At 40.9% G+C, this 140,199-nt stretch overlaps 3 protein-coding genes across 5 annotated transcripts; 2 read left to right on the forward strand and 1 right to left on the reverse strand.

Annotated features, from left to right (window-relative positions):
- Positions 1–4,276: 4,276 nt before the first annotated feature.
- Positions 4,277–72,964, forward strand: TBC1D8B (TBC1 domain family member 8B). Of its 2 annotated transcripts, none has more exons than XM_038587995.1 (21): positions 4,277–4,594; positions 25,029–25,139; positions 27,002–27,120; positions 27,627–27,852; positions 28,524–28,764; positions 31,853–32,060; positions 32,892–33,059; positions 39,008–39,052; positions 39,735–39,885; positions 40,354–40,568; positions 56,118–56,235; positions 57,182–57,467; positions 58,394–58,523; positions 59,819–59,917; positions 62,791–62,859; positions 63,037–63,277; positions 64,235–64,300; positions 65,788–65,871; positions 67,103–67,159; positions 68,512–68,609; positions 70,510–72,964. In XM_038587995.1, the coding sequence occupies exons 1-21, from the start codon at positions 4,465–4,467 to the stop codon at positions 70,903–70,905; spliced, it is 3,258 nt and encodes a 1,085-aa protein (XP_038443923.1). In that variant the 5' UTR covers positions 4,277–4,464; the 3' UTR covers positions 70,906–72,964. The 2 variants fall into 2 exon arrangements, with proteins under 2 accessions (XP_038443923.1, XP_038443922.1); XM_038587994.1 differs by having other exon boundaries at positions 4,278–4,594; positions 39,008–39,157.
- A 27,840-nt stretch (positions 72,965–100,804) lies between these two features.
- RIPPLY1 (ripply transcriptional repressor 1) lies at positions 100,805–108,626 on the reverse strand. Of its 2 annotated transcripts, none has more exons than XM_038587996.1 (4): positions 108,436–108,626; positions 102,915–102,993; positions 102,216–102,280; positions 100,805–101,647 (listed from the first exon to the last, which is right to left on the reverse strand). In XM_038587996.1, exons 1-4 carry the CDS (start codon positions 108,609–108,611, stop codon positions 101,380–101,382), a joined length of 588 nt encoding a protein of 195 aa, XP_038443924.1. In that variant the 5' UTR covers positions 108,612–108,626; the 3' UTR covers positions 100,805–101,379. The 2 variants fall into 2 exon arrangements, with proteins under 2 accessions (XP_038443924.1, XP_038443925.1); XM_038587997.1 differs by lacking the exon at positions 108,436–108,626 and adding an exon at positions 103,890–104,647.
- Positions 108,627–127,374: 18,748 nt separating this feature from the next.
- On the forward strand, positions 127,375–128,327 carry CLDN2 (claudin 2). Its single transcript, NM_001003089.1, has one exon. The coding sequence runs from the start codon at positions 127,433–127,435 to the stop codon at positions 128,123–128,125; it is 693 nt and encodes a 230-aa protein (NP_001003089.1). The 5' UTR covers positions 127,375–127,432; the 3' UTR covers positions 128,126–128,327.
- Positions 128,328–140,199: the final 11,872 nt, after the last annotated feature.

Genomic DNA, 140,199 nt, shown 5'->3' on the forward strand with positions numbered 1-140,199 from the left:
GGATACCTCAGAGCCATGATTATCAAACCAGGGTACACATATGTCTTGGGTACACATGTCTTATGAGGCAATATGCAGGTGTACCTGTGTGATGCTCACAGTAAACTTGACCTATATTCTCATTTCTTGTTTTGTAGGGAGTTCTTTTGGGACAGAATTTATAATTTTAAAAATTTTCAACATCTGTATTGAAGTATAATTAACATACCAAAAATTGCCCATTATAAATGCACAGTTACACAATGTTTAGCAAATGTATAGAGTTGTGCAGCTGTCACCACAATCCAGTTTTAGAACATTCTATCATCCCCAAAAGTTCCCTCATACCCCTTTGCAGTCAATTTCTGCTCCCATTCCCAGCCTCAGGCAACCACCAGTCTACCTTCTCTATATAGATTTGCTTCTTCTGGACATTTCATATAAACGGAATACACTTGCTATATGGTTTTTTGTGACTGGCTTCTTCCACATAGCATCATATTTTCAAGGCTCATTCATGTTTGAAGCATGCATCAGCACTTCATTCCTTTTTATTGATGAATGAATGATATTCCATTGGATATATATTCCACGTTTGGTTATCCATCATTTAATGAACACTTGGATTGTTCCTATTTTTTGTCCATTATGGATAATGCTGCTATGAATATGTACAAGTCTGTGTATACGTATGTTTTTTATTCTCTTCAGCATTTACAAAGGAGAATTCCATGTCATTTCTGAATTTTCTTCCTATTTTTTTAAAGATTTATTTATTTATTCATGATAGACATAGAGAGAGGCAGAGACACAGGCAAAGGGAGAAGCAGGCTCCATGCCTGGAGCCAGACACGGGACTTGATCCCGGGACACCAGGATCGCACCCTGGGCCAAAGGCAGGCGCCAAACCGCTGAGCCACCCAGGGATCCCCTCTTCCTATTTCGATAACCAAAAAGCTAGTTTGAGCAACAGACTTTATTTTACTCTCACATAATAATCAAAATATAAACCGATTTGGGCAGCCCCCGTTGGCGCGTCTCCAACTTTTTTTAAAATTTTTATTTGTTTATCATAGTCACACAGAGAGAGAGAGAGAGAGAGAGAGGCAGAGACATAGGCAGAGGGAGAAGCAGGCTCCATGCACCGGGAGCCCGACGTGGGATTCGATCCCAGGTCTCCAGGATCGCGCCCTGGGCCAAAGGCAGGCGCCAAACCGCTGCGCCACCCAGGGATCCCAAGTCTCCAATTTAAGAGGGATTTTTGAAGAGTTCATTTATAGGGTTAGCCTAAGTTAATTTGTATTATCTTACTAATAATAATAATGGTTCCCAGGCATTTAAAGGCAGTTGGAATGCTCGGAACATTCCTCCCCGCCCCCACCTCCATCTAGTTTGTGTTCATTTACTAAGTATTTTAATTAAGCTCCATAACATCTAGAGAAATTTTATCACCCTAGGCTGTAACCAATATTGAGGTTTTTACTTATTGCCTCTTCTGTTTGGAGTGAATTTTAAAACTATTTTTAAACATTAAAAAATATAAGGTTTATATTTACATACCACATAAGAAATTTTAATGGTTTTGTCCTAATATAAACTTTTTAAAAAAGCAATTCAGGTATCTAAACTTCTCTAACAGGGCTTATTTTTAAAAGATGCCTATGTAGGTCTTAATGGAAACATGATTAACCACCCTCAAGTTGTTATAGAGTTTGATTTTCAAATATCTACTTTGCTTAAATCAATGCACAAAAAAATTTAATGTGCCCACACATTACGCTGGGAATCTTGTTAAAATGCACATTCTGATTCAGCAGGTCTGGGATGGGGGTCTGAGATTCTGAGTTTCTAGCAAGCTCTTGGGTGATGAAGATGTTGCTGGTCCGGGATCTGCATTTTGAGCAGCAAACTTTTCAGTGGTTCTCCTCTAGCGGTGACCCACCTGTTTTGAATCTTACTGCTTCTAAACCCGCTACAGGCTAAAAAGCATAAACTAAGCTAGTGAAATTCATTTCAAAGAAGAATCCAGTACAATCTTTGACAGCCTTAGCTTTTCCATGGCACAGGGTTTGGAACTGCTATTTGGGGTTTTCTAGTACCTTTTCATAAAGGTGTTTCAGGCTATGATTTAGAAGGTTGAATCAGCTAGATAAATGAGGTATTATCTTTGCATGGTATAACGTTATGTCCATAATTATGTGGCTTGAATAAATCAGAAAACATGAATGGAAGCAGACAGATGAGGTGAGATGCTATTATAGAGTAGAAGGAAAATGATGTGAGGCTAATCTGAAGTAGTAGTAGGATGGGATGGACTTTTGAAAAGGAAGTAGAGGTGAGTGTGTGTGTGTGTGTGTGAGAGAGAGAGAGACAATGAAGGTGGTGAGAGTAAGAAGTTCAAGATTATTCCAAGGTTCTTAGCTTGAGCATCCTGGTAAACAGTGGTGCTTTGAACTATGAGAGCCTAGAAGGATAAATGGCAGAGGAAATATTGTAGAAATAAGTTTGGCTTTGGATATATATTTAAGGTATCTTTAAACCATATGCATAGGTAGTGTAGTGTCATGTTTTGTAGTCAGACAAATCTAGGTTCAAACCCCAACTCTGCTACTTATTCAGCTATGTGAATTTAGGCAAGTTATTTAACTTCTCTGAGATCCTGTTCATCTATAAAGTAAGGATGTAAAAATCCTTGTTTTATTAATAAGGATTAAATTGTATTAATTAGTATTAATTTTTAAATTAAAATCATCAATCAATATTATACAGAGGAACCATCCAGTTCTGGACAGCCCTTTTCATAGTTGTAAGGATAAAGAATGTGGTTTAAAAAAAAAAAGAATGTGGTTTGATGAGGAAGAAAAAGGAGAAGGAAAGGTAAAAGGGGCACCTCATATCTCTACCACATTTACCCATCTTTTACCAGGAAAAGAAATTATCTTCCTTAGTACACATCCAAATTGGGATGGCTTTCCCTACAGATAAATTGCAGTTTGGGCTCTGGGAAGATTGCCTCTTCCGATCTTCTCCAGAAAGCTGTCTTGGAACTATTTACTGCCGTTTAGCAGAAGAGAATCCCAAACGGACCCTTTTCTCACCCCTAAGGAAAAAATCCCTGCTTGTTGCATATGCCTGTCTCCCTTGAGCTGGCCCACATCTTGGGAGGGTTAAGCCAGAAACACTCCTCCAAGGCACAGTTCTTTGGCTCCAGGACTTGGCATCTGGGTGTGTCTCACCCCAATTTTTTTTTAAGTGAAATGGCCTTGTGGCTTTATTCTCAAAATAGCACACCAAGAGCCCCTTGTTTATTTGTACATTGCCCCCCAACTCCGTCTTTCTTACAAAACTGTCTTGTGCTTAGTGTACTCTTTAGTTCTGGTGGGCCCAGTTTTCGAAACAAATAAAAACATCCCTCAAATAATTCCTCACTGCGATGACATACAAATCATTGGCCTCATTCACCTTTGTGTTTAAGCAGATGCCAAGGTACAAAGAGGTGAAGGTCATCCTGAAAGAGATTTTTATGTCCTTAAAGAGTTTAATAAAGGGGAGAAATGTTCATAAATTGTTTAGATCCTGAAAAGGAAAGTTGGCAAAGACATTTTCTGTGGCTGATTACAATAAACAGATTACAAACAGATTGAGGTGGCAGAGTGGGGAGGAAGGAGCCCATGGCGTGAAGAAAATCATGGGGCTTTGGAGATTTTATGTTCTTCCTGTATAAGCAAAAAGAACCTAATCTAAGGAAGATTTTGAAGCAGACAAGGAAGTGTATCAGACTCCACTTACCGCGTGACCTTGGTTAAGTCACCTCACCCGTCTGCGCTTTTGTTTATATATGTGCAAAGCGGGAAATAATATCCACTTCGCAAGACTTGTCACAATTACGTGAGATAATCTATGAAATCGCTTTAGTACAAAGTAAGAACTCATGAAGAATCAGTGCTGCAAAGTCGGCCTCCCAGTTTGGGCCGTTCGTTATTCAAAATTCCAGAAACATCGTTTCCTACAGTTTAACATCCTTGTCTGTAAATGGATGAGAAGAGACGACACATTTATACCTGAGGCTCACTTATTTGAACCAAAAACCGCTTTAAACTTTAAATAGACAAAATACACTTAAGTGGTGGCGGGACGCGCTTTGAAAGCACCCCCGCCCGTTCTCATCCCTGTGGATTGTGGGAATTGTAGTCCTCGGATCCCGCTGTTTAAGTACAGAAAAAGCGAGTAGGAAACTACAATTCCCAGGAGGCAAGGAAGCAGGACTATTTCCCATTTGGGCGGTAGAGCTGTAGGAGGGAATTGGCAATCTCTCTGCCTACGTGGGAGAGAAGGGAGGGTTGGGGGAAGTGTGGAAAACCTGAACCCAAGCCGCCGTTGCCTGAGGAAAATTTGGTGGGAGGAGAATTAGAGGGAAAGAGAGGAGTGGAGGGTGAGGTGAGCAGGGCATCTGGATCGCTGCTGCCTGGCGGCACAAAGTTCGAGATGTGGCTGAAGCCTGAGGAAGTGCTTCTGAAAAATGCGCTGAAGCTGTGGCTGATGGAAAGGTCCAACGATTACTTCGTGTTGCAACGGCGTCGGGGCTACGTTGAGGAAGGTGGAGGGGGTCTCACAGGTAAGCTGCGGCCATCCCCCACCCACCTCGGGGCTGGGCTTGTGGTTCTTAAAAGGCGGTGAGGAAAACAGTTAACTCGTCGCCACCGACCGCCGGATTCTAAACCCCGGCTGGAGGGGCTGGAGTTCTTCTCCCGCCACCACCTTTCCGTCGCCCTCCCTGAGTTCTGAGAACCCCTCGCCGGAAGAGCAGCTGCTCTTTGGGTAGGAGGGGGATAAAGGGTGGAGGGGTCTTTTCTGAGGCGGAGGAACAATGAGGCAGAGGAGGGCTTCTCTCGGAGGCAAAGTACCTGTCCCGTCGCTTCCCTCGGGGACGGGGGCTGATGACGACTATTAGTCATCGACAGGTAGCATGGAGGCTGGTGACTGGGGTCAGTTCACAGTTGTGGACTTAACTTTTTTCGCAAAATCCCCTATCTATAATCACCATCCTGGGGAGTGCGAGTGCGGGTGCGTGTGTGTGTGGACGGGGAGGATGGTGAGGAGAAAGAGAAGAGCCCCAGCCACCTCCTGAGGGATGGGCTTCAAATGAGAGATTAGCAGGCGGCGGTGGGGGGCGAAGGGGGGACGGGCGCGTGTCAGGGCGAGAGCATTGCTGACCTCTCCCATTTTAGCATCTTTTACTTTGTCACCCCGTTATCCGCCCTTGGGATCTTATTTCAGACTAACCGTCGTAATTCGTTTCCCTCTCGAGTGTTTGACGCTGCCCTTTTTCTTTCAAAGCCATGCTTGTAAGCACGCCTGTGAAACAATTGCAAGTTTAACTCTTGCCGCCTAATCCATCCTGCCTTCAGTGATTTGATTTGTAAATCCAGAACCGTCCCTTGGTCCAGTGTGTAAAGCCTCCAGAGAATTTGGTTTTGAGACCTCCCATCTGGGCGGGGGCATTCAAACTTTTGGACACTGGGGAACGCTGAGATCTTTTTCGTGACAATTTGCAATTTGGTATGGTGGCCTCGAAGTGGTGGGCCAGACTTCATTTAGGCAGCGTGATGTAGCGGGAGGAGGGAAGAGTACGAAAATCTGCGTTTTAGTCCCCTTCCCAGCTCTGTTGAATGGCATTCGACAAGTCTTTAATTTATTCAACCATAAACGCCTGCTGTGTGCCACATGGAATGCTAGTGTACAAAGACAGTTAAGATTCACTTCCCCTCCTTTGAATTAATGGCTCATAATCTGGATAAGGGGAAGACGTTCAGATTAGGGGAAGTAACCAGTAAACCAGGCAAATTATATTTATAACCAGTAACTAGTAAATCAAGCAAATTATAATTAGAACCGAATAACTGAAAGGTTGTGTAAGGATTCATGGAGGAGAGGGCATGGCTTTTCATCCTCTGTGAAATGGTGTCTACCTCACAGATTTGAGAGGGTAAAATGAAAGATAATAGGTGCCAAATCAGTGTGTGTTGTTAAGATGGTGATAAATGTGTGCTGTTCTTTCCTTTTTTTCAAGCCACCCCCAGGGTGGAGAGAAATCTGAGGTTCTACAGGACTTTTTTGTTTTTTAATTTTGCAAGACCTGTTCATCTCATCCAGTTTGGAAAAAGGCCCTCTTGAAAATATGGCAAAAAAATTGCCTCATTAGACTTCACAATATATCATTTTCTGATCTTTAAAAATTACAAGTGTTATTTGCAGAGGAGACTTTCTATTTAACAGATGCGTATATTTTCCAGACAAAATTTGAGAAGCAATGTTCATAAATACCCAGTGACATAATTTGCCCTCTTTAGTCCATCAAGAACAGGTTAGAGTATTTAAAATAGATCTTATAGTCCTGTGTTAGAGCTAGTAATCTGGTTCTACATTTTACTTGGCCAGAATTTTTATGGTGCTCTTGTCCTCATTACCAAAGAATTATATATCACTTTGTACAACTGTGTTCCTGAAAAATAATAGGTAAATCAGATTGAGAATCAAATCAGTATAATGTAGTATGAAATAGTTTTTTTACTTGTTGCGAATTTCTTTTAATCATTCCTTGTTTTCTGTTTTTAGTTTCTCATTTGACATGTTTTCTTAAAACATGGACCACATTGCACCAGTTTCTCTATTCCATCCACTCCCATGTACTCTTCAAACCCATTTCTCTACAATAGGAGGTTGGTCTGCAGAAATACACCAAGATTTCTACCACACATGTATGTTGAGAATAGCCATAGCCCCATATTGTGGTTGATTGTGTATGTCTGCATGGTTGTTTTACCTGTGGTATTTTTAAAATGCTTGAAATTTCCACATGAATGCTGCCACTGTATTACATGTAAATTAAGCAAAATGATCAGAGAGGAGCAGAGGTGTTTTTTAAGGTTTGTTTGGTTCTATTTGGTCCAGAGGGAAAGTGTGTGCTGATTTTCTTAACTGCTCAATTACTGTATTATTACTTAAAATTGTGAAGCCAACAGCTTTGCTATGCTTTACCACAAATCCACATTTGGATTAGCTCTAACAAGAGTTTGACTGGGTGCCAGCATAAGCTTGCCTTTGTCCATTTTGTTCGCTGAAATCCAGTATTATGTGCTACCCCTTTAAAAGATTCTTTTATGCATTTTGTTTAATGAAGAAGAGATAATAACCATCTTAGAAATGTAAATAGTTGTAATTTCTTTAAGATTTTATTTCTTTGCCATGTAATAATTGGCAATAACCACCAGCAATGTAATGACTTGAGCAGTGGACTTGAAGGTAGTTGACACTTTTTTCTTCCTAATAATGGAATTGGGGCAACAGAGAACCATTGGGTGGTTGTAACAGGAGACTAATTTGTAAGTTAGAATTCTGAGGTCCTTTTCTAAATTTCTGAAACACATCTAGTGGATATCTGGTAGTTTACTTATCATTTGCCTAATTATTTTACTTAATTGTCCTGGTTCAGAGCAGAGTAGGATATCTTGTGAAAATTTTTGTTATACATAAATGTTATTTCATAGATAAAGTAATTTCCTTTCATGTAAAGAAGTAATTCACTCTTCTGGGTTTTTGCAGTTACCTTACATTATCCCTTGATCCTCCTGGCTGATAACGGTAATGACTTTTCTGTGGCTCTAAATTTAGCACCTGGCTTTATGTAATTGAAAATAATTTATGCATATTTGGCTTAATTAAGCACAAATCAACAGTTTGTTCTCCTTGATAGATTGGAGCTACTACATGAGTGAAATTATGGAGCTACATTCTAGTGTATGGGATGTAGGAAGACCTGGCAGTAAGGAAGCTTTAATTTAGATAATTTGTTGAAACTATTTTATGCTTGAATATTCCGTATCTGAAAAGTGTAAGCAGGTTCATGTGTGTTAGACTGATAATCTCCCTCAATAGATCATGTTTTGGGATTTTAGAACAAGACTAAAAGGTAAAGTTTGTTAAAATAGAGAAGTTTTAGGCATTCTGTTTTCTTATCTCCTTTTTCATTTTGGCACCATTACTTTGAAATTAAATTATATGTAAAAACTAGAACATATTAACTTTTCTATATTAACAGTTTAAATGAGCTTTCCATTTCAAAATGTTTTATGATATTTATATGAACTTAACAAATCACCATGTAAACAACTCAACATAATTACACATATGATAAACAGTAAGGTAGCCTTTTAAAGAATTTCTTAATGACCATCCCTCAAAAATATAGGGCTTTCTTTCTTTTTTCCCCACTCCCAATTCAAGGAGCCCAACTCTGAAAATGTTCTAATTTTTTTCTTAGCAAAATATGCCTGTACTTCATGTTCACAAAGGAACAAACTGATAAAATTTTTGGCCTCCCAAGTACCTTATTATTGGGACCGAAGTGCCTGGATGGTGGCCATGACATTACATTTTAGGTAAGGAAATATCAAATCCCCACCCACACCCACACTGTAAAATAATAAATATCATTTTGACTTATTAATGAGAAAATCCCATAGGGCAACCCTAAGGAGGACAAATCATAGTCTGTACTTCCCTCCTTTACTCCCTGGAACATTTTGATCCATGTGAAATCAAGTAAAAAATTACAGTTGACTCTTGAACAACATGGAAGTTAGGCATGCCAGACCTCCCACCCTTCCATGTGCAGTCACAAATCCACGCATAAATTTTGACTCCCCCCAAATTTAAGTACTTACACCCTCCCATTGACAGGAAGCTTTACCAATAACATAAACAGTCGATTAGCATATATTTTGTGTATGTGTTATATATGGTATTCTTACACCAAAGTTAGGCTAGAGAAAAGAGAGTGTTAAAGAAATCATAGGAATAAATACATTTATAGTAATGAACTATATGGGGCAAAATCCACATATAAGTGGCCTGCACAGTTCAAACCCACGTTATTCAAGGGTCAAGTGTACTTTAAAGATGGCTAAAGTTAACAATGTAGAAAGCAATAGATGTTGATGAGGATGTGGAGAAAGGGCGGCCCTTTTGTGCTATTGGTGGGAATGCAAACTGGGGGAGCTACTGTGGAAAACAGTATGGAGGTTCCTAAAAAAGTTAAAAAATAGAACTGAGCTATGATCCATCCATTGCACTAATAGCTACAAAAGTAATATTGTATTTTACATATATATGAGTGTGTGTGCATGTTTCTATACACATACATACACACATACAACAACTTCTTTATCCATTCATCAGTTGATGATCATTTAAGCTCTTTTTATAATTTGGCTCTTGTTGATAATGCTACTATTAAAATCAGAGAGCATGTGCCCCTTTGAATCAGTATTTTTGTACCCTGATGCAATATTACTCAGCCATAAAAAAGAATGAAATCTTACCACTGCAGTGATGTGGATGAGCTAGAGAATATTATGATAGGCAAAATAAGTAAAGTATGAGAAAGACAAATACCATAATTTCTTTTTTAAAAAAAGATTTTATTTATTTATTCATGAGAGACAGAGAGAGAGAGAGAGAGAGAGGCAGAGACACAGGCAGATGGAGAAGCAGGCTCCATGCAGGGAGCCCAACGTGGGACTCAATCCTGGGTCTTGAGCCCTGTGCTGAAGGCAGTCCTAAACTGCTGAGCCACCTTGGCTGCCCCCCCATATGATTTCAATTATATGTGAAATTTAGGAAACAAAACAGATGAACATAGGGAAAAAGAAGAGAGGCAAACCAAGACACAGACTCTTAATCATAGAGAACAAACTAAAGATTGCTGGAGAGGAGGTGGGCTGCGGGGTGGACTAAATAGGTGATGGGTATTACGAAGGGCACTTCTGATAAGCACTGAGTGTTGTATGTAATGAATCACTGAATTCTACAACATGGAACTAATATTACACTGTATGTTAACTAACTGAAATTTAAATAAAAACTTGAAACTACAAAAAATAAAAAATAAAATAAAAATAAAGATCTCTTTCTTAAAAATGTATTTAAGAGGGAGGGGCAAGAGGGTGGAAAAGTAGGGGTCCATAACTTACCTGGGCCCACTAACTTACCTAGATAACTTTCAAAACATCCTGAACACCTACAAATTTGACCTGAGATTTAAAGAGAGAACACCTGGAATGCTACAGAGAGAAAAGTTTTCACTTCTAAGGAGTAGGAAGAAAAAAAAAAAAAAACCAATAAAGTGGGGGAGGAGAAGCCCAAGTAGCTAGGCTAAAGTGGAGCGGTGAAAGACTCTGGGGTAGGAAAGCCCAGCCCTGGAGAAGTAGGAACTTTAAAAATCCGCGCCAGTTTTCCCTGACAGAAAAGTGTTTAGCAGGGAAATCAGGCAGAATCGCACGAGGGGCAGTGAAGCCTCGAGGTTTCCTGAATCACTGTAAGAGGAGGGGCGCCCGGCAGAAAGCTCACCGCAAACTGCAGTCTGATATCAGTAAAGGGCTAGAGTGCTGCAGCCCTCTGGGGCATTTGGGAGAAGCCAGTTGGTTAGGCAGGCTGGCTCCAGATGGAGGTGGCTGTGCCCTGTTCCCTTCAGGAGAGGCAGTCCCTGGGAGCGCGGGTCCAGCGGCACAGGGCCCCGGATCCCAGGGCGCCCAAGTGGACAAAGCCAGTCATCCTGCGTTTCCCTGCCCCCCACAGGTGGAGGCAGGGAGGGCACAGGACAGCGAGGACTCTCCTGCCATGGGGCGCCCCCAAGTGGTGCAGATCAGCACACCCCTGCCGGACCCCAGGAGCATCTAGGCCAGTGCCAACTGGGAGACTATAATTAGTTACTCAAAGGGAGCTCCACTCCACACCTGGGAATCTGGCCACCACCATTGTTTTTCCTCTTTGTTTCACCTTGTGCCTGGGAGAGGCAGGGACACTAGTGAACAAAGGCCTCACAGGATAAACAACTCCCACTGAGCCTGGCACCCTCCCACTGAGCCTGGCAGGAGGCGGGCATCTCCCCCAGGTGCACATACCTGAGAATCAGCACAACAGGACCTCCCTCAGAAGACCAGCTGGAAGAAAAAGGGACGAGCAGGTTTACTGAACAAGTAGTATGGGAAAGCTCCAGGACCAAGCTGGAGCTCGTTTTTATATCAGACTAAAAATTTCCAATATTTTTTTCCCACTTTAACTACAATATTTTACCAGCTCTTCATTTTTAAATATTTTCCTTTTTGATTTTCATATTTCTACAATTACATGTCTTAGATATGTTTTTCACTTCTGGATTCCCTTCAACATATTCAGTTTAATTTTGATAGATACATGAGATAAGGGTTTTTGTTTTTTGTTTTTTCTGCCTCGTTTTGTTTTACAATGGTGGAAGTTAGCACCTTCTAAAACAGACCAACAGACACCCAGAGACAAGGGGAACACCCTGTAGGTTCATTCTGTAGGATTATATTCTCTCTTCCTTGCCATTCTGCACCCTCTTATCTTGTTTATGTTTTGGTGGTCAATGTTGGGGCTTTCAATAAGTATTGTTGGCTTATATAAATTTGGGATTGAGCATCTTCTAACATACAGAACAGTACACACTCAGAACCAAGAGAATCAACATCTAGGACCCCTCAGGTAGACTACATTCTCCCTACACTACCACTTCTTCATCACCACCATTCCCCCGCCCTTAATTTTTCTTTTTCCTCTTTTCTTTACTTTTTTTTTCTTTTTCTTTTTTCTTCTTTGTTTTTGGCTTTTTATTTTTACTACTTTGTTTTAAAATTTATTTTTCACTTTAATGGTCCTTTTGTTTTATTTTATTCTGTTCTCTTTTTCTTTTATTTTCTGGTCTCTGACCTTTTCAAAATTATCTAGGGTGTATTTTACTTAGGTCATGGTTGATATTTTTGACTCAGCCCACTCAAACAGCCACTCTGCACTAGACAAAATGACTAGATGGAATAATTCACCATAAAAGAAAGAACCTTAAACTACTTTCTGCCACAGAGTTACAGAATTTGGATTTCAATACGATGTCAGAAAATCAATTCAGAAGTACAATTATAAAGCTACTGGTGGCTCTGGAAAAAAAGCATAAAGGACTCTAGAGACTTTGTTACTGCAGAACTGAGATCTAATCAGGGCGAAATTAAAAATAGATTAAATAAAAAAAAAGATTAAATGAGATGCAATCCAAACTGAATGTCCTAACTGCTAGGGTTAAGGAGGTGGAAGAGAGAGTGAGTGACATAGAAGACAAGTTGATGGTAAGGAAGGAAGCTGAGGAAAAAAGAGATAAACAAGAGCCCATGAAGAAAATCATAGGGAAGTAAATGATAGCTTGAGAAGGAAGAATATACCTATAAATGGGATTCCAGAAGTGGCTGAGGGAGAGAGAGGACCACAAAGTATATTTGAATAAATCATAGCTGAGAACTTCCCTAACCTGGGGAAGGAAACAGGCATTCAGATCCAAGAGATAGGACCCCCCCGCCCGAGATCAGTAAAAACCGTTCAGTATCTCGGCATTTAATAGTGAAACTTGCAAATTTCAATGATAAAGAGAAAATTCTTAAAGTAGTGCGAAACAAGAGATCTTAAATTATGGGGAGAAATTCCAGATTAACAGCAGTCCTCTCCACATAGACCTAGCAGGCCAGAAAGGGCTGGCATGATATATACAGAGTACTTTTTTAAAAAAAAATATTTATTCATGAGAGACACACAGAAAGAGAGGCAGAGACACAGCAGAGGGAGAAGCAGGCTCCATGCAGGGAGCCCGATGTGGGACTCGATCCTGGAACTCCAGGATCACGCCCTGGGCCGAAGGCAGATGCCTAACCATTGAGCCACCCAGGAGTCCCTATACAGAGCACTAAATGAGCAGAACATGCAGCCAAAAATACTTTATCCAGCAAGGCTCTTATTCAGAATAGGAGAGATAAAGAGCTTCCAGGATAGGCAGAAACTGAAAGAATATATGACCAACAAACCACTCTGCAATAAATATTAAGGGAGACCCTGTAAAAGAAAGAGGAAGCCCAAAGAAACAATCTACAAAACAGGGGATCAATAGGTAATACGATGGCACTAAATTCATATCTTTCAATAGTTACTCTGAACGTGAATGGGCTAAATGATCCCTCAAAAGACGCAGGGTATCAGACTGGAAGAAAAGCAAGACCCATCTGTATGCTGTCTACAAGAGACTCATTTTAGACCCTAGAACACCTTCAGCCTGAAAATGAAGAAGTGGAGAACCATTTACCATTCAAATGGTCCTCAAAAGAAAGCTGGGTAGCCATCCTCATATCAGATAAATTAAAGTTTATCCCAAAGACTGTAGTAAGAGATGAAGAGGGATACTATATCATACTTAAAGGGTCTATTGAACAAGAAGACCTAACAGTCATGAATATTTATGCCCCTAAGGTGGCAGCTGCCAAGTATATCAGTCAATTAATAACAAAAGTAAAGACATACTTAGATAATAATACACTAACAGTAGGAGACTTTAGCATGGCATTTTCTGCAAATAACAGACCTTCTAAGCAGAGCATCACCAAAGAAACAAGGGCCTTGAATGATACAGTGGACCAAATAGATTTCACAGATATACACAGAACTGTGCATCCAAACGCAACTGAATACACATTCTTCTCAAGTGGACATGGAACTTTCTCCAGAATAGACTACATACTGGGTCACAAATCAGGTCTGAACCGATACCAAATGATTGGGATTGTCCCCTTCATATTTTCAGACCACAGTGCCTTGAAACTAGAACCCAATCACAAGAAGAAATTTGGAAGAAGCTCAAACACATGGAGGTTAAAGAGCATCTTACTAAAAGATGAATGGGTCAACCAGGAAATTAGAGAATTAAAAAGATTCATGGAAACTAATGAAAATGAATATACAACCCTTCAAAACCTTTGGGATGCAGCAAAAGCGGTCCTAAGAGGGAAATACATTGCAATACAAGCCTCCCTCAAAAAATTGGAAAAAACTCAAATACACAAGTTAACCTCGCACCTAAAGGAAGAGAAAGAGAAAGAACCACAACTAAAACCTACACCAATGTGGAGGGACCTGGAGGGTATTATGCTGGATGAAATAAGTCAATCGGAAAAGGACAAACATTATATGGTCTCATTCATTTGGGCAATATAAAAATTTGTGAAAGGGAATAAAGGGAAAGGAGATAAAAATGAGTGAAAATAACAGTGAGGGTGATAAAACATGAGAGACATGTAATTCTGGGAAATGAACAAGGGGTAGTGGAAGGGGAAGTAGGTGGGGGGTTGGGGTAACTGGGTGATGGGCACTGAGGGGGGCACTTGGTGGGATGAGCACTGAGTGTTACGCTATATGTTGGCAAATTGAACTCCAATAAAAAAAAATTTTTAAAAAACCTACACCAAGCAGAAGAAGAGAGAGAAAAAGATTTGAGCAGAACTCAATGAAATAGAGACCAGAAGAACTATAGAACAGATCAACATAACCAGGAGCTGGTTCTTTGAAAGAATTTAGTAAGATAGAGAAGCCCCTAGACAGCCTTATTAAAAAGAAAAGAGAAAAGACTCAAATGAATAAAATCACAAATGCAAGAGCAAGATTGGGGATCCCTGGGTGGCTCAGCAGTTTAGTGCCTGCCTTTGGCCCAGGGCATGATCCTGGAGTCCTGGGATCAAGTCCCAGGGCTTGATTGGGCTTCCTGCATGGAGCCTGCTTCTTCCTCTGCCTTTGTCTCTGCCTCTCTCTCTCTCTCTCTCTCTCTCTCTCTCTCTCTCTCTCCCCCTCTCTCTCCCTCTCTCATAAATAAATAAAATCTTTTTTTTAAAAAGAGCAAGATCACAACCAATACCAAGGAAATACAAACAATTTTAAAGACATATTATGAGCAGCTAATTGCCAACAAATTAGGCAGTCTAGAAGAAATGGTTGCATTTCTGGAAAACCACAAATTACCAAAACTGAAACAGGAAGAAATAGAAAATCTGAAGCGGCCAATAACCAGTGAGGAAATTGAAGCAGTCATGAAAAACCTCCCAAGACACAAAAGTCTAGGGTCAAATGGCTTCCCAAGGGAATTATATTTAAGGATTTAAAGAAGAAATGGTTTTAAAAAGCATTTGAAGAAAGCAGACAAATACCCCACCAAAAGGAGAAGTATATACCAATATCCCTGATGAACACAGATGCAAACATTCTCAACAAGATACTAGCCAATAGGATCCAACAGTACATTAAGAAGATTATTCACCATGACCAAGTGGGATCTATCCCCAGGATGCAAGGCTGGTTTAACATTCATAAAACATTCAACGTGATAGAGCACATCAACAAGAGGAGAAACAAGAACTCTATGATCCTCTCAATAGATGCAGAGAAAGCATTTGACAAAATACATCATCCATTCCTGATCAAAACTCTTCAGAGTGTAGGGATAGGGGGAAAATTCCTCAATATCTTAAAAGCCATTTATGAAAAGCCCACAGTGAATATCCTTCTCAATAGAGAAAGGGGAAAGACAGTCTCTCCTAAGATCAGGAACACAACAGGGATATCTACTCTCACCACTGCTATTCAACATAGTACTAGAACTCTTTGCCTCAGCAATCAGACAACAAAAAGAAATAAAAGGCATTCAAATTGGCAAAGAAGAAGTCAAACTCTCCCTCTTCACAGATAACATGATGCTGTATATAGAAAACCCAAAAGACTTCACCCCAACATTGCTACAACTGATACAGTAACTCAGCAGTGTGGCAGGATACAAAATCAATGCCCAGAAATCAGTGGCATTTCTATACACTAACAATGAGACTGAAGATAGAGAAATTAAGGAGTCAATCCCATTTACAATTGCACCCAAAAGCATAAGATACTTAGGAATAAACCTAACCAAAGAGGTAAAGGATCTATACCCTAAAAACTATAGAACACTTCTGAAAGAAATTGAGGAAGACACAAAGAGATGGAAAAATATTCCATGCTTATGGATTGGAAGAATTAATATTGTGATAATGTCTATGCTACCCAGGGCAATTTGCTACACATTCAATGCAATCCCTACCAGAATACCATGGACTTTCTCCACAGAGTTAGAACGAATAATCTTAAGATTTGTATGGAATCAGAAAAGACCCTGAATAGCCAGAGGAATATTGAAAAAGAAAACCAATGCCAGGGCATCACAATACCAGATTTCAAGCCGTATTACAAAACTGTGATCATCAGGCAGCCCGGGTGGCTCAGCGGTTTAGCACCGCCTTCAGTCCAGGGCATTATCCTGGAGACCCAGGATTGAGTCCCACGTCAGGCTCCCTGCATGGAGCCTGCTTCTCCCTCTGTCTGTGTCTCTGCCTCTCTCTCTTAATTAAATTATATTTATATAATTAAAAAATATATATAATAAAAATTTAAAATATATATATAATATATATAAAATTAAAAAAATAAAACCAGTAGAAATGTACTTTTAAAAAAACCTGTTATCATCAAGATAGTATGGCACAAAAACAGACACCTAGATCAATGGAACAGAATACAGAACCCAGAAATGGGCCCTCAACTCTATGGTCAACTAATATTCGACAAAGCAGGAAAGACTATCCACTGGAAAAAAGTTTCCTCAATAAATGGTGTTGAGAAAATTGGACAGCCACGTGCAGAAAAATGCAACTAGACCATTCTCTTACACCATACACAAAGATAAACTCAAAATGGTGGGAAGATCTAAATGTGAGACAAGAATCCATCAAAATCCTAGAGGAGAACACAGGCAACACCCATTTTGAACTTGGCCACTGTAACTTCTTGCAAGATACATGTATGAAGGCAAAGGAAACAAAAGCAAAAATGAACTATTGGGGCTTAATCAGGATAAAAAGCTTCTGCACAGCAAAAGAAACAGTGAACAAAACTAAAATACAACCTATAGAATGGGAGAAGATATTTCCAAATGACATATCAGATGAAGGGCTAGTATTTAAGATCTATAAAGAACTTGTTAAACTTAGCACCCAAGAAACAAGAAATCCAGTCATGAAATGGGCAGAAGAAATGTACAGAAATTTCAGTAAAGAAGACATAACACATGGCTAACAAGCACATGAGAAAATGCTCTGCATCACTTGCCATCAGGGAACTACAAATCAAAACCACAATGAGATACCACCTTACAGCAGTGAGAATGGCAAAAATTAACAAGACAGGAAACAACAAATGTTGGAGAGGATGTGGAGAAGGGGGAACCATCTGGCACTGTTGGTGGGAATGCAGACTGGTGCAGCCACTCTGAAAAATTGTGTAGAGGTTCCTCAAAGAGATAAAAATAGAGCTACCCTGTGACTCTGCAATTGCACTGCTGGGTTTTACCCCAAAGATACAGATGCAGTGAAATGCCGGGACTCCTGCACCCCAATGTTCATAGCAACAATATCCACAGTAGCCAATCTGTGGAATGATGTTCTTTGACAGATGAATGGATAAAGAAGATGTGATATATATATATCACATTATATATATATATATATATATATATATATATATATATATATATATATAATGGAATATTACTCAGCCATCAGAAAGGACAAATACCCACCATTTGCCTTGATGTGGATGAAACTGGAGGGTATTATGCTGAGTGAAGTAAGTCAGTTGGAGAAGGACAATCATCACATGGTTTTACTCATATGGGGAGTATAAGAAATTGTGAAGGAGATTATAAGGGAAAGGAGGGGAACTGAGTGGGAAAAATTAGAGAAGGAGACAAACCATGAGAGACTCCTAACTCTGAGAGGTGGGCAGGGGCTTTGTGGTAAATGGGTGATGGGCACTGAGAAGGGAAGTTGATGGGATATATGTTGGAAAATCGAAGTTCAAGAAAACAAATGAAAAAATAAAAATGTATTTAATTCCAGTATAATTACACAGTGTTATATTAGTTTTAGGTATATAGTATAGTGATTCAACAATTCTGTAGATTAGTCATTTCTCATCACAATAAGTGTACTCTTAATCCCCTTTATTTGTTTCAGACATCCACCAACCTACCTCCCCTCTGGGATTCACTAATTCTGTATATTTAAAGAGTTCGTTTTTTGTTTGTTTATCTCTGTGTTGATTTATTCATTTGTTTCTTACATTCCACATGAGTGAAATTATATGGTATTTGTCTTTATCTGACTGAGTTATTTCACTTAACGTCTTACCCTCTAAGTCTGTCTGTGTTGTTTTGAGTGATAAAGGACAGCTTCATTGGTGGTTTTAAGACGTGAAAGATGATCACTGTCACCACTTTTTCTTGGTAGTAGTGGAAGGATTATTGACTGCTTACCTATAAGACTCAGGAGGTTTTTTAGATACCTGTTGCTAACACTGCTCTCTTCCTTTCCCCTCCCTTGCTTGTTGCTAGGGTGTTTCTTTCCTTAGACCTAGACAAGAAAGCACTACTCAGCTTTACCTTAGGATCATGAATCTTCAATCCTCAAGAGTTAAGTTAAAGTAATAGTAATGATATGTATTGTATACAAAGAGAGTTTTTTTTTGGCTAAGATATTGGAAATTTATAATGTAAGTAGGAAACTAATATTTGCTATTGAGTTGATTTCATTTTCATGAAAAAAAAAGTCTAAAAAGTGATGACATTGACCAACTTTTATTTTTCAGAACCTCCTGCAAGGCTGACCTTTCTCATTCAAAGAAATCTTTAAAAGTAACTTTTTACTTGATTTTGTATGGATCAAAATGTTTTAGGGAGGGAACAGAGCACAGTATAATTTGCCCTCCCCAGGGGTTCCTCTATGGAATTCTTTTTTTAATAAGTCAACTGCAAGCGAACATCCACAAATATATAAGTACACCATTGAATTCATTGATTCCACTCATTAACCGTACTACCTTTGTCTTCTGTGATTCTTTAATATTTTTATGTTTCTATTCAGCTGTAATTGTTTTATAAAGGTTTTGTTTCCTCGTCTGTAAAATGGGAACAAAACCTATCTTCCTTGCCTCATGGCATTGTTCTGAGATTCAAATGAGTTTTGAGCAACTTTATAAACATCTGATACTCATTTATCTATTAACAGAGTACCATTTTCTATTTTTTTCAGAGTACCATTTTCTATAGAGCCAAAGGAACATGAATATTCATACCATTTTCCCTAGTAATTGCATTTCCCATGTTATATATAGAAAGTTATTTGAAATAGTAATATTGAATATGTCCAATCTGCAGTGATTCCCCTACAAAAGTAAAACTGATAGTTATTCAATGACTTTGGTATGATAGTGATTATGCATTTAAGATTTATAACCGGGGGATCCCTGGGTGGCTCAGCGGTTTAGCGCCTGCCTTTGGCCCAGGGCGCCATCCTGTAGTCCCCAGGATCGAGTCCCGCGTTGGGCTCCGGCATGGAGCCTGCCTCTCCCTCTGCCTGTGACTCTGCCTCTCTCTCTCTCTCTCTCTATCATAAGTAAATAAAATCTTAAAAAAAAGATTTATAACCAAAATGATATATAAGTATTAGAATATAATATCACAGCAGTATTTCATTTTGATCTGAGTGCCCAAAACCTGGAAGTTCTCCAAATGCACTTCTACAGATAAAAGCATCACTTGTCTTACTGAATGGTATTGAAGAATATATATAACTTGAGTCACATTATTTATATTTTTCAAAACATGATACTTGATGTAGAAATGATTCAGCTGATGAAAACTCTTGCTTCTCCTGGATAGTTGCAGTTGTGGAAGGACTATGGATGTAAGGTAAGGAAAAAATTAATAAAAGAAATGACACCATAATGGTTACCTTACCCTGTTGGAGTACAGCTATGACTTGGATTTTATATTACCTTTACGTTAGAAAATCTGCACAGTCTTCCACCTTTTGCTCCTGTTATATAAGTACAAAGATAAGAGTAAATCCTGTATGTGGTTGAAGAGGATAACATTCATTTAACACATACTTAACCAAGTGCTTTTTAAAAACCACTCTTTTAGGTACTGGAGATAATAGCAAGTGAGCAAAACAAAATCCTTATTCTCATGGGGCTAACATTTTAGTTGAGAGAGGCAAATAAATACGTAATACATGGCTATATGAAGGAAAATAAAGTAAGATGTAATTATAGAGAGGGGAAGAGGTTGGTGTTTTAGATAAATTTGGTCTGGGAAGGCTACTTTAAGGTTACCTATGAGCAGAGACCAGACGGACTAGAGGATATGAAGCTAAGCAGGTATTTGGAGGCAGAGTGAATATTTATAATTCTTTCTAGGAATTTTGTTATGAAGAGAAACAGAGAAATGGGGTGGTAATTAGTTACTGTCCTGGGTGTTGGGTATACAGTAGTGAATAAAACAGGAATAGATCCTACCCCCCCCCAGAGTTCATAATCTAGTGGGACAGACAGATAATAAACAAGTAAGCAAGCAATTATATAATTACTGGGGTAGTCAGTAATAATAATATCAGCCTGATTTGAGTAACTTACAGTCATGAATGAGGAGTATTTGAAGCCCCCAAAACAATTTTCCAAGGCCAGCTCTGGTGTAAAGTATGCTTATCAGATGTCCTGTTAAATGATACAAAGATTCTTAAAAGCAGTGATTAATAACAAGAGGTGGTATTCTGGTGGCAGAATTCCAGCGTGACATCTGAGAAGCATCTTGTCAAAAAGCAGTTTTATTTTCTTTAATTAAATCAGCCAAATATGAGAACTAATAATATCTGGGATGTGATTTGGTAGAGATAAATGAGGAGGACATTCTAAGCAGGACAAATAATGTGATAGAGCAAAAGCAAAAGATGGCAGTCATTGGGGACACAGCAAGTGTTACAGATTCATTTATTTGTGGTTAGAAAATATGAGACTCAAGGTATAATACCCTTAGCAACTAGAAAAGGTTGTTAAAAAGGAATGCCCTAATCTGTAGAATAGAAAAACCTGAGATAGAGAATTAAAGAGACTTGAGAGTTAAACCTTTGTTGTTTTCTGTCTCCACTGTTATTTTTTTTAATTTTTTATTTATTTATGATAGTCACAGAGAGAGAGAGAGAGAGAGAGAGAGAGAGGCAGAGACACAGGCAGAGGGAGAAGCAGGCTCCATGCACCGGGAGCCCGATGTGGGATTCGATCCCGGGTCTCCAGGATCGCGCCCTGGGCCAAAGGCAGGCGCCAAACCGCTGCGCCACCCAGGGATCCCTCCACTGTTCTTTTAACTACAGTCTAGATGGTCTTGGTTTTTTTTTCCTGCCTTAATCCAATATAAAGAAGTGAAGTTTTATTTTATTTTATTTTTTAAAAAAATATTTTATTTATTCATGAGAGACAGAGAGAGAGAGAGAGAGAGAGAGGCAGAGACACAGGCAGAGGGAGAAGCAGGCTTCATGCAGGGAGCCGGAAATGGGACTTGATCTTGATCCCAGGTCTCCAGGATCACGCCCTGGGCTGAAGGCGGCTCTAAACCACTGAGCCACCCGGGCTTCCCTATTTTATTTTTTTTAACATTTTATTTATTTATTCATGAGAGACACACAGAGAGAGAGAGGCAGAGGCAGAGGGAGAAGCAGGGTCCATGTAGGGAGGCCGATGTGGACTCACTGGGACTCCAGGATCACGCCCTAGGCGGAAGGCAGGCGCTAAACCACTGAGTCCCTCGGGCATCCCAGAAGTGAAGTTTTAAAACAAGAGATGATCACATTTGTTGATTTTTAAAATTTTTTTAAAAATATTTTATTTATTCATGAGAGACACAGAGAGAAAGAGGCAGAGACATAAGCAGAGGGAAAAGCAGGCTCCATGCAGGAAGCCCGATGTGGGACTCGATCCCTGGTCTCCAGGATCATGCCCTGGGCTGAAGGCGGTGATAAACCGTTGAGCCACCCAGGCTACCCTGAACTTCAGTTTTTAAATCGTGTGTTCTGTCATATAGCTGACAGTGTCTGCTCTCTTCCCAATTTACTGTAGCTCTAGAAATTCCCATGTGTAAGAATGTTTGATGACCTTGGATGTTCAGGCTATCAGATAATAAACCTCTGTGTATACATAGAAAAGCAACCCAAAGTTATCTACTTGTTTTCTTGTACTTTTACAACCCAGATGTTGGCATATTAATTCCTGATTGACTTGCAAGGACTCAATGATGATTATAGCTTAAAGAGCTTCAAGAGTTCCCCAAGTGACTGGAAATGTATTCTAGTGCTAGCTTCCAGATTATTTGTTGTAGTTTTATACTAACTGACTGATTTAATGTACTTACGAAAACTGAGCTATTTCCTTTGTACGTAGTATAAGACACTTATAATCTTGTGGACATTTCTACTGCTGCTGTTGCTGCTACCAAAAAAAAAAAAATGACCTTTCTTACCAGTGACTTTGACTGCTTTGTCCCCAGTCTCACAACTTTCTATCAAGGGACTAATGATTATTATGTTACTCAGGAATGATTACCTGTGGTCTCCCCTTTCTTTTCTGCCTCCTCACACATCCACATTCCCACCATGATTTTTCAGCTGAGCAAGACTTTTTTCTTTTTTTTTTTTCATTTTGTTCTTTCTCCTGTTCTAATACTACTTTTTCTAGTATATGTAAATAAGGAAGTAAAATTTGAGCTAGTTTTATTTAAAATGTAATAAAGGTAAAATAAATGATTTTCCCTACAGATTTGAAAATAATTGTTTGAAAATTTTAGAATTTAAATTCTTGGAAGGCAAATCTAGCAGTTAGAACTGTTTCATAAATGTTTTTATTTAAAGTTATAATTCCTTTATTTTGACAATTTTGTCTAGATGTCATATGATATTTATATACACAGACATTCATACACATGATTTTTTGTTTTTCAACCTGAAGAGAGTTACCTCTTTTGGTTCTTTTACTTCTACTCTTTTATCTTTCTTCTGAATAGTTTCACTTCCTGGTCTTCAAACTGAGAACATTATCCTTGTTTCCATTTCCTGAATAATTTCAACCACATTGCATTGAAGAGGCTATCTGCATTGTTTAGCTCCTACTTTTCTTTCTTTATCCTTGAACTCTTAGCCAAATCTAATTTCTCACAGTCTTTTTTTTTTCATGCTAAAAGTGATAGAATTATTTTTTTCTTTATCTCCAGATCCTTCAGGAATTTTGTCATTATTAGTTGAAATATTATCACTTCATCTGTCTCTCCTCATTCCCATTCTCTTCCCCAACGCCTCCTCTTTCATAATATTTGTCTAGATTTTCTTATTTCTATTTCTTAAATTCTTCCATTCTTACCAGAACTTTTTTCATATCAGATGACTTTTTTCTCTGTAATCTGTACCTGTTGCCATTTCCAAAATCTTTCTTGATACTTTATCCCAACTATGGAAACCCTCTGTCAGATTGTTAATTAATGTTAATGTGCATTTGTGACCCCTATTTTTACTTTTTATTGATTCTTACATTGACTCTCTTACCCTCTCAGCCAAACAAAATTTCTCTTTATATCTTTATTCTACCCCCTTACTTTCTAATTTACCTCCCTTGATGCTCATAACTACCTACCACAAATTTGCTAATCTACCTATATTCTCTTTCAAAGCTTGCTTGTAATCTTAACTCCTTTTAAGTAGGGAAAGAAGCCTATTTTGTAATCGATTTAAATATTTTCTCAGAAATCTGTATGCTAAAGAGAAATGCCTCATAAAACAACACCAACACTCAACCTATCAAAGCTTCCAGAAAAGGAAGGTAGTTTTATATATTTCAGTCATCCCATTGAAATTTTGCTCCTGTTGTACCCAGCAATATGTTGAAAGTTAGGGGTGATACAAACCCAGGAGTAGAGAACATGAATTGTTCTCAGAGAACCAATAATTTAGGTAAGGAGACTAGATTCATATACATGAAGCATTTAGAAAGTAGCTATAACTAGCCTAAAAAAATAAAAAAATAATAAAATGGATAACTAGCCTAATAATCAAAATGCTAGGTTGTATTGCATAGACTGTAAGTGTTTCAAGTAATCAGGGAAAAGAGAAGGCACTATTGCTTGACGTTGCCGGTAAAGGTTCTATATGGGAAGTGGGTCTTAAAGAAAATGTAGAATTTAGATTAGCTGGACTGAGCTGGGAGCCTTGCATTAGCATATACAGGTAAAAAAAAGGAATTGCTTAGCAAAGACTCTAACAGAGAATAATTGTGGGGTTTTTTTTAAAGATTTTATTCATTTATTCATGAGAGACACACAGAGAGAGAGGCAGAGACATAGGCAAAGAGAGAAGCAGACTCCCTGTGGGGAGTCTGATGGTGGACCTCTATCCCAAGGCCCTGGGATCATGACCTGAGCCAAAGGCAGGTGCTCAACCACTGAGCCACCCAGGTGCCCCCGAGAAAGTAATTGATTGTAAAGCAGCAAACTTTGTTCTAGGAAGGAGTAGGAAATATAATCAGATAATTACATTGGAACTAATTGATCGAAAGCCTTGAATTCTAAATTGAGGCATTAAGAATTGTTAAAAAGAAAATCCCCTTCCTATACATTTTTGTTAATCAGGGTTTTATCTTATTTAAATATCCAAGATTTTCTTATATAATAATAGCATTCGTTAACATTGAGTGTTACACTACGTGCTAAGCATTGTTCTAATATTTGTGTGTAAGCATAGCTCATTTTGTCTTTACAACAACCCTTTGTGGTAGGTTCTATTTTAACCTTATTGTACAAATGAGGATGAAAAAAAAAAAGGTAAATACAACTGGTTCAGTTTGGCACAAGTGACAGAATCAGTATTCAAACTCAGGAAATCTCTGGTACCAGAATCTACATTCTTAGTGCTATATGTACAACCTTAGTAAAGGATATATATAAGTGCTGTAAATATATAGTGAGATTCAGACGATTGAACCTGACTTATTTTTTTTATTGAAAGATAATATTCTCAAGCACTACTCACAATGGATCACAGTAATCCTTTCATCCTGAATAGATTTTTTGCTTAAGAAAATCTTTATAAGGAAACTTTGGGCTGGAAATTTTAAAAAAGATTAATCCATTGTTTTTTTTTTTTTTCAGATGAAATGATACTGGTTTTATGTTTTGTAAAATCTTTATTTCACCGGTCTCTTTATTACAATAGGGCTTCTGGTTGGGACTCTTGATTCAGTCTTAGACTCTACTGCTAAAGTTGCTCCATTTCGCATCCTACACCAGACACCAGATTCTCAAGTTTACCTGTCAATTGCATGTGGTGAGTATGATTTTTAATCATAAAAATAAAAAATAATAATCAAAAATAAAAAATAAAACGTATAATCAAACAAATAAAGATACTAAGAAATTGAATTTTTTTAAAGATTTTATTTATTTATTCATGACATACACAGAGAGAGAGAGAGAGGCAGAAACACAGGCAGAGGGAGAAGCTGGCTCCATGCAGGGAGCCTGACATGGGACTCAATCCCAGGTCTCCAGGATCACACCCTGGGCTGAAGGTGGCGCTAAACCACTGGGCCACGGGGGCTGCCCAAGAAATTGAATATTTACATTTATTCTCCTCAGTTTTGATTTAGAAAAGAGTTAAACATGTAACTCTACATTGAGAGACAAGATAATCTAATTGTTTAGATAAGAAGGATTACAGATTATTACAGTTTTTAAAAAAAAATCCATTAGTGTGAGGGATGTAAAGCATGTGTTCCAGCAAATTTTGAGCAAATTTTGGTCAGCACTACTGCTATATGATTCCTTTCTTCAGCTTACCCAACTGCTGAGAAGATGAGAACCTCCTCATGAGATACTTCATTTCATCTGTAATAACTCAGGAGAATTAAGCCCAAAACTAAAGATTGTCCCCCAAGAAAGTAGAAGCCTAAAAATTTGAAACATTTTTAGTTACACACCTACTTTCTCACAAAAGGCATTATATCCTAAGAAGAGATGTTTTACTGGTAATGCTATGTATTCATTCATGCTGAGATAGTTGAGATGCTTTCACATAAATATACCTTGTACATAGAAAATGAATTAGGATATCCTTTCTAATAAAACAACTCAAAATTTAAAAAAAATGACAGTTTACTTCTTTTATGATGCCATTATAATGTTGGTCTAAATTAAAATCCCAAATTTCTGACCTTTTTAATGTTGAAAGACTTCCTTTTTCTCGTTCTTTCATCTCCCCCTCTCTTCCCAAGTAGATACACTTAAAAAAAAACCCATGTAAATTCCTGGATAGTTTATATGTGTGAACATACAGCATACCATGAACTTTTAAAGATATGTGGCTTGTCTTTTGCATTTCCCTATATATTTTCTTTAGTGTTGCTGGTGTTTTCTGTTGGCTCTCTTAAATTGAATGTCATTTAAACTAAATAAGGAAGACATTACACCTGCTGACATTTTGAGACATTTGTAACCTCAACTCTAAATCTGGTTGGTAGAAGTTAGGTAGGGAAAAATGTCCATTCCACTTTAAAGAGGGAGGATTATTGTGTTACTTATTCCCCCAAATTAACATGATGTAGAGCTATAATAATTACCTACTAATAAAACTTCCTTATACCTAAAGGACCAAAATAAAGGCTTAAAATTTTCCCATGGCTTTTATTTGTGATTAATTAAAGTTATTATACTTGGTATTGTGACTTCAGTAACATGTTGACGTTGACATAGTATTGTCATGTGCATGTTGTTTGCAGTGACATAGATTACAGGGATAGTATTGACTGTATTATTTGAAGACCATGGATTAAATTCTATATTTATGTCCTGGCACTCTGTATATTCTCTTTAAAAATATTGGTTGCTGTAGGCACCAGTTACTGGCGTCTTGTTTTCAGAATTTTGTATCTTTTCTCATGAGTTGTATTTATTTTTTCTCCTTTCATTAAATATTTTAGTCTCTCATTTGAGGTGAAAAATAGTATTTGTCTCCATATATAGAGATTGAAATAGAGAATAAATGTAATTAATATCTTTATTCCTTTATGATCATTTCTGAAAATGAGCAAATATAATTTTATTTCTTTTTGAACTAAGCTTGTAAATATCAAGAGCAGTTTTGTTGTGGACTTTCCCTTGAATCTTTTATTCTTTTTCATTTTCAATTAGGAGCCAACAGAGAAGAAATTACCAAACATTGGGATTGGTTGGAACAAAATATCATGAAGACCTTATCTGTGTTTGATTCAAATGAAGATATTACTCATTTTGTACAAGGAAAAATAAGAGTAAGTGATGGGGATGTATTTTGTAGCTGGGATATTAAAATCTTTGACCATCTTATTTTAGGATCACAAGCCATGTGGGAAGGTCATTGTTTTCCTGACACCTTTCAATATTGGCATAAGTACACATATAAATGTCAGAATCAGTGCTAAAGAAAACTATAAAGTCAATGATTAGTTTCTGGTCCCCTTATAAGTGCTCTTAGGGATATTTTCATTTTAGTATTTCTTAAGCTTAGAATTTGGATGAATCCTTTGCTCAACCAAAAAAATATTTAGCACCTGTATTTGTGTTAGCTCCTTGTGAGGCATTAGAAAAAGCCTAATTACAAAATTAAAGAAAATTTGCTCACCTCTGTCCTAAGAGAAGCACTAATGTACACGCATATATAGGTATATGTACCTGTGTAGATATATACGATTGTATTCAGTGAACTGTTTAAATATATAAAATGTATTTTTATTGGTAGGAAGTAATTAGTTTTTAAAAAATATTTTGTCTCCTTTAGGGTTTGATTGCTGAAGAGGGAAGACATTCTTTTGCAAAAGAAGATGATCCTGAGAAATTTCGGGAAGCACTTTTGAAATTTGGAAAATGTTTTGGTTTACCAGAGCAGGAGAAGTTAGTGACCTATTACTCATGCAGTTACTGGAAAGGACGGGTTCCTTGTCAGGGTTGGCTCTATCTTAGCACCAATTTTCTGAGCTTCTATTCTTTTTTGTTGGGATCAGAAAGTAAGTGGCTTTTGTTGCTTACCATGATTTTGAACATGCCGACTGACCTATCAACTCTGTGGTGTTGTTAGGTTGTATATAAAGCAATAGGATTGATATTAAGAGTAATTAAACTATACATTAAAAAGTTCACTTCATCTAGAAAAAGAATCCTTAACATAGGAGCCATTGAAAGTATATACAGAATGCCTTGCATATTGTGGAAAGTGAATGAATATTAAATGATGGTGACCTGGCATATAACTCCTTTTTTTGTGTTGTTCTAAACTATTGACTTTCTACAATTCATGTTTTAATCTTTGTTTTAGAGATACAATATAAACATAGTAGCCCTAATACCTAATGGCCCAAAGTTATAAAGAAGAATCAAACAGTAATGTTCATAACACGCATACAGCTTTTATATCATTGATTATGCAACTCTGTAAAGTAGCATATTTAAATATAAAATCTGAATATTTTTTAAAAATTCTTTAAAATTATATCTGTTCTTAGAATCACCTATTGTATGTTCATGGTCACGCTTCAAAACTTTAACTGATCTTGAAGTCTAAAATGTTTTAGTTCATACCATTTTGGAGTGGTTAGCTATTATTTCAAAAGACCTGATTGATAAATATTAATCAGTATTGAGAAATTTAATCATATCTGCTTGTAATTCTTATTTGCAGTAAAACTCATTATCTCCTGGGATGCAGTCTCAAAACTTGAAAAGACTTCAAATGTTTTACTAACAGAAAGTATTCATGTGTGTTCCCAAGGGGAGAATCACTACTTTTCAATGTTTTTGCATATTAATGAAACATATCTTCTTATGGAACAGCTGGCAAACTATGCCATAAAGAGACTTTTTGATAAGGAAACATTTGCTAATGACCCAATCCTTGATGATCCTCTACAAATCACCAAGAGGTATTCAGAGCTTAATACTTTTTTTTTTTTTTTTTTTTTTTTTTTTTTCAGAGCTTAATACTTTTTAAAGTATTGTTTTACCAAAGAATGATAACATTGATTATCATTAAAAATTAACTGTTCTATGTTGTATGATAATTTTTCTTTGGAATTAATCATTGATGTGTGGGGTATTTTTGTTTATTTGTATGCATTTCACAAAGGTATCCCTTCCATTAATTTTAATCCTAAGAAGTAATAGAAGTTAGGTTTGAAAATTATTTATTGAGATCTCAGTAGGATTTGCCCTGGAGTGCTTTTAGAAATTTAGAGATTTTTATATGCATGGTTAGTCTAAATTTCTCTGTGAGTAGTCTAGATAATTTCAGGTATGATAGCATAAAATTATTGTTTATTTTTAAACATTTATAGACAACATAATTTTTTAAAAGATTTTATTTATGTATTTAAGTGGGGATGTAGAGGGGCAGGGAGAGGGACAAGCAGGCTCCATACTGAGCATGGAGCCCGACTCAGGGCTTGAATTTACAACCCTGTGATTATGACCTGAGCTAAAATCAGGCGTCAGCCACTTAATTGACTGAGCCACCCAGGCACCATGAGAAGTATCTCTGATAGCTGTTTGCCACTATATTTGTTTTGCTGAAACTGACCAGAGCCCTTTCATACTGCTCAACACTCAGAACAATTGACTGAAATGAGCATGCCAAAAGAGAGGGAGAGAAGAGAGGATCTAGAAACAGCTAGTGCATGTGTCTTCTGGCAAGGAGCATGAGGGTATAGACTGTATGGGAAACTGAGATTGCAGTCCTATGGGTAGACCAGAACAAGTGACCTAGAGGGTTGTGTGATTACTACATAGCCCTAACTGGGTATGGTTGTTCTACTTGCCTATTTCTATTTCTAAAATTTATACATAAAGATTTCTTTTTGAGTGAGTTGGCCTGCTTTTCAGGAAAATAGATCAGCAAGGTGAATTTTTTAGAGGTCTAGGGGTGCATGATTTACAGATAGAACTCTATAAAGATTAGGTACTCATTTATTTACATTATATATAGTTGAGCATTTGTTTTGGTAAGTTTTTCCTTGGTTGGCCACCATAAACATAAATGTTTTAGCCATTTTATTTCTCTTAGAATATCCTCTGAAAGGCCATCTATCAGTGAGTTATTCATTACCAAGTCTGTATTTAAATGATACAGGAAATCCATTTTTGTCTCTGTGCATTTTTAAGAGAGCCTATTGAATCATATATATATGATTTTATTTTATTTATTTATTCATGAGAGACACAGAGAGAGAGAGAGAGAGGCAGAGACATAGGCAGAGGGAGAAGGAGAAGCAGGCTCCATGCAGGAAGCCCGATGTGGGACTCCATCCCAGGACTCTGGAATCACACCCTGAGCCAAAGGCAGATGCTTAACTGCTGAGCCACCAGGCATCCCGAAAACCATATACATCTAAATCTTTTTTTTTCTAGTAAGTTGAAAAGAACAATAGCTTATTTAGACTCAGTCTCCAAATGACTTTTTTCTAAAACTGAATCTTTTTTGCTTCAGCTTATTGTTTTTACCAATATGTATCACTTCTATAATTTAAAGAGTAGAGAAGCACATTAACAATAGTTCAGTTCAGTGTATATCCTTCCAGGCTTTTTAATGCATTAATTAAAAAGTATTTGCAAAAGACATGATTGGGACTAAACATCACATATTATTCCGCAGTCTGCTTTTTTCTGCCTTAAAATAATATACCATGGACATCTTTTCATTTATATAAATAAAACTCATCTTTTTTAAAAATCTGCATTTTATTTTTTTAAAGATTTTATTTATTCATAAAAGAGACACAGAGAGAGAGAGAGAGAGAGAGGCAGAGACAGGCAGAGACAGGCAGAGGGAGAAGCAGGCTCCACGCAGGGAGCCCAACGTGGGACTCAATCCTGGGCCTCCAGGATCACGCCCTGGGCCAAAGGCAGGCTCTAAACCGTTGAGCCACCCAGGGATCCCTAAAACTCATCTTTTAAAATAATAAAATAACCCAGCAAATTATAATTTAAGTGAGGTAAAATTAATGTGGTTTTCTGTTCAGAATTAGTTTGAGAGACATGATGAAATGCCATATATTCAAACAGTATATACTGGAAGGATGAATTTGGTTTTAACTTTGTTGGCTTTGTGTTAGAACTTGCATAATTTACTTACTACCCCAGATGGCATTGCTGCTTAACACAAGTGTTTACTGCCTCTAGAAAAATTGTACTATTTTAAGCAGTTGTTTTTTATTCGTATGTTAACAAGTCATCTTTATTTGTTGACATCTATCCTGTGCCCAGTACTGTGCAAGCAGTGTTGGGTTTTTTTTTGCCTCTAGTATGGATTTTTTTTAAACATACATTTATTTTTTATTTTTGTAAAAGATTTTATTTATTTATTCATGAGAGACACACAGAGAGGCAGAGACATAGGCAGAGGGAGAAGCAGGCTCCCTGCAGGGAGCCTCAAGCGAGACTCGATCCCAGGACCCCAGGATCATGCCCTGAGCCAGAAGCAGATGTTTAACCACTGAGCCACCCAGGCGTCCCTAAACATACATTTAAATATTTGTCTTACTTAATTTTAATATTGTCTTATATGTACTGTTCTTGTCTAAATTTTGATCCTGTAAATTTTAATTTTTTCTGTTCATTTTTTCTGTTGCATTTTTATTTTGTTTGAACTGGGTGACTCTTGATTTTCAGATAACCACAGATAAAAATTGTTTACCAGCACTGGTTTAGCCATATTTGCATATTATGAACATATAATAATATAATAATAATCTTCTGGTAAATCACTCCTTAACAGATGGTTTAAAGTCCTACATTATCTCTAACTTGTGCACTGTAATCTAGTAATAAAACAAAATTGGAAAAAGGAACAAGGAAAACGAATTTGTTATGAATCAGTGTGTATCTTCCATTGCATAGTTTAAGAACATAGCATGTAGTATTTAATCTTTCTGATTTACAGTACATTTAGATTAATCAATACAGGCATGTGTGCACTTTAGAAGTCATTATTTGAGCCCCCTTTGTTCTTTTCTTCAGAGGTCTGGAAAATCGAGCCCACAGTGAGCAGTTCAGTGCTTTTTTTAGGCTCCCCAAAGAAGAAACCTTGAAAGAAGTACATGAATGTTTCTTATGGGTACCATTCAGCCACTTTAATACTCATGGAAAAATGTGCGTCTCAGAAAACTATGTCTGCTTTGCTAGCCACGATGGCAATCTATGTAGTGTAATCATTCCATTACGAGAGGTAATATACATTTGGTTACATATCAGTTTTAGTTTGAAAATGCTATCACTCACAGAATAAAATATCATTTAATTCTGTAAATTATCAAAAATTTTATTTGTACCACCCTTTTTGTAATTTTTAAAGAATCATTTTTTTTTGACAGAACACACACAAGTGGGTGGGGGAGAGGGAAGAAGGAGGAGGAGAGAGAATCCCAGGCAGGCTCCACACTCAGCATGCAACCCAATGCAGGGCTTGATTTCACAACCCCAAGATCATGACCTGAGCCAAAATCATGAGTTGAACACTTAAACCGACTGAGCCCCCCAGGTGCCCCAATAATCATGTTTTAAGTTCAGTATTATTCTTCAGGATAAAAGTACTAGGATAAGAGCCTTATAGTTCTTATTAAAAGTGAAAATAGAAAAAACTTAAAAATTTACAAACCAGATAAGGGTTCAGGATGACTCAAGATGGAGCATGATTGCTCATTTATGAATACCAAAACTTAGACTTTTATATTTGAAACGCATAGTCAAATAATAGAATTGATAGCTTTTATGTAAGTTAGAAACAAATTGTCAGCATTGTAGCACTGAATTTTTACATTTGTATTGTTATTTTTTAAGGCTACGTGTTGATAAAACCTTTTTTTTTTTTTTTGAGGAGTGAAATAACTTGCACTGAGTTTGTGTCAGTGGTGCAACTAGCATCCAAAATCTGTTCCTTAATAAGTCATACCATGAACCAAAGCTTTAGCCACAAAAGATTAAGCTAAACATATTTTGCCTGAAAATGTCAGTAACAAGGGAGAATGTGATTCATTTATAGTATGTTTTTACCCCCCAGGTTGTAGCTATAGATAAGACAAATGATTCCAGCAAATCTGTCATCATTAGCATCAAAGGAAAAACAGCTTTTCGCTTCAGTGAGGTTAAAGACTTTGAGCAACTGGTGGCAAAACTCAGACTCAAGTGCGGAGCAGCTTCAACTCAGTGTCATGATATTAGCACAGAGGTAATTATATAACAATCAAATCATTCTTTTAAAAAAGTTTGTGTTTCACTGTGGTCCATTCTTTCAAAAGCTCATAGTACTTTTTCTATTCATGCTTAGATTTATTTTTTTTAAAAGACCAGAACCAAAGAAATTATATTCTCTAAGTCACATTATAAAGCAGAAGTTAGAGTTAAGAACTTTATCCTTTTTTAGGAACTCATATTTACTGATTTTACTTTTTTCCAATTTAAATTCAATTGTCACATTTAAAAACTATTACCATTTGATCTTTCTTGACTGTATCTGCAGTATCTCAGATAATACACATCTTGTGCTTTCATGTAACATAGCTTTTAATAACTCAAACTATATTTAATATTTAATAAGGCCTTAAAAAAGGACTCTCCTCTGACTTCTATAGAGAGACAGCAATTTTAAACCAGTTTGGGTATCTTTTATTTAATATCAAGGAGCTCAGCCTTACTTAAATATTATAGCCCAAAGGAAAATAGTGGCAAAGCTATTTACTAGTAAAATATTAGAAAAGGCAAATATTTTTGGCAAAGGGTGGTTAAGAGCCTGATTTTGATGTTTTGTATATCCTTTATCGAAATGTAGGTAGTTTCAATTCAAACTAATTTTCACTTTCAATGCCTGGGAAACTCACATTTTTAATAGATTGATAAAATTTATCATATTATAATTATTGTATTTTAATTAAAAATTCAAAGAAAAAAATCAACATTGGTTTTACAGGCTATATTATTTTATTTGAATAGGATTATAGCAGCTTTTACCTCTGCAGAGTAGACTAAAAATTTTATGCTAAGTCAATTATAATGCAGTATTGATAAGACTAGCTTTTTCTTTGATAAAAGAAAAACACAATGAAAACATGTAATTACAGTGTATATATATCTCAGTTCCAGACCCAGCATCTTCATGTTAACCATCAAGAATTTTCATGCCCCAACTTTATAATCTTTCATTCTCTTCAGGTGTGCACCCAGGATATTCCTTAGCTTGATGTTGAGGATGCAGGTAAAACCTGATCAGTCCTGGTAGTTTCTCTCCCAGTGCTTCTATATTTTTGCTTATATCACTTTTTTTCCTGGCTTATTCCATTTCAGATTCATTCTCTGTGTTAGATTTAATCTTTGCTTATCTTTCTTTCTCCTTCAATTTATCTGTATCTCTTAAACCTGAAGAACCGGAATTTTTCCCCAAAATCTCTCCGGTGCCTCTAGTAGTTGGGTATGATCAGTTGTAAAGAAAGGATTTTGTTTCAAAATGAGTTTATCATCATTTCAAATGTAATTCAGAGTTCTAAGGTTTTCTAGTTTCTCTAATCCACTTTTAGAGGTTTTAGTAAGAGTATATACAGAATACAAGTCAGTATACTGGTTTGCTAGGAAATGCTTTTTTTTTAAATGTACTCATTTATCCCCATTCCCTATTTGCCCCATCTACCACCCACCTCCCCTCTAATAACCATCATTTTGTTCTCTATTGCTAAGAGTCTATTTCTTTGGTTGTCTCTTTCTTCTTTTTTTCCTTTGCTCATTTGTTTTGTATCTTAAATTCCACATTATGAATGAGATCATATGGTATTTGTCTTTATCTGGTTGACTTACTTCACTTAACATTATACTCTCTAGCTCTATCCATGTTGTTGCAAATATCAAGGTTTCATTCCTTTTTATGGCTATATAAAATATTCCATTGCATGTGTGTGTATATGTGTGTATGCCACAATAATATTCCCTTGTGTGTGTGCATGCGCACACACACACACACACTATTGTATTGTATTGGTTATTGTAAATAATGCTGCAATAAACATAGGGGTGCATATATCCATTTGAATTAGTGTTTTTGTGTTTTTTATGTAAATACCATATAGTGTGATTACTGGATGGTAGGGTAGTTCTATTTTTAACTTTCTGAGGAACTTCTGTACTGTTTTCCAGAATGGCTGCACCAGTTTGCATTCCCACTAACAATGCAAGAGGGTTCCTTTTCCTGCACATCCTCTCCAACACTTGTGTTGTTGATGTTAGCCATTCTGACATGTGTGTGGTGATATCCTATTGTAGTTTTGATTTGCATTTCCCTGATGATGAGTGATTTTGAGCATCTTTTCATGTGTCTGTTGGCTATTTGGGTATCTTCTTTGGAGAAATGTCTGTTCATGTCTTCTAGAGGCCATTTTTAAGTTGGATTATTTGTTTTGTAGGTATTGGGGTTTCAGTTCTTTACATATTTTGGATATGGTTATAACCCTTTGTCAGATATGTCATTTGCAGATATCTTCTGCCATTCGATAGGTTACCTTTTAGTTTTGTTTCCTTTCGCTGTGCAGAAACTTTTTCTTTTGATACAGTCCCAATAGTTTATTTTTGCTTTTGTTTCCCTTGCCTCAGGAGACATATCTACAAAAACGTTGCTACAGCTGATGTGAGAGATACTACTGCCTGTGCTCTGTTCAATTTTTTTATGGTTTCAGATCTCACATTTAGATCTGATCTTTAGTCAATTTTAAGTTTATTTTTGTGTATGGTATAAAAAAGTGGTCCAGTTTCATTCTTTTACATGTGGCCACCCAGTTTTCCCAACACCATTTGTTGAAGAGACTTTTTCTCATTGGATATTCATTCCTCCTTTGTTGAAGATTAACTGACTATGTAATTGTGGGTTTATTTCTGGGTTTTCTGTCCTATTCCATCAATCTGTGTGTCTATACTAGTATTATGCTGTTTTAATTACTACTGCTTTTTAATGTAACTTGAAATCTAGAATTATGATACCTCCAGTTTTGTTTTTCCTTTTCAAGATTGCTTTGGCTATTTGAAGTCTTTTGTGATTCCACACAGATTTTAGGATTGTTTGCTCTAGTTCTGTGAAAAATGCTGTTGGAATTTTTATAGGAATTGCATTAAATGAGTAATTGCTTTGAGTAATAAAGACATTTTAACAATATTTGTTCTTCCAACCCATGAGCATGGAATGTCTCCATTCCTTTGTGTCATCTTGAATTTTTTTCATCAGTGTTTTATAGTTTTCAGAGTACAGGTCTTTCATCTCTTTGGTTAAGTTTATTCCTAGATACTTTATTGGTTTTGTTGCTATTATAAATGGGATTTTTAAAAGATTTTATTTATTTATTCATGAGAAACACACAGAGAGAGGCAGAGACATAGGCAGAGGGAGAAGCAGGCTCCATGCAGGGAGCCCAATGTGGGACTCAATCATGGGACTCCAGGATCACACCCTGAGCCGAAGGTAGACACTCAACCACTGAGCCACCCAGGTGTCCTGGGATTTGTTTTTCTTAATTTCACTTTCTGCTGCTTCATTGTTAGCACATAGAAATGAAGCAGATTTCTGTACATTGATTTTGTGTTCTTCAACTTTACGGAATTCATTTATCAGTTCTAGTAGTTTTTTTGGTAGTCTTCAGGTTTTTCTGTATAAAAAATCATTTTACCAGCAAACAGAATTTTACTTCTTCCTTTCCTATTTGGATGCATTTTATTTCTTTTTCTGGACTGATGGCTCTAGCTAGGACTTACAGTATTTTGTTGAATGGGAGTGGTGAGAGTTAGCAGCCTTATCTTTTTCCTGATCTCATAGAAAAAGCTTTCAGCTTTTTACCATGGAGTATGATGTTAGCTGTGGACTTGTCATATATGGCCTTTCTTAAATTGAGATATGTTTCTTCTATACCCACTTTGTTGAGAGTTTTTATCATGAAAGGACATTGAATTTCGTCAAATGGTTTTTCTGCATCTATGGGTATGATCAGATTTTTATCCTTTATTCATGTGGTTTATCACATTTATTGATTTATGTATGTTGAACCATCTTTGCCTCTCAGGGATAAGTCCCACTTGATCATGGTGTATGAGCCTTGTAATGTGCTTTTGAATTTGATTTGCTAGTATGTTGTTGAGAGTTTTTGCATCTGTATTCATTGGGATTGGGACTTGTAATGTCTTGTAATGTTCTTATTTGACTTTAGTATCAGGGGCATACTGGCCTCGTAAAATTAGTTTGGGAGTGTTCCCATCCCCTTTAATTTTTTGGAAGAATGTGAAAGGGATGGGCATTAATTCTTCTTTAAATGTTTGGTAGAATTCACCCATGAAACCATCTGGCCCAGGGTTTTTCTCTGGTGGGAGGTTTTGGATTACATTTTAAATGTCCTTACATGTTATTAGTAAGTTCAAATTTTCTATTTCTTTAGGTTTTATTGACCGTTCATTTTTTATTGCTGAAAAATATTTTATTATCTGGATATACCATAGTGTTTATCCATTCACCTCATGATACCTTGTTTGCTTTCAGTTTTTAGCAACTCTGAATAAAACTGCTATAAACATTCACATGCAAATTTTTGTGTAGACATACATTTTCAACTATTTGGGTATATAATTAGCACAATTCCTTAATCCTATAGTAAGGCTATGTTTTGCTTTGTAAGAAACTGCCAAACTGTCTTCTAAAGTGGCTGTGCTATTTTGCATTTCTGCCAGCAATAAATCAGAGTTCTTGTTCTATATCCTCAGCAGCAAGTACTTGTTATTATCAGTGTTTTGGATTTTAGCCATTTTAATAGCCAGTAGTATCTCAGTGTTTTTTTTTTAATTTACAATTCCTTAACGATATAATACTGAGCATTTTTTTATGATTATTTGTTGTCTTTATATCTTTGATGAGGTCTCTTCAGATCTTTTGCCCACTTTCTAACTGGGTCCTTTATTTTTTTAAATTTAATTTCCTTTCATTTTTTTAATATATTTACAATAGCTACTTTACATTCTTAGTTTACAAAATCCAGGAACTGGACCCTCTCAAAGCCATTTTCTATTGGTTGCCTTTTCTTTTTAAATAGTTCTTGTTTTTATTTTTAAACTGGCTTTCTTGGATTACCCCCATGAGTCAGTATAAATTGGTGGTCAGCCAGTGATGGATCAGAAGAGTTCCTTAAATACCTTGAACTATTAAGTTTTCTACTTTTTACCAGGAAATCTTTAGTGAAGGTATACTTCAAACTTCAGGTAGCTTATAAATCAGCCTTAGGGGTTCATTGCTTACCTCCAAAGTCAGCCAGAGTTGAGTGACTGGGTCCTTCCACTGTCCCATTTCTTTCCCAGGGAGTTTCATACCCCTGTACATGCATATATACTTCTAGATCCCCAAGAATCTCTCAGAATCTTTCAAAGTTCCCCGTGTTTATCTTGTTATCCAGATCTTCCTTTTAGGTTTTTAGCCTGGCTCTTGTTTGCCCCAAACTGAAATTATAGCCTTAGGCAGCTGTGATGTTATCAGCAGATTACTATGACTTTCTGTAATGCCCTGGGGATGGGGCTTTTTTTCAGAGACCTGAGCTCTGAATCAAATCAAATGATAACAACACTCTGAGAATGGAGATTTTCTAGGGAGCTATTGTTTGGTCAAAGTATTGACTGTGTTCTGTGGATGGGGATTTTCATAAAGTGCCAAAAGATCCATCCATCGGCTGTCTTAATGCAGGCTTTCATGGCTACCATATCTCTGAGCTTGGGAGGAGGGATGATGGGAATAGCCTCAAGTCAAAACTTAACAGAATCTGGTGTTCCTACTGAGGTTCATTAGTTTCAGTTGTATCCTTGCTTTTCAGTTCATTCTGTGCCTTTGGTAAATTTCCAGTGTTCTGAACTGGTACTTTTTAAAATCTTTTGCCAGTATTTTGTTGCTTTTATAGGGCAGTGGGTTCACAGAAGTTCTGAGTTTGCTGTTCCAGACATTGATTTGTCTATATCTCTAAATTTGATAGAAACACAATGTCTTTCTGAGATGTTGCTTTTATATTTATTAAGTAGATAGATGGTGGTTTATAAATGACAGATAAAACATTAGCATTTCTATTTCTTACAGAAATTTTTAAGCATACATTTGGGACAATTACATTTTTTCTTTTTCAGGTTCCCATTAGTTCTGATTCTACAGACCCATCTGATAATACTGAGGTACGATCTTTGACATGCCAGAGAGAGTGCAGTGAAACTGTGAACACTGAAGCCTTAATGACAGTATTTCACCCTCAGAGTTTGGAGACTCTTAATTCCAAAATGGTAGGAAAACAAAATATTTAAATCTGTCGATTGAAACAGTTGATCAAAAGTAAAAATCTTAGAGCAGACTAGAAGGTATCACAACTGAAAACTCTTCTTTTGGTGCTCTAAATCAGGTTTTCCAGCAGGTACTACTGTGTGACTTGTTTCATTCCATTACACAAAAGGTCTGTTATCGAAAAAACAAATAAAAAAATAAAAGGGCTGTTATCAAGAATTAAGATAAACAATGAAAATTGAACATTGGGTTTTATTTGCATTGATTGCCAATAATCCTAAAATCTGGGTGTTTGGGGGAGAGTGATGGGTCAAAGCTTTACCTCTTAAGTGTAAGTCTCTTCCCATTTTTATATGATTTTAGGTAAGAGTTAAAATAGTAAATTAAAGCTGTTATGCTCACATGGATTTGAAAGATTTGTGATGAGTGGTCTAGTGTTTGGCCCTTCTGTGAGTACTGATTTTGGCTTTCTGTGTTCTTGATTTCCGCAGGTATTGTCTCACAGGGAAGAGAGTTTTCAAGTTATTTGAAAGAAGTTAATTTCTCACCATGTTTACTTGCTATGATTTTTTGTTACAGTTGAAAGAAAAGATGAAGGAACAGTCATGGAACATCCTATTTGCAGAATGTGGGCGCGGTGTTAGCATGTTTCGGACCAAAAAGACTCGAGATCTGGTTATAAGAGGGATTCCAGAGGCCTTAAGGGGAGAGCTCTGGATGCTTTTTTCAGGTATTACATTTATTCATTTTATTAACAGACATTAGCTATGCCCCTTCCAGAAGCTAATGCACTAAGTAAAAATAATTACTTAGTGCATATGGCTAGATGACTAGAACAAAGTCTTATTTGTCACGAGTTCATATTAGTCAAAGAGAATAAGGTAGTTACATGTATTTACCTGTATATCCACACATCTATTGTCTGAGCAAAATAGTTTATTAGGCAAGATATGGCTAATTGAAGGTCTCTATCTCTAATGTCAAAGAAAAGTTAAGGGGAAGAAACAGTTCATGAAAATTCTATTAGATAAAATTGGTATGCTGATGTTGTAGATTCTAGTGAAGGCTTTCCTTTTGTTTGTACTAGGATAGCACTTGAGTATAAAGCTAAATTTAATCCAATTCTTTATGTGTATATGTAAGTGGTAGGTTTATTACATTCCTCTTCTTTTGTATCTTAATGCAATCATCTGCACAGGTGCTGTTAATGACATGGCTGCTAATCCTGGCTATTATGCTGAATTGGTTGAGCAGTCCTTAGGGACCTGCAACTTGGCTACTGAGGAAATTGAACGTGATTTGTGTCGCTCCCTGCCTGAACACCCAGCCTTTCAGAATGACACTGGCATATCTTCTCTGAGGCGGGTGCTCACTGCTTATGCATATAAGAATCCCAAAATTGGATACTGCCAGGTATGATTTCATTATAAGCCTATCTGTGTGCCTATTCCAAATGGTAGCACCATATTAAATAAAGCTCCATTAATTTTAAAATTGTGATAAATAGGACAGAGATTGGGCTGAGATTGATAGGGGGTATTTTTAATCTAGGTAGGATGGTAGTAGGAATACTTAAGAGAATTGGTATTTCATTACTTCATTTTTCTTTTAACAAATATTTGTTGAATTCATGCTCTGTAAAAGATACTGTGCTAGGTGCTTAAGACTGTAGAAAGATGAGTCATATAAGGATCCTACCCTTGAAGGTAAACAGATGAGTAAGTATGAAAACATATATTCATTGTCAAATAAAAAACAAGTGGGACAAATCATTAGAGAAATGTAAAGTTCTATTAGGATTTATAATAGGGATAAGTTATTTTCATCTGGAGGAATCAGAGAAGGCCTCGTGGAAGAGTTTAGCATTTGTAGGTCTAATTGAATTTTGGATGTATGGAGATGGAATGAAAGAATATTCTGGGTAAAGGGATCAATGTAACCAAACACAGGGAGGTAAACATGGAATATATTTAGAACCGTGTTTTGTTTAGTAGAAATGTAGGGTGAATGAAACGAAGTAGATAGAGAAAAAAATCAATAAGGTAAATCAGGATAGGTCAGGAGTTTGAATTTTATTTTGTAAGTAGTGGGGGAATCATTGGAAAAAATCCTTTAGGAGCACACTATATTAATTAGGGAAGTTAGACTGCTAACACAAATAATCTCAAACAGGTAATAACTTAAACACAAAGTTTCCTCAAACATATAAACAAAGAAGAGCAAGAGTATTTAAGTCGATAGGCAGAGATTCATGAGATTATTCAGGGATTTAGGCTAACAGCAGGCTCCGTCATCTTCAAACATGGCTTCCAACATGCTCTTTCATTGCCATTACCCCTCACAGGAAGCAGGAGAGAGCATGGAGAAACAATTGTGGTAAAATTTATTGGCTTTTAGGTCTAAAGCCTGCATATATCACTTCATCCATATTATGTAAGGATCTTGGTTTTATGGCCATACCTATTTACAAAGAAGTCTGCAAAATATAATGTGACCGAGCATATATATGTTCAGATACTATCGAAGAAGGGGAGATAGGATTGTGGTGGATAGCTAGTAGTCTCAGCCACACATTCCTTTTAATGAACTGAGCACTCATAATGATTATGTATCAATCTTACCCATTAAATCTTATCAAGAGAATTTTTTCAAAAAGCAATTTAAGTGAACCAATCACCTAAATTACAAGTATTTAGCATATTTTAAGATCTCTGAGAGGTAAAAAAAAAAAAAAAGAACCGTAGTGCTTCTTTCCTCAAAGAATTTACACTCACAGATTCTGTGATGTTATCTATATGTAGTAGTGTAGAGGCACCTTCAAAGTAGGTAGCACTTGTTTTTGACTTCTAAAAGACCGACTGGGTGGCTCAGTCCAGTAGGCATCTGACTCTTGGTTTCAGCTCAGGTCATGACCTCAGGGTTGTGGGGTCAGGCTCCACACTTAGCACAGAGTCTACTTGAGATTCTCTCTCTGTCTCTGCCCTACTCACATACATACAATCTCTCACTCACTCACTCACTCACTCAATAGATAAATAAAACTCACTAAAAGATGAGAGTAAAATTAGAAACATGGAGGGCAAGAGGAAATTTATTCTGAGTTAAGGTAACAATATGAGCAATACCATTCAGGTAAGACTAAGCCTGCCATGGAGATCAGACTGGCTAGGTTCATGTTGGAATCAAGAAGTAACTAAACTTTGTGTGGGACAAGATCATGGAGAATCATTCAACCCTGGGAAAAGTCTGAATTTGATAAGCAGGTTTATTGCTTTTGATGAAGGAGCCATGGGAGCCGTACTGACTCATTAGTGCTGACTAGCTTGCTTTATTTTTCATTCTTCCCCCCCTCCCTCCCTTCCATTTATTTGATCTATTTTCTTCCTTTTCTTTCTTCCCTTTCTTTTCCCTTTACTTTCCTTTAACCTCTCTACAGATACAATTCACATACCACAAACTTTATCTTTTATTGTTTTTAGTATACTCATAAATGTCATGCGACCACCATCACAACCTAATTCCAAAACACCCCTGAAAGAAGCCCCATATCCATCAAGAATTACTTCCCATTCACCCTACCCCCAACTCTAGGCAATCAATAATCGACTTTTCTGCCTCTATGCATTTGCCTATCATAGACATTTTATGTAAATGGAATGATAAATATGTGGTCTTTTGTGTCTGCTTTCTTTCATTTAAATTCATCAATTTTGTAGCATACATTTGTAGGCTGAATAATACAATACTCCATTGTATGGACATACCACATTTGTTAATCTATTCAATGGTTGATAGACTTATTGGGTTGTTTCAACATTTTGGCTATTATGAATAATGCTGCCATGGATGTTCCTGTAGAGCTTTTTGTGTAGACATTGTTTTTTTATTATTTTAGGTATATACCTAGAAGTGGAATTGCTGAGTTATATGGTCACTCTATTTTTAACATTTTGTTGTACTGCCAAACTACCTCTCAGAGATGGCACCATTTTACCTTCCCACCAGCAATGTGCTGAGGGTTCCAATTTTTCCACATCCTTGATAACACTTCATTGTCTATCTTCTTTTTTTTAATAAATTTATTTTTTATTGGTGTTCAATTTACCAACATACAGAATAACACCCAGTGCTCATCCTGTCAAGTGCCCCCCCCAGTGCCCATCACCCATTCACCCCCACCCCCCGCCCACCTCCCCTTCCACCACCCCTAGTTCATTTCCCAGAGTTAGGAGTCTTTATGTTCTGTCTCCCTTTCTGATATTTCCAACACATTTCTTCTCCCGTCCCTTATATTCCCTTTCACTATTATTTATATTCCCCCAAATGAATGAGAACATATAATGTTTGTGCTTCTCCGATTGACTTACTTTACTCAGCATAATACCCTCCAGGTCCATCCACGTTGAAGCAAATGGTGGGTATTTGTCATTTCTAATGGCTGAGTAATATTCCATTGTATACATAAACCACATCTTCTTTATCCATTCATCTTTCGATGGACACCAAGGCTCCTTCCACAGTTTAGCTATTGTGGCCATTGCTGCTAGAAACATCGGGGTGCAGGTGTCCTGGCGTGTCATTGCATCTGTATCTTTGGGGTAAATCCCCAACAGTGCAATTGCTGGATAGTAGGGCAGGTCTATTTTTAACACTTTGAGGAACCTCCACACAGTTTTCCAGAGTGGTTGCACCAATTCACATTCCCACCCACAGTGCAAGAGGGTTCCCTTTTCTCCACATCCTCTCCAACATTTGTGGTTTCCTGCCTTGTTAATTTTCCCCATTCTCACTGGTGTGAGGTGGTATCTCATTGTGGTTTTGATTTGTATTTCCCTGATGGCAAGTGATGGTGAGCATTTTCTCATGTGCATGTTGGACATGTCTATGTCTTCCTCTGTGAGATTTCTGTTCATGTCTTTTGCCCTTTTCATGATTGGATTGTTTGTTTCTTTGGTATTGAGTTTAATAAGTTCTTTAAAGATCTTGGAAACTAGCCCTTTATCTGATACATCATTTGCAAATATCTTCTCCCATTCTGTAGGTTGTCTTTTAGTTTTGTTGACTGTATCCTTTGGTGTACAAAAGCTTCTTATCTTGATGAAGTCCCAATAGTTCATTTTTGCTTTTGTTTCTTTTGCCATCGTGGATGTATCTTGCAAGAAGTTACTGTGGCTGAGTTCAAAAAGGGTGTTGCCTGTGTTCTCCTCTAGGATTTTGATGGAATCTTGTCTCACATTTAGATCTTTCATCCATTTTGAGTTTATCTTTGTGTATGGTGAAAGAGAGTGGTCTAGTTTCATTCTTCTGCATGTGGATGTCCAATATTCCCAGCACCATTTATTGAAGAGACTGTCTATCTTCCAATGGATAGTCTTTCCTCCTTTATCGAATATTAGTTGACCATAAAGTTGAGGGTCCACTTTTGGGTTCTCTATTCTGTTCCATTGATCTATGTGTCTTTTTGTGCCAGTACCACACTGTCTTGATGACCACAGCTTTGTAGTACAACCTGAAATCTGGCATTGTGATGCCCCCAGCTACGGTTTTCTTTTTTAAAATTCCCCTGGCTATTCAGGGTCTTTTCTGATTCCACACAAATCTTAAAATAATGTGTTCTAACTCTGAAGAAAGTCCATGGTATTTTGATAGGGATTGCATTAAACGTGTAACTTGCCCTGGGTAACATTGACATTTTCACAATATTAATTCTTCCAATCCATGAGCATGGAATATTTTTCCATCTCTTTGTGTCTTCCTCAATTTCTTTCAGAGGTATTCTATAGTTTTTAGGGTATAGATCCTTTGCCTCTTTGGTTAGGTTTATTCCTAGGTATCTTATGCTTGTGGGTGCAATTGTAAATGGGATTGACTCCTTAATTTCTCTTTCTTCAGTCTCATTGTTAGTGTATAGAAATGCCACTGATTTCTGGGCATTGATTTTGTATCCTGCCACGCTACCAAATTGCTGTATAAGTTCTAGCAATCTTGGGGTGGAGACTTTTGGGTTTTCTATGTAGAGTATCATGTCATCGGCGAAGAGGGAGTGTTTGACTTCTTCTTTGCCAATTTGAATGCCTTTAATGTCTTTTTGTTGTCTGATTGCTGAGGCTAGGACTTCCAGTACTATGTTGAATAGCAGTGGTGAGAGTGGACATCCCTGGCTTGTTCCTGATCTTAGGGGAAAGGCTCCCAGTGCTTCCCCATTGAGAATGATATTTGCTGTGGGCTTTTCGTAGATGGCTTTTAAGATGTTAAGGAATGTTCCCTCTATCCCTACACTCTGAAGAGTTTTGATCAGGAATGGATGCTGTATTTTGTCAAATGCTTTGTGTGCATCTAATGAGAGGATCATATGCTTCTTGGTTTTTCTCTTGCTGATATGATGAATCACATTGATTGTTTTACGGGTGTTGAACCAGCCTTGTGTCCCGGGGATAAATCCTACTTGGTCATGGTGAATAATTTTCTTAATGTACTGTTGGATCCTATTGGCTAGTATCTTGTTGAGAATTTTTGCATCCATGTTCATCAGGGATATTGGTCTGTAATTCTCCTTTTTGGTGGGGTCTTTGTCTGGTTTTGGAATTAAGGTGATGCTGGCCTCATAGAACGAATTTGGAAGTACTCCATCTCTATCTTTACAAACAGCTTTAGTAGAATAGGTATGGTTTCTTCTTTAAACGTTTGATAGAATTCCCCTGGGAAGCCATCTGGCCCTAGACTTTTGTGTCTTGGGAGGTTTTTGATGACTGCTTCAATTTCCTCCCTGGTTATTGGTCTGTTCAGGTTTTCTATTTCTTCCTGTTCCAGTTTTGGTAGTTTGTGGCTTTCCAGGAATGTGTCCATTTCTTCTAGATTGCCTAATTTTTTGGCATATAGCTGCTCATAATATGGTTTTAAAATCGTTTGTATTTCCTTGGTGTTGGTAGTGATCTCTCCTTTCTCATTCATGATTTTATTAATTTGAGTCTTCTCTCTCTTCTTTTTAATAAGCCTGGCTAATGGTTTATCTATCTTACTAATTCTTTCAAAGAACCAACTCCTGGTTCTGTTGATCTGTTCCACTATTCTTCTGGTCTCGATTTCGTTGAGTTCTGCTCGAATCTTTATTAACTCTCTTCTTCTGCTGGGCGTAGGGTCCATCTGCTGTTTTTTCTCTAGCTACTTTATGTGTAAGGTTAGCTTTTGTATTTGAGTTCTTTCCAGTTTTTGGATGGATTCTTGTATTGCGATGTATTTCCCCCTCAGGACTGCTTTTGCTGCATCCCAAGGATTTTGAACGGTTGTATCTTCATTCCCATTAGTTTCCATGAATCTTTTTAATTCTTCCTTAATTTCCTGGTTGACCCTTTCATCTTTTAGCAGGATGGTCCTTAACCTCCACGTGTTTGAGGTCCTTCCAAAATTCTTGTTTTGATTTAGTTCTAATTTCAAGGCATTATGGTCTGAGAATATGCAGGGGACGATCCCAATCTTTTGGTATCGGTTCAGACCCAATTTGTGACCCAGTATGTGGTCTATTCTGGAGAAAGTTCCATGTGCACTTGAGAAGAATGTGTATTCAGTTGAGTTTGGATGTAAAGTTCTCTAGATATCTGTGAAATCCATCTGGTCCAGTGTATCATTTAAAGCTCTCGTTTCTTTGGAGATGTTGTGCTTAGAAGACCTATCGAGTATAGAAAGCACTGGATTGAAGTCACCAAGTATAAGTGTATTATTATCTAAGTATTTCTTCACTTTGGTTATTAATTGATTGATATATTTGGCAGCTCCCACATTTGGGGCATACATATTAAGGATTGTTAAGTTCTCTTGTTGGATAGATCCTTTAAGTATGATATAGTGTCCCTCTTCATCTCTCACTACTGTCTTTGGGGTAAATGTTAGTTTATCTGATATGAGGATGGCTATCCCTGCTTTCTTTTGAGGACCATTCGAATGGTAAATGGTTCTCCAACCTTTTATTTTCAGGCTGTAGGTGTCCTTCTGTCTAAAATGAGTCTCTAGTAGACAGCAAATAGATGGGTCCTGCTTTTTTATCCAGTCTGAAACCCTGTACCTTTTGATGGGGTCATTAAGCCCATTCATGTTCAGAGTTACTATTGAGAGATATGAGTTTAGTGTCACCATGATATCTATTCAGTCCTTGTTTTTGTGGATTGTTCCACTGAACTTCTTCTTAAAGGGGAATTTTAAGAGTCCCCCTTAAAATTTCTTGCAGAGCTGGTTTGGAGGTCACAAATTCTTTCAGTTCCTGCCTGTCTTGGAAGCTCTTTATCTCTTCTACCATTTTGAAAGAGAGCCTTGCTGGATAAAGTATTCTTGGATGCATGTTCTTCTCATTTAGGACCCTGAATATATCATGCCAGCCCTTTCTGGCCTGCCAGGTATCTGTGGAGAGGTCTGTTGTTACCCTAAGACTCCTCCCCATAAAAGTCAGGGATTTCTTGTCTCTTGCTGCTTTAAGGATCTTCTCTTTATCTTTGGAATTTGCAAGCTTAACTATTAAATGTCGAGGTGTTGAACGGTTTTTATTGATTTTAGGGGGGGATCTCTCTATTTCCTGGATCTGAATGCCTGTTTCCCTTCCCAGATTAGGAAAGTTTTCAGCTAGGATTTGTTCAAATAAATATTCTGGCCCTCTGGCCCTTTCGGCACCCTCGGGAACCCCAATTAAACGTAGGTTTTTCTTCCTCAGGCTTTTATTTCCCTTAATCTATCTTCATGGTCTTTTAATTGTTTGTCTCTTTTCTCCTCAGTTTCCCTCTTTGCCATCAACTTGTCTTCTATGTCACTCACTCGTTCTTCCACCTCGTTAACCCTCGTTGTTAGGACTTCTAGTTTGGATTGCATCTCATTCAATTGATTTTTAATTTCTGCCTGATTGGATCTAAATTCTGCAGTCATGAAGTTACTTGAGTCCTTTATGCTTTTTTCTAGAGCCACCAGTATCTGTATAATAGTGCTTCTGAAATGGCTTTCTGACATTGAATTGTAATCCAGATTTTGTAACTCTGTGGGAGAGAGGACTGTTTCTGATTCTTTCTTTTGAGGTGAGGTTTTCCTTCTAGTCATTTTGTTCAGTGCAGAGTGGCCAAAAGCAAGTTGTATTGGGAAAAGGACAAAAAGAGAGGAGAGAAAGAAGGAAAGAAAAGAGAAAAAGAAAAAAGGAAAAAAATAGAGAAGAAAAAGAAAGAAAGGAAAAAAAGGGTTGGGGAAGGAAACAAATCAAAAAGCAAAAAAAAAACAAAAAACAAAAAACAACAACAACAACAAAAAAAAAAAAACACGGGGGAGTATCTTCTGATTCTATATACTTTAAGTCCCTGACTTCCCCTGGAACTTGTCCGTCTAGCTGGTCTTCTGGGGGAGGGGCCTGTTGTGCTGATTTTCAGGTGTTAGCACTTGGGGGAGCTGCTCTGCCCCCTGCCTGGTGCAGGGCTCAGTGGGAGTTGTTTACCCCATGAGGCCCCAGGAGGAACAACCACAGTGGCAGGGCCAGCTCTGGAGCCCTGGATTCAGCTCCCGCAGTAACTAGAGAGCTCTCCTTCTGCAGGGCCTGGAGGCTCTGGGGTGGGGCCGCTGATCTGCTCAGCTCGAGGCAGGAGCGTCCTTGCTGTCCTGGGCCCTCCCGGCCTCTGCCTGTCCCCGGGGGGAGGCCGGATCCGGGGCTGTGTCCCGGAGCCCAGTGCTCCCGGGCCTGCGCTGGTGGATTCGCGCTCCCGGCGGCGCAGCCCCCTCTCTGCGGAGCCGCCGCCTAGCCCCTCCAAGCTCTCCCAAGCCGCGCAGCCCCCTCCACACGGAGCCTCTTCCTCTGCCCGAGCCCCTCTGAGCTGCTCCGGGTCCATCCGTGGGCGCTGCAGCCCTTCAGGGAGCTTGGCGCACTCTCTCCGGGACGCAGTTCCTCTGTTACTGTCCCAGGGAGCCTGAGGACATCCCCGCCCCTCCTGGGGTCCTGCTCCAAATCCCTGCGGGTGCCTTTCCCCCGGGAATATTGGTGCAGCTCCTGCTTCTCCGGGAAGGAGCTCTCCTGTCCTGGGGGCACTCGCCCCAGCCTCAGCCCGGCTCCTTGCGGGGTCCCTCCCCCTTGGAGGCCTTTTGTTTCTTTATTTCTTTTTTCCCTGTCTTCCTACCTTGATAGAAGCGTGAACTCTTCTTACTGTAGCATACCAGCTGTTCTCTCTTTCAATCTCAGGCCGAATTCATAGATTTTCAGGATAATTTGAAGGTTATCTAGGTAATTTGGTGGGGACAGGTGATTTGGAGACCCTACTCTTCCACCATGTTGCCCCTCCTCCCATTGTCTCTCTTCTTGATTATAGCCATCCTAGTGAATGTGAAGTGGTAGCTCATTGTGGTCTTGATTTGCATTTCCCTAATAAGCTTATTGGCTATTTGTATATATTCCTTGAAGAAATGGCTATTCAGATTGCTTGCCCATTTGTAAAGTTCGTTATTTATGTTGTTATTATTAAATGTTAATGGTTCTTTACATATTCTGGATACCAATCCCTTATCAGATATATTTGCAAATATTTTCTCCTACCCTGATGTTGTCCTTTAACTTTCTTAATGGTGTCCTTTAGAGCACAAAGTTTTAGTTTTAAGTTTTTAAAAGTTTTTTTTTTTAAGATTTTTTCAATTTTTTTATTCATGAGAGACAGAGATACAGGCAGAGGGAGAAGCAGGCTCCATGCAGGGAGCCTGATGTGGAATTCGATCCCGGGTTTCCAGGATCACACCCTGGGCTGCAGGCGGCGCTAACCTGCTGTGCCACTGGGGCTACCCAGTTTTTTAAAGTTTTAATGATATAGTCCAATCTCTTTTTTTCTTTGTCATGTGTGCTTCTGATGTCATATTTAAGAAGCTATTGCCTAATCCAAGCTTCAAAATATTTACTCCTATATTTTCTTCTAAGAGAGTTACAGTTTTGATGCTTAAATTTAGGTGTCTGAGCTATTTTGTGTTAATTTTTGTGTATGGTTTATGGAGGGAGTTCAGCTTCATTCCTTTACTTGTAGCTAGCCAGTTGTTCCAGTAGTAGTTGTTGAAAAAACTATTCTTTTCACTCACTGAATCACTCTGGCACCCTTGTTGAAAATCAGTTGACCATAAATATTAGGGTTTATTTCTGGACTTGCATCATTGATTTATTATTTCATTGATTTATATTTCTGTTCTTATGCTAGTATCACTTTTTTTTTTTTGCTACAGCTGGGTAATAACTTGAAATAAGGAAATGTGAGTCCTTTCACTTTATTCTTTTCCAAGATTGCTTTGGCTCTTTTGGATCCCTTGCATTTCCACATGAATTTTAGGATTAGCTTATTAATTTCTGGGGGTTAAAAAGCCAGCTGGGATTTTGATAGTCATTGTATTGAATCTGTAGGTCAACTTGGGGAATACTGTATATTAACAATATTAAGTCTTCTAATCCATGAGCACAGGATATCTTTCTTTTCCATTTATTTAGGTCTTTTAAAATTTATTTGTTTGTTTGTTTGTTTGTTTACTTGTTTGTTTGTTTGACAGAGCCAGTGAGGGAGCTAGTGAGAGAGAGGGAGAGAGAAAGAGAGAGAGAGAGAAAGAATACAAGCAGGTGGAGTAGCAGAGGGGGAGGGAGAGGGAGAAACAGGCTCCCCACTGATCAGGGAGCTGATGTGGGGCTCGATCCCAGGACCCTGGAATCATGACCTGAGCCCAAGGCAGATGTTTAACCTACTGAGCCACCCAGGCACCCCTATTTAGTTCTTTTTAAATCTTATTCAAAGTTATTTTATAGTTTCCACCTCCTAAGCCCTGTACTTCCTTTGTTAATTTTATTTCTAAATACTTTATTCTTTTTGATATAGTAAATAGAATTATTTTCTTGATTTAATTTTTGGAATTTTCATTGCCAGTATATAGAAATAAAATTGATTCATATGTATATTGATCTTGTATACTGTAATTTTCCTGAGCTTATTAAGTTTTAGTAGATTTTTTTGTGGATTCCTTAGAATTTTCTAAATATAAAATCATAGAATCTGAATGGTGATATTTTACTTCTTCCATTCTGATCAGGATATCTTTTGTTCCTTTTTCTTGACTAATTGACATGGCTAGAACCTTCAGTACAGTGTTGAAGAGAGCTGGTGAGAATGTATATTCCTGTCTTATTATTTATCATGGGGGGATGCAGTTAGTCTTTCATCATTAAGTATGATGTTAGCTGTGGGTTTTTAGTAGATTCTCTATCAGGTTGAGGAAGTTCCCATATATTCCTAGCTTATTGAGTGTTTTTACCATGAAAGGGTGTTAGATTTTGTCAAACAATTTTTCTTTGTCTATTGAGATAATCGTGTGATTTTTCCCCTTTATTAATATCGTGTATTACATTGGTTTATTTTCACATATGTTGACCCACCTTGTATTTCCAAGATGAATCTCACTGAGTCTTGGTGTATAATCCTTTTTATGTGTTATTGGATTCAGTTTGCTCGTATTTTGTTTAGAATTTTTACATTTATATTCATAAAATATTTCAATAAAATTTTTCTTGAGATACCTTTGGTTTTGGTATAGCCTCATAGAATGAGCTGGGTAGTATTTCTTCCTTTCCTGTTTTTTTGAAGAATTTATAATGGATTGATTTTAACTCTTATTTAAATGTTTGGTAGAATTTGCTAGTGAAGCCATCTGTTCCTAGAGTATTCTGTGCAGGAAATTATTTCATTATTAATTTAGTCTCTACTTGTTATAAGTCTATTCAGATTTTTCTATTTCTTCTTAAATTGGTCTCTGTAGTTTGTGTTTTTCTAGGACTTTATCCATTTTATCTAAGTTATCTCATTTGTTAGCACATTCCCTTATAATCATTTTTATTTCTGTCAAGATTGGTAGTAATGTTCACTATTTCCTGATTTTAGTAATTTGAGTCCTTTCTCTCTGCTTTTATCTTTTGGTTAGAATACCTAAAGGTGTTTCATGGTTTTTTTCTTTTTTCTTTTTTTTTTTTTAATTTCTTAAAACATCTTTTCAAAGAACCAACTTTTGGTTTGTTGATTTTTCCCTATTTTTTTCTATTCTCCATCACATTCTGCTTGTGTAGAACTTCAAGTTTAACCAGAGGTGCGAGCTTTGGGCCTTTTCTGTTTCTTCTTGAGCATATACACAGCTCTGGATATGCATAAAGCCATATCACTCATATGGCCTTCTAGATTACCAGGAATATGTCAGAGCTTTAAAAAGCCACCTATGGATATCTCATTCCCCACCTTTTCATTTTAACCCTTTATTAGCCTATTGTTTGACCCAACTGTTATCCACTGCCTTAGCAAGCCATGTGTTCAGTAACTGCCTCCGATTGTTTTCAGCATAAACTCTGGGGAAAAGGCTCTTTGCCTATGGTTAACCTTGTCTTAGATCAAACAAACACAGACTTGGGAGTGGGGTCTTTATGTGGAAACCACCAGACAGGTTAAATAAATCGTAATTATGTGGAAATGGGGCTCTTAAATAACCTAGCCCCCAGTCGGTTCCCTAAGGTAGCTGCTAGGAGTTTTTAACCATGATTGCTAGAATGTTGGTTTTTAAGACTACTCTGAAGCTGAGGAGGGGGGCTGGGTATTGGCAATTTAAAATCCCAAAGAGCTTGCTGTTTTTACTGAGATTCAGCCATTTTAAATAAATGCTTTCTGAATTGCTTTAAGATTTTGGTTAATTTTCAGAGTTCTGAAAAATTGGTTCCAACAATACTTGTCAGTGTTCTTGTTGAGTGTATCGAAGAGAGCATTTTCAGAGGGACTTACTCCGCCATTTTCACTGACACCTCCTCCCATTATGGCTTCTTGAGCAGGAAAATTGATGGAGTAAAAACTAAAGTTGAGGGGTGACTGGGTGGTTCAGTCGATTGAGTGTCTGACTTGGTTTCAGCTCAGGTTGTGATTTTAGGATCCTGAGATCAGCCCCGCATCGGGCTCCATGCTCAGCAAGGAGTCTGCTTAATATTGTCTCCATCACTCTCCCTCTGCTCAGCCACCACCTCCCCTCCCATGGTTGGGCACATTCTCTCCCTCTCTCTCAAACAAATAAGTTAATATTAAAAAAAAAAACCTAAATAGCCACTTTGAAAAACAGTATGGAGGCTAAAAATAGAACTACCCTGTGACCCAGCAATTGCACTACTGAGTATTTACCCCAGAGATACAGATGTAGTGAAACGATGGGACACCTGCACCCCAATGTTCACAGCAGCAATGTTCACTATAGCCAAACTGTGGAAGGAGCTGAGATGTCCTTCATCAGATGAATGGATAAAGAAGATGTTGTGTATATATACAATGGAATATTAGCCATCAGAAAGAATGAATACCTACCATTTACACCGACATGGATGGAACTGGAGGGTATTGTGTTAAGTGAAATAAGTCAGTTGGAGAAAGACATTATCATGTGGTTTCACTCATATGTGGACTATAAGGGAAGGAAGGGAAACTGAGTGGGAAAAAAAATCAGAGACGAAGGCAAACCATGAGAGACTTCTAACTCTGGGAAACAAACTGAGGGTTGCTGAAGGGGAGGTGAGTGGAAGGATGGGGTAATTGGGTGACAGGAATTAAGGAGGGCATGTGATGTGATGAATACTGGTTATATATGCAACTGATGAACCATTGAAAACTACATCTGAAACTAATTATATACTATATGTTGACAAATTGAATTTAAATTAAGAAAAACACTAAACTTGAAGTCAAATACAGTGCCAAATCTGGCAAATAATTTACATACTTAGTACAATAATCTTTTTTTACTGGAGTTCAGTTTGCCAACATATAGCATAACACCCAGTGCTCATCCCACCAAGTGCCCCCCTCAGTGCCCGCCACCCAGTCACCACAACCCCCTGCCCACCTCCCTTTCCACTACCTCTTGTTCGTTTCCCAGAGTTAGGTGTCTCTCGTGTTTTGTCACCCTCATCTATAAGAAAAGCATTAAATATAAAAATGAGCAATGAACATGAAAAGATTAGTCATAGAACCAAAAATACAGATAGATTAACAAAGCCTAAAAAAGTAAGTTTAGGGATCCCTGGGTGGCGCAGCGGTTTAGCGCCTGCCTTTGGCCCAGGGCGCGATCCTAGAGACCCGGGATCGAATCCCACGTCGGGCTCCTGGTGCATGGAGCCTGCTTCTCCCTCTGCCTATGTCTCTGCCTCTCTCTCTCTCTCTCTGTGTGTGTGACTATCATAAATAAATAAAATTTAAAAAAAAGTAAGTTTAGCCTTAAAGAAATTCAAATTAAAACCATGAAATACCATTCTCACTATCAAATAAAAAACAATTGAAATTATTACAATTCTCAGTATTTAGTATAGGCAAAGAAGCAGTGAAATAAGCATTTGAACACTATTGATCAGAAATATAAATTGGTACAGTCTTTTTGGAATACAATTTGGCAATAATATCATATCCTTTAAAAATAGTATTTTTGGGGGGCCTGGATGGCTCAGATGGGTTAGGCATCTGCCTTCAACTTGGGTCATGATCTCAGGGTCCTGGGATCAAGCCTTGCCTCTGGTTCTGTGGTCATCAGGGAGTCGGCTTGTTTCTCTCCCTCTGCTCCTCCCCCTGCTCATCCTCTCTCTCTCCCTCAAATAATTGAATAAAGTCTTCAAATTAAAAAATAAAAATAGTTTTCTTTAACTGAATACTTTCACTGCTGTATATCTTTCCTGAGAAAATAGTTAAGCAATTGGATGAAGATTTATATACAAAGTTGTTCATTGCAGTGTTATATATAATAGTGGAAAATTGGATCCAAACTAAATGTCCAACAGTAATAGAATGGTCAAGTAATTTATAGTATATTCAACTTACTAGATTATTTCATAGTCATTAAATACACTGTTTTAGAAGAATTATTTAATGGCATTGGAAATGTATAGTGGGATGCTAAGTAAAAAAAAACAGTTTGGTATGAATTTTAGAAGGGGAAAAAGAAAGGAAAACACACACACAAATACATCAACTTGTTAACAGTGCTGATCTCTGGGTAGGTAGGATACAGGAGATTTAATTTTCTTCACTCATTTCCATTCTTTCCAGATTCTATTCATTAAGGGTTTATTGCCTTTATTATATAAGTGCTGCAGCCAAATGTTATATAAAAGTAATGATTTGACATTTGTATGCAAGATAAATTAGGAGAAAGGGTGGAATAGAGAAGATAAAGCAGATTTAAAGATATTTTATAAGAGACTCTAGGCTATAAAGACAATCTTTATGTGGCAGATAAAGGGTTTCTAGCATGATTAAAATTAGGATAGCAAAGAAAATCCTATTTAATAGAAGAAAGATGTTTAGTTTTGAACACAATTGAGGATGATTGACATCTAGAGGGATGTTCTCCTATAGGTAGTTGAAAATACAGATAGAATTTGTTTCTCCAGTTTTAATGTTTTTGAAAATTATGTCTTTTCCAAGATTTGTAATAAGATATTTTACTCATTGAAATTAGTCTCAAATTATAGAGGTTTTACTTATTTTGTTCTATATTCATATTACTACAGTTTCTTTGAATTTACTGCTAAGTAACTGATTAGCAAATGTTAGTCTGACTTCACCTTGTTTTGCTTTGTACTGGCTCAGAGTTCTTACATTTCCATTATGATTACTTTTCATAGTTTTTATTGCTGAAAACAAGGGTTTGAAGAAGAAATGTAAGGACGCCTGGGTGGCTCAGTGGTTGGGCGGCTGCCTTTGGCTCAGGTCCCGGAATCAGGTCCCACATTGGGCTTCTGTGGAGAGATTGCTTCTTCCTCTGCCTATGTCTTTGCCTCTCTCTCTCCTCTCTCTCTCTCTCTCTCTCTCTATATATATATATATGAATAAATGAATAAATAAATAAATGTTTTAAAAATGTAATTGTCACCCAAATAGTATGTATGTATGTATGTATTTATTTTCTTTCTGTGACTTTTAGGCAATGAACATCTTAACCTCCGTGCTGCTTCTGTATGCAAAAGAGGAAGAAGCTTTTTGGCTTCTGGTTGCTGTGTGTGAACGAATGTTGCCTGATTATTTTAACCGTCGAATCATTGGTAAAACACACAGACACACATCCCATCTATAAGCACATATTTCTTTTCTAAACAATTTATATGTCTCTTGTCTATCCAATTATATATCAAATGGAAGAACTGATCAGTTAGGTTTTGAAATATACAAAATAGAAGCAATATCAAAATGTCACATTCATTGACATGCTCAAGAAGAGATTTTTGTACTGAATATATGATTGGAAAGATTATTTATGTTACTTTTTTAAGATAAAGTGCTTGGTCTTTAAATAAAGTAGGAATTTATTTTTTTTTTTAAAGTAGGAATTTAAATTTACCTTCTCTGTATTGCTGAAACAGTGGTGGTCTGAAGTATCCAGAGCTACTGGAACATTTTTAATAGTTTCCTGATGAGAGATAGATAGCTTAAAATCTCCACATTTATATGAATGGTATTGATGATATCTGCAAGGTTTGAAAGAAGGAACAAGTTCTTGGTTTGTTCATTATATAGTATTTTCTTCAGTCATCAAATATTTATAGATTTTGATACTACTGCAAAGCCACAGGTGGTCTCTACTTTGTACCCTCATAAGCCTTCAGTATTATGGCTGGGTTATTGATCATATTGTCTTTCATTACAGTTATTTGTGTATTTATCTTAAGTTCTACTAGATATTAAGCTCTTTGAAGATGAGGCTATTTCGTTAATTGGTGTCTCTCTTATACTACCTATTACAGGTTTCTGCACATAATACAGATTCAGTAAATTATTGTTCAAATGAATTTGAACTGAGTTTCTCAAGCGCTTCTTGACATACTTTACTAGCAGATAAAGAGATGTGTGAAATATAGAAAAGACACTCTAAGAAATTCATAATTTAAAGAATAGAAATGAGATATATTGGCATCCTAACAAGTGCAAAGGTATCAGAAACAAATCCTTTTGAAAGGTGTTCATTTTTAAACTTCCTTTTATGTTTACCAGGTGCCTTGGTGGATCAGGCAGTCTTTGAAGAACTTATCAGGGATCACCTTCCCCAGCTGACAGAACACATGACTGATATGACCTTCTTTTCCTCAGTTTCTCTCTCATGGTTCCTCACACTTTTTATTAGTGTGCTTCCTATTGAAAGTGCAGTGAATGTTGTGGACTGTTTCTTCTATGATGGAATAAAGGCCATTTTACAACTGGGATTGGCAATACTCGACTACAATTTAGACAGACTGCTCACATGTAAAGATGATGCTGAAGCTGTGACAGCTTTAAACAGGTACTGTCAGAACCATAACGTTTCACTCTGGAGAGCCCTTTGGAGATTATGTCATTCAACTCCCTTATTTTACAGATGAGCCCTAGAAACTTTAAACATTTTGCCCAATTTCACAAAGCTAGTCAAATGAAAAATCTAGGACTAAAGTCCATTTCTCAGTTTCCCAATAGAATATTGTAACAGTAAATCCCTTTTGAAGTAAACTACTTGATAACATATACATTTATACTAATATTGTGGATTCCGCATGCGACAACTTTCATAGTCCCAGTTTGAGCTATAAAGTGTTGTTGTGTAAAAGTAATTTTAAGGGGGAAGGGGAGTTGATAATTGTTAAATATCCAGTGGGGGAAATTGTTCTGGTTTTCAAGTAATTTTAATCAGGTAGGCTGAGTTTTATTTATCCAGTGTTTTTTCTGTGAATGTTATTTTATATTGGAGCACTTGGGTGTTGTGTGTGTGTGTGTGTGTGTGTGTGTGTGTACATGATATATGTATACGCTAAATGAATATTTGATTAAGGTAACTGTTAGAATGGTGCATCAAATGCCACTTTGTACAGAATAAAATATAAACACTCTGGCATTCAGAGTACTCTGTTAAGGCCTCAATGTACCTTTCTTATTTCTCCTTATATGCCTGTACATACCCTATATTCCATTCTTACTAGGCTATGTGGTATTTGCTGAGGACTCTATTTGCTTTCCTCAATGCTCTCCTCTCTACCTCTGAAAAACTTTCTTCACCATCCCAGTCCCCTCCTTTGTCCTCCTAATTCTTAACTATCTTCAGGTTCCACTTCTTCATAAGACCATCCTCTGTCCTCTCGGTTGACATTAACCTCTAATTAACTAGGAAGAAATTAGCTGTCATTTTCTCTGCATTTTACTTCCACTGATTCTTGTATTACTGTCACTTTTGGATAGGTTCTTTGACAGCGTCACTAATAAGGATAGCCCATTGCCTTCAAGTGTTAGGCAGAGTTCAAACGTGAGTGGTGAAAAAGGCAATTATATTAGAGTGGATATTACAGATTTGATTAGAGAGTCAAATGAGGTAAGTTTTTTTTTATACCACAAATATAATTACATAGCATAGTTTAAATGATTAAATGATAGTTGTATCTCTAGTGGTATATTAAGAATAAGAATAATATATGTAAAGACAATTTAAAATCCAGTTTTACTTTATTTATTTATTGGTGTATTTTTATTGACATATAATTGACATGCAATATTATATTAATTTCATATGTACAACTTAGTGATTCAACATTTGTATTGTATACATTGTGAACTGATCACCACAATAAGTACAGTTACCATCTGTCACCATACAAAGTTAATACAATATTATTGACTATATTCCCCATGCTGTACTTTATATCTCCATGGGCTTATTTAATTTTACAACTGGAACTTTGTACCTCTTAATCCCCTTCATCCATTTTGCATCTCCCCAACTCCCTTCCCTTCCGGCAACTACTGCTTTGTTCTATCTATGAGCCTGGGTTTTGTTTGGTTTTATTTTTTAGATTCCACCTATAAGTGAAAGCATGTGGTATTTGTCTTTTCCTGTCTGACTTATTTCACTTAGCATAATATCCTCAGGTCCATCCATGTTGTTACAAATGGCAAGATTTCATTTTTTCTGTGGCTGAGTAGTATTGCATTGTATAAAAAAGAATTCTGTGAACTGTTCTAGGTTATTCCTTCAGTTTGCTATTACAAACTGTAATATAATGTATTATATATATAATATAATAATATATAATATATATAATATTATGTATAATAAAACAATACTCACTTGCTTTCACAGATAATGACCACTTTTAAACATCTATAACCATATAAAAAGGTGAAAATTAGGGCACCTGGGTGGCTCAGTCAGTTAAGCATCTGCCTTCTGCTCAGGTCATGACCCGGAGTCCTGGGATCAAGTCCCTCACTGGGCTCCCTGCACAGCAGGGAGTCTGCTTCTCCCTCTACCCCTCCCCTCTGCTTGTGATCTCTCTCTTCCATGCTGTCTCTCAAATAAATAAATAAAATCTTTTTTAAAAAGGTGAAAATTATTCTCTTCTTAAAGACTTAAGAATTTTTCCAATGTTCTTGCACTTAGTCTAGACACATAGTAGATGAAATTCTCTAGTAAATATATAGGAAATATATAGGAAATATATAGAAAAACTGAAATGTGGGAGGTGAAAATTTGCATAACCACTGAACAAGTTAGGAAAATAGGTAGGAATAGAGCCAAGGCCTCTGAGAATTGAGTCTGGTGAAATTCATTTATAAGAAAAGTGGATATTTATTATGAATGAGTATCTACTGAATTCATATTTTTTACAGAAATATGGTAATATTCGCTATGAAGAAATACACAGCATGCGCTGTCGAAGTAGATTATATGTCATACAGACCCTAGAGGAAACGACAAAGCAGAATGTGGTGAGTATCTACCCTATGGGGGGAAACTAATTGGAGTAACATTTTTTCCCAAGTTCTTTTAAAAAGTTGATTTTCCATGTGAAGAAAATGAATATAACTAAACTTTTGAGCTAGATTCTTGTCAGAGCTTAGCTTACTATAAATTTTTTTGAGAGGTAGTAAATTATTTTCTTCTAGTCGAATTATGTTGATTTCTCCAAAATGTTTTGTTCTTTGACCTTTAATATTGAATGCTTGATATAGGCATTTAAGCATAACATATTTGTGACATGCTTCATCAATAAGAACAGCTGACCTACATAGTAGTCAGTGCTGCTAATACATATTGTTATCTTTGGAAACCTAAGATAAGGTTAAAAAGATACAAAACAGTATGTTTTAAATACTCTCCTTTTTATTTTATTTTTTTAAATACTCTCCTTTTTAATATTTGGGTGGCTACATATGAAGCTGTTAATATTGGTTGCCTCTGGTGAATGGGATTAATAGAGCCTGGGTGAGAGAGGGAGAGTTTTACTTTGCTGTATATACATCCTTCTGTACCATTTCAGCTTTTATCATAAGCATGTATTGTTTTTATTAACCTGTTTGCTTAAAGGCCACATCCTCAGAGACACCAATCTGAGAAAATAAACATTTCTGAAGATTCTAGGTTTAGCTTTCAATTAAATAATTCAGTGACGTTACTGTGATGTAGTTAGCATAGAGCTATTATTCTTATATATTAACATTAAAAAATAAGCAATACATGTTCACTGTAAATAATTTAAACATGACAGAAATATAAAAAAATAAAAGTTCCCTATCCCAGAAGTAACTAATATTAAAATTATTTGGCATATATCCTTCCAGATATTTTTCTATGTATCTATAGATGTAAATGTGTGTGTGTGTGTGTGTGTGTGTGTGTGTATGTGTGATGGGGTGATAATAGTTTTTAAAATGAGATTATATCAGTTACTTTGTTCTGTGGCTTACTTTTTTTCACTCAGAAATATATTAGTCATTGCATATCAGTACATATAGGCCTCCCTCACTTTTCCTAACGTACCAAATAGTATACCATAGTAGGCACATGCTGTACAGGTGACCCTTGAAAAACACAGAGGTTAGGGGCCCTGGTTCCCTGTGTACTGGAAAATCCACATATAACTTTTGACTTCCCAAAAACTTACGTACTCTTGAACAGCATAGTTTTGAACTGTGTGGGTTCACTTATACATGGATCTTCTTTGATAAATACAGTACTGTGAATTTATTTTCTCTTCCTTATGCTTTTCTTAATATTTTTTCTCCTCTAAGTTTACTTATTGTGAGAATACAATATATAATATATATAACATACAAAATATGTTAATCCACTATTTATATTATCGGTAAGGCTTCTGGTCAATAATAGGCTATTAGTAGTTAAGTTTTGGGGGAGTCAAAAGTTATATGCTGATTTTTGTGCAAAGGGTTCAGTACCCTTAAACCTCACATTATTCAAGGGTGAACCATACTAATAGCCTACTATTGACCAGGAGCGTTACTGATTCATTCAGGTTCAGACATTTTTAAAAAATGAATATTGAATGTTAGTTTTGATCAAAAGACTTTTCCATATCTTGATATTATATATTTTTCCAGCTTTGTTAATGTAGTAAATTATATTAAGGAATTCCTAATGTTAGACTTATGTTGGATTCTTAAAATCCTATTTGGTCATGTCGTATTTTTTTTAATATTTTGCTTTGATGATTTTACTAAATAGCTATGTTCTTTACGTCTATGCTGAAGTGACATTAGCTTACATTTTCTTTCTGTGTATATGCTAACTTTAGTTTTCATATCAGAGTTGCACTCATGTCAGAATGAATTTTGGAATAAATTACATTTTTCTATGCTTGAGTATAGTTTAGATCAATAGGAATTATACATTACCTGAAAGTTTGAGTGATTGAGCCTATAAAACCATCTGGATCAGCTGCCTTTTGGTAGAAGGCAGATTTTTTTATTACCTTTTCAATTTCGTCTGTTCAGAATTTGCTCTTCCTGGGTTAATTTTGGTAGTTTATTATTTTCCTAAAAAAATTATCCATTTCATCTAGACTTTTAGATATAATGACATAAAGCTTACAGAATTCATTCAACAGATAGTTAATGCTACCTCCTCTGTGCTGGATACTTTTAATGACCTCCATACCTGTGTTTATATTATCATTTTACTTCTCAATGTTTATTTGTGTTTTCTTTTATCACACTTGCCAGGTATTTGTCTATTTTACTTTTTTTAAATTAACCAATTCTTTGTTTTATTTATTGAGTATACTAGGTTTTTAATTTCCACTATTTTATTAATTTTTATTTTTACTTTTGCTTTTACGTTTCTTAAATACCAAAATCATTATACCATTGATACTTATTTGTCAAGTTAAGATAAAATTACATATTTTCTAAGCTCATTACTTCTTGGATTATGTTTCTTGGCACAGAGAGGGAATGCACATCTCTCCCAATGTCTTTGAAGTATTTCATGACAGTCCCACTTGATGACTTGACAGACTGTTTACGTGGCAAGAGAGAAATATATGGAATGAGACTTAGAATACCATTGCTTATATTTATAGACATTAAATTGATGTCCTTTTGGCAATTACTGGGTATGAAGGGATAAAGGTGAAAGTACATATCAGAGTAGAATTGAACTGTAGTCTATGTACAACCTTTTTAAAGGGCATAATGCCTTTTTAAAGGGCATAATGGTGTATTTATCTTTGTTATTTAAAAAGTTCAAAGAAAATCATTTTATTCTACCAGAGGGAAATTTCTAAATGGGTTCATGTGTAAATACTGAAGTGTTCAATTTTAAATTGCTTTTAATCTTTTTAAAGGTGCGTGTTGTATCACAAGATGTGAATTTGAGCCTTCATGAATTGAATGAACTTTATGTCCTCTTTAAGGTACAGTTGTTTTTCTTCAAGTGAAAAATAATACTTTTAAGCAAAATTTTTACCACCTACCACTCTTAAATATTTTATAATTATTTTAGTAGACATGCTTAACAGAAAATAATCTTATAAATTTTATAAATTCTTTGTATGACTTATTGACTTTCCTCTTTTTATTTGTCTTAATAGAAAGAGCTGTTTTTTTCCTATTATTGGTGTTTGAGTTGTCCAGTATTGAAGTACCATGACCCCAGTCTGCCATATTTGGAACAATACCAGATTGACTGCCAGCAGTTCAGAATGTTATATCAGTTGTTGAGCCCCTGGGCTCATGCTGCAAACAAAGACTCGCTAGCCTTATGGACATTCAGATTGTTGGATGAAAACTGTGACTGCCTTATAAACTTCAAAGACTTCTCCTCAGCAATTGGTAGGGTGAAGTCCAATAATTTTCTTTTTTCTTTTTTTTATTTTTTAAAGATTTTATTAATTATTCATGAGAGACACAGATAGAGAGGCAGAGACACAGCCAAAGGGAGAAGCAGGCTCCATGCAGGGAGCCCGATTCGGGACTCGATCCTGGGTCTCCAGGATCAGGCCCTGGGCTGAAGGTGGCGCTAAACCGCTGAGCCACCAGGGCTGCCCTAATTTTCTTTTTTAAAAGCAAAAAATAAGATACGCCTAGAAATACTTAGTACTGCCTGCTCTTGTCAATTTAGTCAGATTTTATCAGCCTGAGTTACATTATCCCCAGCTTTAGCAGTAAGTGGATCTTTTTCTGTGTTTGTAACTAAATCTTAAATATATTGGTCTCGTTTTGACCCAACACTCTCAGAAAAGCAAGCTGTTTAGATATGGATGTTTTCAAGGTTAACATGAAGGAAGAAAATGTCTATATCTCACCCAATTCAGACACATGGATACTTCAAGAGAAGCTTCCCCCCCTCAGTAAAAATCAACCACATAACCTAGAAAAGTGATAGAGAAATAATCCTAACAAACATGCTGTACCTATAGATAGTTCATCAGTTACATTGTTCCTTTGCTTTTCCACACCCTGGCATACTTTCTTATTAGGAATTACCCTTGAAGAGGAGTTCTCTCCTCAAATGAGTCATAAGGCCTCATTCAAAAGAAAAAAAGAAAATTTAGTTTGGGGAAGGGAAATTAGCAGGAGAGCGTTTTTCCCTCTGATGAAGGGTATTTTGCTTCTACACTTGAAGAAGAGAATCTGGCTGACTGGGTGGTGGTTTAACTATTAGCTTAAGTAATGGAAAGTTTATGAATCCTAATTATTGGCTAACATCTGTATCTTAATCTGTGTTGCTGGAATGGATTGAATGATCTTTGAAAACCTGAATATTTGTAATTGAATTTTATTGAACAGATACAATGTACAATGGAAGTTTCATTGACAAGCTTAAGCTGCTTTTTAAGCTGCATATTCCTCCAGGTAAGAGTTTAACAGTCTTTAATGATGTACAGGAGTTGATTCCATTTTAACAAGTATAATTGCAGATATTCGATTTTAATAAGTAGCATAATTTTCAATATGATATAAGGTCATTGCTTCATTGGGACCATAGATCATATGTCCAGTACTTTTGCTGATACAAGGTTATAGTGAAATTTATGGAAGAGATTCTGTATAACAGATGGGTTCACAAGTTTCCTTCCAGTTAGTAGGTTAATTTAATGATAGTTCATGTATAAGAACTATCTAACATTTTGAACATTGGTATAATATTGAGATGTGATGTTGTTATTGTCATTGAGGAGTAGAATTTAACTTTCGACAAGCTGCCAAACTCATGGAATACTACAGATTATTCAGAAAAAATGAGATTTAGGCAGCAGGAATATTAAACGTTTGGAAAAGGAAGCAAAAAACAAAAAAACACTCCCATATATTGAGCACTTGCTCTGTTGAGGTGTTTACTTTTACATGTATTCTTTTACTTAATTCTCATAATATCCCTGAGAAGTGGTATTATCCTTCCAAGTTTGATGATAAGGAAAGTAAGGCTTAGAAAGATTAAATTATTGGGCAAAGATCACATAGCTAATAAATTGCGTAGCTGGGATACAAACCTAGGTCTGACTCCAAAGCTTAGGTTTTTTTCTATTCTACCATATACCCTAATATTACCATACCATGCCAGTTTACTTTGGTGTTTTCCACTGACCTTCAGAGGCTGCCTTTCCCAGGCCTGATCCATATTTTGGGAAAACAGCCTTAGGCTTTAAGCTAAATGAATGTTGCAAAAGTACCATTTAGTTTAGATAGGCTAATTCACACAAGCAAGTGGCACCTCATAATTTGTCAAAAGTACATCTGGGATTCCTTTTAGAGTCTTCCTAGGATAGCCAGGAACCACTTTTTACCAGACCAAATATCTAAAAGCCATCTTTGACTCTTCACACACACAGATCACAAATAGAGCATTTAAAACCAAAGATAAACCAGCTAATAATTTAATTATGAAGGACTTTACATTGTCAAGTTAGATTACTGTCAGAATATCTGATTTGCCATGGAATGAATTGACTTTAAGTAGAAGTCTCAAAAATGGAAGAAAAAAAAAAGAAACCACTGTGTATCTGTTAAAGCCCTCAAATTCATGTTTGCCTCATTATTGAAGATGTTCTTAAATGACTGAGGTTACATTTTCAGAGATTTCAAAATGCCAGATTTTTTTATTTCGACTTGTAATGGCTCTCAGAAAACCATTGAAAAGCAAGTAAGAGAACTACTAGAACTCAAAGTGATCAACTACTTCCTGTTATTTGCTATAGAGTAGTACCACTTGTACGTTTCTTCACATGTCTTTCTTACAGTGACCTTTTAACTCTCTGCCCCCAGATATGCTTGATCACTTATTATAGGGCCCATTTCTGTCCCTTATTATTAGTAAATTGATTCGGGTTATCTGTTTTCAGCTTATACTGAAGTGAAATGTAAGGATCCTTCAAAAGGAGATGAACTTTCCAAGGAAGAATTACTTTATTTCAGTCAGCTCCATGGTAAATACCAGTTTAAAATGTATCTTTTTTTTGATGATTAGTCACTCATAGAGATCTTCTTGGCTTAAATAATTTTTTACCCAGCTATCATTAATAAAATTTGAGTTAATAATACTTCATATTTCTTTTGTGCTACCATAACACTTAGCACAGTGCTAAATGCATGGTAAGTACCCCATAAATATTTGACTAATTAACTGAAGTGTGTTTTGGGTTTTGATTTATGGAATTTTTTGTCTACTGGAGGATTAGAAAAAACATGCATTTTGTTTCTACTTATGTTGCAGAATTTCTAAAATGTATCCAATGATTTTCGTGCCTTCTTAAAATACAGTGGAAACAATAGAATCTTTGATGATTGAAGGTCATAGCTATTATTCAAACAGTGAATACTTATAAATCACTGTAGGTATAGGAGACAGGGATGAGTCTGTCTCCAGGACATAATTTAGAAGTGTTATAAACTTATTTTTGTGTCCTTTACCTCTTTTTTCATAAACATGAATGTCTTATAAAGGTCTAAGTCCTTTTTAATGTATGTTTGTAGTTACTATATGTTACTGTTTGAACAATAAGTTTGAAGAGACTAATATATATAGATAAGGGCACAGAGACCCAGAAAGGAGAAGTGACTTGTGCAAGAATTTACAATGAGGTGTTGCCACAATCAGGATGAGTAGCTCAGTCTTCTGACCTCCCGCCTGCTTTTTTTCTTAATAATGAAAGTAACACAGTTTAGTTTGAAGAAGATCATAAGGAAGAAAACCCCACCCAAAAATAAATAATATTTGGTATACTTCTAGGATTTTTTTTCATACAGATTTTTCCCAGCGTTCTTTCTACTATAAACGTTCTTGAATACTTTGTCTTCTGATGAGAGGAGGTCATGTCAGCTTAAATTTGTTTCTTGTGGGGTGCCTGGGTGGCTCAGTCAGTTAAGCATCTGCCTTCGGCTCAGGTCATGATCCTGGGGTCCTGGGATCGAGCCCCACGTTGGGCTTGCTGCTTGGTGACGAGTCTGCTTCTCCCTCCCCTTACTCCTGCTCTCTCTCTCTCTCTCTCTCTCTCTCTCTCAAACAAATAAATAAAACTCTTTTTAAAATAAATAAAAATGGTTTCCTGAATTGAAGAAGATAACATGTACCCAAGTCTTTTTATAAAATATTTTACTTTCAAAAGGTACTTATTTGTTAAATATTTTACAAAATGCAATTGTTTTCTTTTCCTCTAGTTTCCAAGCCTCCAAATGTGAAAAAAGTGGCATCATTAAAAAACAGCCCTGAAAAAGGTATTATGATTAGGAATATCATTTAGTTAAAGTTACTGTTTTTGTGAATAGAATTAGCCACAAAGGCAAATAGTGGATTCTTTTTAAAGGACATTGATTTGTTCTAAGAGCTTTTTCACTTTTTTTGTGTTTAGTTTAACATTTTAGTCTTTTTTGTCTTGATACTTAAGTCTCAGAAATTATAGTAAATGACCCATATTCATTTAATTTTGCTATTTTAAAAATACTTATTAATTACAAGAGTAATAATAAAAGAAATTTAAACAGAAGTCTTCATACTCCCACTGAACTCCATCCTGAAGTAAATATGAAAACATTTTGTTCTATATCCTTTCCAGACCCATTCCTATGTATATACACATATAGACATCTCTTTTTTATAAAAAAAAGAAACATTCCATAAATACTGTTCTACAAGTTGCTTTTTCAATTTTGTGATATATCATTGATGTGTTTTCATGTCAGTACAATTTGGATCTGTCTTATTCTTTTTAATGGGCATAGAGTATTCCATTGATTAGTTGTACCATAATTCCATAACTAGACCAATATTGATGGACATTTAGGTTGTTTCCAGTTGTTTATATTGCAAACTATGTTGCAGCAAACACTTTATACTTACATTATAGGATACTTTCATACATATTTCATTAGGATAGGATAAAATCATAGAGGTATGAGAATGCTGTGCCAAAGAATATGCACATTAATATTTTGATTGAGGCTATCAAATTGCTCTCCAGAAGTCCATCATTCTTCTCATGTTTCTGAGTAACATTTAGTTAGAAAATAATAAATTGCTAAAGATCTGTTTAAATATGGCACCTTCCCTAGGTTGTTCAGTATATCTACCTAGTTTTCCAATGGCCTTAAGTAATTATTTATAATCATTAAATATCTTCATTAAACTCTTCAAAGGAATGAATGGATAGTAGGTTTTTAAATTTTTTTAAGAGCCACCATGGACAACTTCAGAATCTGCATATTAATAACATCACATAGAAGCTATTTTAAACTTAATAGTATGCATGAGGACAGCTAAATGAAATTTACATTGTCAAGCCAGGGTATACTGTTTAATCTAAAATGCATCCTTCTCCCTCACTTCACATCTTCCCTAGTCCCCAGCCTCCCCAAAGTAAAAGTTTTAGTTTAATGGAAATGGAAAACACATTCTGAAAGCCAGTGGGTGAAATAAAAGGTAAAATCAGATTATTTCCTGGGTTATTAAAAGGTGGAATCTTATATCTTAATGAAATAATTTCCAATTGTAATTATTCCTTCTGAGATTTGGGGAAATATTATGTTCATAAAACTGTTCATTATGAAATGGTTTTATTCCACTTATACAGGCAAAGGAAAAGTTGATATTCAAGCATATCTAAGTCAATGGGAAGATGAGCTTTCCAAAAAAGAAGAAAACATTAAGGATTTACCAAGAATGAATCAGGTAGAGTATTTTCAAAGAAAAAATTCTAGGTTCTTGTTTGTTTTTATGAATGTGGGTGTATCCAACTCTAAAATAGCTAATCTTCTATTACAAAAATAGTTAAATCTATATATCATCTCTGTAAGTTTCAGACGAGCACAGAAGAGTAGGAACAAATTTTTTAATGGCTTTCTACTTTAAACACTTAAATGCATTTAGTGTTTCAGAATAGTTGCTCTGCTATGACAACATTTGTGACTCTAGAAAAGATGTATGTATAAACATACATTTCAGTGTTTCTTATTTCCAGCTTTATTAGAAGTTTTCATTTATTCAGTAAACATTTTTTTTAGTGCCTACTAGATGACAGACCCAATGCTAGGTACTTGGAATAAGAAGTCACTAAAATAGGTCACATGCTGGTTTCTAATCATCTTGTATTTGAACCTGCTGGAACAATACTAATGACTACTACTTGATACAATTCTAAATCCATCTCTTTCTTAAGCACCCTTCAGTCAGTTTATGTTCATATGTTTTTTAAATTTAAAATCTGTTGGTGTAGATACTGAGGATTTCCAGAACATTACCAAAATGAGAACTATCAAATAACAGTATTCCTCGTGGACTGGGTAATTTGGTAGCTGAATAAGTACTTTTTTAAGTGAATCAATATGATGTTTATTCTAAAATTTTTTCTAAATAAGCAGTATACACACTAAGGTAGAGAGAGAAATAAAACTTAAAAGTTTGGTACTATTTATTTTGATTAAGTATATCCTTTGCATTTGCTTTTTACTTACAGATAAACTTTTCTGTTAAGGATGATTGACTTATAGGACTATTGTGTTAGAATTGTATTTTTTTTAATTGACAAATATCTTTTAGAAATGTCTTTGGATTATCTAGGGGCAATTAGCAAACAAACCAGATTTTTCCTCCACTTGGGTCCCACCGCAGCCTTTAAAGAGAAACACGTCTAAATGGGTCCTGTAGAGCTACCTTGTACTACTAGATAGTTCCCAAAATGTTCTTCCATAAATTTAAGTTGTCCTAGTTGAGCTGCCCACTCTAGCCCTTTGGAAAGATCAAGGGGAACTCATTATTAAGCCTTTCATTAAGATTGGTTAATGAATGAACAATCCATGTGTAAGGAAATAGGGGAATTTGCCTAATTAAAAGTACCACTGGGGCGCCTGGGTGGCTCAGGTCTTGATCTCAGGGTTGTGAGATCAAGCTCTGCGCTCAGGAGGGAGTCTGCTTCCCCTCTCTCCCTCCCTCTCCCCCTCCCCTTCTCTCAAGTAAATAAATAAAAATCTTTAAAAAAAAAAAGTACCACCTAACATTGAGGGAATGCGGTCAGGTAAGCTGCCCGAGAATTATTGTATATATAATATATGTATATAATGTATTGCTATTAGGCAATGTATGAGAAGGAATTTAATTTAAAAGGAATTTTCTTCCATGGTTCATACCCATCTTTCTAGAGCCAAGATTTATTTGGGAATTAATCATTAGTTTCTTTAACTTCTATGGCAAGGGTTAAATGGTACAAATTCTAAATAGGAGACTGTTTACTTCTAAGTTTTCTTTCTTTTTGCTAAATCTAACATCAAATATGGTATTTCTTTTTTGTATAAATTTATTTAAAAAATTTTTTGTATTGGTGTTCAATTTGCCAACATATAGAATAACACCCAGTGCTCATCCCATCAAGTGCCCCCCTCAGTGCCCATCACCCAGTCACCCCCACCCCCTGCCCACCTCCCCTTCCACCACCCCTAGTTTGTTTCCCAGAGTTAGGAGTCTCTCATGTTCTGTCTCCCTCCCTGATATTTCCCACTCATTTTTCTCCTTTCCCCTTTATTCTCTTTCACTATTTTTTATTAAAAATATGTTATTTCTAACTTGTGTCTTTCAGTCACAATTCATTCAATTTTCAAAGACCCTATATAATCTATTTCATGGGGACCCTGAAGAAGAGTCGTTATATCAAGCCATTGCTTTTGTAACCAGCCTTTTGCTCAGGATGGAAGAAGTTGGAAGGAAACTACATAGCCCTACAGCATCAGCCAAAGAATTCTCTGGTACAGTCTGTGCTTCTGGAGGACCCAGTGAGGGGAAAACAGAGAGCCACTTGAAGAAAGATCCCTCCTCTCTGAGGGAAGAACCTCAGTGGTCATTTGCATTTGAACAGATTCTTGCGTCTTTGTTGAATGAACCAGCATTGGTGAGGTTTTTTGAAAAACCCGTAGATGTAAAAGTGAAACTAGAAAATGCAAAGACCTCTCAGTTAAGTTGTAGAACCAAGATATAAGTTTCTTAACAGGAATTGCCTATTATAGACAAGTTTACCAAGATTGCTGTAGCTGTTAGCCTGATTCTTGGGAATAGGATCAGGGATTTATCTTGTTACCAATGTGTTTGAAGATTAAAAGGAAGATATGTGAAAGCACAGTGATTCATTGCTTTGTGGTAATCTCTAATTTTGATATTCTTCATTACAAATGAACTTTTTTATAGTTCACGTGTTATGCGATATCAGGGAAATACTCTAAATGTTCCCACCAGGGGGCACTACCATATCACTTTTAGTAAGAAAATTCCTAATTTGTGCTATTTACATATGAATTACTAACAATTTTGAAAATGTAATGTTATGTTTGAGTATTATTGATGATGACTTGTCATTGATAAACCCTACTTTCCAAATTGCCTCAGTTCTATTAGAATGCTTTAGAATTCTGGGCTCTTAGATCTATAGCCTTTATTATCTAAGTGATTACCATATGGGGACCTCATTTTCAAGTTATCTAACTGAAATAAGACTAACTTTTTAAAGTTAATCTAGTTTAGTTTTCTAATAATAAATCGTTTTTTAGTAAGTTCTACATTCTTCCTACCTGAGTGGTACAGAAGCTGCTGACACACTTCTGTTACTGATAAAAACAAGTCAAGAACTCAAAAGATTCTGGGCTAATATAAGGAGAAACAATATTGGATTTAATTTTAAGTTGGATAAAGCCAGTCTCATAGAAGGGTTAAGAAACAATACAGTTAACTATATAGGTCTCTCATTAGACTGAGCAATTACTTGAAATTCTGAGCACTGCTGTTTGTGGCATTTGTCTCAGAGTATCCTGTGACTGCTTTGGTTCTAGCTTTAGATTTTGAATTTTCACCAGTCATGTTTTAAGCTACATTAGATAGACTGAATTACTGTATTAATTTGGCAAGTTCATAAAGTATACTTGTGTGTAATGATAGTTAAAGTAATTGCTGGTGTCTATCTAAAAAGTTTTGACCCATCTATCTGATTTAGATGTGTGATTTCCATATTTTATGCTGCTTATATTTCAGTCATTATAATGAAAGTCCATTTAGAGATAGTGGGCTTTGTTAGCACTTTAAAGGGAAAAAAAAGCAATCAAACCTATTCAATCTTCTGTGCTGTTTTTGACAAGAGCAATTTATTAATCAATTGACGTAGGAGAGGGGAGAGATAATCCACTGGAGCTTCTTATTTGACAAAAGGCTTTGGTTTTAAGCCCTTTGACTTTTCAGATATGAAACAATAAAAGGGCAAAAATTCTTTAGAATAACCGAAGACGTCTCCCTTTCTGGAAAGGAATTGGTTTAGTCAGCCTTTGACAAGAGGCCACTGTGAACAAGGCCTAACACAAAGACAGAGGGTTTCATCATCATAGACTATGTTATTTTCAAAGCGATTCAAGAATTTTAAGTTGATCATTTAAACTTCATAAGTTGGACTTGGCCAAACACTAGTGTTGTCTTTAAAATGATTTGCTCAACTTTTTCTTTTCAAAGAAATTATCACTTAAACATAGAGTTGGTAAATAAGCTAATGTGCCTTTTCTCAGAAATGATTTGCTGAAATGTGTCCAAATTTTAGAGCTTAGTGAATAGTTTATATGTACACTATCATACATTTGCTATTTTGCAATGTTTGTTAAATTATAGTAGCTCTAGAAAGATACAAGGTTCTATGCTTATATACAAAGGCACTATTGCACATACTGTTGAATATTTTGTCAGTTACATTTACAAAAAGAGATACTTAGGAGCATTGTTACTAATAATTGATATGCTTTTAAAGTCTGAATATCAAAGTTTAGCTTATCTTAATTAAAATTGAATTCTTAGATTTTTGAATTGGAAGATGATTATAAATGCAAGTTAAAAAGGCAAACATTTATTTTCTGAGTCTGCAGGAGAAATAAAATGACCACATAGTTTTATAGTTGCTACCTTGTTAAGCAAATGAGTTGTTCTTAATATTAAAAATCTTATGTAATTGTGTTAAACTGAACCACTGCATTATACCTTATACATTAAATTAAATGTATTATAAGGTGGCTTTACTTGTCTTTATAAAAATAAATATTACAAATCTATTATAGTGAACACGAAAAATTGTTTACTAAAAGATATTAGTATTATTAATTACAATGCATTTTTATTTACACTTAGTTATCACTTGAGGACTTCTCTCCTTTATTAGTTAAGGTAAGGTTGCAGAGAACAGAATTCACTCTAATTAGTTAAGGCCAGAAAAGATTTATTACTAGACATTAAGTGGCTTACAGAACTATCAAGAGGACTGACTCTAAACTGAACTTTCAAGAACAACTTCCAAAACTACACCACAGAACCAGGCCACCAAGGGAGTTGCTAATTCTTCTATGATTAGGAAACTGCTACTTCCTGCTACCATGATGAAAAATCAACACCACAGCTGCTACTTACAGATCCATGCTCCACCTGCTATGATTTATGCCAGCAAAAAAAAGGCCAAGCATCCCACTTCTCACCACCCACAAGCTAGTGACTAAATTGCCACAGAATAAGCAAACATGTTCGCAACCATGTTTACCAGCAGAAATGGCAGAAGCATAGCCTTCACCTCCCTTCTGCCATTCAAGGCTCATGAGTATGCATCTGATTGGCCTATAATATAACCAGAATCCTAATTGCAAGGGAATCTAGAAAATATCCTTTTAGCTTTTTAGCCTCTGCAGTACAGAGAGGTACATTAAGAGGCTAGAATGACAGTTTTTTATTGCTGTGTAACAAGTTACCCCAACACATTTATTATCTCACCATTTCAATGGGTTAGAATCTGGGCTCAGCTTAGCTGGGTGCTATGTTTAGGCTCTCACCAAGGCTGCAACCAAGGAATCTGCCAGACTGGTTCTCATGTAGAGAACCTCAACTGGGGATGAATCGACCTTGCTTACTTTGGTTTTTGGCAAAATTTATTTCCTTTTGGTTGTAGGTCTGGAGGCCCCAGCTAAGAAGCTGGTAGTCAGCTAGAGGCTTATCCACGTGACCAAGGATTGGTTAATCAGATGCTTCTCCTTGAAATTTTTTAATACATAGCAGAGCAGGATGGAAAGTTGGGGAATATATTCTGGTGGCAGTGGTGGCATCTTCACATTAACACTCTGGTTCTGAGATAGGACTTAAAGTGCTTTTGGATGTCCAGACTTTATTGCTCCTTTTGCAGGGAACTTCTTAGTGGATCCATGAGCTCAACAGTTCAATAAAGTCTTTTTCCACTGTTACCAGCCAGAATCCATTTCTTTGGCTATTTAAAGTAAGATTGATATATGTGACACTGGGAGCCCTATACCACTAGATCCCTCAAAGCAACGCACACAAATTACCCTGGTAGCTACATTCCTAGGCTTAAAACCAGTAAAAGGGTGTTTTATCCTTCATCTCACATCATACTCCAACTTCCATTTCTGTTATCAGAACATCTTTCCCCTATCCCAGAAGCAAGGTGATAGATTTCCTAGCTTCTAATTCTATTTGTTTTCCTCTGCAGGTAATGTCTCCTTTGTGCCACTTTTAAGATCTTGGTCTTTCCAATGTTCTGCAGTTTCTTATGATTTATGTAGCTTTCTAAAAAAATCCTGTTTGGGATTAATGATTAAAGTTTGATAATCAACTGTCATTCTCCAAAACCCATATATAATTCTGCACAAGCCAAATAGGCAAGTTAAATGAGGATAGTATAGAAATCTCTCTTCCACCTCCCATATAACCAAACACATCCTTCATATCTTTCGTGGCACTCATCTTTGTGATTTCCCCAGGGATATGGTATTGACAGATACAGCAAACCCTACGTGGCCCTTTCTACCATAAATAGTCCTTTCTACACTGGTCAGGGAGCAAATGTAGTAGATCTGTCAGTTGCTGTGTGTGACTATTTTAAATATACATCCGTAAACTGAGAAATAACCATATGATTATTTGCAGATCCACTGGACCCATTGTAGATGGATTCAGGATAAAATTCTGTCTCTTGACTCCATAAGCCCTGACTCTCATCAGTGGGTGACCATTGTATTCTAAGTGGCTGTGGATAACTGTGAGTTCAGCGTCAGTGTCCAATCTCTGAAAAGTATGAGTATTTCTAGTTGCCCAGTCATGGTTACCCTGGTAAGTGGCCACAGGCCCCCTCTGGCTAGAAAGAAAAAAAGCCAGAAAGAAAATTTACTACATACTTATGGTATTGTGGAATTCTTCCTCAAGTGTACCTGGCTTTCTCTTCAAGGGCCTCTGGGTATGTGAACAGATTCTGGCCTGCAAACTAGGTGAGAGGCCATGAATCTCAATAACAATGACTTAAATTAGATCTTTGTTCACCAGACACAGATTTTTGGCTACACAGATCAATTAAAACTTAGTAGGCTGCTTATTTATTTCCATCTAAGGAAACTGAAGGACAATTAGCCCCTATCAAACTTCTCTGCAAGGCCAAATATTCATATTATATCTCTGGCCATGCTTCTATCATGTTAACCATGCTCACCCTATCTCTTGTCATTAAGTGCTGCCACTTGGTCTTTGCCATTCTAGGATCCCATTATTCTCATTGAAATAAGAAAGTTCCTTTCAGTGGCAGCATCTCTTACCTTTATCCCTGGGCTACTGAAGACTACCAGTATTGCATATTTCAAGAATAATAAGGCTCCTCTCATTGATATATTTTTCAATGTCTTGGGAAAGAGAACATCCCCTCGATCCTCTTGGGGACATGGTTAGGATGTAGGTTAGTGGGTCATATATCATAAATGTACTCCATTGTTTCTATTTCCTTAAGCCTTTGGAGTATCTCCTGTACATTATACTAAGGAATATCTGGCATATCAACTTCATTTAATATGGGCTAATTTTCAGACTTGACTTCAGTCAACTGAGCCAAAAAGAACCACTTTCAGCTGGGCAAACTAGTTATTGAATCCAGAATCTCTGATAAGTATTAAGGTGTTGATATATTTGGCCTAATCTAAAATTACATTCCTTTCTCCGTGGTATAGTATCCTCAAAACACATTCCTATGCATATTCTGCAGATTTCTTCCATGATAAATTAGCAAAATTTCATAATTATCTCCTCCCAGTTCAGACTTTTACTTGTACCCTTGGAGCATTCTGTGACTTAACTCTAGTTTTAGGTCCGGAAGCAATGAGTGGAGATAGGAATGGTACCTGAGGAAAACTGACATTCCCTTGCAAGTAGCTTAAGTAAGGGAACATTCCCTTCAAGCAATATTCCCTAGCTGGTTCAAGCAAGGCAGAACCAGCCTCATCAAATAGCATGCTTCCACTGGCAAGTAAGGCTCATTGGTGAAATACTTAGAGTCTTCTGAATTCACTCAAATATCCCCATTTCTATTCTACCAGGTCTCACTCTAATCAAATAAATGCCCTTACTTTCATAAAAGTGACCTGACAAGGCTGTGAGTTTGGCATACATTGTAATTTAGCAACCCATGGGATTGGACTCTAATTTTTAGCTATGCCAGCTCTGTGTCAACAGGAAATAAGAGAATAAAAACTCATAGTCTTCTGTTCTTTGAGTTTAGAATTTAAATCCTAAGATTGCCATTGTCTTTCTTAAGCCTCTAGAGCACAATTAGAAGTTATTCCACTCCATGGTTTTTGGGTATCATTAGCGCCAAAATAATCTGTAGTAGCAGTTATCTGCTCCATCAATAGACACTTCACTGTAGATGCCCACTTGTGATAATTTGATCAGTTTGCCATTATGTGTCATAGACTATCAACATCCCATCTTCTAATACTAATAGTATCATCACTGCTTTCAAATCCAATCATGCTATCTAATCGATCTGAGTTTCCCACTTTCTGAAATGCTATTACCTTTAAGCACTCCTGCTACTACATTCTTTATTGGTCAGAATTCAATTTCAGAGAACACAAGACACTCTAGCTGGTCTAAGGAGGGAGAAATTTATTACAGGGTGTAAAATGGCTTAGAGAATAATTTAGGAGAGCTGTAGAAACAGATGCCAAGCGTTTAAGAATGATTCTCAAAGGCACACCACAAAGCCAAGCCATCAGAGTGCTGCTGTCTCTCCATACGGTCAGGAAATTTCCAGCTCTAGAACCGTGTTACTACTGCCATAGACGGGAAGCCATTACTATTGCTATCAGTTCCAGAAACATGCCACATATAGTACAACCTGCACCAGCAAAACGGATATCCTATCACTACCTCTGGACTCCGATATAGTCAATACCTAGACCGTGGGACCTCTGCTAACCTCCTGAATACACAACTCAACCACTGTGCTTCTCAGGACAGGCAGCAGAAATGAAGTACAAGCCATATTACCCTTGTAAATTGCATGCCTATGCATCTGATTAGCTGAACCTAAATCATATTCAGAGCTTCAGCTGCAAGGAGGTCTGGGAAGTGTGTTGGTATGTGTGCCTTCCATCATCTGCATTACAGGATGACACTCTAGGATGAGGGTGGAATGGAACTGAGTACCAAGTCACCATATCTACTGTAGCCTTCATCAAAGATTTAGTATATTTGGCTGGAACCCTAATACCAGGACCACAGGAAACAGTTCTTTCTGTGATTTTGTCTCTATTTTCTTACGTTTCCCTGAATCATTTTTTGCTTCTAACTACACACAGGCTTCCTGAGGCCTCTAATCAGAACCTGGCCCAAGACTGCAACCCTCTCACCATCTTCTAAAAGAAATCACATTATACTTAAGCACATATGATTTATGCATTCCCCCCCAAGACTTGTGAGGTTATAGGAGAGAAAGGCTATATCAAGGAGCACATAGCCATCTGCCATCTCACTGGTCCTCCATTTTTTTCCTCACTTTCACTTCAAGCTGATCCCTCAAGTTCATAACCTTCCACAAGTCCACACTCTCCACATAGGACTCTCCCTGCCATCTAAAGCACTTTGAGAAACATAGGACATTCGCTCTGCTCTGGGCTATTTCTCTTGTATGTATGGTGAAGCCCACCAGTCCTATGTACACTTTCTTCAGGCTCCCCTGAAATTCCAATGAATAAGGTAATTTTTTTTCCATTTCATTATTTGTTATTTATTTCATTAATTGTTATTGTTCTAATTTGTTAATCTTGTATTTTAGGAAGAGTAGCTTATGTCCTCACATTTTCGAAAGAGGTAATAAAAGGAGAAAGAGCCAAGGACCAGTCATATTTTATATAAGACATGAGAAATATTTCATTCATCCCCACCTCAGGGACTTTGCTTTTTTTGTGTCATTCTTTCAGTAATTTATTAAGAGTTGCTACCTATTCCCTGGTGACTGATTAATGGTATCCTAAGCATCTCTCTTTAACTAGTGAGACTTATTCACTTCCTTGCTTACCACTCCTGGAGGAATCTCCTCACATCATTAAAATTGAAAATTGCTATTAGCTGTGGCTCTCTTCTTCCTGTTTAGTAATTTTCAGATGCCCAGACTAATTGTTCCTCTCCTAAGCCAAGACCTGAATCAACAATATGAAAATGGATGAATTCTAAATACTGGCTTTTGTCTGATTACCAATTTGTAAAGAAACAAAGATGTAATATGGGTCTGAAACATATTTTTCTTTTTCTTCAAACTTATTCAATTTCTAAACAATAAAAACAAAACAAATATTCTTGAAAAGACAAAACTATATTGATGGGGAGTAGATAGTGGCTGCCAGGGGCTAGTGGCAAGGGAGGGCGTGATTATAAAGGGAATTTGGGGGGATTGATGAAACTATTCTGTATTCTGATTTAAAAAGTGGGTACATGACTCTATACCTGTGTTAAAACTCAGAGAACTGTACACCAAATGAAAAAGTCATTTCACAGTATGATAATTTAAATTACAAATTTTCAAAAGAAAAAAGCTTTTTATTTTTATTTTTTGTATTGCACAGGATGTATCTAAAAAGGCACATTAAGATGCACCTTTTGGTGATTTTCTCTGAGGAAGGCAACCAGGTAGATGGAAAACAGCTTGGAGAAATATCCTTTTTCCTTGTTTACCTTGTGTTTTGAATTTTTGAATACATTATTTTATTAAAATATAACATAAGTATGCATTTAAATGAATTATCACCAAGTGAACACACCCATACAACCACCACTCAGGGCATAATATGGAATATTGCCAGCACCCCAGGAGCCTCCCTCCTGCCTCCTCCCATTCATTATCTCTTTCTCTCCTCCCCAGAGAAAAAAACATGATCCTGACTTCTAAGACCGCAGATTAGTTTCTCCTATAAAAATTTATATAAATGGAATCATATCATTGGCTTCTTTCACTCAACATTACATTTGTGAAATTCATTCATATAGTATATAGACAGTTCATTTCCTTTTATTGTGGTGTGATATTTCACTATAGAAATATTATAAATTTTTTATGCATTTTACCATTCATAGACGTCTGGGTTGTTTCCAACTTTGGAATATTATGAATAATGTGGTTTCTTTTTCTTTTTCTGAAGATCAAATTGGTTTTATTGAACAAGTCATGAATTGGGCAGTATCCCATTTAGCAAATAGAAAGGAGCTCCTTTGAGCTGTAGAAAAGAAAGGGTTTTATTTATTTTATTTTTGTATATTTTTTATTGGAGTTCGATTTGTCAATATATAATATAACACCCAGGGCTCATCCCGTCAAGTTCCCCCCCTCAGTGCCCGCCACCCAGTCACCCCATTCCCCCTGCCCACCTCCCCTTCCACCACCCCTTGTTCATTTCCCAGAGTTAGGAGTCTCTCATGTTCTGTCACCCTCTCAATGTGGTTTCATTTGTCTTCTGATACCCTTATTGATATATTTCTTTGGGATGTATCTTTTACATATCTAGGAGTGGAATTACTGGGTCAATAGGGCACATACATGTTCAGCTTTGATAGATGCCAAGTGGTGTTTCAAGTGGCTGTGCCAATTAACACTCCAATCAGTAACAAAAGAATTCTGGTAGTTGTGTATCCTCATCAATGCTTAGATGGTCTCCTTTTTTCATCTTAGCCATTCTGGTAAGTCCATAATGCATGACTTCAAATTCATTGTGGTTTAAATTGGCATTTCCCGGGCACCTGGGTGACTCAGTGGGTGAGCGTCTGCCTTTGGGCCAGTTGTGATCCCGGGGTCCTGGGATTGAGTCCCTCATTGGGCTCCCTGCAGGGATCCTGCTTCTCCCTCTGCTTATGACTCTGCCTCTCTCTGTGTGTCTCTCATGAATAAATAATCTTTTAAAAATTTTTAAAAATTAAAAAATAAATTGGCATTTCCCTGATCATTTCTTAAAATAAGTTCTATTGAGGTATAATTTACATACACATTAATGCACTCACTCAAAGTGTGTATTTTGATGAGCTTGACAAATTTATACACCCACACCACACTCAAGGTATAGAACATTTTTGCCACCCTAAAAAGTCTCCTTGTTCCCCAACCAGGTTCCTAACAACCTCCCCTACCCTCACAACCAAGAAAGCCTTGATCTGCTTTCTGCCATATATTAAACTTACCTTTACTAGAGTTTCATGGAAATTGAATCACACTGTAAGATCTCTTTTATGTCTGCCATTTCCTGCTCAGCATAATGTTTATAAGATTCATCTATGCTGTTGCCTATTAGAAGTTAATTCTTTTTAGTATTCCATTAGTTATGACTATTCCACAATTTTTTTGTTTATATTCCACAATTCAAATATCCATTCACCTGTTCATTGTCATTTGAGTTGCATCCAGCTTTTAGCTCTTATGAATAATGTTGCTAGGAACATTGGGTATGAGTCTTTTTGGAATCATGTTTTCATTTTCTAGGTTAAATACCCAGGAATGGGAATGACAGGATATATATATTTTTTAACTTCATAAGGAACTTCCAAACTGTTTTCCAGATTAGTTGTATCATTTTGCATTCCCATCAGCAATATATGAGAGCTCCAATTGCTTCACATTCTTGTCAGCACTTGGCATTCTTAAATTTTCTTTTTTAATTTTGCCCATTCTCGAGGGTGTGTAGTAGTGTTTCATATTGTAGTTTTAATTTGCATTTCACTGATGACTGATCGAGTTCAGCCTCATTTAATGTACTTATGGGCCATTCTTGCATCTTTTGTGAAGAGCCTGTTATAATCTTTCACTGATTTTAAAGCATTTTTAAAATCAGCTTTATTGAGGTGCAAATCACATACAATAAAATTTACTGATTTTAAACAGTCTGTGGAGTTTTAAAGAAACTCTATACTCGTTATAATCACCACTCCAATCCAAATATAGAACATTTCCATCAGCTCAAAAAGACTCCCCGAGGCCTTTTGAACAATCCCCTCTTGACCCCTGGCCCTTGGCAATACTGATCTGCTTTCTATCACTATAGTTTTAGTTTTGCTTTTTCTAGAATTTCATATAAATGGAATCATACAGATGTAGCCTTTCTTATTTTGTAAGATTTTATTCATTTTCATATACTTTCAAAAACCGCTTTATTGAAATACAACTTCCATACTGTGAAATTCACTCATTTCAAATGCACAATCTGATGAGTTTTAGTAATCTTAGAGTTGTATGTGCATCATCACAATCCAGTTTTAGAATATTTTCATCACCACCAAAAAAAAGGGTTTCTTGCTCTTCATTCCCACTGTCAGCCCAGGTAAGAAGTAATCTACTATCTCTATCAATTTGACTTTTCTGGCCATTTCATATAAATAGAATCATGTAATACTTGCCCTTTAGTATCTGGCTACTTTCACGTGCAATGCTTTTGAGATTCATTCTGTGTTAGCCAACTATCAGCAGTTGATGCCTCTTCATTGTTGCATAGTGTTCCGCTGTATGGATATATGACAATATGTATATCTATTCAACAGTCAATGTAGGTTTGGATCATTTCCACCCTTTGGCTATTACCAGTAATGTTGCTATGAACATTCATGGTACAAGTTCTGTGCAGTCATACACTTTCTATTCTCTTGAGTATGTACCTAGAAGTTAAATTGTTGGGTCATAGTGCTAACACTATATGTATTTTGATGAACTGACAAATTATTTTCCAAAGTGGCTGCTCCATTTTATACTTCTATCCGCAATGTATGAGGTATCCAAATTCTCCATATGCTTGCCAGCACTTGTTTATCTTTTTTATTGTGGCCACTCTAGTGGGTGTGAAGTGGTATCACATTGCAGTTTTAATCGGTATTTTCCTAATGCCTAATGATGTTGAGCATCTTTTTATGTTCTTACTAGCTGTTATGGGCTGAATTGTGCCCATCCTCCAAAATTCATGAGATGAGTCCTTGTCCAGTCGAGACAAAGCAGTCATCTCAGGTATAGAGCTCACAGCCTGAAGAAATGGCTGAGCTGGCATCCACCTAGAACCCTGCCACACTGAACAGCATCCTTGGCAGCTTGCTGAAGGCTTCTCTGAGGACACGTAGAGTTGAGCCTGGAGACCCTGGTGCTGGCTAGTCCAGCTTGGAGAGGCTACCACCGCTGCCATCAGATCATGGATTTTGGGGCAAGGGGCCTGTGGTCCACTTTGCGGGTCTGAGCCCAGCCAGTGGCAGCCATGGAGAGGACTCTGGGGTTAATGCCTGCCCCTCACCCCCTACCCCAGTTCACATGTCTCCACTTCTCACTGCCCATTCCTTTTCTTTCATACTGTATCTTTGGAATCCAGTGTGTATCTCACACTTACAGAACATCTGAACTTGAACTAGCCACATTTCAAGTACTCAATTGTCACATGCGACCAGTGGCTACTGTATGGAACAGTGCAGTTCTATAGCTTTACCAATATATTTTGTCTGCTTATTCTGTCATTTACAGAAAGAAGTATGATAGAATCGTCCTATGACTACAGATGTACCAACTACTATTTCTATCAAGTTTTGTTTAAAAAATGTTGACTCTAGGGTATTGTGTACAGCCAAATTTAAGAATTTTATCTTTTTCTACTGAATTGAATCTGTTGTCATTGTGAAATGAACCTTGTTATTTCTAGTTCATGCTTCCTGTATGAACCCCTTAACCTCATTTATCCTCTTCATGACTTATTTGCTATGGCTGCTGCATAATCTAAAGCTCCATATAGACCACATATTGGGTCACAAATCGGGTCTGAACCGATACCAAAAGATTGGGATTGTCCCCTGCATATTCTCGGACCATAATGCCTTGAAATTAGAGCTGAATCACAACAAGAAGTTTGGAAGGACCTCAAACACGTGGAGGTTAAGGACCATCCTGCTAAAAGATAAAAGGGTCAACCAGGAAATTAAGGAAGAATTAAAAAGATTCATGGAAACTAATGAGAATGAAGATACAACCGTTCAAAATCTTTGGGATGCAGCGAAAGCAGTCCTAAGGGGGAAATACATTGCAATACAAGCATCCATCCAAAAACTGGAAAGAACTCAAATACAAAAGCTAACCTTACACATAAAGGAGCTAGAGAAAAAACAGCAAATAGATCCTACACCCAAGAGAAGAAGGGAGTTAATAAAGATTCGAGCAGAACTCAACGAAATCGAGACCAGAAGAACTGTGGAACAGATCAACAGAACCAGGAGTTGGTTCTTTGAAAGAATTAATAAGATAGATAAACCATTAGCCAGCCTTATTAAAAAGAAGAGAGAGAAGACTCAAATTAATAAAATCATGAATGAGAAAGGAGAGATCACTACCAACACCAAGGAAATACAAACGATTTTAAAAACATATTATGAACAGCTATACGCCAATAAATTAGGCAATCTAGAAGAAATGGACGCATTCCTGGAAAGCCACAAACTACCAAAACTGGAACAGGAAGAAATAGAAAACCTGAACAGGCCAATAACCAGGGAGGAAATTGAAGCAGTCATCAAAAACCTCCCAAGACACAAGAGTCCAGGGCCAGATGGCTTCCCAGGGGAATTTTATCAAACGTTTAAAGAACAAACCATACCTATTCTCCTAAAGCTGTTTGGAAAGATAGAAAGAGATGGAGTACTTCCAAATTCGTTCTATGAAGCCAGCATCACCTTAATTCCAAAGCCAGACAAAGACCCCACCAAAAAGGAGAATTACAGACCAATATCCCTGATGAACATGGATGCAAAAATTCTCAACAAGATACTGGCCAATAGGATACAACAGTACATTAAGAAAATTATTCACCATGACCAAGTAGGATTTATCCCTGGGACACAAGGCTGGTTCAACACCCGTAAAACAATCAATGTGATTCATCATATCAGCAAGAGAAAAACCAAGAAGCATATGATCCTCTCATTGGATGCAGAGAAAGCATTTGACAAAATACAGCATCCATTCCTGATCAAAACTCTTCAGAGTGTAGGGATAGAGGGAACATTCCTCGACATCTTAAAAGCCATCTATGAAAAGCCCACAGCAAATATCATTCTCAATGGGGAAGCACTGGGAGCCTTTCCCCTAAGATCAGGAACAAGACAGGGATGTCCACTCTCACCACTGCTGTTCAACATAGTACTGGAAGTCCTAGCCTCAGCAATCAGACAACAAAAAGACATTAAAGGCATTCAAATTGGCAAAGAAGAAGTCAAACTCTCCCTCTTCGCCGATGACATGATACTCTACATAGAAAACCCAAAAGTCTCCACCCCAAGATTGCTAGAACTCATACAGCAATTCGGTAGCGTGGCAGGATACAAAATCAATGCCCAGAAGTCAGTGGCATTTCTATACACTAACAATGAGACTGAAGAAAGAGAAATTAAGGAGTCAATCCCATTTACAATTGCACCCAAAAGCATAAGATACCTAGGAATAAACCTAACCAAAGATGTAAAGGATCTATACCCTCAAAACTATAGAACACTTCTGAAAGAAATTGAGGAAGACACAAAGAGATGGAAAAATATTCCATGCTCATGGATTGGCAGAATTAATATTGTGAAAATGTCAATGTTACCCAGGGCAATATACACGTTTAATGCAATCCCTATCAAAATACCATGTACTTTCTTCAGAGAGTTAGAACAAATTATTTTAAGATTTGTGTGGAATCAGAAAAGACCCCGAATAGCCAGGGGAATTTTAAAAAAGAAAACCATATCTGGGGGCATCACAATGCCAGATTTCAGGTTGTACTACAAAGCTGTGGTCATCAAGACAGTGTGGTGCTGGCACAAAAACAGACACATAGATCAGTGGAACAGAATAGAGAATCCAGAAGTGGACCCTGAACTTTATGGGCAACTAATATTCGATAAAGGAGGAAAGACTATCCATTGGAAGAAAAACAGTCTCTTCAATAAATGGTGCTGGGAAAATTGGACATCCACATGCAGAAGAATGAAACTAGACCACTCTCTTGCACCATACACAAAGATAAACTCAAAATGGATGAAAGATCTAAATGTGAGACAAGATTCCATCAAAATCCTAGAGAAGAACACAGGCAACACCCTTTTTGAACTCGGCCATAGTAACTTCTTGCAAGATACATCTATGAATGCAAGGGAAACAAAAGCAAAAATGAACTATTGGGACTTCATCAAGATAAGAAGCTTTTGCACAGCAAAGGATACAGTCAACAAAACTAAAAGACAGCCTACAGAATGGGAGAAGATATTTGCAAATGACATATCAGATAAAGGGCTAGTTTCCAAGATCTATAAAGAACTTATTAAACTCAACACCAAAGAAACAAACAATCCAATCATGAAATGGGCAAAAGACATGAACAGAAATCTCACAGAGGAAGACATAGACATGGCCAACATGCATATGAGAAAATGCTCTGCATCACTTGCCATCAGGGAAATACAAATCAAAACTACAATGAGATACCACCTCACACCAGTGAGAATGGGGAAAATTAACAAGGCAGGAAACAACAAATGTTGGAGAGGATGCGGAGAAAAGGGAACCCTCTTACACTGTTGGTGGGAATGTGAACTGGTGCAGCCACTCTGGAAAACTGTGTGGAGGTTCCTCAAACAGTTAAAAATATACCTGCCCTACGACCCAGCAATTGCACTGTTGGGGATTTACCCCAAAGATACAAATGCAATGAAACGCTGGGACACCTGCACCCCGATGTTTCTAGCAGCAATGGCCACGATAGCCAAACTGTGGAAGGAGCCTCGGTGTCCAATGAAAGATGAATGGATAAAGAAGATGTGGTTTATGTATACAATGGAATATTACTCAGCTATTAGAAATGACAAATACCCACCATTTGCTTCAACGTGGATGGAACTGGAGGGTATTATGCTGAGTGAAGTAAGTCAGTCGGAGAAGGACAAACAATATATGTTCTCATTCATTTGGGGAATATAAATAATAGTTAAAGGGAATATAAGAGAAGGGAGGAGAAATGTGTGGGAAATATCAGAAAGGGAGACAGAACGTAAAGACTGCTAACTCTGGGAAACGAACTAGGGGTGGTAGAAGGGGAGGAGGGCGGGGGGTGGGAGTGAATGGGTGACGGGCACTGGGTGTTATTCTGTATGTTAGTAAATTGAAAACACCAATAAAAAATAAATTAAAAAAAAAGAATTGGACCAAATGTTTGCTCAAAAATAAATAAATAAATAAATAAAGCTCCATATATTGTTGACCTTACATGACATTATTATTATGGTTGATGTATACAATGTTTACTTAAGATTTACCAACAGATTTACTATTTTTATTGTTCTTCATCACTTCTTGCATCTCTAAGCTGCTGTCTTGATTACTTGTATTTGATATTTATTTTAGTATGAATCTGCTGGGGACAGATTTTGTCAGTTTTTGTCTGAAAATATCTTTAGTTCACTTTCTTTTTCTGAATTTTTTATTATGAGATCATTCAGATTCACCTGCAGTTGTAAGAAATAATATAGAAAGATCCCATATGCCTGTTACCCAGTTCCCCCAATGATAACAACTTGCGTACATTAGTACATACACCTTGCATAGATACAGTACAATAGCACAATCAGGAAATTGACATTGATTCAATACAGTGACCTTATTGAGATTCCTCATTTAATTGTATTTGTGTGTGTGTGTGTGTGTGTGTGTGTGTGTGTTTTATTCTGTGCAATATTAATCACTTGTCAAGATTCTTGGGACCACTACAACACCCAAATACAGAGCAGTTTTATATCACAAGGCACTCTGGTGCTACCCTTTTACAGCCACATCCATTTCCCTGCTGCCATCCCAGCTCCTAGAAACCACTAATCCAGTCTTCTTTTCTAAAATTTTATCCTTTCAAACATTATATAAATGGAACCATACAGTATGTGACCTCTGGGGATTGGCTTTTTTTGGTCATCACAATTCCCTGGAGATTCCTCCAGGCTGCTATGTATATCAACGGTTGGTTCCCTTTTATTCATGAATAGTAGTCCATGGTATGGATGTGCTCCAGTGTTTAACCATTCACCCACTGAGGTACATGTGGACTGTTTCCAGTTTGGGAATATTATGAATAAAGCTGCTATGGACATTCATGTACAAGTTTGTGTGTGAACATAAATTTTCATTTATCTGGGATAAATACCAAGAGCACAGTTACTAGGTCATATGGCATGTACATGCTTAGTTTTGTGAAAAATGGCCATTCTCATTTCTCAGAGTGGCTGTACCATGTTACATTCTCGTCGGCATCATATCAGTGATCTAGCTCTGGAACATCCTCTCTAGCATTTGTGTTGTCACAACTTTTTTATTTTAGCCAGCCTGATAGTCATGAAGTGGTATCTCAATGTGGTTTTAATTTGCATTTCCATGATGGTTAATGTTATGGCCTGAATCGAGCCGCCTCCACCGAATTTGTATGTTTTTATTTTATTTTTATTTTATTTAAAGATTTTATTTATTTATTCATGAGAGACACAGAGAGAGAGAGAGGCAGAGACACAGGCAGAGGGAGAAGTAGGCTCCCAGAGGGAAGCCTGATGAGGGACTGGATCCCAGGACCCCAAGATCATGACCTGAGCCAAAGGCAGACACTCAACCACTGAGCCACCCAGGCACCCCCGAAATTGTATGTTGAAGGCCTAACCCCTAATACCTCAGAACGTAACTGTATTTGGAGATAAGGTCCTTAAAGAAATGAATCAATTAAAATGAAGCTATTAGGGTGGGAACCTAATCCAATATGGCTGGTATCTTTATAAGAAGACAAGGAGACTGCAGGGGCATGTGTACATAGAGAGACATCTATGCAAAGAGGCTGCAGCCATCAGCAAGCCAAAGAGAGAGGCCTCAAAAGAAACCAACCATGCCAACATTTTGATCTTGGACTTCTAGTCTTCAGAACTGTAAGAAAATATATTTCTGTTGTTGAAGTCAATTTGTAGTATTTTGTTATGGAAGCTCTAGCCAGCTAATATAGGTACTGATGTTGAACATCTTTTCATATGCTTATTTTACCATGTGTGTATCCTCTCCACTGAAATGTCTCTTCACGTCTTTTGCCCATGTTCTAATTGGATTGTTTGGGTTTTTTTACTGTCAAGTTTTTAGAGTTCTTTTTATATTCTAGACACAAGTTTTTGGTTAGCCATGTGGTTTACAAATGTTTTCTCCCAGTATGTAGCTTGTTTTTTATGTATTTCATAGGATTTTGATGAGATCCAATTTATCGGTTTTTTTCTTTATACTATGGTGATTCTGGTGTCAGGTTTAAGCGTTATTTGACTACTTGTAGATCCTCCAAACTTACTTCTACGGTTTTCTCTAGAAGTTTGCTAATTTTGTGTTTTACATTTGTTTGTTATCCATTTTGAGTTAATTTGTGTATAAGGTGGGGATTCAGGATGAGGTTCATTTTTTGCCTCTATATGTTCAATTATTCTGGCACCATTTTTTGAAAAGGCTCTTTCTTCATCAAATTGCTGTAGCAATTTTGTAAAGAATCAGTTGGATATATTTGTGTGGGTGTGTTCACTTTTACCTTTGCAAGATATTTTTGCTGGATATCAAGTTTTATATTGCTTTTTCATTTTAAAAAATTTTCCAGCTGTTCAACAATATCATCACATTGTCTGTTGGCTTCTATGGTTTCAATTAAGCTGTCAGTTTCATTGTTGCTCTTTTGAAGTTAATCTTTCTTTTCTTTGTTATGACTGCCTTAACCCTTAACTTAACAGTCTAAAAACAGTGTAAGCTTTTAAAGGAGCATCTGGAAAGAAGAGAGCATGAAGTAAAATCACATCTGAGGTTACCCCCCTCACACAACCCTAGATTTGCACTTTATTTATTTTTTTTTAAGATTTTATTTATTCATTCATGAGAGACACAGAGAGGCAGAGACAGAGGGAGAAGCAGGCTCCTCGCAGGGAGCCTGATGTGGGACTCAATCCTGGGACTCCAGAATCACGCCCTGAGCCAAAGGCAGATGCTCAACCATTGAGCCACCCAGGTGTCCCAGATTTGCACTTTAAAAAAAAGATTTTATTTATTTATTTGTTAGAGAGAGAGATACAGAGATAGTGAAGGAGAGAGAGAGAGAGAGAACGGAGCAGGGAGGAGACAGAGAAGCAGGCTCCCCACTGAGCAGGGAGCTTGATGAGGGGCTCACTCCTAGGACCTCAGGATCATGACCTGAGCCAAAGGCAGATGCTTAACCGACTGAGCTACCCAGGCACCCCTGCACTTTTGGATACTAGTTCCTGTAAACATTTTTTAATATGGCCAATTCCTTAATCCTTTGCCTATTTCTTTTAAATCATACCCCGTTCTGTATGTTTTCAGTTGTGGTGTCCCCAGCTGCAATGTAATATTCTTGCAGTCACAAAAATAGATAGCAAGGAAGACCTGCATTTATAATTCTTACCTTCTATTCAGTAGGTAAGAGATTTTCCTTTCAACTAACTGCATGGAACAGTTTATGGGTGTGTGTGTGTGTGTGTGTGTGTGTGTATGTCTAAGAGGGGAAAGGTACACAGAAGAAATAATACATTATATATATATGTAATACATTATATTACATATATTAATATGTAGTATGTATATATTAATAATTATAATATATTCTATATTATGTAATGCAGTACATAAAGACTAGTATCTCCACCCTTCCCTTTTTTAAAAGAAGAAACTTTCTCACTTTCAGTAATTTCCTTTGTATTCCCGTGACTCTGCCTTCATTTTACTTTTAGTTTCAGCAAAGGTTTTGGTCAGTTGGAATTTCTCCTACCATTTTGGTGTTGTTCTTGTGCCTGCGGTAATTCTTTTATGGCTCACGTGTAGGGTTTTCCACCTCTTTAGAGAATCTTGTTTTAATTTCCAGTATTTTTGCAGGGGTGGGATTGAAATAGTATGAATCCATAAAGTGGCTTCTAGGGAAAAAAATCCATTTTCCTGATATGCTAAGTACATTCAGGGGGCCTATGTTCGTTTTACTCAAGTGTGCAGGCAGCCTACCTTTGGAGAAATAGCATAAACTAAAGATTCTGTAAGCCATTACTGATGGTAACTATCAAATGTCGCCGCTCCCAGCAATTCAAGCAAAGCTTCCGTGTTCACCTTTTTGTACAATACGGAGCCTCTTTGACAGCTTCCTCAGGTTGAGTAGGAAACAGAATATCCGTGAGAGGCTGAGCAGAAAGCAAAACAGAAATATTTCAGCTACATCTACGAGTGAAGCCACGAGCTTTAGCTTCTCTAGTAATTTTCCTGAATGTCTTTTATGCCAGATCTCCAAGGGTTTTTCTCCCAGAAATTTTTGGGGCTTATGTCTGCATTTTGAAGGGCAGACTATTACACTGAAGTTCCTTTCACGGTGCTTATTAAGATACACCTGTATATAGCATTTTACAACTTTCGGAGTGATTTCATCAAGTAAACTCTACTCAAACCTCATAACCAACAAAGCTGTGATGTTGATAGGCTAATGACTGTCCCCATTTTAGAGATAAGGAAACTAAGTCAATTGTCCAAGATATTTCAGATAATAAATGACAGGACCTGAGTAAAGTCTGCTGATTCTGGTGCTCGTTCCTTCCTACAAAACTGCCCCCACCTCAGAAAATATTACATAGCCACGAATAAAATCTCATAAGTTTACAAAGAATGGATTTTTATTTTAAACATTTTTACCTGTGGAAATTGCCCTGCAGTTTTCCAGAAGTGTTATGATAATTAAGTACATTCGCATGGATCTGTTTTGAGCAGAGCATATTTTCACTCTTAGCTGAAGGCAAAGCCCCTGCTCCCAGACTAACAATTTTTGCTACATATCAGGTCACTTCTGAGTGCCCACGGAAGAGCCCCACACAACCAGAAGCTCAATATGAAATTTGAATTATTTATTTATTTTTTTAAAAGATTTTATTTATTCATGAGAGACACAGAGACATAGGCAGAGGGAGAAGTATGCTCCTTGTGAGGAGCCTGATGCCAGACTTGATATTAGGACTCTGGGATCACAACCCAAGTCAAAAGGCAGATGCTCAACCACGGAACCACCCAGGTGCCCCCAAAATTTGATTTTCAATCGAATTTGCTCCCCAGGTAATCAGAGATCAGTGAAAGGTTAGGAAATTTAACAAGTGTACCCTCTCTGCCCAGTGTAGACGTAGGCCTGGGACGCCTTCCTAGGTGTTGTGGGTTCAAGGAGGAGTTTTCATGCCTGAATCCTACCACTCACCATTCTCCTGAAAGCTTTCATCTCAAGAATGCTATGTAGCACAAGGAACAATTAGCAGTACAGCAGGAAAAGGTCATTCATTAATAAAGGCTTGATTTGAGGATTCAGCATATGCCTGGCAACTCCTCTTCTCTTTCCTTCTGTTGCAGGGTTCTCTGGTTTAAAAAAAAATGGGTTGGAAAATGCAGCTTACGCTACTCCCTCCTTTCTGAATCTGAGAAGCTAAGGTCTTCAGAACAAATTGGCCTGACCTAAAAATCCGGAGCAGGGGTAACTGACTATATAGACATAGATATATATCACTTTTCATGGTGATGACCTTGCTCACTGGTGACATGGAGCCCTAATGACTCATCTCAGACCAATCAGAGTAGTAGCTCCTATGCAGGAACTTCTAAGAAAGAGGTATATCAAGCACCTCAAATTGTAGGTGAGAGTATTTGCTCTCCACCATGGACCAAGGCTGAAGCATAAAGAGGGTTAAAAATGCTCCCCTTCTCTAACATGAGAGAGCAAGAGAGAGAGAGAACGCTTGCTGTTGCACATCAGTCTATTGGGGAATGGATTTCATGCTGGCTCCCTCTCTTGGGTTGCCATGGTGATGAGAGAGCGAAGAGCAAGTAATTGCAGAGATCCAGTGCTCCAGGGGTAAGTAACAAGATTCTCCTCTCAGCAGAACCATGCTTCCCAGGGCTTCAGGGTCACACAGAGGATAAGGAGGGGGTCTTGCACTCGATGATTTGTTATCTCAGCTGTGCTCCTGTTGCCGATGTGTCAGAATGAGAGCAGGCCAGCCTCTGGTACTGACAGTCAAGCCTGCATCCTCTACCCCCAGAATCATGTCAAGCGACACCAGGAGAAAGCTATTAACATACTGCTTCCCTCAGTGCTTGCAAAAAGGTACTGCCATCAGCACCCATGCTCACGGCACACATCAACACTTCCCAGTCTTTGTACTAAGGACAGAGTTGCCCTATTGAGCCCCAATGATGTCCAACAGGAGATGAGTGGCTAAATCAAGCTGGCTGTGAGGACAGGGCAAAGTTAATTTCTCAGCAGTGCATGCAGCTTGGCTGAGGGGACGATGCTCACCTCTCCTCAAACCCGTACTCTAACATTTAATTGTATTCTTGGCATGTGTTGGAGATGTGTCAGTCTTGGGCCACCTGTCCTGGTAATTTGCTGCCCTTTCTTTTAGGAGAAGAGTCATAGTTTGACAGGTTACTGGGGATACAACCTAGCCTCAGTAGAAGCAAGAAACTTGTTGTCAAGTGTAATGATGTGGTCTCCAAACAATAAGCCATATCCTGGGTTATTGATGCTTCATGGTTAGTCAGAGCTCAGGAACCTTGGTGGTTGGTTGCAAGGGTTGGTGGTAAAGCGCTAGACTCAAGAGAAGATTCTGGGTTCCAATCTTTTTTTTTGGCGGGGGGGGGGGCGTCCAATCTTAAATCCTGTGCTGACTTGTGCAATGTTGAACAAGTCACTTCTCTTCCTATCTTCAATCTCTTCACTGAAAAAAATGGGATTATATATATATCTCCCTCTCTGGTTTTGTCTTATTTTTCCCTCCCTTCTCCTATGATCCTCTGTTTTGTTTATTAAATTCCACATATGACTGAAATCATATGATAATTGTCTTTCTCTGATTGACTTACTTCTCTCAGCATTATACCCTCTAGTTCTATCCACGTCATCACAAATGCTAAGATATTGTTTTCTTGATGGCTGAGTAATATTCCATTATAGATAGATAGATAGATAGATAGATAGATAGATAGATAGATAGATATCTCACATCTTCTTTATCCATTCATGTGTCGATGGACACCGAGGATCTCTCCATAGTCTGGCTATTGTGGACACTGCTGCTCTAAACATTGGGGTGCAGGTGCCCCTTCAGATCACTATGTTTGTATCCTTCGAGTAAATGCCTAGTAGTACAGTTGCTGGGTCATAGAGTAGCTCTATTTTTAACTTCCTGAGGAAGCTCCATACTGTTTTCCAGAGTGGCCGCACCAGTTTGCATTCCCACCAGCAATGTAAGAAGGAGACTTTTTTTTTAATTTATTTTTTATTGGTGTTCAATTTACTAACATACAAAATAACCCCCAGTGCCCGTCACCCATTCACTCCCACCCCCCGCCCTCCCCCCCTTCTACCACCCCTAGTTCGTTTCCCAGAGTTAGCAGTCTTTACGTTCTGTCTCCCTTTCTGATATTTCCCACACATTTCTTCTCCCTTCCCTTATATTCCCTTTCACTATTATTTATATTCCCCAAATGAATGAGAACATATAATGTTTGTCCTTCTCCGACTGACTTACTTCACTCAGCATAATACCCTCCAGTTCCATCCACGTTGAAGCAAATGGTGGGTATTTGTCATTTCTAATGGCTGAGTAATATTCCATTGTATACATAAACCACATCTTCTTTATCCATTCATCTTTCGTTGGACACCGAGGCTCAGAAGGAGACTCTTAACTCTCGAAACAAGCTGAGGATTGCTGGAGGGGAGGTGGGTGAGGGGATGAGGTGACTGAGTGATGGGCATTAAGGAGAGCACGTGATGGAATGAGCACTGGGTGTTGTTTGCAACTGAGGAATCACTAAACTCTGCATCTGAAACTAATAATACACTATTTGTTAATTCATTGAATTTAAAAGAAAAATGTAAATATATCATGGGGAGTATTACGAGATTCGGGTGAAATTGTGGATGTAAAGCTGCTCAGAAACACAGAAAAAGCCTGTGTAAAGCATGTTTATGAACATTCACAGGATGTACAAAGATGTACAGTCAGAACTTCTTAAAAGTATACATGGAGGAAAGTACATGGCTTAGCTCAGGTCTTGCCCACAAGCCTTAGATGAGTGTGTTGACAGTTCCTGCCTTGGGGCAAGACAGCACACGTGGGGGCATCCAGGACCTAATAGAGCAAGTTAGGGGAAGTCAAGAAGAGTCAGAGATGAAACTGCTAAGATGTGCCAAAAAAGAACAGTGCTGGGTGGCACAGTCAGTTAAGCATCTGACTCTTCTTTTTTAAAGACTTATTTATTTATTTATTCATGAGAGACACAGAGAGAGAGAGAGAGGCAGAGGCACAGGCAGTGGGAGAAGCAGGCTCCATGCAGGAAGCCCAACATGGGACTCGATCCCAGGTTGCCAGGATTACACCCTGGGCTGTAGGCGGCGCTAAACCACTGCGCCACCGGGGCTGCCTAGCATCTGACTCTTGATTTTGGCTCAGGTCGTGATCTCAGGGTTGTGAGATCAAGCCCCATGTTGGGCTGCATGGTCAGCAAGGAGTCTGCTCGAGATTCTCCTCCCTCTGCCCCTCCCTCCACCTTCTCTTTTCCTCTCTCTAAATACATAAATCTTTTTTTAAAAAAAAAAGAACAGCGCTATATACATCATTGTATCTCACATTCATAATGTGCCAGGTTCTCTAAGTCCTTTGCATGTATTATCTCATTTAATTCTTACACTGACCCTGTGAAATTAGTATTACTGTCTTTATCTTATGGGTGAAGAAACTAAGGCTTAAAGATTAATGTGCTATTTGGCCCATGATCACTTAGCCAGCAAGGAGGAGAACCAAGACCTGAACCCAGTTCTCGTGTGACTCCAGAGCCTGTTGCGCATAACCAGCAGGTGCTAAATGGCTGGTCATAGAATCCTCTGGGTGATGGGCCTCCTGACCCCTTGCCTAGTGCTAAGGATCCAGGCTCAGTCTAGAGCTCGGCCACTAGGGGGCAGTGCATCTCCCGCTGTTACAAGATAGCAGTTCACTTGTGGGGCGGGGGGCGGGCTCTTCTGGGAGTTGGCTGTTCTCTCCCCGGGTGGAAGGCCTTGGGAAGAACCCACAGCCTGACTCCAGCTTGTTCTTGGGTTTCCGCCTCAACCCCCATTTTATCAACATTTGGCTCTAGGCCCCAGGTGGCTCCAATGATGGGGACAGAAACAGCATGGCCGTTTACATGCTTCTCCTCCAGGTAGTGCACACAAGAGCCGGCGAGCTGCGCGCCCCTAAGGGCCTTTCAGGACTTCTCTGGGGGAATCAGTAGAGAGTAGGATGAGCCTAATAGTCAGGAACCAGGACTCTGTAGCTTCACTGTCCGGGTTCTCCCCATGGAGAACGTCCATACCTTCTGACTGTCACTTAACCTCTCAGAGCTCTTTCTTATCTACAGATATGAGCTTGGCGCCACCCATCCTGCTGGAATTTGGCGAGCCCTGCTCTGGGATAAAGCGTGCACAGTGCCAAGCTCAGTGCCTGGCCCACCACCTTGGGAATGGGTATGTAGTTCCTCCCTCCAGGCTCTTAAGCAGACACCCAGCAGGGGCCCACTGCGCTCAGAGGCCACACAGCGCTCAGGGGTAGGACCAGGAGCAGTCCCTCAGCAGCCCCTGGCCACCCGCCCCCACCCTGCAGCCCAGGAAGCAGCCCAGGTTCTATGGGAACCGCGCTGCTGCCCAGCTGGAGGCCCTGCAAACGTGCCAAGCTTGGCCGCTCTGTGCCTTTCAGCATCCCTCAGTTTTTCCTGGCCCGGAATTATTCCTAACCTCTGACTCACTTCCCTCCCAGCCAGAAAGGAAACTTTTTTTTTTCTTCCTCCCCTCCCACAGATGTAATCCTTCCCCCAGCATGTATATTTCATCTCCTGAAAGTGTGGTGCTCTGGCAGTAGACAGACCTGAAGCCTGCTCCTGTGGCTTAGTGTCGGGGTCACCTGAGGCACGTGCTGTCCTCGCTCAAAGACCAACTCTGCCGTATTAATTGTGTGACCTTGAGCAGATTCCTTAATCTTTCTGAACCTCACTGTGCTCACCTGAACTAGTACTTAAGATTCAGGATTGCTGAAGGGACGAAGTGACATAATACATGTAAAGGGCCTGGCACTTGGAACGGGCCGTGGATTACCAGCTGTGTGATTTGGGGCAAGGCTTTTTTTTCTTTTTAAACACTGTAGGGGCGTCCGGGTGGCTCAGTTGGTTAAGTGTCTGCTTTCAGCTTAGGTCATGATCCTGGGATCGAGCCCTGCATAGGTCTCCCTACTCAGCGGGGAGCCTGCTTCTCCCTCTACCTCTACCCTGGCTCTCTCTCTCTCTCTCAGATAAATAAATAGTCTTAAAAAGCACTCTAAGCCTCAGTTTTCCTATCTGTACCCATCCTGCAGGATTGGCATATTAAAAGAGTTCATCCTTGTCAGGTCTCTAGCTGTGCACTCAGTCCATACTAAGAATTCAATGATTATCAGCTGTTGTAACTCTTGCCCTCCTAGCCATCCTGTTGCCTTGTCCCCTCTACATAGGGAAAACTCCCTCTTCTGCCTTGCTGTGACGATCTCCTACCCACATTCTCTCAACTCCGCATGCAGGGCTATATAATGGGAAGTTTGTCTCCTTTCTTCCCTAGGCTCCTGGTGTAAAAGGGTGGCTGAGTTCCCTGTTCTGACCTGTCAGGGATCTGGTGTTGCCCACTGCGTTTTTCAGTTTACCTCCAGTGAGCAAAGCTCAACCTTCATGCAAGCACACAAATCCAGGCTACAAAGACCTTGCTAACTCTTAGTCTTCTCATTCATAAATGGGCATAATATTATTGTGCCTGTCTCCTAGGATTATTGTGATTATAGTGCCACAGGTGATCATGGGTGTTACGGGAATGGCAAGTACCTAGTAAAGAGTGTTGTGGCTACCACTTACTAGGTACTCACTCTTTGCCAGGTTTTTGTACTTGGGTTTCTGTGCCTGCATGGAGGTTGCTGCAAGCCTTCCCACCTGTGAGTAAACCAAAAGTACAGTACCCCACACCAGGCTCCCAACAGATCCAAATAGTGAACTCAGGCCACCTGACGACAACCTTGTTTGGGAACAGGATGGGCAACCATTTTACAACAGGGGCTTGAAGTGGAAAGGAGACAAACTGCCCACTAGATAAACACACAGGTTCAGTTAGAGGGAGAGGGGAGAGGTGGGGGTTGGCGATACTCAGTGGGGTAGGGAAGAGGGAGTTCCTTGCCTAGAGACACAGGGGAATGAGCAGAGAGCTGACAACTCGTTGACACCTGAGTGGAGTGGGCCTATGGATAGAGCCAGCACATGGCAGAGACCCGATGGGATCACAGGTGCATCTGCCTCCAAAACCCACGCCCTTAACCATTACAATATTAACGCCTGGCACAGAGTAGGTGCTCAATAAGTATTTGTGTCATGAAGGAGTTTATACCATTGCCTCTTTCTGGAAAGTGTTCCTCCTCCATCTTTCCCTGGGCCCATCCTTCAAAGCCCAGCTCAGATGCAGCCTCCCATTCAACTAATGTGCCCTCTCTCTGTTGCTTTTGGGTGGGGGAGCCAGGGGCATCAGTGCTGGGGCGAGGCAGGCCGGAGCCCTAGGATGGGCCAGCTGTCGTGGATGGGGAGGAAAGACTCTCCAGTTTTGTGCAGTTTTCTCTTGTGTCTGTGCACTGGATTTCAAGTTGTTACAAGGACTGGATACACCCGTGACAAAGTAACTCACACTGGGCTCTGGTTACTCATAACAGTGAATTCCAATCACTTAGCAACCATGTGTGGGGAGGAGGATCAGAAGCCATTTCAGGGCAGGGGACTAGGAGGGGAGTGAGACAAGATGTCTGCCGCTGACCAATAGCGCCTGCGCAGTAAGGAGGAGGTGGGCAGGGAAAGTAAGAGAAGCTCATTCTGAGTTAAGAACTACTGCTCCAAGGGTTTTAGGGTCTTTAAGCCCCTGGGGATTTAGGGATTTGTAATTCTATGCTATATAATACCCTAAAACCAAGGATATTGGGATTCCAAGGATTTTAAATGCCTACAACCTATGGTACAACGACTCGAGCAATTTTTGAGCTATGAAATGCTGAGCTTAGGACCCAGACAAGGATTTTAAATGGAACACTGGATCTGTTAAAATACTAATCCCCCTTTGACTTAATTTTTTAAAAAGATTTTATTTATTTATTCATAGAGACACAGAGAGAGGCAGAGACACAGGCAGAAGGAGAAGCAGGCTCCATGCAGGGAGCCTGACATGGGACTTGATCCCGGTCTCCAAGATCGGGCCCTGGGCTGAAGGCGGCGCCAAACCGCTGAGCCACCCGGGCTGTCCCCCCCCCCCCCCCCAATTCGACTTCAAATCAATCTTGTTTTAGCCCTCGGGACAGTGGTTTCCAAACCATCTTCCCAACAATCTAGGGATCCCTGAGGGCACCTCACAGAGAAGTGGAGAGAGTTAGTTATTGATTGGAGAGAGGACAGCAGGGTAGGAATTCTGCATCAGACATTGTGGCTTCCGCCAGGGCAGCTCCATCTTCTTTTGGTTTGGATATCGGGCTTCTGTATTCCATTCAAAAAAACGTGTTTTCACAGAAGCACAAAAAGTAAGTTTTGAAGCCTCTGTCTTAGGAAAAAGAAACCCGTGGAGAGTGGCCTGGGAAGCCATATGTGACCTCTGTTGGCTTTTTTTTTTCTTTTAATGGGAGACAGACACGACAAAGATTCTTCAACTGCCAAACCAAATGGTGCCAGGGAGATTGGGTGGATCCAGATAAATCAGTCATTAGTCGAGTAAACCAGTCATTAGCTGACTCTACAGATAAGCTCATGTCTGTTATAAAATTAATAATAACCACTACTAAAACTACAATTGCGATGACTACTACCGTTTACCGAGCGCTTTTAGGATGTGCCAGGGACTTTGCTAAGCACTTTACATAAGTTATCTCATGGAATTCCTCACAACCACCCTGAGAAGAAGTATTATTTTCTCCATTTGACTGATGAGGAGACTGGGCTCTGAGTGGATAACTAACTTGCCCAAGGTCATACAGCCAGCACAAGGTTGAGTCCGCTTTACTTACAAGCAGAAACAGAATGGACTACAGGAATTACAGTGGTCAAAGGTCAGCTGTTGGGTGGCCTGAATTAAGGACCGAAGTTAAATTCTGACCAATAGATGGCACCAGTGTGTGTGAGTTTGGTGGTCTGCTTCAGTTGGTCAAATGCAGCTGCTGCCCAGGGAGAGCTCATCACTGAAGCAGCCTATCTCAATCAGCACTGAAAAAACCCAGCTCAAGTTGAAGGAAGAGAAAGAAATGGCCAGCATTTTATTCCTCAATCAGATGACGCCCCCCTGTCCTGTTGGTAGCTACGCAAAGATACAGGAAGCCAGCAAGTGGAGGAGCAGAGGCAGTTAAGAAGACCTGAGGATCTTTTCTCTTCAACACTTGCTGGGCACGTGCTTGGTATCAGGCAGCGTGCTCTGTAATAAAGTCACATGGGGATATCCTACCTAGCTATCTTGCTGCCTAGGGAGAGAGGCAGGTGCTATGGTAGAGGAGGTACTGAATAGATGGGGGTACCCAACCTGGACCTGAAGGTCTGCAGAGGCTTCTCTCAGGAATGGTGTCTGAGCGAGTCCTATTGGATGAATGGGAGCTGCCCAGACATCCAAAGGTGGTAAGGCATTCCAGACAGAGGCTTAAAAATCCATCAAGCCTCGACACATTCAAGGCCAGACGGCATGGGCTTCAACTGCCAAGAGAGATGAGTTTGAAGAGACAGGAAGAACCAGGCGATTGAACAGCCTAGAATATCACACAAAGAACTTAATTTGTGAACCTATGAAGGCAGAAGCCGTTGAGTCTCAAGAGGGTCTGCGAGCCAAAAGAAAAAAAGAGGTAAGTCCGATTGTTGGTGAGGCAGTGAAGAGCCAGAGGAGGGTTTTCAGCAGGGGCACGATGTGGTCTTATCTGATGGCCAGTGGGGAGGCAAAATTGCAAAGGGGCTTGCTGGAGGCAAGAACATTAGTTGGGGTATTTGGGGCAGGAAAGGCATGAGGACCTGAGCAGTGATAGATACGAAGGGAATCAAGTAGATAAAGTTGACAGGACTTAGTGAGCCCTCCTAGCCTCCTCCCCACCTGCATATACTCATCTCCAAAGCTCAATTGAGGCTGTACTTCTCACTAAATCCCCCCCGCCATATTCCCAATTTTCAAGCTGCTTTTGGGGGGCCATTTTGCTCCCTTCCTAAGCTGTCTTTAATCAAGTTTAATCAAGCCTGACTGATTTCACAAGTTGACAGAGAAAGTCTGTCCCGCATGCTGGGTCAGTCTCTGGCCCTATAGCCCCATGGAGTAGAATCTGTCAACTGACCTCGGGTAGGGCAACAAATTGGCCTTGAGCTGGTCTCTGACCCTCTGCCTGTGGCTTCACAACATGGGCAGAGTTCAGTTAAGAAATCAGCACAGTTCCAGGAAAAGGGCACACATTGTCTAGTTTATTTTTCTCCTGATTCAATTCATACCAATATACAGACCCCAGTGGATAGCAGGCAAAATGGAGGGAGGTCCCCAAAGCAAGCAGATTTTCTAGATGCCCCCTTCCTCTCCTGCAAGGCCCATCAATGAGGTGTCCTAACTTTGCTTGGATCTGAGGTTGGAATCCCTGGAGGAGAAGCCAGAAGTCAGGCTTTCTATGGGGAGACAGACTATAGGGCCAGCTGGAATGCCAGGAAGTCAAAGACCCCTGAAGAGTAGGTGTTCCTCTCTGCATGGGGATGCACTGTCTTGATCTGCTCCCTGGGAACTTCAGAAAGCAGGTCTTCCCCTAGAGCTTCTTGGACCCTTACACTGTCAACATGACAGAAACACAGACAATGAGATGCCAGAGGCCTGGGCCCACAGGCCAACTGAATATGGCCAGGGTATGCTGGTGACTCAAGGACCCAACTTACAGTCTAGAGGGCTATATCTGGAGATTCCTGGCTAATTGCTGCTCTAGAGCCTTGCCAGTCATACTGAACCCCAATCAGACTCTGACCGGTTCAGTTTGGGCCTGTCATGAGTGGGGAAAGAGGATGAGCTATGGCCCTGGGTGGTGCTGACCCTGGTCCCCTCACATGCTCTCCCAGCCCCCTTTCATCTGTCTCCAATTTCTTCTCTTCTTCTCTCTCCTTTTCTTCTTCTTCTTCCTCCTCTTCGTCATCTGAGTCCTCATATAGGTTGATCGTTGCCTGGATAGGGAAGTTCTGCAGTAAAATCTCCCCATCACTGTACAGGTAGTCAAAGGAGCGGGATTTAGGCCAGAAGAGCCTGTGGACAGACAAGAAATATAGCCCCTAACTTAGACGGGGTCCCATCTGTTGCAGAGAGGCAAGTAAGACCAAGAAAGAAGTCAACCCCTAAACTTCTTCTCCTGCCTACAGAATGAGGTGAAAGGGAAAAGGAGGAAGTGCATACACATTGTAACAGAACTCTCTAGATTGTTAAAAAAGGGATGCAGGCTGGAAGGTAATGTCTGGTGGGCTGATGGCTGTGGGGAGGCCCTGCCCCGGCATCTGTCAGCTCTGACACTGATCCCACCCCCCCACTTCAGAAGTCTTCTAGCCAAGAATGATCTATCCCTGCGTCCTCGGTGTCCCACTAAGGCTTCCTTCACTGACCTCGCCCAAAGGGGCTCATTCTTAGGGGTCATCGGCATTGACTTCAGGTAAGGCAACCTTGGCCAGTTCCCTTAACCACCCTGGGCTTCAGTTTCCTAATGTATGAAAAAGGGATCCTGGCACTGCCTCTCTCCTCCTCCTGCTTCACAAGGCTGTTGTACCGATTTGAAGCGCGAGTGGGTCTACAGCAAGTTCTGAGCTCGGCGCGCCAGACTTACCTGACAGGGTGATGGAACTCGGAGGCAGCCTTTATGACTTTGGCACCTGTCGCCCCACCAGTGGCCTGTCCAAAGCAAAAGCTAGCATGTGGTTCAAAGTACATGGCCAGACAACTGCCTCCTCTGTATCAGGGGTCATAAACCTACGTAAGATGATCTAGAAGAAACTTTAGGCATCCCGGGGGCAGCCCCTACCCGCCCCCTCAGCAAGGGGCTCTGTCCTGGTTCTGGCTGTAAAGCAAGTGCATGGAGTCCTGGGGGTTGTTCGCTTTGCTGCCCCTGTTCTAACACCTGTTTGGAGACTGTCCAAGAGACAGAGTTCCACCAAGCAGCCAAGATTCATTGGCGGGGGTGGGAGGGGGGGAGGTAAGGGCGGCCTGGAAGAGCACTGGGGCTAGGTGCCAGGAGACCAGGATTCTAGCACCAGCTCTCTCACAGGCCAGTGGCAGGGCCAGCCCAAATCCTTCACTACTCTGGGCACCCGTCTCTCCATCTTAAGGATTGCCACAGAAATCTCAGGGTTGCCCTCCTCTCAGAGCTGTTGAAGAATCAAATGTGAGCAAGGCATTAGAGATACTTTGCCATGTCTGCAGCCCTGGACCAAGGGCTGGGGCTCTCTGGAAACGGACCTTCTGGGTCAACGTGAATGCCTGTGGCCACCTATGCACGTGACCGCATGTATCGGGGGCTCAGACTCACCGCCTCGATGCCTTTCTTCCCCCACCACTGTGGTAGGTCCCTTGCAGAGGACAGCCAGGGCCTCCAAAGACACGCTCCTCTAGGACAAAGAGATCAATCTATGGAAGAAGGAGACTGGAACCTGGACTCCTTGAGATAACAAAAGAGGCCTCCGGAACACTTGGCTCGGAGGCTGTCTAGTCCAGGAAGCTTGTCATGAGGCCCCTGCCCTCTCGTCCCCACCTGAACAATGTGATTGTTGCTCTTGTCATGCTGTTTTGTAATTATCTGCTTGCCTTTGAGCTTCTTAGGGACCAGTTTAGGTTTGACCATATCTGAATCCCCAACACCCCAGTGCAGTGCCTGGCACACAGTAGGCATCTTGCTAAAGGTTTGCTGAATGTTACACATCTGGAGGAAGAAATGGGGGTTGGGTGGAAAATATCTTGCCCCTGACTACGCCAAGAAGGAGAGCTTAGAGTCCTGCCATCTTCCGGGGCTGGGGAAAGGGGCCTGAAATATTTCTGGGCCCACTGCTTCCCCACTAGACTTCCAGAGGTCCAGGAAAAAAATATGGAGATTTTATGGTGTGGTCAGGAAAGAGAAGGGCCCCTGGTCAGAGGCTTCTTAGGACTTTGGCCCTCTTTTACTCCCTCTTCAGCATAGGTCATATTAAAGCCAGGCTCCATGGCAGCCTCTCCCGTGCTCCTCAGTGGACTCAGTGAGCAACTTGGCCCATGAGGCCCTGGCTGCTCGGCTTTCAGCTTTGCCAATGCCCACTGTCCCCGAGTCTCCTCCTGCCACCCAGAGGGATGAATGAGGTGTGAAGCCAGTTGAGACACTCCAGCCTGAGATGCAGAAGGGGCTCTGAGGGCTGTGAGGCCTTGTCCTACCCCTCCACAGAGAGCAGGGGCACCCTGGACATTTCATTTTCCTTCCTCTCCCAGGACACCACCAAACCTGAGTCCTTGTCGCCAAGGGCCAAGGTCTGCTTACCTGTCACTGCCACCTACTTGTTGTCCAGAGGAGACAAGCAGTGGTGGACTTAATAGGCCAGGGGCAGCAGCCGAGGGAATGGAAGGGTCCATCCTTAGGGGGTCGAGGCCAGGCAGGTCATAGGGGCTCTTATTTCTCAGAACCTCCTGCATTCTTTTGGCCTTTCCTGGGAGACCCTTTTATAAGGCTTGCCTGGCCTCATAAATTATTCAGGGCAGCTTGGGGCTGGAGGGGACCTGGGAGGAGGGGTGAGGATTTAGAACAGGGAGCTCTGGGAGGGGAAGCCTGGGTCTCTGGGTGTGAAAGCTCTCCCAGTTGAATAAACAGAGAGTCAGTGGGGGGTGAAGGGTTTTCTTTACCTCCAAGTCAGAAAGGAAAACACAGAAGGGGCAAATCATACACCATTTGTGCAAATTCCCCAGGCAGTAGCAAGGCTGGCTGGGGCAGGGGGTAAAAGAAGGAAGCTCATTAGTACCGCAAACCACGGAAAGCTGTCCGGCATAGAGCGCTGGAAAGACAGGCCTTTGGCAAAGCCAGTTCCCAGTAGAAAAGGGATAGCTGACCCAGCTAAGGCGAGTGAGGGACCCACACGTTATTTGGGCTCAAACCCCCAAGAGATTTGCCAGGTGGCCCTGATATTAGGTGGCACTGCCATTAAGTACCACCTGGGTCAGGAAAAAAGGAGGTTCTGGGTGTAGCAGGTCCAGCTGCCTGTGGGGTGACCCTCAAGTGCCTGAGTCTCCTCTCCGGCCTCAGCAGTAAGTGGTCTGGTAAAGAAGCATGGGCAGCATTTCAGGGCTCCCAGGTCAGATTCCAAACTGCAGAGCTCAGCACCCCCTCCTACTCCCCAGTCCAGGAGCTGGGGTGGGGAGGGGGGTGGTGGCGGGGAAGCAGGTCTCTGCCTGGCTGCTAAACTGCTGAAGAACCATCCCTGGCCCCAAGGCCTCTGTTCCCTCACGTGTAAGAGGAGGGTGCAGGGTGCAGGGCCAGTGGCCTCAAGGGGCCTGCCAGCCTGAACACTCTGTGACAGGTACTGGGTACATGGGTACTGACCCCAGGGCTGGGGGTGGGGGTGGGCAGCCCAGCCGCTCCAGCACAGTCCTTGGCCTTAGCCAGTCTTCTGGACCTTTGCCAAAAAGCTTCCAGTTACAACTGCCAGCAGCCTCCTTGTGCTTTAGAAGTCCCAAAAATATTCCTCTGGGGGCTCAGCATTCATCCCCATCAGGGTTTGTGATTGTCCAAAATCTGAAACAAATCCAATGTCCAATAATGGGAAACCAGCTACATTCAGCAAGGTGAGTCTCTGCCCTTGAATACTAAGCAGGCACTGACGATCATGCTCTGGAAGCCTCAGCATCAACACCGAAAGTGGGAAAGAAAATCAGATCCCAAAATTGTATGAACAACTCGATGCAAGGGGCTCCTCTTTCCTCTGTTCCCCTGACCCCCGGCTCCCACCCCACTTCAAATTCCAGCCCCACCATGTGCTTGATAGCAAAGGAAAAATCAGAAACCAGGTAAAACACATGCCTCACTTGGGCTGGGACGGTGAGACAATTTCATATTCCAACTGGCTTGGTGGAAGAGTGGGGAAAGAAAACAAGCGGGAGAGAGCCAAGACTGGGAGATTTTTTATTTCCTTCTTCGTGCTTTTCTGACCGTCCTTGAAAATGCTACGAGACCCGATATTCTTTGGGCGATAGAAAATAAGGACACGTGGAAGGTAAAAGGAAAGAAAGAAATGCTTAGTTGCAGAGAGAGAGGACTCTGTCGGGGTTGGGGGTTGCCGATGGGGGATGACACTTGCTCCGTGGGAGCTACAGGGAGACACATCTTGGCTCCATCAAAGGAAAACTTTCTAGCAGCCCAGCCGCCACCTAACCCAAGGGCCTGGCACCATACCAGCCCTCAATAAACAGAGGTTTATTATATGTGTTGAAATGAGGGCAGTGGCATGCGCTGCCCCAGACTGCTCCGAGGCAAGCTCTCTGGATCCCGGGTCCCCAGAGAGGGGAGAAGGAGGGCTGCTGGGGAGCCCGAATCTCTCTCAGTCTGGCAGGGTCCTGGCTAAATTCACTTCCAGAAGTTGAGGGTTTGCTGGAACTGCTTCACTGGCCCAGAAGAGGAATGAGGCTGAGGGGAGGCACCAGGTGGAAACAAGAGCTGGCAGGCCTGGGGCCTGCGAGGAGAAAGAAGCAAACCTATTAGCATTCCCTGGGATCTTTTTGACCTCCAGGTGGCCAGGGCCTCTGAAAACAGGCAGGAGGGAAGAGGGAAAGGGGGAAGAGGGAGACATTAACTCCTGATCTCAGGAGTTCAAGCCCAACCGGACTTGGCCAGGCCACCCGTCATGCCACCTCTGGCCTTGAACCTGTGTTCATTGGGTCACAATCCTTCACCACTGGGGCTGTCTGGCCCCTTTGCTCTCCTAAGCGGGCTTCAGGGTTCCCCTCAGGCCAGCTTCTAGCATGCTCTTCTGGAGCCCAGCTGCCCTTTAGGCCCATCTGCATGGCTGTTTGGTCTCCCCACACAACTGCTCTCTGCCCTGCTACCTCCTGAGAATTGCCACCCGCCTCAAGCAGTCAATGGGAGACAATGCCCCGGCCCCTCTTGCTGAAGGATTTAAGGCCTGCAAGTGTCGCTGGACAAAAGTGGGAGCCTGGCTGTGTGCCCTTCCATTTGGCACAGAACAGGAGTAAGATGGCCAGCAGTGTAGCAAGGAAAGGTGTGGAACAGCCAAACGAATGGCTTCTCTTCGGGGTGATTACGGCCCTGCCTCTGTTTCCCCTGACAGCCCCATAGTATCTGGGTTTTGCCCTTGGTGGCTCTGCCAGGCCCTCCTGAGAGGACTGGGCCCCTCCTTTGTGCTACACACCACTGGGCTGGGCATTGCCTGGCATGGGAATGGACTAGAAAGAGGAAAGTGCTGAGGACACTGCCTTAGGGTGCTTACAGCCTAGGGAGGCAGACAAAACCTGCGCAGGGCAAGATGACTCCAACAGCCTCAGCTGGGCCCCAAGACCCCTGAGCGTGTTCCCTGGTCATGCTCTAAGTCTGGCCTCCACATTTCCCTGGGCCACATTCCAAACTTCCTTCAGCTCCCTACCATGTTCCTGCTCCACCCCTCCCTCCTACTTCCCTGAGAAAACAGAGGCCTTCAAGCATGAATTACCTCAGTGCCCTGCCCCACCCCCAAAAAATTGGCCTGCAGCTCCAACTTCCTTCCTCCCCCAGCCCTCCCTTCTCAGGGGACAAGGTGCCCCTCTCGTTAAAGGCTAATCCCTTTATCTGGGCCTTGGCCTCATCCACCCTCCTTCTCCTCTCTGGGCCCTTCCTCCAGACATCATCATGCCCCTTCTCTTCAGGAAAGGCCAGTTTCTTTATTCTAGCTCTCTCCCTTCCCAATGTAAAATGGCGGTCTCCTTGATGCCAAGAAATACAGCTTTTCTCTCCTCAGATGTGTTCTCTCATTCCCCTAACATGCTCGCTCTCTCTCTCTCTCTCTCTCTCTCTCTCTCCCCTCCCTCTCTTCCTCCTTCCCACTCTCTTATCTTTCCATCACCCTCAAGTACCTCAGCCCTCCTGCAGGTTGGCCCCCACCCCATCCTCCTAGTGAATGAGCACCACCAAAGGTCACCAATAACCTAACTGCCAAATCCCTTTGAACTCTTGGGTGGCCAAAGATACCATTGGCCAAGCCCTCTTTCCTTAAGCCCTCCTTCATCTCTTGGCCCCCATGATTATTCTCTCATTTTCCTCCTACTTCTGGAACCCCTCCCTGTGTTCTGTCGCCCACCTCTCTTCCTCTGCCCATTCCCCCCTCACCTGTGGCTCTCACAGTCCCCAAATTAGGCTGATACACAGCCATGTTTTCAACGGGGCACAGCAAAATGGGGAGAACATCCCAAAGTAGAGGTTTTCCATAGTCTAAATGTATTCACTCATAGAAAGGACTGTCCTTTATTATGAGGTTATGCCCTTCCTATTTGGGTGGAGCAAGATATTCTTTCTTTTTTGAAATGATTGCAATGGTGGGTGCTAGGCTTTTATTTTTTCCCTTTTTTTTGGAAAAAAAGATTTATTTATTTAATTTTTTATGATAGACAGAGAGAGAGAGGCAGAGACACAGGCAGAGGGAGAAGCAGGCTCCACGCTGGGAGCCCAACTCGGGACTCGATCCCGGGACTCCAGGATCGCACCCTGGGCCAAAGGCAGCCGCCAAACCACTGAGCCACCCAGGGATCCCCTATTTTTTCCCTTTTAATGCTCTGTGAGTTTACCTTTCCAAACTCAAATGTTAGTTTCTCTGTGTCAGTCCTGTTAATGTTTGTTGGATGAATCCAAATTTGAGAATGCTTACTTCCTCTCCCCCCTGTCCCCACCCCCATTACAAACTGAACCTCCTCTGTACCTACCTCAGGAAGCAGCATCATATGGGACCCAAGTCAGTCAAGCTAAAGCATCAGCCACTTCTCGCACCTATCTCTTCCACACTCCTCACTCACCCCATTGTCCCTTTGATGTGGCCTCATTCATTCTCTCTCACCTGGACACCAGGAACAGCTTCCAGGGAGGTTGCCCCATCCTTGACTTGGCCCTTCCAACCCACCCTCCCCACAGCCATCCCAGGGATCTTTCTAGAACACGGATCTGAGTACAGCCCTCCTGCACTGGAAAATCTCCAGTTATCCCCAGTTGCCTAGAGGAAATGTCCAGCCCCATTCCCGTGACTGCCTAGGCCTGGCCTGCTCCTCCCAGCTCCAGCCTCCAGTGGCTTTCATGCACCCTCCCCTGCAGCTCCCCTTGACCTCACCTCCTCTCCATAAACAAGCTGTGGCCTTTCACCCCTAATCCTTTCAGGGTTGAGGGCCTCTGGAGGTCTTAATCCCACCCTGTGTCAGACTGGCCTTTAGCCAAAGGAACAAACGGGCAAACGGAAGAGTGGATCACACCCAGCGAGGATGGATGTCATTCTGTGAGATTTCTGCTCTGGTCATACCTAGATGGAGATGGAGGTTGAATGTGCACAAATGCACAGACTATGCTGTGCCACAAAATATATTTCTTGCTGTGGGTCACCGGTCAGGAGATTGGCACCAAGGGGGCTGGCATGTTGTTCTGTGATTCACTTAGTGCTGCTCATGTCACAGTCCTTGTTGTGGGTCTAGTCTCCCCGGAGAGCGAAACAGAGGTCAGGAGAGCAGGTGATGCTGGGGAGACCTCTCAGAGGAGGGGCTCATCAAGTGGGGCTGGGCATAAGTGGGCAGAGAGAATGGGAACTGAGATGCTGGCCTAGGAGCGGAGAGTAATAGGAGAGAACATTTGTTAAACATTTATGTACCAGGCACTGTCCTAAGCATTTCGCATGGATTAATTTGCCTCACAAACAACCCGAAGGAGGAAGACACACTATTACAAGCCTTGTTTTATAGATGAGACTAACATACTTGCCCAAGGTCACGGAGCTAATAGTGACAAGGCTGGGACTTGAACTCAGGTGGTCTCTGTGCCTCTTGGGCACAGCACTGTATACCATCCCTGGGGGCTGGTGGGAGGAGGGAGCTGTTCAGGAAACAGCGAGAGGCTAGGCCATTGGAAAGGGGACCTACAGTGGCAGGTGGAAAGGCCCAGAACAGGTTCTGGGCTCACCTCAGCAAAGAAGATCTTCCTCCTTCCCTCCAGCCTCTGCCTCCTGAGCCAGGGCCCCTGGGGTCAGGGGTGGGGTGGGGTGGGCAGGAAGCCTAAAAGACCAGTGTGGGGGCCAGGTGGAGGCAAGAGGCAAGCAGGGTCTGCCCTGACAGAGGAAAACAGGGCAAGGTTCTCTTCCCCGACCCCAGCCTGTCCCCAAAGCAAAAAGAGCAAATGGTGCCTGGGACCTCTGCCCTCAAGTCCAAATGTCCCAAATGTGCCAAGTCCTGGACCCAGCCCCTTGGGTTCCTGGGACAGCGGGGGTTGGGGGGTTCCCCTCTGGAGAACAGCTTGCTGCCTGGTCGGCCCTCCTCCTGTACCCTTCTGCCTCTTGGCCTGCCATCGGAGCCAGGCCAGGTGGGCCATGTGGTACAGGGATCTTTTGGCAGAGCCCCCTCGCAGCTCCCCATTTGCTCCTCATTTGGACTGTGGGGGGCCTAGAAAAACAGAGCTGAAGCTCAGAGGAAGCTCCTAGGAGGGGTGGGAGGGAGAGTGCCCCTGGGAAGGTCACTCCCAGTCAGGCCCCTGCCGTCCACCCTGCCCTCCAGCCCATCCAGCCCCATCCCTGGCTCTCCTGTCCAGCCTTGCCTGCCCCTCTGCTCCCCTCTGCACTAATACAGCCTCTTTCCCAGGCTGGCCAGAAGCCCCTGGAAGATGGGAATTCTCAGGAGTACATTCACTTCTCTTTTCTCTTTGGTCCCCCGGAGGCCTGCTGATGGCGCCTCAGTGAGGACAGACCTGGGTAACTAGTGACAGGATCTTCCTGGGAGGTGGGTCCTGCCAAGCTAATAAGAACAGCCACCAGCACTACAGAAATCAGTAGCATTTAGTGAGCACTCACGATGTGTTGGGCGCTGTGCTAAGCACTGAATTTCCTCATTACTGTATTTATACCTTACGAAGATCCTATGAGGTAGGCACTGTTGTTCGCTCCCTTTAATTAATTAATTAATCAGAGACATAGGCAGAGGGAGAAGCAGACTCCTTGTGGGGAGCCTGATGTGGGACTTGATCCCAGGACCCTGGGATCACGACCTGAGCCGAAGGCAGACGCTCAACCACTGAGCCACCCAGGCGTCCCTGTTGGCCCCCTTTAGAGATGAGTAGGAAACTGAGGCACAGACAGATGAAGTGACTTCCCAAATAGCTAACGAGTGGCAGAACAGAGATGGGAGCGCAGGTGTGCTTGCTTTCAACCCTCCAGGAGGTTGTAGAACACAGTTGTGTGGAGGGTGTCATTCCTGTGGCAGTTGCACCACCCCCCTACCACCTCGTGTGCTGCTGTGGAGTTGGGCAGATAGCAGAAGGGGGCCAGTGGAAGTGAGCAACTGGTGTCACAACCTGAGCAAAAGTCCCCCGCCCCCATCACCGGTGATCTGCAGGTGGGCGGATTGGTCAGTGGCTCCACCTCCCAACTACAAAAACTGGGTGCAGCTGGACCTACCCTCAGCGCTTCCTTCTTGAAGGTTCTTCACTCAGCCCTCACCAGCCACTGTTGTAGGGGGCTTGGGTCACCACTCTAGCTCAGGTCCCCATCATCTAGCATCTGTGTATCTGCGGCGGATCTTTATGTGGTAAAGTTTGGGCTCTAGACACCGATACACTCGGGTGTGTCCCAGCTCCAGCACTCAGCTGTGACCCAAGGCAAACAACTTGACCTCCCATTTCCCAGGGTCCCCATATGTGAAATGACATAAGGGTCCCTGCCTCGCAGGGTTGCAGTGAAGGTTGAATGAGAGAATTTATGGGTTTTTCAGTTGGATGCGTACTTAGTCCTTGACATATGTTGCCTGTTAGCACTATTATGATGATTCCTTTCTCCCCCCTACCCCCCTGCTCCACCACCGTGGTTAGGCAGAGCTTAGGCTTTGGAAATAGGCTGGAGTTGGAATCCCTCCTCGCTAGTTTACTGTCCAAGGTGCCCTTGGGTAAATTAACCAATTTCTCTGAGCCTCAGTGTCCTGGGGGTGGAAAGAGTAGTGCTGGAGGTGAGGATGAAATGAGATGCTGTAGGTAAAGAGATGCTGATTCTTTTGTCCCACTTTGCACACCTGGCCAGATTTGGCTTCATACAACACAGCTTTCATCCTGCTGCTACCCAGCACCAGCAAACCGTGACTGGTGGCATATGGCAGGCATATGTCTATTCATGGATTTCCCTGTATTTTCAGCCTCGCCTCCACCTCCATCCAGCATTCCCTCTCACATCCAGTGGGCCTGGTTGCTACACGGGGCCTGCATGTGATCCTCCCCCATGACTCAAAATCGACCTCTCCTTTCTAGGTCCCAGAGGCCTCCAAAATATGCCAATATTCACAGGCTTTTCACCTGAGCTCCATTTTCAGATGTGACAGGAGCCTCCCTATTGAAGTGATCAGGGAAGGGGCTTTGCCATTCCTCCTCCCTTCTAGAGGACTTGGTCCACAGCAGGTGCTCATTCCATGGGAATACAATGTCATTTGATGCCAGAGGAGCCGGTCTGAGAGTAACAAATTCAGTCTAGCAGAGCCTTGGGATTCTACTGTCGGGTAGCAAATAACCACGACAGGCATACAGGGGCCAGGAGGAGATTCTCTGTTAATATTTTGGCCTTCAATACAGAGCCTCCAAAATCCCAGGATGGGGGCGTTTTAGCGGGTACCTTTTTTTTTTTTTTTAATTTTTTTATTTATTTATGATAGTCACAGAGAGAGAGAGAGAGGCAGAGACACAGGCAGAGGGAGAAGCAGGCTCCATGCACCGGGAGCCCGATGTGGGAATCGATCCCGGGTCTCCAGGATCGCGCCCTGGGCCAAAGGCAGGCGCCAAACCGCTGCGCCACCCAGGGATCCCTAGCGGGTACCTTTTGACTTGGTTGAGACAGCCCAGGAGTATGGCAGGTCAGGAGTAGAAGGGGCAGAGCAGATGTTCTCTAGAAAGTCTTTGCTCCATTTTATTCTCAGCTGCCTCCCCTATTGACAGGATGTTTCTAAGCCTGACTAAAGTCTCCAGGAGCTCCTGGCTGGCTCAGTGGTTGAGCATCTGCCTTCGGCTCATGTTGTGATCCTGGGATCGATCCCAGTGTTGGGCTCCTTGCTCAGGTGGGAAGTCTGCTTCTTCCTCTTCCACTGCCCCTTCTCCACCCCCTTCTCTCTCTCATAAATAAATAAAATCTTTTAAAAAAATATCGTTTCTTCTCTACCCTCCCTTTTACCTCCCCTTCCAGCTCTGTCCTAGACCAGCAGCCCTAACAGTGTGACCCAAAGATCACTGGAAGCCCCAAGATTCATTCACGGGATTCAGACAAAACTACTTTCATGATAATACTAAGATGTTATTTGCCATTTCACGGTGTTGACATTTGCCCTGAAGGGGCAAAAGCTATAGTGGGTAAAAATGCTGGCACCTTAGCACAGATCAAGGTGATGGTGCCAAACTAATATTCATGGTATATTCTGGTAGATGAAATGCCAGTTTCACTTAAAAATGTCTTTTTCTTAATTTTTTTTTATTTGAGAGAGATCACAAGCAGGGGTAGGAATGGAGGTAGAAGCAGACTCCCCACTGAGCAGGGAGCCCTACGCCAGGCTCGATCCCAGGACCCTGGGATCATGACCTGAGCTGAAGGCAGACACTTAACCAACTGAGCCATCCAGGTGCCCTCACTTAAAAATGTTTTGGTGAAACAGTAAAGATAATTAATCTTTATTAAATTTCAACGCTTTGAGTACATGTCTTTTCAAATAGCCTGTGTGACAAAATAGGAACGGAGTATAAAACACTTCCACTGCATAGTGAGTTATGATGAGTGTCATGAGGAAAAGCACTTGCATGATTGCAAGCTAAACTAGCCAGTTTCTCATAGAACATTCTTTTTTTTTTTTAACTTGAAAGAACGATTAACAGACAAACTACAGTTATGCAGACTTGGGCCAGTGTTATGCTGAAAATGAATAAAGTGATTCTGTCGTCTCAAGGAAAACAACTGATAGTTTGTTGTCCTTGATAACATTTAAGCTTTCAAGTGAAAACCATAATTTTGGAAAGCTTTATCTGCTGCTGTGAGCTTGAGAGTTTCTCAATAACCTAAAAACATTTCTGATAAGATTAGTAGTGATATTAATGAATGCAGTTTTTTATATTGTATAATCATAAAATGAGTCAACAATTGGAAGATCTGTATAACTGGATAGGCCACTATTTTCCAAATGACTAATGCATAATGTTACCAAATTATGCATAGATAATAGATCCATTCAAAGTGCAAGATAGACCAGTGGATTTTAATGTAACAGAGTACAAAAAGTTCATTGATACAATTTCAGAGTTAACATCACAAATAAGCAATAGGAAACTACAACCTGTGAAGTTTAGGTGTAGTACCAAAGAAGAACATCCACAAGGTATTAGTTTTCTATTGCACTCATAAAAAATTACCACAAACTTAATATAGCAGCTACTTATTATTTCACAGTTCTGTAGGTCAGAAGACCAGGTTGGGCTCACCTGAGGTCTCTGCTTGGGGTCTCACAAGACTGAGGTCAAGTTGTCTTGTCGGCTGAGCTGGCCCTTATCTGGAGGGTCTGGGGAAAAGGTTTGCTTCCAGGCTCACTGAGAATGCTAGAAAAATCCAGTTCCTTCAGGTTGTAGGTCTGAGGTCCCCATTCCTTGCTGGCACTCTCCTTGGAAAAGACTCACATGATTATATTAGGCCCACCTGGATCATTTCTCTTTGCCAGATCACTAACATGACCATGGAAGTGATAACATTGTAAACACCTACTCTCAAAGGAGAGGAAATTTATACACAGGTGAGTGTCATATGGGAGTTATTCTTAGAATTCTGCCTAAAAATCTATTTAAACAATGCCCGTCTCTACTGACACATCTTCATGAGGTTAGATTTTCTTCATCTATTTTAACCACAAAACACATTGCAACAGACTAAATGCAAGAGCATATATGAGAATCCAGCTGCTTTTTTATTGAGTCAGATACACAACAGATTTGAAAAAATGTAATACGATGCTACTTTTCTTGCTGATTTTTTTGATTTGGAAAATAGTTATTTTTCATAAATATGTGTTACCTACTTTAACATGCAATGTGTTTATTGTTTTAAATGTAAAAATAAATAGTTTTGGGGTGCTTGGCTTGCTCAGTCAGTAGAGACCACAACTCTTGATCTCAGGGTTGTGACTTCTAGTCTCTAGGTGTAGAGACTACTTAAAAATAAAATCTTTAAAAAAATTAAAAAATTAAAGATAAATAGTTTTACACAAAGAAAACAAAAGCACTAATTCAAAAAGATATATGCATACCTCTATTTGTTGCAGCATTATTTATAATAGCCAAGATATGGAAGCAGCCCAAGTGTCCATCCATAAATAAATGGATAAATAAGCTGTAATGCGTGTGTGTATATATATACATATATATGTATATATATATGTATATATATATTCAGCCACAAAAAGGATGAAGTCTTGCCATTTGTGACAGAGGGTATTATGCTAAATGAAATAATTCAGACAAAGAAAGACCAACACCCTATAATTTCACTTGTATATGAAATATAACAAAATAAAATAAAACAAATAAAGTGGCACCTGGTTGGCTATCAGTAGAGCACAAGACTCTTGATCTCAAGATGTAAGTTCAAGTCCCATGTTAGGTGTAGAGATTACTTAAAAATAAAATCTTTTTTAAAAAACAAAACAAACAAAAAAGCAGAAAAAGACCAATAAATGCAGAGAACAAAATGATGGCCAAATGGAAGGGGGTGAGGGATGGGCAGAGTGGGTGAAGGGGGGTGGGAGGTACAGGCTTCCAGTTATGGAATGGATAAGTCATGGGAATAAAACACACAACATAGGGAATATAGTCAATGATATTGTAATAGTGTTGTGTGGTGACAGATGGTAGCTCTGCTTGTGGTGAGCACAGGATAATGTATATAGAAGTTGAATCACTTTGTTGTACGCCTCTAACGTTGTGGGTCAACTATATTACAGTAAATAGTTTTAAATTTTATCAGTTTTGGGGTACCTGGGTGGCTCCATCATTTAAGTGTCTGCCTTTGGCTCAGGTCATGATCTTGGGGTCCTGGGATCCAGCCCCATGTTGGGCTCCCTGCTCATTGAGGGGAGCCTACTTCTCCTTCTCCCTCTGCTCCTTCCCCCAGTTGTGCTCTCTCTCTCTCTCAAATAAATAAAATTAAAAAAATAAAATTTATCAGTTTAAATTTCTAATATGTTAAATATCATTATATATAACCCATAAAAAGGAAAGCTCTTTGGAGTTTTCAATGATTTTTTAAAGCTAATACCTTTTATTTGTTTCTTTTTAGATATACATGCATGTCATTTTAATATTCTGTGTGACAGAATGTGGAAGGACACATAAAATGTATGCCTTTGGGTGTGCGCTGCTATGGATTTTGATGAATGCATAAAGTCATACAACCATTCTGTAATGCTTCCAATATCCAAAGAATTCCCTATGCCACAGCATTGTGGTCAACCCCTTCCCCCATCACTAACCTCTGGCAACCACTAATCTGGTTTTGTCATTTCACGAATGTCATATAAATGGAATCATACAAAAATAAATAAATAAATAAATAAATAAATAAATAAATAAATAAATAAATAAATGGAATCACTATAAACAACCTTTTGAATCTGGCTTCTTTCAACATTGTACATTCGAGCTTCATCCATGTAGCTGCCTATATCCATAACACAATCCTTTTTGTGCTGCATAGTATTCCATTTATACAGATGAGCCACAGTTTATCCATTTACTAGTTGAAGGACATTGAGTTGATTCCTAATTAATAATTTTTAAGGGAGTAAAATCCTCCTGAGACCACAAATTTTGAGAGATGATGGTAATGTAATGGAAGCATCATTTTTACATGGGAAACGGGTAGATGGATAAAAGAGTCATATATTGGAGGTAGAATTGAAAGGATTTGCAGATCAGTTGAGATGGGTTAGGGAGGGCCAGAGAAAAAATGGTGAAATTAAGTATCACTCTGAGGTTCCTGGCTTAAACAGCTGGCTTTGTCAAATGAAGAAGACTGGGGGTGAATTGCTTTTAACTCAAAGGGAATCAAGGGTACAATTTTGGAGCTGTTGAGTTTGAGATGCTTTTCAGTTATCCTAACGGAGATGTCAGTATACAGGGTCTGGATTTCAAAGGAAATAGGGATTTGAAAGTCCTCTGAGTACATGAGAGATAAATGGGATCTCTGAGAGTGGGAATGCAGAGTGAGAAGGGAGGGAGAACTAGGTCAGGCTCCTGAGGAACACAGCTTTCTCAGAATCTACCAGAGTAGGAGGAGTTGATAAAGAAGCCAGAGAGATAGGAGGAACATCAGGGGAGGGTTGCATCACAGAGGCCAAGAGAAGCAAAGGCAGAGTGATCTGGGGCATTGAATGCTGTGTAGAGGTAAAGGAAGTGAGGGATTGAAAAGCGCCCATTGGATTCGGTGACATGGGGTGGGGTGGAGGGGTGTCGTTTGTGACCTTGATAAGAATTTCCTGGTTTGGTGTAATGAAAGGGATGGAATGTCTCAAATCCTCTCTCTGCCTGAGGTCCTACCTCCTTCTCCCATAATCTTCTCATCCCCGCCCCCTGTGCCCCTAGAATCTCTTATTTCTCCTTCTAGACTCGACTCCTTGTAGCACCATCTCCTCCCTCTCCCTCAAGACCTTGCATTATACAGACCTCTCTTAGATTTTGTTCCTCAAAGACCCATCTCCTGCCTCTCATTCTACTCTCTTTCCTGACCCACCTCTTCTCAGACTCTCATTTTCCTCCCTGTATTTTTTTTTATTTATTTTTTATTGGTGTTCAATTTACTAACATACAGAATAACCCCCAGTGCCCGTCACCCATTCACTCCCACCCCCCGCCCTCCTCCCCTTCTACCACCCCTAGTTCGTTTCCCAGAGTTAGCAGTCTTTATGTTCTGTCTCCCTTTCTGATATTTCCCACACATTTCTTCTCCCTTCTCTTATATTCCCTTTCACTATTATTTATATTCCCAAATGTATTATGTCACAGCTCACTCCTCTCTTTGAGCACATACTGCTTTTCCCAGACTGCTACTTTTCACTCTCTTTTTTTCAGGACCCTTTCCTTCCTTCCACCCACTTAGGCTTGCTGGATCTCAGTAGGGGTCTTAGCTGGTCACTAAGGAGCCTCACAGACTCAACCCCAAGGAGTCATATTCTCTGGCAGGATTCCACCAGGATCTGACAGTGCTGACCTGTAGGAAACACAGCATTAAAACATAGTCCTTCCTTGAATGATTGCCAGGCTGGTAACCACATCCTGCCAACACAATGCCCTCATCCGCCCTGGCACCTGACACTGAGATTCTGCCTTTTCCTACCCTCAATTGCACAGAGTCACCCTGAGCTGATAAGGCGCCCCTCTACTACAAATTCTATTTTGCACTCAACTCACATGTCACTCTTGCCAGAATGCTTTCCTATTCATTAGTCCAGCCTTGGGAAGTAAGCGGGCGAAGCATGGTGAAAGAAGATGTGAAGACTTGCCCCAGGTCACACAGCTGGTTAGAAGATTAGCCTGCTATCCCTCCCAGCCCTTTGGGTTTGCTTGCTTTCATGCTCCCCAAACTCCCCAGGCCTGAGCTCAGGCATGGATGCCCTTTTAGCCTGTTGCAGCCTGCCAAGGGGTAGCTCCCTGGAGAGACCCCTGCTCAGGAGCAGTACCCTACTTGCACTTTGCACTATAGCTCTGGACCACCTTGAGAAAGAGGATGATTTCTGATTTGCTTCACTGAATTCACATCAGGCCACAAATCTGTTTGTTTTGATATGACTTCAAAAATGGAGTACAGAGTAATGATTAAGAGCCGAGGGCCAGGGTTGCCGGGATCTGGTGCCCAGGCCTGGCTCGGCTCTGCAGTAGCTCAGTGAGGCAATGTATATGAGGACTCTCAGCAGAGTTCCTGACACCCAGCAAGTGTTCAACGAACGGTGACCACAAGCCTCATTATTTTTCCGTAGGAATCCTTGGGAGGCAGTCAGTGTAGTGTACTGGAAAATTTACTGAACCAGACATCTAGGGACCTAGATTCCAGGTCTAATTATTACTGCTCAACTTGGAATGCTGGGTGACCTATTCATTTCATCTCATTGGGCCTAGACTTTCTCATCTGCACATAGTAATGGCTGCCCTACCTTTGTAATATGATCTAGTAGCCTAAAGCATTCCGTATTCTGTGCAAAGATGTTAGGTTACAGGGAAAACATGGAAATTACAAAAAGGCCTACTAGTGAATGGTTTAATAAATTATATTTCCATACCACAGAATATAATGCAGCGAATCTTTACTTGACATGGGAATAAGGCCGTATCATATCATTGCATTGTTTAGAAATGATAGAAGGTTACGGAACTGTAGGGTAAAATGCGACTCAACTGGGTAAAAATATTTCTATTCACATCTTCTATGGCACATCAAAATGTTAAAATGATTAGCAGGATATCCCTTGCCAGTAGTATTATGAGGACCTCTAGTTTCTCCTTTATATTTTATTTTCTGAATTTTTGGCAGTAACATCCAGTATGTTTCTAATCAGGAAAACAGGGACGCCTGAGTGGCTCAGTGGTTAAGCATCTGCCTTTGGCTCAGGTCGTGATCCTGGAGTCCCGGGATTGAGTCCCACATTAGACTCCCTGCAGGGAGCCTGCTTCTCCCTCTGACTATGTCTCTCTCTCTCTCCTCTGTGTTTCTCATGAATAAATAAACAAAATCTCAAAATGAAAAGAAAACAGCAAAAAACAGACAGAAAAGCTTTCTCTTGCTCCATCTGGAGAGGCAACCCCATCACTGCTCTCCATGTCACAAAAGTTTTGAGGGACCCAAATGGCACTGGGGTGTGGTACTGCTGTGTATGCGACAAAGGGGAGGCCCATGGTAAGCACAGCTGCTTTGGCCTCACCTTGTCGGGAACTGCTCTCTGGAACCCACCAGAGTCTGAACTAGAGTACCGCATACTGGCCTTTGCACTTTGGGGTGAACCTCTGGGGTGGGGTAGGTCCAGGAGCTTGGTGGAGAAGGAAGCTGAATGGAAGAGCCCATGGGGCTGCAGGCAGTGCAAGACTGCTTGGGCACTAGCTCACCAGGGCCGTGTTTATGAGGCTTACTCCCTGCTGGGCCTCAGGGCCCACAGCCAGGGACACCTAATGGGCCCCCTCTTCTCTCTACCCCTGAAGCTGGAATGTTCCAAATTCCTCCTCCTTGGGCCAAACCCCTCTCCCCCACACAAGGCCTCCCCTGGTCTTGCAGAGGTCACCACACAAAAGCCCAGCTGGAGTTTTTGACAGGAAAAAGCTCACTAAACTTTTTTTAAGCACCTCAATGTTCCACGGACTCCAGGGGTTTAATTCTGATCTGTAATAAGTCTCTGACCCAAGGCTGAGATTTGTGGATGGATTTTGCAAAGCTGCGGCTAACAATTAGAAATCCTTTATCACCTCAGCCTGGAGCCCCTTGAACCTTACGCGCCCCTCCCTCGGGAAACTTCCCTCCCACTCCAGAGCCATACAGCTCCTCCAAGACTCTGCAAAAGGACTCCTTCGTAAGTGCCTCAATTCTGCTTTATTTGCTGCTTTTTAAACTCACCTGTGGGCTCTTGTTTCCTAGTTGTTACCCGTTTAGCCCATGGTGTAGCCGTGCTGGGCCACCTTGGGTTTCTGAGGGAAGGGCATGGGAGGAAATGTTCAGGTGGCACCTGGGTTGGTAGTGTTTGTTTCCTCAAGGCGACCACAAAGTTTCCAGTGTTTGAAACTACAAGGGCCAGAGGAAGCGCTCTCCAAAGCAGATAATTTCTGAATGGAGCTTTTGAGGACTGAGATACAAGGTTGGGGGGGCGAGGTACAGTTTACTGCCCCCCATGTGGTGAACTGGAGGGGCCAAAGGAGGACCGGGAGGGGGACCCTCTCCCAGCCAGCTTCAGTGTCTTCTTCCACCCTAAAACCTCAGGGAATCAACAGAAGGTGGGTTTCTGAGTGAAGTTGGGAAGTCTCCCCCTTAACCTCTAAAATAACCCTTCCCCCACTGGTCTGTGAGTCTGTCAGAACTTCCTGCTTTCCATAAAAGGACATCCTGACATTTTCCATAAAATGGAGGGTCCTGTGCTCAGTGAGATAAGTCAGGGAGAGAAACCAAATATGGTATGAGCTCAGCTATATGTGCAATCTGAAACAAACCTAAGTTCCTAGATACAGAGAACAGACTGGTGGTTGTCAGAGGTGGGGGTGTGGATAGGAGTAAAATGGGTGAAGGGGGGGTCAGAGAGTGCCAACTCCCAGCTACAAGGTTAAGAAATCCTGGGTATATCATGTGCAGCATGGTGACTGAAGCTACCAGTGCTGTGCTATCTGAAGATTGCTCAGAGACAGTAGATCCTAAAAGTTCTCACCAAAGGAAAACAAATCTGTAGCTATGTAAGGTGGTGGAGGTGGACTGAACTTACCGTCATGGTCACTTTGAAATGCGGTTATATGTCAAATCATTATGCTGTGCATCTGAAATTAATGCAGTGTGATGTGCCAATTCTATCTCCATACAAATAGAAACTTCCTCTTTGGACTGAGGCTTTATTCTCTTCAAGTGTCCTCTTTGAAAACAGAGCTGGAAACAGAACATGAGCCGTGCTTAGAGCTAGAGAGATGGTGGATGATGTCTGTGTTCTAGAGTCGGCCTTTCTGTGTTTTTTAGCAGTGTAAAGTGAGAATGTTTTGCTTTGATGATCAGGGCAGAAATGAACTTCTTTTTAAAGCAATTAGAACATCCCTCAATCCAGTTGTTGTTCCCTGAGGGAACTGCTCTGAGGATACACTTACCAGAAAGCAGGGCTTCAGAGGAATGGCTTTGCCACTTACTAGAGCCCTAAGCAGCTGCTGATTAGGTGCAGAGAGGAGAGCAGGTGTCTTGGATTCCTGTGAGGAGCTGTCCGATTGGGGGTTGGAGAAACAAGGCCAACTGGCAGAAGAGGGCTATGGTGGCCTCCATCACTCCCCAGGACACCACATCAGCTCCTTCCTTGAGCCTGAGAAGCCTCACCTATCTTACCCTGTTCAGTTTTACGAGACCCCAAAGAAGGGGTGCCATGCACAAGACTTGGGGCGAGAACTCGGAAAAGGCAGGGCAAGGATCCAGGCAAGAAGGCGTTAATTCAGGAGCTGCTGCCAGGTTTGACCCTCCTAATCCTCTCCTGCAGTTCCAATCCCTCCCCTAAGGAAGATTAGGTAAGGATCCTAAATGAAGCCTTCTCGACCAGCCCTTGGGCCATGGAGTGTGTTGGTCTCATGCCCAGAAGACAAATTCAGCTGTCAAGGCCTAGAGTTTTCTGTTCCTCCGAAGCAGCCAGGGTCTGATTTCTAGGAGGACCTCTGAATTGACAGGGGTGTCCTTTAAAGCTGCCTGCTTCTAATAACAGCTGTTCAGTCTTCTATATTTGTCACCGTGGCTTCCTGTCCCCATTTCCTTAATTGAGACTTGAAACCTTGGAGATGAGAAACTGGAGCCTGGCGAATTTAGGGGACTTCCTTAACAGGTTCCAGGGAGACCTGAGACTAGAAGTCAGTCTTTTGATTCTCAGGTCAGGACTCTTTCTTTGAGCCATCTACTGCTCATAACACTAACAAAAACAGAATCTAGCCTGGCACACTACCTAACTGCCCCCTATCTTGTCTACCCCTGCTTTCCTGACCCTGCCTGAAAGATGACCTCCTTTGGGCCATTTCTCCCAATTGAATAAGTTCCAACAACTAGTTCTACTTCCTTCCCAGCCATGCCAAGACAGACTCCTGAGACTCCAAGCCTTCGTGATGGCATTTTTAAAATTCTGCCCTCCCCAAACTCCTTTTCCTACTTATGCACCAGGACTGACTCTGGGGAGAAGGTCTCCTCTTGAAGACACTACCAACTCTCATGGGAAATCCAAGCTGGGCTCTCATGTCAGCATCCCAACAAGCCTGGAGCAGGAGCTACTCTTCTGGGAGGCAGCGGGTCTGCTCTCTAAAAACCTCAAGGTAGCTCACCGACACTCACTGGAAACCCATATATAGATAGGAAATAAAAAGGAAAAGTATGTAACACAACCTTGGTTTAGAAGAGGGAGTCCAAGGAAGGTTTCAAGGGAAGGATAGTCCTGAATAATGACCAACAATTATCCAAGCAAAATTTGGATGGTAGAATAGCATACTCAAGGTCTTAGAGACAGAGAGAAAGGCAAATTCAGGGAAGTACACAATTTTGTGGCTAGATTATGTGTGTGTATGTGTGGCCATGCACATGTGTGTGGGTGAGCATAAAGCATGAGGTTGGAGGTTACTGGTGGGAAATGAGGCTGGAAAGAAAACCAGGAGCCAGACAATGGAGGGCCTTCCTGGTTTCCCCATGCTAGAGAGTTCCAACTTTGTCTTGAAAGCAATTAAGAGGGCCTGAAGTTTTTAAAGCATGGCGAAGTGGTGGGGTGGAGTGTAGGATTAGATTTCTATTTTAGAAAGATCGTTGGCTACTGGATGGATAATTGATTGCAGAAGTGGAATTAGACCAGTCTGAGGTGCCCATGAGATTTCTAATTTCAAACTGAAGTTTACATAGTGGAGATAGAAGTGGATGCATTCAGAACATATTTTAAAGGTAAATCTGATGGGACTTTATAATTGGTTACATGTCAAGAAGAGGGGAGGAATCAAGGATGCTTGGCTTGAGTTGCTGGATGAAGGATGGCCCTAGTGAGATAGGGAACATGGTGTGCAGAATTGTTTGAAGATAGGGAAGACAGCAGATGATTTTAGCTTTGCAAATGTTGAGTTTGAGATGCCATGAAAATATTCAGATGGGGTCATTCCAAATGCTGTTAATTATACAAATCTTGAGTTCATGGGAGAGATCTGTCCCAGAGATACGGATTCAGGAATCATTTAGCATAGAGACAGATTGATGAAACCACCCCTAGAGAATGTGAGGGATGAGAAGAGAAGTCTAAAACTCCAGATGAGACTCTGCAGGGAATATTAAGATTTATACTGAGGGCACAAGAAGAAAAACTTATAAAGAAGATTAGGGGATGCCTGAGTGGCTTGGTGGTTGAGTGTCTGCCTTCGGCTCAGGGCGTGATCCTAGGGTCCTGGGATCGAGTCCCATATCAGGCTCCCCACGGGAGCCTGCCTTTGTCTCTGCCTCTCTCTCTCTCTCTCTCTCTCTCTCTCTCTCTCTCTGTGTCTCTCATGAATAAATAAAATCTTTAAAAAAAGAGGACTTAGAAGCATCATTTTGAGGGGCAGGGAAAACCAGGAGTGGTATCACAGAAAACAAAGGTGAATACACTTTTATGAAGGAGAGGGACAAAGTGAGATGACAGATCTGGGGACAAGAAAACTGTGGGCAACCTTAGTGTTAGGGAAGGGCTAATGGCAGAAACCAGACTGCAGAGGCTTGAGCAGTGGGTGGGATGGGAAAGAAGTAGAGACATCAACATAAAATGGCTCTTTCAGGAACCTCAATTGTAAGAAAATGATGAGGATAAGGTAGTAGTCTCACAGGGAGGACGTCGGGTAGGGAGGTAAAAAAAAAACAAGTCACCAGGAGATGCTCACCAGGGAAAAGTAGAAGGATTTGCAAGCAGCACTGAAGGTGCCATTGAAAGGCACAGTCATGATCAAGATAGGGTAGAATTGTAGCAGCTTAGTGGTAAGAAGACCAATGCATAGAAAGGACCTGTGCATTGTCACTGCTGGTGAGCACCAGAGCTGAGATTTCAAACTAGATTTCCCTCCCCATCCCATCAGACGCGTGTTGGCTCCTACTCAGCTCTGCTCTGCATCAACATTGGCCTTGTTGTGTCCATCAGCAATAAAGAGTATTGACTGGCAGCTCTGTGCCTGATTCTGCAGAGGCACAACAGAAGTTTAATCTAAGTTTAAAATATTGAATAATTAATCAGTTTAATATATTTCCTCCCTCAACTGGTTTAGAATTGAAAGAGACAAGACATTCAGCAAATGCCTATACAGAAAATAGGAAACTCTTTTTCTCTCTTTCTCTCTCTCTGGCTCTCTTTCTCTGTGTCTATGCTTTCTCTCCCTCTCTCTTCTCCCTTTCTGTCTCTCTCCCTCTTCATTTCCCTCATTCCTTCAGTTCCTTCTCTCAACTTTATTTTTTCTTTTAAAGATTATTTATTTATTTATTCATGAGAGACACAAAGAGAGAGGCAAAGACATAGGCAGAGGGAGAAGCAGACTCCCTGTGAGAAGTTTGATGTGGGACTCGATCCCAGGACCCTGGGATCACGTGAGTCAAAGGCAGACACTCAGCCACTGAGCCACCCAGGTGCCCCAGAAGTATAAGGGTTTAAATAGGAAACACCTACCCTCAGCACCTACCACAAAACATCATGACAATTTAGTTGACACGTATAGAGTACTTATAATGGTCACATCGGAAGCACTATATAATTGTTATTATTATTATTATTATTATTATTATTATTATTAGTGTTATTACTACTGTACTACCACGATGGGGTTAAGGAAACACAGAATGCTGCAAGAACATGGAGGACGGGCATTTGACCCAAGCCAGAGGAAGAGACATAAGAGTTGAACCCTAAACAGAGAGAAGGCAGTAAACCGAGGGAGAATGCTGGGCATCCTGCACAGAAGGAACAGCCTCCACTCAGATTTGGAAGCAAAAGACAAGATGACATGATTGAGGAACTGAGAATAAGTTAGTTCAGCAAGAATATGAGGAGGACAATGGCAAGAGATGAAGCTTGAGAGGTCATAGAGCACAAACAAGTTTGGACTTTATCCTTTAGCCAATGAGGAGCCACTGGAATGTTTTCTGTAGACACTTGATCAGATTAATGTGTTGAAAGATCACCTTGACAACGACGTGCAGAATGAATTGTAAGAGACTAGACTGGAAATGAGACCAGTTAGGAAGTCACTGCTACAGTCTGGGGAAGAGGGGATGGTGAAGCACTGACCCGGGCAAGTAGAAGTAGGAATGGGGAGAAGGGTGCCATGGATTTGAGGTGTATACAAGAGGTGGAGTTGGTGAGATATTGACCATGGAAGGTGAGGAATCAGCATGAAAGAGGTGTCAAGAATCACTCTCGGGCTTTTGGTCTGGTGCAAGGGAATGGGTAGAGTTATCTTTCAGTGATCATAGGGGACTCAGGGAAGAACTGTTTGGGAAAGTGTGCATTAGGAGAGGTGAAGAGTTCTCTTTTGAACGTGTCAAATTTGAGGTGCCTATGGCATTTCCAGGTGGACCTGGAATTAAAGATTTATTTATTTATTTGAGGTGGGGTGGGCCTCAGGGAGAGGGAGAGAGAAAATCTCAAGCATACTCCCCATTGAGCCCAGACCCCGACATGGGACTCAATCTCATAACCCCAAGATCATGACCTGAGCTGAAGTCAAGAGTTAGACACTTCACCAACTGAGCCAACCGGGCACCCCAAAGTGGATATTTTACATAGGTGATTGCTCTGGCAGTCTTGAAGCTCAGGAGGAAGATCTATGATGGAAATTCAGATTTGGAAGTGTCAGTGGATGGGTTGGAGATTAAGTCATGGGGGTGGGTTAGGTCCACTTAAGATTAAGTCATGCAGCGTATTTGCTCAGGGACAGAATGTTGGCTGAGGAAAGAATGGACTCCTGAGGAATACTCAACATTTAAAAGATGGTGAGCCTTGGCAAGAGTGTGTGTGTGTGTGGGGGGGGGGGTGCTCCTTGAACACCGCAAAATCCTACACAGCTCTGAGATTCTAAAGGATCTGCTCAGATGCCTTCCTCTTACAAAGGTTTCCATTGTAGAACAGCTTCCCTTTCCTGTCTCCATTCTAGACTCTCTGCTAGGAGAGAGCCTAAGGAATTTCAGGGGGCCCCCGGGCCTTGGCACATCCTTTGCTCTCCAATCCTTCCCCATTATCTCAGAGGCTGGGACTGGTAGGGTCAACCACTAAGAGAGCAGACAGGAAATATTGGAGTGTGGTGTACATGCAGGAGGAGGCCTTAGGCTGGCTTGCGGAGGGAATCTGGGCAGGACTGGGCGGACCTGAACTCTCCGAGGGGGATGGAAGTCTTTTCTGCTGACCTTAACCTGCCCTGGAGTAGATTTTTCACCTTGGGAAGAACAACCTAGGGCTAGACCACTGCTCTCTAGGCCCCTGGAGGTTTGAGAGAGGCCTCTGATAGCCTGGAGTCCAAAGCTATGTCCTGGGACCCATTCCTCCTGGCCCAGGCTCCTGGAGTTTGGCCTTAGTCTGCAATTGAGGGGCCCCATGTCCCTGTTGCTGGGCAATGTGTTAGACAGCAGCCTCTGGAGACAGAACCATGCCAACTAGGAGCCTGACCTGGAGCCAACGTGACCGGCACGACCGCCACTGCCACCACTACCTTCTCGGAAAGGAGCCACCCGTCTGGCCCCTGGCTTTGTCTGGTTGCCAACCTAAGGGTATGTGCCTACGCAGGAGGCGATGACATTTTGGCTCTACTTTCAAAGTTTTTTTTTTTTCCTTTCTCATGTGTTATTTCTAAAGATAACAAAGGTCAAAAGGCATCCAGCATTTTCTGGTTTCTCATAAGCTTCTGGTCAATATTTAATCTGGTTTATGGATTTTTTTTTTTAGGTCTTCTAGATGCCTTCTTGAGCCTGCTTGTGGCCACCCACAGACACTTGTAAGGAGGAGAGAAATCAGCTTGGCAGAGACACTCTGAAATGAGGGATTAGGGGCCAGAATCCAAGGAACGAGAGCTGCAGCCCGGAAGGCAAAGGAACAAGCCCTGAAGACACTTCTGCTGGGAGGTCCGCCATGGCCTCTCTCGGCCTCCAACTTGTAGGCTACATCCTAGGCCTCCTGGGGCTGTTGGGCACCCTGGTGGCCATGCTGCTTCCCAGCTGGCGAACAAGCTCCTACGTTGGTACCAGCATCGTGACGGCGGTCGGCTTCTCCAAGGGCCTCTGGATGGAGTGCGCCACACACAGCACAGGCATAACCCAGTGTGACATCTACAGCACCCTCCTAGGCCTGCCTGCTGACATCCAGGCTGCCCAGGCCATGATGGTGACATCCAGTGCGATCTCTTCGTTGGCCTGCATTGTCTCTGTGGTGGGCATGAGATGCACTGTCTTCTGCCAGGACTCCCGAGCCAAAGACAGACTGGCGGTGGTGGGTGGAGTCTTCTTCATCATTGGAGGCCTCCTGGGCTTCATCCCCGTTGCCTGGAACCTTCACGGGATCCTGCGGGACTTCTACTCCCCGCTGGTACCCGATAGCATGAAGTTCGAGATCGGAGAAGCTCTCTACCTGGGCATTATTTCCTCCTTGTTCTCCCTGGTAGCTGGCATCATCCTCTGCTTTTCCTGCCCACTCCAGGGAAATCGCTCCGACTACTATGACTCCTACCAGGCCCAGCCCCTTGCAACTAGAGGCTCTCCAAGGCCGGGTCAACCGCCCAAAGCCAAGAGCGAGTTTAACTCCTACAGCCTGACAGGGTATGTGTGAAGAACCAGGGGCCAGAGCTAGGGGGGCGGTTGGTGGCCGAGTCTGTGAAAACCAGTGAACAGCACCTCCCAAACCACCACCCCTGGGGCCACAGGTGAGGGACATTGGCACTGTATCATGTCAGAAGGTGCTGCTGAGGCTAGATTGACTTTGCCCACTGGATCAAGTGAAGGCAGAAATGAGAACTGGTGCAACAGCATGCAGGTTCGATTGTCAAGATTGCTTGCCAAGCCAGCCTTTCTGTTCCCTTCACCTTGCCCACGGCCCTCCCACCAACCCCCCCACCCCCCATCCCCCACCCCCGGCTCTGAGTCCCCAACCCTCTACTCCAAACTCCACCCTGCAGCCTAGGCCAGGCCACAGAGGCTTCCCTCCGCCCTTTGGTTTACCTGGGAATCCATCTGCCAAACTCACTAATTACATCCCACTGACTAACCCTCTCTGTGATCAAAGACCCTCCCCTCTGGCTCAGGCTGGTTCTTAGCTCATTGCTGGGGGAGCTAGGGTTGGGGCTGGGGGCGGGGAGTGGTGGCTTTTGTGGGCCCGGCTCTCACCAACTTCCCAAGCTTCTCTCCAAAGAAACTGGTCAGTAATGGAGCCCAGAGCCTCCATCCCATTGTTGTTATGACTCCACAGGGTTCAGACCGGTTTGTGCGTGGACCATCCCATGGTACTGAGGGAAGACAGAGGCAGGACGAGAGGGAAGGAAGGAAGGCAGTTGAGGACCAAAGAGAATTAAAAAAATACCCAAACCGTTGCCCAGGGCATTTCCCAGAATTCCTTCCCGCTGCGGGTTTGGGGGATCTAGCACCCCTCTTCCCTCTAGAGGAAAGCACAAAGGAAAAAGATAGGTTGGAAAGCTCAGGTAGTAGCAGACTCTGATTCCACCGAGGAATTCCATTGCCTCAGAAGCTGCAACCCCAACTTTCACCAAAGCCCCTGCCTCTCTCTGCCCTGGCCCCCTGCTGAAGCAGGGCTATGGGTCCCCCACGGTGGTTCCCTTAGGAAGGGGAAACTAGCACTTTTAGACATGGCTCTTGGCTGGGTGGGGGGCAGCACAGGAGACTTGGGGGACTGAGGAAGAGACCACTCCTTGAGGCCACCCAAGAAAGAATAAGAACTTTGGGCTCAGTTGCCAGGGGTTCCCCCCCACCCCGCAGAGCACTACGGAGCCTCTGAAAGACAACAGCACCAGGGAGCCCCTCCACCTGCCGCCGTCACCCATCAGATGCTCTCCGTCATCCTTTGCCAGGCATTTCAGAGTTGCTAGAAGGCATCTAGCTCCGAAGTGTGGAAGAGCTCTATTTCCCCTGGGATGGGAGTGGAGGTGTGGGTCACAGATGGACCAAAGGCCTCTTCTCTCAGCAGCCTCAGCATGCCTGGCTTCTGACAAACTCCGGGCCGCCTTCCCACACCTCAGTGCCAGCGGAAGAGGGTCATTCGTGGTCTCTGACATGCCTTCCACCTCTCCACCTTCTTACTTATGACTGAGCTCTTCTCCCAAGCTGGAAGGGCCTGTCCTCTTAGTCAAGTCCTCCTGCTGTCTGGAGAACTTGCTCAGCACCACCTCCTACACCGAGTCTCCTCTCACCACTCCATTTCTCTCCTACGCTCCTTCCTCTATCCCTCCGTGTATATAACTCTTGCTTCTCTGATGCTTATTGTTCACAATTTTTGATGGGTAGTTATCTTTTTGTGTGTATCTGATTTCACAAGGACATTGTAAACTCTTGAGGGTAGGGACCATCCCCGAGACCTCTTTGTATCTCCCAGACTAGCTATAAGAGTGCTGGGCACATAGTAGGTAATCAATAAACACTTATTGATTGAGTCATTCTGTTACTGTTTTATTAATTGAAAGGGGCCCAGCCAGGGCAGGCATGACAGAGAGAATGGGGCCAGGGGGAAGGGAAGGCAGAAATTGGCGTTTCTTCCCACCAGGTGGGTAAAACATTCTAGACTTTACTGGAGACATTATGAAAGTAGGATACTACCACCACCCCCTCCACCTTTCCCAGGGAACCTTAACCTTTTCTTCCCTCTTCACAATTCTTTCATCAAAGTTATTTACTAAATGGCTGTGTGTTTATTCCTTTCATTCTCTGAACCAGCACTCTGAGGAAGGTGAAGGAGACCTGATAGTCTCCATTCGACAGATGGGGAAACCAAAGCCCACATGAATAAAGAGAATTTTCCCCCAGGGCCACATTGTTGGTGTTGGGGCCCCAGACTCTAGCCTCTCCAGATAGGACTCTGCTGACCCACTAATTGAGTGAGCCCGCCAGGGGTCTGCAGGCTGCCGGAGGATAGCACCCCATGGCCAGTGAAGTCACGCCATTTGAAAGAGACACAACACCTCAGTTCTAATTTCCCTAACTCCAGAGGAGTGAGAGTTTGGGAGGCTGTGTTTGAATCTCATGGGGAATTAACAAAGCCTAAGTCATAAAGATGTTAACTGTGACAACACTGACAATGATGCTCCCCCGGCCCCCCACAAGATTTAGCTTACCCAGGGCCCCTGGACCAAGTGGGCCTCGGCACACAGGAGCCTGATATGACAGGCATGACCTTGCACCCTCCAGGTAGACCTTCTTTGGTGAAGAGGCTAAGACCCCAGCACCCAAGCCCATTTAGAGAGAATAGAGACAGGCAGGAGTTAAGTGTGGAGAGAAGGAGCTCTCTGGGCAGAAGGTGAAAAGGGGTCATGTTTCTGGTCTGGCACCAGGAGCCCCCAGCCCACTTGACTGGGGGCCCCTAGGGGCTGGAAGATGGGGTTGCCTTGCTGACCGTGTTATGCTGAGTGGGCTCTGATGAGTCACTGGCTGGCAGCCAAAGCACTTTACAGATTCACCATTTCCTTGCATTCTCCAAATACCCGAAATGAAGCAGGTGTTTTTATAGGAAACAAAATGGAGGCCCAGAGAGGTGAGTCAATTCCCCAAAGCCAAAGAGTGTCGGAGTCTGACTCTAAGCTTGGCAAGCCTTCCCATAGTGGTGTGGGTCTAGGATGTTGCCTGGGATGGTGTAAGAGTGCCTTCTGCTTTTCAGAGTCCTGCAGCCCCCCTGTCTCTATCTGCAGCTGGCATATAAAGGCCTTGGAGGGCAAGAGGGCACAGAGCTTCCCTTCGTCTTAGGATGAGGCTGCCCTGGGATGCCCTCCTTTGGACTTTTAATCCGTGGAGATTCTATGGAGGATGTGAGAATTTCATCCTCAACTAGAAAAACCAGGGCAGAGCCGAGAAAGAGCAACTGTTCTCTTTGGCTGGGACAGCAAGAAAAGCCTCTCTCTAGATAGTTTCTTAGAAATCTCCCTGTGTCTGAGTCCAAGTTGAACAGCTTTCAGCTCACCCCATTGCCTTCCATCATAAAGTAATTTAGATTAGCCACAACCAAGGGGCGAGTGAGGGCCATTGGGTTTATGCCCCAAACTGATAGCTCTGACCCTTGCACAAGGAGAGATGTTTCTGCCTTCCCTCATTCCTCTGATAATAGTGTGACTCATGCTTTGTCCCCTTTGGGGCCACAATAGTGACCCACTGCTATGTGATTATTGATCGGCTGAAACTGGCTTCTGAGGTGGGGGGAAGGGCAAGCTCCAACGTTCTGCAGGACCTGCTCGCAGCCACCGGAACAGCCACTCAAGCAGCTCTCCAGCCAGCCAGCCCACACTACCCGTGCCCTCACTCCCTGTGCCCTCGCTCAGTGTCAGACGATGTGCGAAAGGCTTTCAGGGCCACAAGGGCAAACGAGGTAGTCTGTGCTTTGCGGGAGCTCACAGCTGATCCAGGACCAGATAAGACATGCACACCTAAGGGTGGTACAAGGCATGATATGGCCTGTCCTGTGACAGATAGGAGGGAAGTGCCAGAAGGCCAAGGGCTACTTTGGAAAGGTTTCTAAGTCCCCTCAGATCCAGATCAGTATGAAGGGAGGGTCTGGCACCATTTGAGCTATTGGAGGGGGTGGGGTGCAGAGGGCAGGGGAAGGATGATCAAAAGAAAGTGCTTTCTGCGGTCTCCGGGGCACAGGAAACAGGGAAGAAAGGCAGACAGCAGTGTTCAGGAGGGAACAGGATGGTACTGCACCGCCCACCCAGAACCCCTTTGAGTTTACCTCACAGGACTCCCAAGTGGCTCCAGCAGAAAGAGTGACCCTGGGGCTCAGCCTCCCGTCCTTTACCTCCTTCTCTGGGGCAGGTCTCTGGCATCTGTTGGGGGCAGCAGAGGCAGTGCCCATCCAGGTAACCTGAGGCCTTTTGGCCCCGGACCAGAGAAGCACAAATGTGGGAGAAGGGAGAGAGGAAGGAGAAGTGTATAGTGCTAAGGGAAAGCACACAGGGCCTCGCAGGGTCAACTGTGCCCTCCCACTCAGCCCTGGGCCTGCGGGCAGGAGGTTCTTTGGTGCCTGTCATAGCTGCCCACTCGGGGACACAGAGGCCCCAGGCTGGGAAGCGCATGTGCTCCTCAGCTGGCTGGAGCCTGGCCTTTGCCCAGCCTGATCTTCCTGGCCAAGCGGCTGAGAGCTTTGATGGGAAATCCTGTTATCTCAACAGGAGAGAGATCCTTAAACAGGAAGTCCAGCAGGTTATCTCTCTCTTTGGCCCTAAATGCGGTGGCTCATCCATGCCGCGATGTGATCACTGATAAAATATTAACAGGTTTTTATCTGGCACAGCGATACAGAAGGTGTGATGGGACCACCACCCTGCCTCACACAAGCAAACCACTTCCCTGAGAACTGCTGCTCAGGAAGTCCCAGATAACTCTTGTCCACAGTTCCTTGCCCTGGGCCTCTTTCCTCCCAAAATGAGCGAGCAGCAGTGCCTCAGGGCTTCACAAAGCAAGAGGTCACCCTACAAGGGCAGATCATTTGGTTTGGCTCTCCTGATGTCCCCTGAAATTCCTATTTCTCCAGAATGGCACCCCTGCCACTTCATAAGTCACTTCCTCAGAGGGCTTCGAAGAGCTTTCTATTTGCAGTCATGGCCCTGGGTGGGTGGGTGGGTGGGGGTAACATTGAGAAAACACTTGTGCTCTCAAACAGATATGTAAATAAAGCTGCGTGAAATAAGGTGCCAAATGAGCATGAGTGGCTGGAGCAGGCAACCCCGAGTTTCGGTGGCAGCCCTTTTACTCCAATGGCCCTTTCTAGGTCTGTGACATTTGACAAAGTTCCTTGCGGGTTGCTCAGGAGAAAAACATGACAAAATCACAAGCAGCCTCTTTATTTGCGTTTATTTCTGGAATCACCCAGTGGGAGGCAAGGAGGTGCATCAGCATCCCCCACAAAGACTGTCTGATGATATGGTGAAGACTGCTCCTTTGGTTGAAAGGCACTGAGTGCCTTGATGGGTGGGGGGGGGGGTGGTGGAGAAAGCACGTATGTTTTTCTTTTTTTTTTTTTTAAAAAGATTTTATTTGTGTATTCATGAGAGACACAGGGAGAGAGGCAGAGACACAGGCAGAGGGAGAAGCAGGCTCCATGCAGGGAGCCCAATGTGGGACTTGATTCCAGGACCCAGAGATCACACCCTGAGCCAAAGGTAGACGCTCAACCACAAAGTCACCCAGTCCCATGTATATTTTTCTAGCAAGAGAAACCCATTCAGTCATAGATTAGCCACTGCCATCAGCATTTGCTCTAGTTTCTCAGTTTAGTGCTCTTTAAAAAGGAGCCAGAATGAGAAGAGGAGTCCAATGGGCTTAAGAAAAACTAGAACACTGATTCAGAGGCAGTGGACACTGGAATCTCAGGGGTAGTAGGGGACTTCTCTGAGTAACACATGCACTCTTCAACTAAATCATTCAAGAGCCTTCCATGGAGATGAAGTAGAAATCAAGAAAGAGACAAGATGACAAAGATGGTGTCATTTTTTCTTGGCAATTCCATAGGCATCTCAGGTGGTTAATTTTACTCTTCTGTGTGTAATCATAAACTAGTGTGTTCTCAAGTGTCACTTTTGCACTCCCCAAGAAACTTGCCCACCTCAGCACTGTCTGCGGTGGGGGTGCGGTACAAAGGAGCCAGTAAGAGCACTCCCAGCAGAGGCCAAGAAGTCCAAGACCTCCTGGAGTGTAAGAATAGGATCTTGATGGCTGTTTTGATATCAGGAAAGCTGCCAAGTGACAGCTCTGAGTGAAAAACCCAGTCAAGAGGAAATGAATTTCCACATTGTTTGGAGGGATATTCGTTACATAAGTGAACAATTTCCTGATCATGAGGGCAGTTAAACATTGTGTGAGACTGTGGAACTTTCTTCCTTGGAAATTCCTATTAGTGTGGGCTGGCTTTAGCCTTTTTCTTATCAAAAGGAGGAAGAGGAGACTAGTTATTTTCAAGACAAGCAGTGGGAGTAGTGGGCCAAGAGCCTGGGCTTTGGAGTCAGACAAACCCGGGTTCAGTTTGGCTCTCTGTGTGGCCTTGGGAGAGTCACTTCAATTCTTTACACTGTAGTTTCCACAAATGTGAAATGGACATGATGCCTGCCTCTCAGTGTGGTCATGGCATAGAGCAGGTCCTCGACAAGTGATTAACTGTGTTCCAAGCATGTTGGTGACCCAGAGGGTCATGTCAAAGTCACAGCAAAATGTGTGCCTGTGGGGAGCAGGGGCAGATGACAAGGTATATTTCCCACCACAGATCTGAATCTACACCAGCAAGGGATACTTTCTTGGGTCAAAACTCCTCAAGATTCTTCCCAAAAGTCAAAATACCTTGGAGACCTTGGGTGGATTTCGGCTCATCAGATTCCATTGACAGAGGCCAGAGGAAGAGCAGATTTGAGAAGGTAGAGAAGAAAGGAGGGGTGATGGCTCTTTGCCCTTCATCCAGATCTGCAAAAAATCTGAGGCGGAACAGAACCATGATCAATCAGGACCTACTTCTAGAGAAAATCTTATTCCAAGGGGACTGCAATCTGAGTTAATGCCCCCAACTCTGGGACGGTTGGGGAGATACAACCACCACTTTCCTATTTCGTAGCCTACAAGGGTGCCATTGGTAAACAGATTTAGCATTGCCCCCACCCCCATCCCCTTACTGATATGCCCTGGCCCTTCTCCGGCCCTTCTCCATTCTGTTCCTGGTGCTTCAAATGAGATAATTTCACATTCCTCTAACACACTTGGGTATTCCTTGATTCATAACCCCTCCCCCCACCTAGTCTTGGGACTTTACTAACATACTCTTCCCTACAACCTGGAAAACCCTCCCCCACACACCTCCACCTTCCGCATCCTCACTGGTTTCCATAGCCTTGTGGAAAATCAGACCTTTTGGGAGCACCTTCCTGAGCCTCTGCCTGAAGTCATCTTGCCTGCCCTTGAGGACTCAGTGGTCAGAGGTGTGAAATATCTTTGGCACATGGAAGGCACCCAAACCATCTGAACTAATCTCATCTAAAAAGGGTTGGGGGATCCCTGGGTGGCGCAGTGGTTTAGCGCCTGCCTTTGGCCCAGGGCGCGATCCTGGAGACCCGGGATCGAATCCCACGTCGGGCTCCCGGTGCATGGAGCCTGCTTCTCCCTCTGCCTGTGTCTCTGCCTCTCTCTCTCTCTCTCTCTCTCTCTGTGTAACTATCATAAATAAATAAAAATAAAAAAAAAGGGTTGGGGTTTCAGATGATTCATACCAAAACTTTGGACTTGCAGATGGAGGCAAGTAACAAAAACACATTACTTCTGCAGAAAATGAATGCTATGTGTGTCTCAATGACTAAAGTTTCAAGACTACCTGGGTTAGTTCTTTCCAACCATCTAGTTCATTATCCAACCATGTGCCCTGACTTTGGATTCAGAAAGTATGGTCCCTGGGGGGCACCTAGGTGGCTCAGTGGTTGAGTTTCTGCCTTTGGCTCAGGGCGTGATCCCGGGGTCCTGGGATTGCGTGCCACATCAGGTTCCCCACAGGGAGCCTGCTTCTGCCTAGGTCTCTGTGTCTCTCATGAATAAATAAATAAAATCTTTAAAAAAGCACAGTCCCTGAATTTCCTCTCTCCCTGAGAAGTAAGTTAGGGGGTGTCCTTGTTAAGAAGAACACGTTATTCTCTGGGGGAAATTACACTTGACTCGGCCTGAGCTCATCCCTAGCTTTATTGAGCATACCCCCTGCTTCACTCCTAATGTGGTACTACAGAGACAGCTTTTGATTCATACATAGTACAGAACTCTGATATGTGCTCTATCTGGGGACTGCCCTTGGGAACCGAGAGCCTGCCAATTAAGCCTCTGCTTCTAAATTATTGACCCAGATTATTCGCAATCACTGGACATGGACAACCATATCTTTCTGCCCCTCACCCAGGGGGCCACCAAGTCTCTGACTTGGTCCTCTGCTAGCTGCCCATTTGTTCATCCAACAAGCATGTACTGACTTCCTGACATGTACCAGGGACTTATTTTCTTGTAGAAAATAGAAAAAAGAGAGGCTTGCTCTGTCTACTCTTTATGGGTAGCTCCTATTTATCCTGTTGTTGTTTTTCTAAATATTTTAATATTTATTTATTTATTTATTTATTTATTTATTTATTTAAAAAGTATTTATTTTAGAGAGAGAGAGAAACTCAAGCACGCCCTGAGCCAAGCATGGAGCTTGACTTGAGGCTCGATCTCAAGACCCCCGAGATCACCACCAGAGCAGAAACACTCAACTGACTGTGCCACCCAGGACCCCTGTGTCTTCTCTTGAAAGATGCTATCACTGCTCTGGGCAAAAGGGAATGGAAGACCTCTTCAGAAATGTTTTTTTTATTCTTCTTTTAGTTCTCTCTCTCACGATCTGGTCTCTATAGACCTCCTGACTGCAGTCTGTAAGTCTCAGTATTTTAAAATTGCATGCTAGGGAGCTTCCTTTTGATAACATTTGGAGTCTGTGGGAAAGAACAGCCATATTCCCTTTTGCCTTTGGCAGCCTTTCCAATTATCCAAACGAAAACTCAGCTTAAGAGAAACGCTAGGTCACTCCAGCTCATGCATTCTGAAATGCTTTTTGTCTGTTTTTATCTACCTAGCTCACAACCCCTTCTATGAATGAAGTGCTGCTACAGGCTCTCGAGGGAGATGGAAATATCGACAAGTTCCCATCATTAGCTCATTCATTAAGAATTATTGATTACCTACTATCAACCAGGTACTATGCTAAGCTGGGGCATAAAGCAGTTGGCAAATACCAGTGTGGCCCTTCCCCTCGTGGAACTTACTAGGCAAAGAGACACACAGACATCGTGTGTGCTGTGTTCACCACTGTGTATCACACAGGACATAGTAGGTAGCCAGTATTTGTTGAATGACTGAAAGTAAACAGCCAGATAGGTAACAGAAAATTGTAAGAATTGGAGAGGTGGGTGTTCTAGAAGAGCAAACAGTATGGGTAAAAGCTCAGAGGTAAATAAGAGCCTGACCTGTGTCAGTGGGAAGACCATGGTGAGGAAGAGGAAAAGTGAGTAATGATGAAAAGTTGCAAGACACAAAGTAGACGAAGTAGAGAAGGTGGATTTTTAAAAAGATTTTATTTATTCATGAGAGAGGCAGAGAGAGAATCAGGCTCCCTGTGGGGAGCCCAATGCAGGACTCAATCCCAGGATCCCGGGATTATGGCCTGAGCCAAAGGCAGACGCTCAACCACTGAGCCACCTAAGGGCCCCAGGAGGGTGGGTTTTATTCTAAGTGCAATGAGAAGTCATTGGAGGGCTTTCAGCAGGGAGTTATGTCATCGGATTTGTATGTGTGTGTGTGTGTGTGTTTTGTTTTGTTGTTGTTGTTTTTGTTGTTGTTTTTTTACATCTGGCTGTTGTGGTAAGACAATTGTGGGAATGAGAGTGGAAGCAAGGACACCAGTTGGGAGCCACAATTATCTGCGGGAGTTGCTGGTTGTTTGGACTAAGGTGGCTGTGGTAAAAGCCAGTGAAGTCAAGATCTATTTTGGCAACAGAACTGACAGATTGGACGTGGGGGACTACGAAAGAGGAAAACTAAGGATGACTTCCAGGTTTCTAGCTTCTGTGACAGGTGGGTGGAGGTGCCATTCTCTAAAATGAGGATAACTGCGGGAAAGAACTGTCCTGGGGTGTGTCACTGTTTATTTTTATTTATTTTTTTAAAGATTTTATTTATTTATTCATGAAACACACAGAGAGAGAGAAAGAGGGAGAGACACAGGCAGAGGCAGAAGCAGGCTCCATGCAGGAAGCCCGATGTGGGACTCGATCCTGGGACTCCAGGATCATGCCCTGTGCCGAAGGCAGGCGCCAAATCCCTGAGCCACCCAGGGATCCCTTTATTTTTATTTTTAAATATTTTATTTATTTATGAGAGAGAGGAGAGAGAGACAGAGAGACAGAGAGAGACAGAGACACAGGCTGAGGGAGGAGAAGCAGGCTCCATGCAAGGAGCCTGATGTGGGACTTGATCCCAGGAATCCGGGATCACACCCTGAGCCAAAGGCAGATGCCCAACTGCTGAGCCACCCAGGCGTCCCATCACTGTTTATTTTTAACAAATTTTATTTGAAATGCCTGTGAGACATGTAAATGTAAATGTCAAGTAGGCAGTTAGTTATTTGAATCTAGAGCTTTCTAATAGGAAGACAGGACAAGGAAGTTTGCGATAAAAGCCTTGTGAGTGACACAAAACTTACATCTTCAAAGAAAACATTATGCCTGGCTGGGTTACTTAGGGGAATTTGTGGGGTGGGGGAGGTTGACATTCCAGCCAAAGGAAAGTTGACGAAGGAGAATATTCTAGGTGAAGGGAACTGAATAGCAAAGGTGGAGTAGAACATCTCTGGGCAGGTTCAGAAACTGGGAAAAAAAAAAACTCAGCTAGGATGGAATGAGGTTTGTGCTTATAATGCTAAAAAGAGGAGTCTAGAGGGCACAGTGCCTGCCATGTGGGACTCTGTATTGCTTTTGCTCTGGAAGCACCAGCGAGTCTTTGAGCAGAGGCACAGCCCTGAGGAGGTCATCCAAAGCAGTTTCATGACAGTCGAGTGGATGGAAGGCACAAGAACAGGAGAAAAGGGAGGCCAGTGATGAGCTGATTTCCATTTTACAGGCATGAGATGATCAGGGCCTGAAGGCTGATTGGGAAAAGGAAAAGTTAAAGGGTGAACAGGAGGGATGTTAGAAAGGACAATTATCATTATGTTAACCTAAGAGGAGAGCCAGGAGGAGGTGCCCACTTCTGGTTTCTGGGTGGCTTTTGCCTCCATGCTGGACCAACTCTGATAAGGCTGGGGGGCATTCTTTAATCTATCGTGGCATTTAACACTGGTTAAAAGGTCCTCACACTGGCGTGGTTTCACTGCAAATAGGTAACAAAGGGGAAGCTCTGGAATCGGCATTGTAGTAAATGGAGTCACACACGTAAACTGTTGCTGGAAGCAGCCCTCTGGGTTGGGCCTCGGAAATGGGCGGGGAGTAAGTGCTCGTAAAGAGTGGTGACATTTCTCCAACTTTTTTCTATTTTTTTCCCCTTTACAGATTCTATCCATTTATTCGTGAGAGAAACACAGAGAGAGGCAGAGACACAGGCAGAGACAGAAGCAGGCTCCTCATGGGTAGCCTGCCATGCGGGACTCTATCCCAGTACCCCCAGGATCAATTCCTGAGCTGAAGGCAATTGCTTGACACTGAGCCACCCAAGCACCCCCCCTTTTCTTCTTAAGAGCCCAACTTCCCATATTCTTTCCTACTTTGCCCCTCACTCACCCAACACATGGCCGCACATGCTCACTCCCTCCGCCACAGGCTGGACCTTCAACACTATGAATGTTTTTCTGATACCATCTTTCATCCGTGTTGCCTGCCTCCAGGCCAAGTCCCACTTTTGCACAGCACCCCCTCTGAAGAGTAAGGATCGCTGAGAGGATAGCTGAATGTGCTTCCTACCCCCCGCCCCGTCCCAATTTCAGTACATATTTCTATTTAGACAACTGGGGCCTTGGATATTATACCCCAAATGTCTGGCTTGAAGATGAATCAGGTGGCAGGCTAGAGCTGCGGAGAGGTGAGGGCCCGGGGGTGGGTGGTGGGGCCCGGGGTAACTATCAGCACTGGTTCTGCTGGTGGAGCCTGGCTC

Source organism: Canis lupus, chromosome X (genome assembly GCF_011100685.1).
Source record: "Canis lupus familiaris isolate Mischka breed German Shepherd chromosome X, alternate assembly UU_Cfam_GSD_1.0, whole genome shotgun sequence".
Taxonomy (NCBI): Eukaryota; Metazoa; Chordata; class Mammalia; order Carnivora; family Canidae; genus Canis; species Canis lupus.

What these genes read in the sequence shown, in the direction of transcription:
- TBC1D8B (XM_038587994.1), top strand. Translation starts at nt 4,465, where the DNA reads ATGTGGCTGAAGCCTGAGGAAGTGCTTCTGAAAAATGCGCTGAAGCTG. An exon ending in CCAAAATTGGATACTGCCAG is followed by an intron (nt 40,569 to 56,117) that starts GTATGATTTCAT and finishes TGTGACTTTTAG; the next exon opens with GCAATGAACATCTTAACCTC. An exon ending in GCTGTGACAGCTTTAAACAG is followed by an intron (nt 57,468 to 58,393) that starts GTACTGTCAGAA and finishes ACTTTTGGATAG; the next exon opens with GTTCTTTGACAGCGTCACTA.
- RIPPLY1 (XM_038587996.1), bottom strand. Translation starts at nt 108,611, where the DNA reads ATGGGGCTGGACATTTCCTCTAGGCAACTGGGGATAACTGGAGATTTT. An exon ending in AAGCTGTTCCTGGTGTCCAG is followed by an intron (nt 102,994 to 108,435) that starts GTGAGAGAGAAT and finishes TCTTTGTCCTAG; the next exon opens with AGGAGCGTGTCTTTGGAGGC. An exon ending in GGAAGAAAGGCATCGAGGCG is followed by an intron (nt 102,281 to 102,914) that starts GTGAGTCTGAGC and finishes TGCTTTGGACAG; the next exon opens with GCCACTGGTGGGGCGACAGG.
- CLDN2 (NM_001003089.1), top strand. Translation starts at nt 127,433, where the DNA reads ATGGCCTCTCTCGGCCTCCAACTTGTAGGCTACATCCTAGGCCTCCTG.